We start from the raw sequence: 144,179 nt of genomic DNA, 5'->3' as shown, positions 1-144,179 counted from the left end.
ATGCTTCAAGTCCCATTCAGCAGCCTAACTCAAATTCTACATTTTGTTGTGTATGCTAAGAATGGTGATGTGTCGATTCCATCTGAATATGAGATTAATGTGACAAGATCATTCAATTCAAATGATTTTCCAGTTCCTCTCAGAGATGATGATTCATTACATATTGTTAATCGACGTGTTCCCGAGAAAAGAGTAAATGATTGGATATACATAGGGAAACGTGGAAACCGATTTTGTATTGGACTCATATCTCAGATAAAGATGCTGCAAAGTACAAGACAATCATCTGGAGTTGGTTTTATGATGATGAATTGAAGTTGTTTGTGCTTAAAAGACCAGAAGGTTGTCAGTACTTAGCATGGTGTGAGAGACATTTCAGAAGTTTGTGTGAAGAAGATTTACATGAGCTTGGAAATAACTGGATTATCAATCCAAGTGATGATGGCTTAGCTGACGTTGTTGGTAAGAATCTTAGAAAAGATTTTTGGTTAAGGAAGAACATGAAAGATTCTGATAAACCACAATTTAAGATTGAGCCAAGATCGAAGAAAAGAGTGGTTAAGCCAGATAAAACAGTTGAGTTTGTTCAACATGATATTAAATGTATGATCAAGGTTCCTGCCAAGAAATGGGCACAAGATGTCTTGGACAAGATGGATAATTGGGAAATTGATCGAAATTCTGGTGAAGCCAAAATGTATGCAGATTCAAAGAAGCAGATTTTGTTGAGAAGAGTTTATGATCCGATGCAGCTGGTGAACTTCTCAAGAAATGATCTGAGGAAGTTATACGATACGGAGTGCTCGTTTTTGCCATTTTGGAAGCATGAAGAAAGTAGATATCGTAAGATACTTCAGCTCTGCTTACATGAAGATATTCATGCAAATAGCAAAAGATTGTTGTTTGATGAATGATCAGATTTTGAAGACTAAGAAATCGAAGGTGCTGCTGTCAAGGGGGAGTTTGTTGATGCACGTTGATGTGACAACAGCAACTTAGATTTAATATGTTGTTTAGATTGAGACATTATGTTAATTTATGTCGTATCTATATATGTAATTGATAGATTATGGACTTTATGTTTTGGTAATGATTGATTACATGTTTTGGAGTTGTATATATATATATATGTGTTATGTATGATGTTTGTTGTGTGATATACAAGTACAAACATAATATATGTTAGGATTCCTTAAGATGAAACACTTAGGAATATAACCAAGTATTACATCTAACGAAGATAAAGTATATCTTCGTTAGAGGCAAACGAAGATAAACTTCGTTTGGTACAAACGAAGATTAACTTCGTTAGATGGGCTGGCAGCTAAGTTCGTAAGAACAAAGCCCAGCAAGCCCAGTTCGACCTGAAACATATATATACGAACGAATACCCTGATATACATAGACGTTCGACATACAAGTACTTCAGAGACCTAAGTTCGTTCTATAGCTTATAGAAACGAAGATAGGACAATACGGCTGATTATTTATTTGATAATTAGCGATATACCAATTTACTAATCAAACTAGTTATCTCGTGAGGATTCCGCACTCACGACATAATCATAGACGATCTCGAGAGCGATCTATAGCTATCGAGGGACTCACAACGTATTTCATTCGAAACCCTATTTCTGAAAAGTTCTATTTTTTAGGGTTTGTTCATCTTCGATCCGTGATATTCCGCTGCTTCTTCTGTTTAAGGATTTGTTCTTGATTAAGCGATTCAAGAATAAATCGATTATTTTCTGATCCTGGATCTCTCTTGACTAAGTGAATCAAGAACAGATCTAGGGTTCTTTTACCTTCAACCGAGAGCACTGTATCGTATTCTTTTCCTTTCTCTTTTTTATCTGCTATTGTGTGGTTTGCAACAACTATTATTCTCTTCTCAGATTAACTTTCTCATATATTATTCTTTTTCTTTTTTCTCATAAAAACAAGTTTGCTAACGCCTGACCTGCCTTCATATGAGAGGTTAGGAATCCTGCCTCTGGCATTCTTGTGAGATTAAAGAGTATTTTCTCAAATTGTTTTTATTTGAGGAGAAAATTTTAGTTGGTTTATGTGATTTGCTGCTTTATTCTGTTCAGTTATCATAGATTTGTGTTTCTGATATTCTGAAGTTGATTGATTTAAATTGTTGTTTGATTGGTTTTTTTTAATTGCTTTTTATTTGTCTTGTTTTGTTTGATTAATTGTCTTGCTTGTTCTATTTGATTGTTTATGTATTGTTGTTACAATGGTGAATACTCCATCTGGTTCTGTTCATGGTAATACTCCACCTTATTCTGTGCATAATGATTATGATAATGATAATGATGTTGAAATAACTAAAATAAGTAAGTTGGATTTTGGAAATCCCTTGTATCTGCATGCTAGTGACATTACAAACACACCTCTTATAAGCTTAAAGTTAAAAGGTACTGAAAATTACAATGTATGGAGTTGTGCTATGTTACTTGCTTTGGAAACCAAGAATAAAAAAGGTTTTATAGATGGAACTTGTGTTAGGTCTGATAAGGATGAAATTTTGGCTCAACAATGGGATAGGTGCAATGCAGTTGTGTTATCTTAGATTATTAATTGTGTAACAGAAGAATTGTATCTAGGTCAAATTTTTTCTAAAAATTCTTTTGTAGTGTGGTTTGAATTGAAAGAAACTTATGATAAAGTAGATGGTGTTGTCACTTTTAATTTACATAACAAGATAAATTCATTGTGTCAAAATGGTTCTGCATTATCTGAATATTATCATAAGCTTAATTCACTATGGAAACAATTTGATGCTCTAATTAAACTTCCTGCTTGTGTCTGTCATGCTGCTAAAGAATTTCAAGAACATAATAAATTGATTAAGCTAATGCAGTTTCTTATGGGTCTAGATGAATCTTATCATTCTGTTAGGAGTCAAATTCTTACTAATGATCCTCTACCTTCTGTGAAATCTGCTTATGCTTTATTATCTAGAGAAGAGTCTCTTAGAAATGCTTCTATGAATTCTGTGGTCAATAAGTCTTGTTCTAATGCTTTTGCTTCTAAATTTGTGGATAACAGAAAAAAGTTTAATAGTGGTAATAATTTCAATAGAGGTCCTAATACTAATCTAAACTGCACACATTGTAAAGGTGTAGGACATACTATTGATAGATGTTTTGAGCTTGTTGGATATCCACCTGGTTATAAAAAGAATTCCAATTTTCAGTCTTCTCAAAGAAATGTTTATAATAACAATACTGTTTCAAATAAGTATGTTTCTAATACTGTTAAAACTGGTGCTAGTTCTAGTACTAGTACTAGTCCTGCTTCTACTTCTTTCTCTCTTTCAACTGAATAGATGACAAGACTTATGAGTCTTTTGAGTGACAAAGTTGAGGTTTCTGGTAATCATGCCAATATGGCAGGTAGTTTCTTTAATGCTAACATTTTTTTCAATCAAAATTTTGATAAGTTCTTTGCTGCAAACAATGATAGTTCTAAAACCAAACATAATGGGTGGATATCGGATTCCGGTGCTAACCAGCACAGGGTTTGGTATTTTTCTTGGAGGTTCACTTGTTTCCTGGAAAAGTGTGAACTCATTTTCCCCATATATAAAAGTGTGAAAAAACTAAAACTTTTTAAATTCTTTCACACTTTTAAATGTGAGTTATTTATATACATTTTTTAAATGTGAAAAAATTTACAAATTTGTTTACGCTTTTTCAAAGTAAGCGTGGACAAATGCATAATTGTTGTAGTGCTAAAAAGAACTTGTTGCTTCAAGAAAGTGCCACATGTCGTTAAATAAAGGCTATAATTCTTTTTTAGTTTTATCGGTGAATTGTGATTCGTGATTGTGAGTACTCATTCCTAACTTGCTACGATGGAATTAATATGGACGTTAGTTATCTACTAGTATTTCTACCCGGGCGTTGCCTTGGGAGAAAAACAAAACTCCCGCGACAAAATTTAAAAAACATTAAGCCGGAAAAAAAAATTGCATGACAAAAGTTAAGAAGACAAAAGTTGTGGTCAAAAGGAAAGAAAATGAAACTTTTGTGACAAAATTTAGAAACCAAAAGTTATGTGGTAAAAGCAAATAAAAGGCAGAGTGAGACTTAAAAACAAAAGTTATGTGAAAAATTACAAAAGTTAAGAAAGTTTCTATGGCGAAAGTTTAATATGTAAAATTTATGTAGTAAAAATAAGAAAAAAAATAAACTTTTGATTTGAAAAACTTAAAAACCAAAACTTATTTGGCAAAAAAATAAATAAAGCAAAACTTTGGACAAAAGTTAAAAAACTTAAACTTGAAAACAAAATCTGTAAAATACCCTTTTGTAAACTACCGTTAATTAATTTGGGTATGAAATAGTTAATTGTACCTTATGCATTAAGGAGAGTATTTTTAGCTACAATACTCCTTCTCACACACCGATCTTAAAATTTAGGTGTTATATATAATTTGGCAGAGACGCACAGTGATTTGGCCGGTTTAATTTGGGCCGCCCATTATGTTTCCTATGTCTTGTATTCCAAGGATATATATCACCCATGAGCCCATGACCCATCTTTTAAAAGCTCCGAATAATGTTTCCAGGCTTAGATATGTTAATCTGTTTTCCTTTTAACAAAGATGGTTTACATCTTTACATCATGTAAAGTACTGAAACAGTTTGGTTCGCAGAATATATTTGATGAAATTGGAATTTGAAAAAGGAATTAAAATTTTATGGAATTGAAATTTGAAAGTTTTAATAATTATTTTGTGTTTGGTTGAAAAATTTCAATAGAATTTAATTAAAGAAATTCAAGTAAATTATGTAAAATGGCCAAATTAACCTTTATTATATATTTGTATTTTTAATAACATATCATTATATATCTTAAACGTAATAATAATAATAATATTATATTGATTTGACAGGTCTTCTCCTTTGACACAGACTTGTATGGCTGACTTTGTGCCTGGACGTGCAGTGAAAGAGGCTGCCCAACGTAAACACGTCAAGTATGAGGCTAAGTGTGCGGGTATTGGATATGGGTTCTTACCCTTCTCATTTTCATCCTTTGGGGAACTTGAAAAGGATGCACTGACTCTACTAAAGCGAGTTCGAAAGTTCTCTATGACTCAAGACATTAGTTCGTGTGCTGCCGCTCATATATTTAGTAGAGTTAGTTTTGCTATAGCTAGAAAGTGGGCGCCCAGATAGTATCTCGATTTCCTATTAATTTTTTGTAAACTCTGTGAATTTCTAATATAAGTGATGTTTTTTTAAAAAAATAATAATAATAACAAAAAGACTTCTTAGACATATACACAAAAGATGCTTTTTGCTCTAGCCGCTTCATTTCTTCGACTCATCCCTGTTTCATTTTGCATCTCATTCACATTAACATAACTTTTCATGTTTCAGATCCGTATAAACACATAAATTCATATATCCATAAACGTATAGTATTCATACACATATTATCACTTGTGTTCCCAGATCTTTCATTTTTAAAGGTTTGTTTGCAAAAAAACTCCGGTAAAGAACAACAGTGGAACTTCAATAAGTAACAGGGTAGTAACTGTTGTTACTCCGATAAGCAGCAGATCCGGTGACTGTTGTTACTCCGGTAGGCAGCCTACTCTGGTGAGAAATCAAGTCTGAATCCATAATAGAAAACTTTGTTTGGTGTTTCTAGTTGTTGAAGGGCATTATAGTAAACATGGATGAATTCCATTGAATGCTCAAACATTCCATCATGAAAGTGAAGGATTTGTGAATTCCTTAAAACATGGAATTTTGTAAATTCCAAATCCATTCATTCTATTAACCAAACAAATGAAAGTATGAAATTTAAATTCCAATTCCTAAAGAAATTCTATGAACCAAATACTCCCTAAACTGAATTCAAAGTTCTGCTGCCAAACCGAAAAGCTGAAGGATGATATCATGATCGGTCTTTTTCTTGTAAATTGTTATTGAGTGCGTAGTTTTTTTTATTTCTATATCTACTACGTATTTAGTACTAGATTTATGCTCGTATCAAATACACGAGTTTAATATTTTTTTTTCAAGATAAGATAAATTGTAAAATATATTTTATAAAATACAATTCTAAAACATTCTACTCATATATTGTATTTTTTTTTCTTATAATAATTTTTTTTAGACAACGTATGTCTATATTATTTGATCTAACATTTGTTAATTATCATCATTATTTTAGGATATTTTTCAATTTACCATGAGGTATTATGATGTACAATTGTCCGTACTTATAAACTGCACATTTGTTAACCATCACCAGCCAAAATTTTAAATTTTGGTTGCATATGGAACTTAATTTAGGCCCTTTAAATGATTGATAGTTGCAATTGGGCTGGTACTCTCTAATTTGTTTTTCTTGCTTATGAAAAAGAAAAAAAGGCGAACAGTTTTAAAACAAGGGAAAATTACTGGTATGGACAAAATTAGTGGTCTAGTTCTTAGTTTGGACTAGTTTTATGAAAATTCCCAATTTGGACAATTTGACCGTGAGCAACAGTAAAAAAGACCACGGATTATTTGCAACCAGTAACAAGAGGACACATGGCTCTTCTCCTTTTTCTCACTTTCCTGGCCTACCGACAAAATACCAATTAAGCCAAAAAAACAAAGGGCCCACCCTCGTTTTTTTTTTGGGGAAAATTATATAAATAAACAATGTACATGGTTTTAAAATACATCTAATTTAAACAAAACTTCCTTGCTATACCATATAAAAACACACGGATATATCTAAAATCTGACAAATGGTATAAGGTCACGTGCTTGTACCTTTTCCTTTCTTCTCTTTATTCTTTTTCTTCTTCTTCTAAAGTAACACCAAGTTTTTTTTCTTCTCCCCAAAAAACAAACATAAAGATAGTTTTTCTCATTCTGTTTCATGAATCATGATTAATATATTTTTTTTTTGGGTTTGTGATTATTGTAGGATGTATTGTTAGGCATTCATTTCATGATGTATTAACCAGTAACTCTACCTAATGCATTGCGATTCAAAGTGACCTGTTTAAGTAAATCAACATTTAATTTTAGATGTAAATATAAGGTGAAGGATGTCCTCTACCGAACCATGAAGAAGTGGAGTAGTCTTGAGTGCACATTTGTTATTGTTGATTAGTTAGTCTTCTTAGTACTCCATGTAATCTTTATGCGAAAAGATAGTCTGAAATTAATGGATATAGTATGTCAAGACTCAACACTATTTCTTGAGTGTTATTTAATGATCTTATACTGTATTAAAGAGTTCAGATCTGTTGAATTTGTTTGGATATGTAAAAAGCTCATTTGCAAGATTTTCACATTGTCACCACAATCTGTGGTTAGGTGCTCTCTACAACAAACCCATATACCCACAAACACATTTACTTGTATATTACTTGTATAGAGTATATGTTATGTTTTATGTCAACTAGTTTTATTTGATGTATAGAACTTGGCACTTGGTTCAGGATTTAATTGATTGAGGGTGGTCACTAGTCTGTTATTGTTTTGGGGGAGATGGAAAAAAACTTGGTGTTGAAAGAAGAAGAAGAAAGAGAATAAAAGAGAAGGTACAAGCACGTGACCTCATACCACTTGTCAGATTCACATTGGCTTAGATATATCCGTGTGTTTTTATATGGTATAGCAAGGAAATTTTGTTCAAATTGGATGTATTTTAAAACCATATACAGATTATAAGATACCCCTCTTAATTTGTTTATTTACGTAATTTTTCCTTTTTCTTTTCACCAACAACCAAGCATTTTCGATCATCAAAACAACATTTCAATTTCTTTTTATATATATAGTGAAGTTAGCAACACTCCTTCAACAAACTCCTACCCAAAATTAATATGTCAACTAACTTTACATGCTTAGTCGTCTTTGTTGTTCATTTAAATCATCTGAAAGACGGAAAAAAGTAGAGAATAAAAGCTACCCCGTAATTATGACTTGAGCTTGAGTTAAGCTAGATGTGAATCCAAGGTCTCAATAGCTTATTCAATTTTTAATTAAATAAATTAATCTTGTTCTCACTCATTAATTTGTTGAGATGTGAATTCATACTAATGTTATCATATCATATCATGTATTATGAACATTTAAAAATAAAAAGAAAAAACTAAAATTAGACAATCCTTATATTCTAGCAGCCATAAGACTTCATGAGATATGTCAAGTTGTGCTAGGTCACAAGGAATAAAGAGTGGGGGTTTTGGCAGGTTAGGTCACAAGGAACGTGATGTAAAAAAGATAAGAAAACTATCTTACACAAGAAGAAGAAGAAGTAATGAAGAATGAGGGTGAGTTTTGATGGGATAAGATCATCTGTGGTGTTTTTTATTATTTCCCAAGGTAAAATTGTCCAAATTGGATATTTTTATAAAACTAGTCCAAACTAAGAAAAAAAACTTTGTAATTGTGGCTATGTTTTAAAAAAAAGTCTTGTTTTTTTATGAAAAAATTTCATTACATTACTTTGTGGTTTGTCATTTTATCAATTTTTGTCCTTGTACCTTTTTTTGATTATTACATCATAGGACCCTATGATGACTTTTTGTTTCATTAGACACCCCTCTCTTTAACAGACGTTAGTGACACTCCGTTAAGCCCCTCATATGCAATGCACATGAAGGCATTTTCGTCCATTAGCTTTTAATACCCACTGATACAACCCATTTCTTCCACCCATTCCAAAATCTAAACACACCAATCCCCAAAAATCATCTTCTTCTTCATCCCAAAAACAGATATACATCTGTATTTTTAAACCAAAATCAAAGTCAAAAATAAAACAATGACAAAACCAATTAACTCTTAATAAAATGATAAATCCATCTACCACCACTGCCTATTTAATTACAAGTGAAATCTTCTTTTTTAATACTCGTAGATATAGATCCATCTCTATATCTTCTAAAAAATTGGGAACTGTTCATATTGATATCAAAAGAAATTCTATCTATTCCATATCTTATATCTATATGGATTCATCAATTTGTCTTACACGTCTATACATACATGGATATCTATCCCTGTATACTTGTAGCATCATCTTTTTTCCTTTTTAAAGCAAAAATTGATGAGGTCGAATCTTCTTAAAAGGGGTAAATGAAGCTCCGACAAATATCATGATTCATCCACATTAATGTTTCACACACACAGATAGATTCAAATCTGATGTCCATGGTTTGAAGTCCGGCCAAGTCCGGCCGCCTGCCGCCGCCGTCCTCCTCCGTAAAGCCACCATTAGATTTGAACTATATCTGTATATTTACACTGATCTCAATTAAAAAAAAACACATACACCAATTGAGATCCCGACGCTGCAACCGTGAGTCCGGCCAAGAACCGACAGTCTTTGTCTAAATGAAGCTCCGTCAAAGGTTTAATCTCCTTTCACTTCCTGTGGGTTTAATCTCCAGCTAGGGTTTAGATAATGGCAGTGTTTGGATGGTGGCATGATTTTGTTGATATTGATTTTTGTAGGATATAGATTATATACAGTAAAATCGATATAGACAAAAAGGGATAGATAAAGATATAGATATTAGTGGTTGTATATGATACAAATCTTTATAGATACAGATTTTTACATTGATACACATTTTGATTTGGTATGGTACATATTTGTGAATGATTTTTTAGATCTACATGTATAAAGATACAGATTGGTTTCTCCTGGAGTATACCATATATATGTATTGTGTATTGCTTCTTGTTTGAATGGTTTCATCACCATCTCCGGCGAGACAATCTGGTAAAGAAAAAGGAAAAATATGGCACATCTGGAAAAGAATGAAAAGAAAAGCAAGAAAGAAAGAAAATGGCAGGTCTGGAAAAAATGATGAGGAAGAAAGATAATTTTAAGAGAAAAAAGTTTTTATCTTTTATGTTTTAAATGGGTGGGTAAAACATGTTATGACAGTAAAGTTAGGTGGGAAGAGACTGAAATACTCTCACAGTGAGGGCTTTAACGGAGACACTCAAACGTCTGTTGGAGAGAGGGGTTTGTAATGAAGCAAAAAGTCACCACAAGTAATAATAAAAAAAAAGTACAGGGACAATAATTAATAAAATTACAAACCACATAGTAATGTATGAAATTTTCTTTTTTTTATTTATTGTCCGGTCATAAGTCATAACATATCAAGATGACATATTTTTTTTAAAAATAAAAGAGGATCCGAACACTAAAGTTTTCAAAAAACTTGTTAGGTGCAGCTATCCCCTCTATTTTTGCTAATTTCATGTCAAAGATAAAATACACTCTGTTTCCAACCTTTTCAAAACTTACACCTACTCTTTTCTTTTTTTTTTTCTTCACATCAAATAATCTAAATTAAAAAATATGTATCTTTCATTCAACCAAACAAATGTATCTTATTCTCTTTCAAATAGCACAAGTTGATACATATGTATCTATTGTTGAACATATCTGACGATGGGTTACAAAATAAATCCACGTACAAGTTTTGATAGGTTAGTTTAAAAGAGGCTTTTTTTGGCTATTCAACATGATCATGCCCATGTTACAACAGATCTCTAAGCCCATGGCATATGTGTTTGGGAAATGCACGGACAAGTTTTTGTAGTGATAAGAAATGGTCAATGGTCTTAGGCAGGCTGTCTTAAACCACTTCTAAATTAGATATTTTACATTGAAAATTAATTGGTCAAGTTTGATAACATAAAATCATGACTTTTCTTATAATATCTAAAAGTTCTAAGTTCTAATCACTGCAATCTATGGCTTATAACTTTTATTATTATCGTATCGTTCTGACGCAAACGGAAATTAGAGATAAATAATCGGACATGTTGATTCAAAAAAATGCCAAGAAAAAAACTTCCTAATATTCGTTAATTCGTAAGAATACCGAAAATTAGGGTTAAATCAAACTATCACACAATGATAGATAGTGGCGGATCTAGGATTTTAGCTTAAGAGGGTCCTTATAAACCTTGACTCGGAGACTAATTTAGGCTCAAGTTAAGGGGCATCGCCAGATCAAATCAGATAATTAGTTGAGTAAAAACGCACACACACATATTTAAATCAATATTACAATATTTTATTGATGTTGTAGAGGATAATTGTTAGATGAAGCCTAAATGTGTGATATTAAAATTTCTATTCAACCCAATATTACACCATAGTCATACTGTGATTTTGTTAAAATAACCTATATGAATATAAAAACCCAAATTATCCGTATAAACCAATATTTTTATTAATCCATTTACTAATAAACTAAAATAGAATTGAATTAAAAAACATTGTAATTCAAGATTTCAATAAATTAATGATTATTTAAATATACTCGTATTATTTATCAATCAAGTTATATATACAATTTATGTGATGTGATGTAAACTAATCTTATTTATTTGTCCCTATCTTTATATGAATTTACAAAGGCTTGAAACAAATATGCCAATCATTTTTTTTCGATACAATGAATATATGTGAAACTAAGATAAAACTAAGGAAAAAAAAATATAAGGATTTAACTTAACAACTTATACAAATAACTAGTAAGGGTTAATATGTAGTTATGTACAACTATAAGGATTGAACTTAACAAAATATACAAGTAAGGGTTAATATGTACCATGTTAAACTTTTAAAGGGCATTAAAACAAATAAATGTTTCATCTTCTACACAGATTAGATTTCCACCATTATCACACAGATCATGCTTTTCTTCATTGTTTTTTTTTTCAAGGAGGTTCCTTTATATTCCATAAGGAGGGTCCATCTCAATTTTACATTAGCTCTCTATGATTATTTCTTTTGTAAGGGTGGTCCTGTGACCCCCCTAACTTAAGGGTGGATCCACCACTGATGATAGAGAGAAAATCAATTTTTGTAATATCATCAAAACTATCAAGTTCTAGGTTTACATGAACATAAATAATGCATCAAAATTCGAATGGGCCTAAACAAACAAGTGAGGCGAAAGTTATAACAAAAAGAAAATCCAAATAAACTTGAAAAACATAGAAAATGGTTCATAACTCATAGAAGACGGCGTTTTTGGGCCCGAAGGCTGAGCCAAACCGCCTTTGGCGTTTGCAACTTGATGCTCCTCGTTCTAACGATCGTTTTAACTGATTGCACGTTGAAAACGGAGCCCTATAGCAAAAGTTATACCCATTTTAGTGAAATACCTTTAGAAGCTCTATCTTAAACCTCTAAATATAACAAAGCCTTCTCTTCAACACTTAGGCCTCCATCACTTTCAATCTATGATTTAGAGTGTTTAATCAAGGACATCTAATTGGTACTTTTGTAGGTTTACCATCTATACAAGTCTCGAAGTAAAGGACATATCGGCAGCATGGATTATGACGATGAATTTTAGGTATTAAAATGTCCAAATCTATATACAAATGAATGGATGTGTACACATATTCGTTATCCTAATGATTGAAGCATTCAACTTCGTAGATAATGAAGACTACTAGCAAATTACTTTTTGCATTGGCAAATTTTGGTATTTCACAATCTAATTCCTTTTGCAATTATTCTTTTGACATAATGATATTTTGGTCTTATAACATAACAACTGTGTAGACTTCTACAAACTTGAATGTGTTTGAAACAATTGATGATGGAAAATATCTATAAGCTGATTACTTTTAGATTCACATATTTTAATCCATTTTAATGTATTGGCAATAATCAAAGTTTGCCGCCTTCTTAAAGTAAAAAAAATACAGAATCACGCCCCTTACCATTGATCACCTCCTTCGATCGTTTTAAATTAGACACCATTATAACATGCAGGTCAAAGATGTAGTTTTTCATATTTAATCTATCTATATCTATACTATTTATATCTATATTTATATTTACATCTATACTATATTATAAAGCAAATTCTTTCCAGATTTTCAACATTGAGTTGAAATTTTCAATATTGATTTTAAGTACATCCCTAAAATACCCCTTTCATCTATTCTATATTTATCTAAAATAACCATAATACCCTTTCTCTCTCCTCAAATCTCAATCAATCATCTTTTTTCTCTCTCCTCCATAAATCATTTATTCCTCTAATTCATTCAAAATCTTTTATCTCAAAAATCATACGTCGATAAATTATAAAAATTGTATAGGTGTTCTTAAAATTTCATGTTTTTTCATTAGAGATGTCATTCGATATACTTTCGACGAATTTTTAAATCCGAAGGAGGAGGACGGAGGCCGTAGGCATTTGATTATCACACTCTCTGACCTAGCTATCACCCTCACCATCTCACCGCCGCAACGCGCGGGTACTTACTCTCGTATTATAAAGCAGAGATCTCACCTGTTTACATTTTAAGTTTCAACATTTACTTTCCCAAAATGCCTATATTTCAATTCTATATTTACCTAACACCATTTCTCTCTCCTCAAATCTCAACCAATCATTTTTTTTCTCTCTGCTTCATAAATCATTTATTCCTCCAATTCATTCAAAATCTTTTAACTCACAAACTGTACATCGATAAATTATAAAAATTATATGGGTGTTCTTAAAATTTCATGCTCTTCCATTAGAGATGTTATTCGATATATTTTTGACGAATTTTTAAATCCGAGGGCAGAGCCCGTACGACTAAGGCATTTGGATATCACACTCTATGACTTATCATCCCCATCATCTCACCGCCGCAACGTGCGGGTAGTTGCTCTCATATTATTCAATGTGGAAGTTGGTTTGTAAAAACAATATTATTCATCATAGTGTAACTATATTTCTATAAATCTTGGCATCTTTCTTAAGTTCATTTTTTTGCAAACTTCAAAAAAAGTGTTTGAGCTCAGAACACTGTTTGACCTCATAAGTCAAACACAATCACTGTCTGCCTCATTTTTGTTTTTTGGTTAGGGGTTTCTTGGCTAGAGGAGAGTGATACTACTTCAAGGCATTGGGTAACACCACCAGGTCAACGGTCAACCCCACCAGGGTATTAGTGGCAACATCGCCGTTAATAGTGGGACCCCCCGACAAACCTGCACTGATGACTGACAGAACTACACTGATGACTGACATACCACTACAATCGAATGACACGTCACCACTATTTGCGGCGAGCGGCGATGTCGCCGCAAATAGTGGTGACGTGTCATTCGACTGACATCTCGGGAATGGTTATTTTTATAAGGCGATTTTGAATCATAATTTTTGTTCAACCTACACATGTGTAAATACAAAAAAGAAAACGAAAATTAGATAGTCATCAAAAGTATAGCGAATTGGATGTCTAATGAAAGAGGACGAAATTTTAAGACTACGGTTTGTGAGATAAAACATTTTGAATGATTTGGGTGATTTTTATTATTTAATTGAAGAAAGAGAAAGAAAGAAAGAATGTGTGGTCCAGAATGGTTCTTGAGGTTTTTTTTTATATGTGAGTTCTCAAAATAACTCACCCCAATTGAACTATTTGCATCGAAGCCATCTATTGAATTATCTATCATTAGTTATTTTTTTACTTTATTATTATTATTATATTATTTATTTATACTATGTTATTAAAATGAAAAAAAACTTGTAAATCTATAATAAAGGGTAATTTGGTCATTTGTTATATTAATATTCTAATTTATTTAACTGAATTCTATTCAATCCTGTCAACCAAACATGTTGAAACACGTCGGATCGTTCAAATCGTGACCAATTCGACTATGAAAGTGCGGGAGCCATTCATAATCGACTTTGAGGTTTCTGTATAATTAATGGACATATAAACACAAATTACATGAAGAATAAGAGATAAGAACAGATGCATAACTCGTGAATATCATTAATCATATGGATATTACACCAAATCAGTATACATCTGACTGACACGGGGTATAGATCTCTACCCCGTGCGAGATGAATAGTTTCTGTCTAGACCTAAACCATTAACTCGAAATTGTAACCTAATTCTAGTATATATAGGCTGCTTCACGGGTTGGGCTTCTATCTTGTTCATGGGATTCGACTTTCTTCACACGAACCAGATGCCTCGTGCTGACGTCATCATTACCTCGTGATGACGTCATCACGACCTTGAAGACATCATTTCTTCTTCATAATCAACCCATAGAATTGCATTGCGACGGACAACAATAGATGCTCATAAATTACATCTACAGACTCCCCCTTTTCCGTTGCAATCAATTCTAGATGAACTCCGATAATCAATAGCTACTGAAAAACCTGAATCACCTTAATCCACTGGTTACCCTTTAGCTGATGACATCGAGTCTTTTTGTTGAAACTCGATCTTCTGACATCGCATCCTGATCTTCAAACTGCAAAGTCCCTGTCCCTCTATGACAACCAACTAACCCAACACATCTCATTGTAGTTCTCCCCCTCAACAGTTAACCACCTCCGAATTGAGCATCGCCACCTTCCACTTAGGATTGTCGCTCTCCTTGCCTAATCGACATATAATAGAGAAGTTGAATTTCCAACAATCAGCATCAAATCAACTAGCTATCACAAAGATAAGAAACTCTACAACCTACATCACAAAATGTAATACCATAAACCCTGTCTCAACTATAGCAGCATCAAACTCCGTTTTGTATCTCCACAACTCTACTAATCACCTGAAGTCTTTCTTATCAGATCTCCCCTTAAGTTATATAAACCGCCAATCACATAAAGACCTTAATCTCGCAATGAAACTTATATATCGCCTGATTATTATCCTTACATCATGGAATATAGATAGGTTCAATCTTCAAATACTCAAACAACAAATAACCAGCTTCCTTATTTCAATACTTCAACAAAGTTTTAACTATGTCTCGTATCTTCACAATTTTATCAACCACTCGAAGTCTTTTCTATCTGAGATCTCACTAAGGTACAATCTGCATGTACTTCAACCACAAGTGATCAACTTCATTGCTCCAATATTTCGACAAAAGCTTCCATAACTACTATATAGAAAATCATTTGTTGAACAGTGTCAGTCAAAACTGAAAACACTATGATCTTCAATACTCGAGTATTTTTAAAAATGACACTATCAATTTGTTAAGCCGAACAGAATAACTCTTTGATCACTAATCTGAGCTAAATAACACTTTGAGTAACACCCTTGCTGTTAATATAACTCGAGTAATCGCAGAATTATTTTGAGAAATTCGAAAGAATCGTTATATTCCCCCTTATTTATGTGTAAATTCTACAACCTGCAGAGTTTTGCTGAAAAAACCGAAGAAATCTCATCGAAGAACAACCTTGAAATTTTTATTCCCCCCTTTTCTCTGCAAATACTCTGAAAATCAGCCTACAATAGGTTACGGTATCTCTCATTCTTGAGGTTCTTCAAAATGCTTAGTATAAAGCTCTTCTCCAAACAGGGTATACCCGTTTTCCCTCCAAATTTTCATGGGAAAACCTATTTACATGAAACATTGGTATTCACGTAAATTTTTATTAATAAGGTTGAGGGAAAATTTTGATAATTGCCGAAAATTTTCATCCAAAACGTGCCGAAAACGCACAAAAACGGACCGAAAATATGTCAACCGCTACCAAACTTCAAATCTCCATGAATCATGCCATTTTAAGACCACGGACCGTAATTTTTTATTTTATTTTATTTTATTTTTGGTTTTTCTACTACCCTGTTTTGTGTGCTTCAGGGGATATGTCTGCACACAAACTTGGAACCTCTTTACTCGATCTGTTTCTAGTTATAAGATTTAAACAAGGAAGTAGACATCTTCGTATTAATGTAAACACGAACTTGTTTCAGATTGATATATCACCTTCAGCATGATGTCAGCGCGAAGTAAAGGATACTAAGGCATGACATAAGCACGAACTTGATATATTAATGACTATCTTCGTGGTGATGTCAGCACGAGGGAAAGTCCTCTTCGTGGTGATGTCAGCACGAAGGAGAACCTCTTCATGGTGATGTATGCACGAACTTAATCATAAAGTCGTGGTTACCTTCGTGGTGAATGTCAGAAGCACGAAATTAATGACTCGTGTTGACATACGCATGAACTTAACCAACAATTCGTGACAACTTGTCCATGAACTCGTGGTGACATAAGAACGAAACAAACATCTTCGTGGTGACGTCATCGTGAACTTGATTCACTTCGTGTTGACATAAGCACGAAGTCGTGAATTACACGCGAAGCAGATGGTTCGTGCTGATGTAAGCACTAAGCAGAACTCTCTTCGTGCTGACGTAAGCACGAAGTAACACGCGAAATTCATCATCTTCACGAATATGAACATGAATTCAACAGAAAATCCTCAATAAAGATCATGATTGAGAACGAGATTGTTCCCCCTGCTCTGATACCATGTTGAAACACGTCGGATCGTTCAAATCGTGACCAATTCGACTATGAAAGTGCGGAATCCATTCATAATCGACTTTGAGGTTTCTGTATAATTAATGGACATATAAACACGAATTACATGAAGAATAAGAGATAAGAATAGATGCATAACTCGTGAATATCATCAATCATATGAATATTACACCAAATCAGTATACATCTGACCGGCACGGGGTATAGATCTCTACCCCATGCGAGATGAATAGTTTCTGTCTAGACCTAAACCATTAACTCGAAATTGTAACCTAATTCTAGTATATATAGGCTGCTTCACGGGTTGGGCTTCTATCTTGTTCATGGGCTTCGACTTCCTTCACACGAACCAGATGCCTCGTGCTGACGTCATCATTACCTCGTGATGACGTCATCACGACCACACAACATATTTTAAAACTTTCAGATTCCAATTCCTTCAATACCTAATTCCTTTGACAGATTTCAATTTCTTTAAAAACATTCTGCAAACCAAATGCTCCTTTAATGTTCATTTTAGTATTATCTCTTTAGTGTTATATTTCTTTATTCTTTTTAGCTACTTTTTATTTATACTAGTAAAATTTTCCACGTTTTGTAGTGGTTTTGTCATGTTAATTAATAGTTTTTGTTAACAAAAAATTATTTAACACTTACCTTAATTAAACATAAAAAAGAAACAATAAATATTTGTATATATAATCTTGCTTTTTATGAACAAAGGGAATGATCCAACAAATTAAAAGGGTTCTTTTTCCTAAATACAAAACCAATATTGTTTTTCTTTTTTTAAACCATTTTTGGGGTCTTATAACTTTATAAGTGGGAACTATTTCTATCTCTTTTGATTTATATATATCTCACATTTTTGTTTGTCAATAAATTGTTACTTTTAAAAGATGTGTGTATTCTAGTAGAAATAAAAGTCTCCATTTCTTCATTATTATATTTTTGAAATAAAATAGTAGCATAATAAATATATATGATACAAAGAGTTGATAACATTTATAAAATGAGTAAAAAAATAGAAAAAATACAGGTATAGCGAAACATGATTGTTCAATCAATTAAAACATGATACAGATGTTTTATTAGGTTGTATGTTTGTATATATTTTTTTATATATATTTTTTATGTTTCAGTTCTTGTTATTCCAAAACAAGTTTCAATCATTAATTTTTCATAGTTTTCTATTGTACATATATTTATTTTATAATATTTTTTTTTGTAAAGTTGATACCCATTGTATTTTTATAAGGCGATTTCGGATCATATTTTTATAATTCTTGTTATAATATTTATTTTATCAACAAAGGTATACAAACATAAAAAATACAAATGATCAGATCATGCAAATCAAGATTACAAAAGGAAATCAAGCTTCAGTTAAACGATGAATACAAACACAAACCAAAATTAAAAACTAATCACTTTCACTATCACTATCACTATCAGTACCCAACCGCTGTGTGGGGCCCCGTGACGTGCTAGGCCCAGCCTGGGATGATGACGTGCTAGGCCCGGCCTGGAATGATGGCTGGCTCCAAGGGCTACCCTGGGCGAACATATCACTCACGTTAAAGGACGGTGACTGTTAGGCTGGGAAAGGTTGCTCTATAACCTCTGGGAGGGGGACATTCAGTCCACGTGTTCCCCAAACCACACGCCCAACCACACGAGTATGTCCCGATCGGGTCCCTAAAGCGTCCACAAATGTCTGCGTAGGCGGGGTATTGGGCACTTGGGAAAGTCTATGGTGGGTATCAAGAAGTCGCTCCTGTACCACATGAACAAAAAGTTACAAATAACTACCAATTAGTTATACTTAATATAAAATTACAAAAAATTATCTTTTTTAAGTGTTGTGCAAGATCTTACATAAATGGGCCTAGCTGCGTTCTGCACCGTCCCATCTCATCTCGTGTGGACCCGCAAATAGAACTCAGGCGGTTCCTCACGTCGCCCATCATTATCTTCCTGTATATACATTAATCAAAGTTATATATTTGTATGTGTATCTCTATATAGATATATGTATACATACGTGGATATAAATATTTACGTATAACTTACAGCGTAACGCCATTCACGCTGAGCGTATGACTGCCGACCGTGAGTACTGACAATATTATCTTGTTGCTGCTTGTTTGTCGTGTTTCTTTGGGCAGCAATCATCCGGGGCTCGTTGGTCCAGTAACCCAGTAGATAACTCCAGACCCGTGGAGGCATTCCATATGGAGGTTGACCCTCCAATTCTGCGAGCCTCTGTGACCCACCCCTGTCGGTGAACCAAGTCTTCTTGAATTTTGACTTTTTGTCCCTGTAGATCTTCAGGGCATCCTGACTAATCATCTTGGTCACGGCCTCTCGTAAGGGGTGATTTTCTGGGTGATCTAGATAGGGTTTTAAGTAGAACCGTCTCTGCAATTTTGTAGTAATAGTTAGCATCTATCATATTTTTTTAATGACATATTTAAATTGTAAAAAAAAATTTTTTTATACCATAAGCCAGTCAGTAAGTCCATCCTTGATGAGCTGGGCACCTGATCCCACGACTCGTAATTATGTGGGACGGTAGCGACATAGGTCCCCAAATAGCTCTTGTACCACTTGGCGTGGTCCTCGATTGCCTGCCACCTACTAAGATCGTTATTTAGCATAAGAGAGATACGGCGTCCCAAATTCTGAAACTCCCGCTCCAGATCATTGTTAGCAGCAACAGCTCTCCCTGTGCTAATACCTGCAAAACAAAATAAAATAACAAATATATATATACATATACCATATATTTATATGCTTAATACATCAATATATACTTACCACCCGTACGCCTACAACCCCATTTGGGGTTCTACCCCCAATTTGGAGGGTCGTTGCCACCATCTCCGCCGTGAAGTGCAGCCATTTTAACCTACATCAGTTATACACAATTTATAAAATAATATAAACAATCATGAATGTAAAAAAAAGGTGCAAATTAAATTAACATATTTTGGACACAAATTGTTTTTTCAAACTTATTATACCTAAATTGACCACATTTTTGCAACTTATTTTTCAAACTTTCGTTTCTAACATTAATACTAACCTAATAACAACTATATTAACAATTACAATCATACTAACAAGTGTTTTCTAAGATAATACTAACAATCATATTAACAATAACCAACAATCATCTAATTTTTAACTATAATAAACAATAATTATAACTACAAATGTTTTTCTAAAAATCAATGAATTTCTAAAAATCATATCATTCCTAACTATAATAACATAATCTTTCCTAAATATAATACTATAACATTTCTATAACTAATACTTTCTAACATATATTTACTAACACTTGTTTTTTTAATATATATTTCCTAACATATATTTTCTATAACAAACATATATTTTATAACATTAAACTATAACATTTCTATAACTAATATTTTCTAACACATATTTTCTAACATTTTTTTCAACATATATTTTCTAACAAACATATATAACATTTATTTTCTATAACTAATAATTTATACAACAAACAAATATTTGATAACATTATTATATATTAAAATAAAACAATTATTTACAAGTGTAAGGTGCCCTATTGTTGCGTGGATCGTAATAAGACGTGATTCGTTATGTCAAGAGTACGGAATCCTCTTGAGATAACTAGATTGCTATTGCCTTTTGTTGATTACTAAGCAATTAACCAACCCAAGGAGATGCACAAGGCTTGTGGTTCGTGTAGAAGAACACACGAAGGAACAAATACCCTTAGCTCGTAAATTCGTGAATATCTATCAAGAATTCGTCAATCATTAACCTAATTTCGTAGATTAGGTCTTGTATTTATACTAGTTAAGTATTGGACCGTGTGGGCTTAGGCCTTAATTACGTATTAGGCCCGAAACAATAAACAACCGATCTGCCTCGTGCTGACGTCAGCACGAGGTTGTTCCTACATGCTGATGACGTCAGCACGAGGGACGACCCTTTGTTCTTTGTTTGACTCGTACATAACATCCAATCACCGTTTAAGTGTTCTACGACACTTATAAACCTTGATTCTATATTCTTGTACCTACAAAACATATATAACACACAAACACAATACAAAACATAAACAGATATAATATTGAAGTTCAAACGTAATCATTAAATATCAACACAAGTTCTTATTTAAATGATTACAAACAAGTTCCTAAAAACGTAAACAATAATCAAATCTATGTTGCGATTGTCACACCGAATCTGCATCTACAGACTCCCCCTTGACGATTGCAACTAGATCTCTTTAAAGTCTTCAAAACTTGAACTTCAAAGTTATCCGTTAAATAAAAGTCTGATGCTATTCGCATGAATTCTCTCTTGTAAACAATGAGCGAGAATGTTGCGATAGCGTCTTTCCTCAACTCTCCAAAAATCCACAGCTAAGCAAGGTGTATCCAAAAGTCTTCTCTGATCACCTCTTGACAAATTGACAACCTGCATTGGATCATACATGTGTAGCAACATTTGTTTCTTTGAATCATCAACAAACATCTGTGCTTCGCCTGACTTGATATCTATCTGGCAAAATGTCATCTCTGTCAGCATATCTTGATCCCATCTGATAGCGGGAACCTTCTTAACACATTTAATTCTTTTCTGGACAAACCGAAATGTGCCATCTGAATTCTTAATCTTCTTCAAAGGTGTTGGCTTTATCAACCTTTCTTCTGGCTTCAGACCTCTATCACTGAGATACTTAATTCTTTCATCTCTGAATCTATTCCAGTAGAAATCTGCAAGTCCATTGCTCTGAAGATTAACGAACCAGTGTCTTCCCAAATCTATCATGTCTGAATCACTGAGAGAGTGGAAGTGTCTTTGACTTATTGACATGTACTGGCAACCCTCCTTTTTCTTGATAATAAACAATTTGATTCTGTGATCATAGAACCAACTTTGTATCACTGAGAAGTATTTGGGTGCATCCTTGTCTGAGACATATTCCCAAAACATTGATGGTTTATACGTATCACGTATCATCAAACCAGTATGTCCTCTATAACCTGGAATCAGTCTATTAACAATAAACTCATGATCTTGCTGCACCGGAGGTATATTAAATCTTCCAAGGTTAACCTCTCGTGTATCATCTATATTCCAGTATAGATCAAAAATATTGTCATGTCCTTCATCAACTATGTTTGCATATACAGCAAATCTCAACCTTGCAACATTCTTAGGTTCATCTGGACTATCTCTGATTGGATTAAGATTGAGATGTTCTAATTCAGCTATTGGTTCAACTTGAATGACTTCATCTTCATTAAAGACACGATCAAAGTCATAAGGTGTCTCAAGCAACCTTTGTCTATCAGCTTCCGAAGTAATGAACTCTCCTTCTTCCAAATCTTCATCATCGATACTTTCTAGATCTTCTTCAGCATCAAGATCGTCCAATGCACCTATTGTTTGAAGCTTATCTGCAATTCAAACGATTTACATATACAAAGATAAAGAACATAAATCATAAGTCAAGACATAATAAAATAGTATAAATACATAAAAGAAATTAAAATAAATAATACTATATCATAAATATAATGTAACAATTACATTAATATTTATCTTATAATCTTTATCTATTTTAACTTACAACAATAATATTATATCATAAATATAATGTAACACATTCATATTTATCTGATAATTATTATTCTTCATTACTCGAGTATTTTAAAATTACACTGTCAATATGTTAAGCCGAACAGAATAACTCTTTGATCACTATTCTGAGCTGAATAACACTTTGATTAACACTCTAAATTGTTAATATAACCCAAGTAATCTAATGTACACACATTATGAAACATAATCAATTATCATCAAAAATACAAAATCAATAGCACTAAGGTTCATAATCCGAATCTGACTCTGACTCTGAAGATGTATGAGTTAACCCTGACTGTTCTTTCATTTGATCCCTAAGTGATCCTGGATCATAATAATCATCATAATCCATAATCTCAGCTCTAGCTTTCATATGAGCTTGTAGATCATATCCAATCTCTTTTCTAGTCTATGCACAATTAAAGGGTGCAAATCTGACTCTATAGAGGCATTGGTAGTAGAATCAGTCTTAGTTGACTCACTATCCTGAGTAGATTTTCCTTTGCTAAGATTTTCTTTTTCTTTATGATTATGAGGATCATTCACTATCTCCCTTTCTATTCTATCAGAAATAGAATCGGAGTACTTGAATTGGAATTTTCCCCATTATCATTGTTATCTGGATCATCAGGATCTGCATCTGGAGCGGTCATCACAACTTTTCCTTTATCTTGAGTCCCAAAAGTACTAGCAACAGCTGTACCAGCAATCTCTGACTCTCTTTGTCTTGATGACTCCCCCTGAACATCTGTAGTCTCTGTATCCATAGCAGCATCATCAGCAGCATCTTGATCTCGACCTCTATTCTCTGGCTCACCATCTGTTTGTTGTTGATTTGGATCTTGAGCTTGATCTTGATCATCATGATCATCATCTCTAGTCTTCTTTGCTAGCTCATCATCCTTACAACCATCTTTATCTCCCCCTTGAGCCAAGAATTGGTCAAGTCTAGATCCAAGAGAATGAACAAGTGCTGTCATCATGTCCATCTCTTCCTGATGCTTAGCAGCTTGGAGCTTTAGCTGACTCTCCAAAGTTGTAACCCTCATCTCCAACATCTTCTTCTCTGAAAATAAACGACTCAACTGCACTTGAACAGGTACAGGTGGACGTGAAGTAGAAGCAACATCAGATGTAGAAGCATGGGGTGACATCGTAGCTTCAAACGAAGGCATACGAGCACTAGAATTTTCTGTGGGAGGCATCTGTGGTCTTTGCAGAGGAGCCAACAGACGTCCCATAACAGTAGAAACAGGAACTGTCGCCTGAATAGGAGCAGACAAAGGCCTAGGAGCAACAAGTGTCGGCTTTGGCTCTTGACGAACTGTAGACTCCGGAGCAGCAGGAATCGTAACAGTTGTAGCCTCAGTAACAACTTGTGCTCGAGAACCAATTCCTCTTATTATAAACTTTGGTCTCGACCTTCTCTCCCCAATAACAACACCAGCAGCAGAAGGAGCAGACACAGAAGCAGGAACATCAGAAACCGAAGTTCTTAAAGCAGCAACCAATGGAGTATCACCAACAGTAGGTGCATGAGACCTCTCTATGGCTTCAGAATAAGCAGCAAACTCTCTATCAACTTCAGCTTGAGATCGTGCATGTCTTCTTCTTCGCTTTGGCAGTCTTTCTTCCTCTTCTTCATCTTCTGAATCCTCAACAACATTAACCGGGACTTCAAAAGGACCTACATCAACATTAACTAGAGCAGAGGTAGAAGTAGAAACTCCAGTAGATGGTGGTACAAGATTTGTAGGATCATCAATATCCTCCATGAGAGCATCCATATCAGAATCATGCTCTAAATCTCCAGCATACAGAGGAACATCATTTAGTCCCTCAAACTGATCAGCTCGTTCTTCATGAGGATCATCCTGAGCCTGATCATCACCACCAACAGCAGCAACAGGTTCTTCATCTTCCCAACCTTGTCTGGGTGCAACATAGTTAGGATTAAGCAAATGTCCGAACAGAGGTGGATTATCAACATGTATCGGAACATTTCCACCCGACAAGTGCTTCAAACTTTCAACAAATGCCTTATAAGTAAGATGACCTAAATTGAACGTAGGACCGTCAAATGGCAAATCAGCTGCATAGTGACGAATTATGATCATCACAAATCTTGGAAACAGAAAGAATTTCTTGTCTGTACCAAATGACCTCAACTGCTTCTCCAAATTATCAAAAATGTACTGAGAGAAGCTATATGGCTTGTTCAACACCAAGGCGACCATCTGAGAAGCGTTCTGGATATTCATTTGGTCATAGCTTGTACTCCGATGACTAATAGCCCTCAACAAATAGTAAGCAAGAAGCTTCCATTTGCCACGAAGATGATTCCTGAAGTATGGGTGAGAAATAGCTCCAGTATACCCCATACGACGTAGAGCACCATCGCAGAAATCCTCAGAAAACTCAGTCGGACCTTGCTCTATCGCTACATCACCTAAGTGTAATATCGTCCGTAAGTCTCCAGCAGAAAATGAGAATGAACGTCCTCCAACAGTAGTGCGAATGTATGTTTGAGCACCCATCTGCATTGAACGGGCTGAGTTCCAAAACTCTCTAATGAGACTTATCAACAACGGAGGGTTCTCTGTCACAGGAAAATGAACACGAGAACGTGCAAGAAACTGTAGGACACCATGAAACTCTGAAGTGCACCCCGTCTGCGTAATGCTGAGATCGAGTGCAGCATTGTGCTCCTTGACGAACACACGAGCGTTGTTACCTTGTCCTACCATACATGCACAAAAACAGACAAAAACGACAAGAAAAACAAAGGTTAGAATAAACAAAACAAAAAATAAGGGTTTTGCTCGTCTGCTTCATGATAACGTCATCACGAGGAGGATTTCCCTCGTCGTGACGTCAGCACGAGCCAAGCATGAATCCCAGAAACACAAAGTAAAAACATCTCCATATGATGTGAAAATCGATCAAAAACATCATCGTGGACTTGTTTATGGTTCGTGGATGCCCAGAAAACAAAATCGAAACTAATTCGATGAACACGAAGTTGGTTCGTGTTCTTCGTGTGAATAGTGACCGAAACACAAATCTCATTGATTAATCTTGATTTAACACTTGTTAATGTAAAGTTTTGTTAGATTTAACATATTTAAACATCAATTAATCTAATTTTAAGTCCAATTTAAGTCCAAATCATCAAAAATCAAAGATCAATTTCGTGGTTCGTCCTAGTTACTGTTCACGCGAAGAGGATTCAAAATTTGGGCATTATAACGACATGAAATCGTTAGTCCTTATAGTCAAAACATCAATAATCAATCATAGATCGTGAGAGTACCAACAAATCTAAGTAACAAACACGAAAAGAAAATGAAATCGATCAAAAAGAGATACGAATGAATAGTCGGACGAAGGAGAGGTAGTTCGTGTGGTAATTTAGGGTCTAATTTCGGATAAAAGTAGTTAATTAATGTTAAACCCGTATTTATATTCGAATCACTATGGGCCGGGCCGAAGACTAACTTCGTGGGCTTCGTGATGACGTCAGCGCGAGGCATGCTGACGTCAGCACGAGGTGATTTTGAATTTCCAGATTTTAAACTACATAAGCTTCATTCCTTAGCCAAATTTCGCGAATTTTCCAGAAATCTAAACAAGGAAAAATTCCATAAATTACAGAAACATAAACCTGTAGATACTCATTACTAAAAACTTGTATCCACTCGAATATGCTATCGTAAATCATCCGTACTAACTTGTCATCACAATAATGTATCAAATAAATCTTACATTATTATCTTGACATAAAATCGATCATTTCTTCATTGATGTTTAACTCAACAATGCAAAGCATTTTAATGTATAATGCATTACAATACATCAAAAATATCATATCAACAACCTATCACAATACATCTTAGGTTGTGATCTTGATAATAAAACTATAACCTATCACACTAAGTCTTAGGTTAATTACAAGGCAATCCATCCTTGTAACACAGTTCTTGTAATTTCTGAGCAACTTTTATTGTCCGTCGCAATGCAACTCCAATAAGCAAGCGAAAACAATTTTGCCTTCAATCACAATCTGAAATTTTGATGCCAATTACATTTAAAATAAGTTTATTATCTGTAACCTGCACACTTAACAAACTTCATCAATGCACTAAAAACAATAAAAATATCATAAATATGCAAAACAACCAAAATCTTAACCTAGCAATCATTACAAGATCTAAGGCAAGTCTAATCTTTGTCAAGCATACTTATCAACCACAAACAATTTGAAATTTCAAAAATTTACTTGAAACACATTCAAAAATATTTTGACTTTTCAATTTTCAAAAATCATTTCATTTTTTACATTAAACAACTTATGTATTAATTAGAAAATCCATATTTTAAACATTTATACCGTAAGCAATAAGACTTATATAATTCACTAAGAATTATAACTTTTAATGCTTATTAAATCTCTCGTGCAATAAGAACTAGTTTGACACACAAACTGACACTTATTACAAGAATAAAAATAAAAAAAAACAAAATAAAAAAAAACTACAAAATAAAATAAAATAAAAACTAAACTACTTTATTTATTTACAAGAAATTCTAAGTTTCTGCAGATTAGATCAGATTAGCATTTACATAAGTCTGCAAGTGAGAAATAATTCTCTTATTATTAATTATGAACAGTGATTCAACCACGATTACCGGTATACTTGTCCTCTTAAACACTCGGTACTTCCAGTTTCCTTTGAGTTATGACACTTTCAACATACCCTGGCCAAGGACAGTCACCATGTAACCCGAGTAGCCTAATATGCCATTGAATAGTTTGCGAACTTATGTGACCCATATTCAGATATACTTCCGTAATCGATACAAGCACTAAGATAACAAAAATTCAATATATATTCAAAAACATCCTTAAACAAATCATGAGACACTTATTAGGTAATAGAATTTAATTACATTGTGATTTAACTTATTTGCTTTTTCATTTCATTATTTATAAGGAACCTGTGATTTTCTATGAGACCCATGTAGCGAACTTTCTGACAACCTATCCCAAGTTGGAAGCTTTAGGTAGGCTAGGTATACAAAGACAACCCGAGGACATACTTGTCCGAATCTCAAAGACCACATTAGTTCCTTAATTTTCATTCATTTCATTTGCATAAACAATATCACATCCTTATTTTGTAAAACATTTAATGTTCTTATCAACAGGACAAGTTGACTTTACTTGACTAGATCCTTTAGAAGTACTAGCATCATACACTCCATTCTTAGGATCTACTGGTTTAACAAATGAACTTTCAAGCTTATGTTTCTTGTTAAGCTCTTTAATTTTATCAATTGAGCTTTTAGAGCTTTTAGGGGTCTTTGGATCAACATTTTGTTTTTCTGAAACTATTGAATCTATTTCACCATTGTCAATCTTTTCAGTAAGCTATGTTAGAGACTCTGTATAATTATCATTGAACGGACCTCTAACTTCATTATAACTCATACCCAAACCAATTTATCTTTTGAATCTCGTGGTACAGGTTTTTGCATCTGCATTGATCGTATTAAATCAGATCCCCTAATTTGATCTAGTCTTGTATTAAGCTTAACTATTTCCAACTTTGCGTCAACTAATTCTTTCTCCTTTTTAGAAAAGTCCTCAGTTAGTTGAGCATATTGTTCATTTCCCACTTTTTCCATCAGAACTGACTCTTTTAGTTTTTCTTTTAATGCAAGAATATCCTTATCAGATGCACGAATTTTATCTTGATAAAGACTTTCTTGTTTTACCAAACCGGAATTTTTGGCTAACAAAGAGTCGTTTTCCTTCTTAAACATGTTGTTCTGACTAGTTAAGTTAATAACTGACTTATTCAAAATAAACACCTCAAGTTTTAAATCCGACACCATTCTACATACGTCAATTATAGAAGATAAAGAACAAGATACCTTCTGATCTGTAGCCTTACAATCTGCCATGTATGCAACAAAATCTTCAGTTGTCATACCTTCAGGTATCACGAAGTTCTTCATTTGTTCTTCAATGCTCTTCATAGAAATGTCATCAACATGATTTGATGACTCTTCCTTTTCTTCAGATGCTTTTACTGCAGTCATTTGTTCACTCTCAGATCTTACTATCTCAGCAACATTACACATATTCTTCTGTACTATCTCAGATGCACTTTCTTCACTTGAGTACACAACATAATCAATCGTTGCAGCTACCTCATCATATAATTCTACCATGTAGGCATGATTTGAGGTATCATCGGATTGTGTACCCCATTGATAAGTACCATCTGGATTTTGAACAACAACAGCCTTTGACTCCGAAAATGGTGACGAAACTGGTTGCTGTGGAGTAACAGGATATGTAATCATCGCTTGCGTCTTATGATTATTCGGTGTAATACCGCCTTGATTGTAATTTTGATGACCAGCAACAGTATTATCAATCCTCTTAGGTCGTTGACACTCTCTTGCAAAATGACCAAATCCATCGCAATTATAACATTTCACCTTGGATTTGTCAAAGCCTTTAGTGCCATTACCTATAGGTCTACCAGTTCTCTGAGTGAATCTTCTGACCTTAATAGTAAGCATAGCAAGCTGCCATTGTAGATCCATTTCTTCCAAATCATCAGGATCTATTTGATTGTAATCCTCATTAATTACTGCATGATCAGTAACCTTTCCCCCAATAAATGCTTCATGAGCATTACAAAAGGCTGAGTAAATACTCATTCTTCCTTCTGCAGAACTCATACTCATTGGCATAGAGTGGAAAGATTGTACATTGCTCTTAAAATTTGAATTTGTATTGTCATAAGCAACATATCGGACAATACCATCAGCATCTACTATTGGTGTAGCTTCTGCACCACTTAGAAATGCATTATTTCCTGAGCTAGAACTTGCTAAATGAACAGACTTAGCATGATATAAGGATGGATCTTGTGTAAAATCCGAGTGAATGTCTTTAATCCTTCTCTTCATGTCTCTGTTCTTCAGCTTGGAGACTACCTTCTCAAAATCCCATGTACTGTATTCATGATCATCTTGAAGTTGATGAACATAATCAGTCCAAGTTTTAGGCAGTGAATCCAGAAACTTATCAACTAGCTCAGTTTGAGGATAAACAACTTCAAAGTATGACAATTCAGTGTTCAGATGATTGAATCAAATAATAATCTCGTCAAGAGATTCCCCTTTCAGTCCATTAAAGGCTTCATACTGACGCTTGAGAAGCTTGATACGGTTTTTCTTCAAAGTTACATCGCCCTCACAATATCTTTCGAGAGCATCCCATAAATCCTTTGAAGTAGTGTACTTTTTAGACAGATGTACACTATCTTGAGGCAAGGCCATAGTAAGAGTAGACAATGCCTTTCCCTCAACAGCATATCTTTTACGCTCTTCAATAGACATATCAGCATAAGTATACCTACTGATTACTCCGTTCTTCTGATATGAAGGCCAATCAAAACCTTGAGTTATTACTAGCCACATTTCCATGTCAGTGAGACGAATGTAGTCTTCAAAACGTCTCTTCCACATCCAATAATTTTCCATACGGAAAAGCTTTGGAGGTGTATTACCCCGACCAACCTCATGATCATGCATGATCATCTGGCTGATAAGTAAGGCATTGGGTGAGTTTGCGGCGGCTGGTAAGGTCGTCATTTCGAATCTTTTGAATTCAAGTAAAACGAAAAGACTACTTAGTGTATAGCACGAAGGACACATGGCACGAAGTTCGTATAGCACGAAGGACACGTGGCACGAAGTACGAAACACAAGTCACGACCTAAGTCACGAAGAGTGGTTCGCGCTGACGTGGGACGAAGTGGACACGAAGTCTGCTGGGTGACGTAAGCACGAACACGAAGTTCACTTCGTGCTGACGTATGCACGAAGTAACACGAAAAAGAGCACGAACTTGATCAAAAACACGAATTTCGAATTGATTTTGCAATCAATAGCGAATCAAACAATCTTAAACCTTCTGGTAATCAACCTTAGGGCTCTGATACCACTTGTAAGGTGCCCTATTGTTGCGTGGATCGTAATAAGACGTGATTCGTTATGTCAAGAGTGCGGAATCCTCTTGAGATAACTAGATTGTTATTGCCTTTTGTTGATTAATAAGCAATTAACCAACCCAAAGAGATGCACAAGGCTTATGGTTCGTGTAGAAGAACACACGAAGGAACAAATAACCTTAGCTCGTAAATTCGTGAATATCTATCAAGAATTTGTCAATCATTAACCTAATTTCGTAGATTAGGTCTTGTATTTATACTAGTTAAGTATTGGATCGTGTGGGCTTAGGCCTTAATTACGTATTAGGCCCGAAACAATAAACAACCGATCTGCCTCGTGCTGACGTCAGCACGAGGTTGTTCCTACATGCTGATGACGTCAGCACGAGGGACGACCCTTTGTTCTTTGTTTGACTCGTACATAACATCCAATCACCGTTTAAGTGTTCTACGACACTTATAAACCTTGATTCTATATTCTTGTACCTACAAAACAATATATAACACACAAACACAATACAAAACATAAACAGATATAATATTGAAGTTCAAACGTAATCATTAAATATCAACACAAGTTCTTATTTAAGTGATTACAAACAAGTTCCTAAAAACGTAAACAATAATCAAATCTATGTTGCGATTGTCACACCGAATCTCCATCTACAAAAAGGTAAATGAGTGTTACCTCGTCTGAAAACTGGTTCACCGAAAAAATGAGTAGAAAAAAAACCGGACTGACTGGGTCGCTGGAAAAAATTATGTCGCCGGAAAACTGGTTCGCCGGAGTTCGCCGGAATTCCTCAAAATTGGTTTGCCGTATATCACCGGAAAAAACGTTCCCCGCAAAACTGGTTGGCCGGATAACTTATTCGCCGGAAAAAAGTCGCCGCTAAAACCGCTTCTGAAAATCAACTCCGGGACGCCGAAAAACATGGGTCGTGTAAATAGGATTGTTGATAACGAGGATGAGGGGATAGATGGCTGGATTTTGTAAATAAAAAAAGTTATTATATGGAGAAGAAAGGAAATTATGGAGGAAGAAAGGGAGTGTTCTTACGGAGAAGGAGAAGGAAGAATAATAGGGAGAAGAAGAGAGTGCGTCGTTTAAAATGATGTAACTGCAGTGGGGGGCCCACTATTTGCGGCGACGTCGCCGCTAATAGTGGGGCCCATTGCACGTGATTCTGTGGCTTTGAATGTTGCAGTCTGACCTATGGGACCCACTATTTGCGGCGACGTCGCCGCTAATAGTGGGTGGTCGCTTTTGCCTGGTCGGGTTACGCGTTTCGTACTTCAAATATATCCAACGATATTTGATGTGATTATGCTAGATGAAGTGGTACCGATAAGATGTATTGAGTTTGTTTCACGCTGTATTTTGCAATTTTGTTTCGATAAATTTTGGTTTGATCACTTTTGTCGACTTAAGCGAACATCAATTTTGAAAACATGAATTATGCATGTAGGAATTGATCGAAAAAGCATGTAATTACATCGAATTATCAAATGAATTTAGTATTGTGGGCTTTCATTTTAAGTATATGTGGGGTTATTTTATTGGTCAACTTGAGGCGCTTTTACGAATTACGAGTTAATTCCATGTTAAACGATGCGTAGGAATACAAGATTTGTAGCTTAGAAGTTTTTAGTTATTAACATGCTTAAATAATTTCTGAAACGGAATACATTAACTCAAGTATAAAGACGCCAGACATAAATGTTATAATTGGTTTAAGTATAATCAAACATAAAAAAATTTATTTAAACTTTATTGATCATGTCTAGGTAGTCACCCGGACTGATTAGCTAATAATTCCATATTTCTATCCATGTATAACTAGGTGATTGTCAATTACATCATTTACATATTAAAAACCATGATCTTGTGCTCCACCTTCAATCCCCTTGCCCTGTCCCTTTCCAATCCCCTCGCCGTGTCCACCTGGACACCTTGGATCACTCAAAATCTTCCGGCACCAAGAAACCTTATCCACTACAGAAAATTAATAGGTCGAGGATTCAGCTAAGAATATATATATATATATATATATATATATATTTAAATGTGCATCATATCTATATATACTAAAGGGTGTTTGTTATTGCGATTATAAAACAAAATCTGCTTTTTTAAAATAGATTATGCGTTTTGAAAAAACATGTAAGTACATACTTCTCCAAAACTGCGTTTTCATAGTCAAGAATCACTTTTTCATACAAACACTTTTTCAGATTATTTGCTATTTACAAATATAATAATCAAATAATCACTTTATAACGCAATCCCAAACACTTTTTATATACATACCTTGAGATGTAGTAGTTTTTGAAAACTTAGTTGTGAAACTTACTGTGTGGCTTGAAACCAGCATGATGCAACAAAGTAGAGCGACGAATCTAATATTATTTGCTATTGAAGCCATTTTGTAAGATGAACACAAATTTTATTTTATTTTTTTGAACATAGATGAACATAAATTAACTTGAATGTATATTGAAATAAGTTCCTTGTGAAACCATTTAATGATTTTGTGAGACTTTAAGAATATCCATTCCTTTCATTGAATATTAGACAAGAAAGTTATATTATTCAAATAGTGTATGTTACTTTCATTGAATATTAGACAATGTGTTTTAAAAAAAAAATTAAAGATATATTGTGTTAAATTTTGAACAGAGTGTGTTTTGATCAAATTTTTAATTTTTTCAAAAATTTTAGCATTTAAACTAGATTTTGGACGGGTGCCAAATACACGAGTTTTACAACATTATTAATACATAAACAAATATATAAAGAAAAAAAATATTTATACGTTAAATGTAAAAATATACTTAAAAAATAATTGAAATATTAAAATGTAATACTAAATGTTAAATATAAAATTTTGTATCCTAGATATAGTTTGATTCCAATTACTAAAAACAACAATGATTATCCTAATTAAAGTTTGATTACAATTATTAATAACATCAACGATTATAATAATAATATTATAATTAACAATATAAAATAAAACATTGATATAAATATTAATTCGTATTAATCTAAATGTTGTAACTTCTCAAACTTATAGCTAGATTTTGTTATTAGAAAGATATTATGTAATAAATTATCAATTATTTTTTAATTGGGTTAAAAGTGTAAATTAGTGATAAAAAACCCAAAAAAGTAAATTATATTAATTAATTTTTAATTGGGTTAAATTTGTAAATTAGTGATGAAAATCAAAAAGTGTAAAATTAATTTAAACATGTGTTAATTTAATTAATTTTGAGAAATTGAGAGCTGTGATTGGTTAATTAAAGCTAGATCGATTGCATTTTAGTACATATTAAGATTAAAATCATCATATCCTTATGGTGGTTTATTTTTATTTTTTTCTAAAATACAAATTGTATGTACCATACTACTTGGGTTTGACATGTGCATGAAATTGTGAGTTTGATTAATAGTTTTCAAATTTTCTATATACCCAGTTTCATAGCTTTTCCAAAACCAAACTCCAAATACCCACTAAATTCTCATTTTTCTTTAAACTTAACACACCCTTAAAACTCTTATCTTCCACAAACAATTTTTATTGGTCAAATGAATTAAAGTACGTATTAAACCATTTAAGTAATACGGAGTAAGTTCTTTTTATCCAACTGGTACCTACAAAATCCTTTATTCCATTCAATTCCCAATTTCCCATTGGTCGAATTAAATTACGTTTGACATTTTAGTAACAACCATCAAAGTCAATTTCATTCACGCTCATGGGATTTTTGAGAAATAAAAAGATATTGGGTTCAAACTCTGTCTCTAAGTGTGCCCTTGTGCTAAGAAGTTGCCAAAAGTACTCGGTATCAAGGTAGCCCTTGCCAATCTACTCCATTTCTGGAGGTGTATATAGTTGTCTCAGGGTGGACTGGACCAAAAACCGGTTTGATATTTGTTACAACAACCAATTCCATCTAAAACGAATAGACCAACAACCAAATGATGATTTGTCCCAAAATGTATGAATGATGATCAGAAGGAAATGACTGATTAAGTGATTAACTTTAGGCGATACAACACACACAAGAAATCAGTAACGGATAAACCTTATGTTACACTCAGATTTGCATATTAGACATTTGTATGATGCTGAGACAATTTTGGTTTTTAAAATAAGTCGTATTTGTTATCACTATATATAGATTTACATTTGATTATTAATAGTGATAATCTGTTTTGATAACTAGTTGCATATGAGCTAATGCAATCAGTTATATTCGCTAAAAACAAGTTTCAAGCCATTGAGTTCTTGATCTAGTGGCCGGTCCAAAGGAGAGGTGATGGGCGCCTTTGCCTCTCCCTGGGCGTTTCAAATCCAGGTATTGGCGTTTGATTACGAAGTTGGAAAACACTAACTGCTGACCACTAACATACTATCATTTGTTGTTAAATGCAAAGAAATGGTTCGATAAAATGCCTCGATAAATAAAACATGTGTGAAGCTGCAACTGCCCACATGGAGATCTAGAACTTTTAAAAATTGGCGCAACTCCACACACACTATTAGAGCATCCACAATGATATATTTTTAAAAGACTTTTTTGTAAAAAAAAAGTGTTAGAAAGTGTAAAAGAGGTTTAATAAAAAAGTTTTGCTCACTAGTAGTGCCACCGTTGTTGCTTTTGACTGTATATACGTGTTAATGCACGTAGTCAAAGTTCTAGTATGAACCAATGTACGAAGTTGCCTCAATTTTTCCTTGATTATATAGTGGTTTAATATGTTTTCTTGGATGTACAGAGGTTATTCAATGCACTTACGTGTATGACTAAACCTTTTTAAATGTAGTCAAACTGATGGTGAATTGGTGATTAGTGTTGTGGAAATAATTTTTTTTAAACAATATTTTATATATTTAAATTTTTTAATTAATTAATTATTGTAAATTTTAAAATATTTTTTCAAGATGATGGCTAAAAATAAATAAAAATTAAGTATTGGATTATTAAGTGTACATTATTGATGGAAAAAAAAAAGAAGATAAATTAATGAGACATTTTCTACAAATTAATATAAATACTAATTTAATAATTTATTTGGATAATGATTATTAAGACTTTCAATTTATATTTAATCTAAATGATGAAATAAACGAAAATCCATTTGATGAAATTGAAGAATTTGATTGATTAATGCCGGTGGTCCGGGAGAAGTCAAGGCGATGGTCGAGCACAACGGGACAAGAGCAACATAAGGTGTTTCAAATGCAATGAACTAGGGAATTTCAGCAATAAATGTCTGAAGTGGGAAAAAGGAGCATGAGGCAAATTTGATCCAAGAGGATGACGAACCAACCCTGCTGTGATGGAAAGTTGGATCAAGAAAGGATGAAGACCTCACTTAAACTATACTTAGTTTATAGTTATTAGTTCAACTGTTTTATATCATATATATAAGATAAGATGGGCATCTGATTTATTTAAAATAAATAATATATATTAAAATATTTGAATGTGAGGAAAAACCCCATATTCACTTTTTCTTATATATATATATATAATATAACTAAAAGAGGGGGTTAGAGGTACATTTGACACCCTAATCCCCCTTCTAGAGCTTAATCCTCCCTCCTTATTAATCCTTTAATTTTTTTAATATTAATCTAAATTAATTTAAAACTTCTTGGTTTTCAATCACCAATTTACACTTTCACCCGAATCTAAAATAATTATTTACACTTTATGGTGTCCTATTACGAGTTTACACTTTAACCCAATTTTTTAAAAATATCTAACTTACACTTTTTGATTTTTCATTACCAATTTACACTTTAACCCAATTTAAAAATAATTGATTATATTTTTTGGTTTTAATCACCAATTTACACTTAAAAATACTTCATTTACACTTTTTGGTTTTCCATTACCAATTTACAATTTCACCCAATTTAAAAATAATTAACTTACACTATTTGGTTTTTATTGGTAATTTATAATATAACTCACATACGATAAAAAAAAAAGCTACGATCAACTACAAAAAGGGTTTTCTTTTTATATACTTTGCACATAATTAATCATTATTATTATTTTTAACATTGAATTTTTATGTTATTATTATTTCTTTTAATTTAGTTTGTTGTACATCTATGTAGCACCGAAACGGATACGGCAAAGGGGCACGAGAACGATACGGGAACGAGAAACGGTAAAATTAAAAAATTTAGGATACGGGTACGGCAAAGATACGGCAATTAAAATATTAAAAAATAAAAATATGTTTGATTTATATAGAGAGAGACTTAAGACTTGAGAGATTAAGTATAATTATATATGTATAATTTTATAATATATGCTTGATGGTGACTGGTGATCACGGATTAAGTTTTTACCAATCAATTTTGGAATAGAAAAAACCTAATGCTGATCTCAATTGTATATTTAGTTGGTTTGTGTTTGGCGGTATGCATAGTCGCAACATGGCAGTCGTCTTTGAAATACAATAAACTCATTGAAACCCTAATATTAATTAGATACGGTATGGAAACTTCATAGAAGCGTTTCGGTATATACGGAAACTTCAAAGAAACGTTTCGTAAGCGTTTCGTACGAGTTTACGTTCCCATGGAGTTTCTGAAAACGGGTACGCCTACCTGTTTGGAGTTTCGGTGCATCATAGTTGTACATTATAGGTTCGTTATGGCTTCTTCTTCAACAACAAAAAATATGACCACATTAGTTTATCTTGAAGACCTTAAGCCAACACATGTTAACCATCATTTACGAATTCGTGTTGTGCATGTATGGACTGTTTTGGAGTGGAACAACCTAAAGAAAATCAAAACGTTCGAGATGGTGTTTGTTGATGAATTGGTATGTATTTTTTAAGAGTTGATTAAAGAAATCGTCCTTGTCGTGGTACCCAGCTTAGAGGTTTCATCCCTAACTTTTAAAAATTACAGTTTTATTCCAAAAAACTTTGCTCCGTTAACAGTTTTATTCCTAGCCATAAACGTCCGTTTAAAAGCAGGTCACACGATTCACACGTGATGAGTAATTTCGTCGTTTTACTAATATATAGACCAAAAGTGTAATTATCTAACTCCTTCAACTATCACCATCACCAACAACAACATCATCTGTAAATCTAAATTTGTATCTATATTCATACATATGTTGGAATAAACATGATTCGATTCGAGTGATAAAACATCCTCAATAGTCCTGTGGAACCTGTAAGAACATTAAAGCATAATTGCTATTGATTTCGGGTTCCCATAACAAGGTGATTGAGTAATAATGGGATGATCAATTCGGCTGAAACATGATGCACGAATTTTAGAGAGGAGTAAACACACGAATTTGTGTGGGATTATGTGTGTGTGATTAACCTTAACTTAGGGTTAATTACCCTCTATTTATAATTATAGTAATTACACATTCAACCCTTTAGTATTTACACATTCAACCCTTCTGGTGTTTAATGTGTGTATCATTAGTCCTCTTAGTTACAATCACCTAATGGGAAACCCTATACTACGTCTCTAAGAGTAAATACGCCCATCATATATTTACCTAGACATAGGGATTTCAGTTATCGTCAATTATCATATCAGGAATGATACATGATCAGTGACGGTCACACTAACGTGGTTCCAACAACATATCCTAACAACCAAATCTATTTTTATTCAAAAATTTATACATACATACATCTATATATCAAATTTATACATAAAGTAGATCTATATATACATATATATAAATCAGATCTAGATATACATATGATGATTATGGTGATAATTCACCAATTAAAATCCCAACTATACAAAAGCAGGAATAGAAATTCTGTTGAAAGTCCAAGAACCAAAAAACAAATAGAAAAGAAAGAGAATCGAGATTGTAGATCTACCTAAAGAAGGAGAATTCTAACCTAAATTAATTAACATATATATATATACAAGATCGTGGCCCAAGGTAAGGAAAGGACTGGAGATGGGTCCCACGAGCAAGGTTAGGCAGGAAAGAGATCGATACTACTAGAAAAGTTTGATTTTCCAAGGACAAATTTTCTAGGAATTAATTTCCTTACAAATTAACAAGGAATTAATGACCAAACACCCACAAACTCCCTAATTGTATATTAGCAAGGAATTTACAAGGTAATACTAACAACCTGTACCCTGTTGAAAATTCCTTGAAAAATACCAACAGATTTTCAATAAATTAGCAACAAAATATATAATCCTTGATATTTCCTTGGAAATAATTTCACATGAATAAGTTTTTATAATTTAACAACCAACACATCTTTAAACAAGTTTTTACACACAAACATAAACATATTTAAATGTTTATGCATTATTTTTTTTCTCTCTTTAACGTATATGGTATGTATGTTTAGAAGTTTGGAATACTTGGAAATGTGTATGTCTTGTCTATATACGTACATATATATAATATGTATGTATATTTAATAATGGTTAAAACTATTGGTTTATATAAATAAGACATATATATGTGTTTGTAGTTATGTATATGTGTGTAAGACTCTTAAATTGTATGAAAAATGAAAAAGCGCAAAAGGTTCCTTAATAATTCCTTTGAAACTTCCAAACGACTTTTTAAAGAGTCTTTGGAAATCCCTTTAAAGTTTTCAAGGATTTTTCAAGGTATAACTTATTTTTTCTTGTTTAATGTTTAAGTTAAGACACACATATAATTATACATGTTTCTACACATATATGTATATACATGTACATTTATATAATTTTATGCGTGAATGCATATGCATATGCAAATATATCGATTTAAAAAACTTACGAAGGTGTTACGTGTTTGCATACATACACATATAAATCTATAAGTTAATAGACTAAACCCACTCCAGAGATATATATATACAAGGTTTTTTACCCGCACGATGTGCGGATATTAAATTTATTTTTTAAAAGTTTTAATATTGACATTGAAATCAATAATATATATAATGTTCAACATTTAAATATCAAAAAAAATAAACTTAGTTGAACATATTTAGAAACCTAATGGTGTGCTACTTGGATAGTGAAAATTAGTTTAAATGAGATTGACAGTATCTTGTGCTGCATATTTGCTCTAAATATCGTATTTGATTAGGAATAATTGTAATTACAACCTATGTTTTTATTAAAACAATTGCTACCCTTGAAAGAAATGAACCAGCATAACCCGTAACTTCAATGAATCAAATTGTGACATCATTATCTAGTTAGAAATATTTAAATTCCTATAATGAAACGATTTTGATAATATACGATTTGATTAAATGAATCCAAGATCAAAAAAGTTAGATACAGAATATTGTCTTTACGGGGAAAAAAAAGATATATAAAAAATTTAAACTCATATTTAAGTTTATACGGTTTTAGTTTTCTTTTTTGCATATGGGATTTGTTTCTTAAATATAAGGGATTTGGTTTCTTAAGTTTGTATATAAATATCTTTTTTATTTAATATTTAATGGATAAATATTGTCAAAAAAATGTGATAATGACACATAGGATAAAAACTTATGTGTCAAATTTTAAAAATAGCTTTATATTGAGGAGGGTTTTAAAAGGTTAGGATTTCTATTGTTTTAATATATATATATATATATATATATATATTTGTATGAAGTTCTGTATAACCACATACAAGTTTTAAATTAAATGAAAATGTGGGAGGAAGCTTTCCTTTGAGAAACTTAGACGAGGCAAAGATAGATGTGGGACCCCGGGTCGAGGAAAGGATAGAGGCCCGCCTAAGTTAAGGAAGGAGAGTCGGACTTTACTTCATGGTGGGACCCGGCCGACGCCTAGAAAAGTGAAGCTTAGCCTTGGAAGAGAGAGAGGGGGCTAGAGAGAGGGGGCTAGAGAGAGAGGGGAAAGGCTTCCACGTGGACTAGCAAAGCTAGGAAAGAAAGAAGAGAGAGAGGAGTTTGAGGAGAGAGAGAGGAAATCGACCTAGCAAGGGAGAGCCGAACTTTTGTATTTAAAAAGGAGCTAGGTCGGAGATTAGAAGTTTTCTTGGTCTACCGGGCTATTATCGTCGTTTCATCCAAGACTTTTCTAAAATAGCTTCCCCATTGACTAAGTTGACTCGAAAGAATATCAAGTTTGAGTGGAAAAGCGAACAAGAGATGGCTTTCCAACAACTTCGAGAAAGACTAATGTAATCAACACGATTTTATCAACCGAATTCACATCAACAATGGTGTTTGGTTAGTGTGTGTTCTTGGTGTTTGTGTGTGTGTTGAGAGAGAATTGGGATCAAGAGTGTGTTATTCAGGTGTAATAGTATGGAAATTATGTCAAGAGTTATGCTTATGTTATGCCAAAGTCATGATTTTTAAGGAATTGAGGGCTATTTATAGTCTAAACTATCCAACTATGCTAATTAACACTATTAGCCCCTCAACCTTAGAAATCATCAACTCATGACTTAACAACAAGTATGTCCATAACTTAAATTACAATGTATCACTATTTTTGGATTTCTAACATTCTCCCCCTTAGTGATATATTGTTCGGTCTGAAGTACGTGTTGTTTTGTCTTGTAGGAATGAGTTTGATGAGCCCGGTGATGAAGACAATTGGTGTGTTGAAATAAGTCTTCAAAGCTTTCTCATTGTCTTTGGAGAACTTGATTCAGTCTAGGTCTTGGACTTCTTGAAGTTAAATCATTTGTTGATTCTCAATGTTCTTATAGAACAGAGAATGATGAGTGTGTGTATGTCTTGAATCTTTGAAGATTGTTGAATCATGAATCAGAGTTGTCTTTTGAGGTGCAGAAGGTATGAACTTGTCTTGAATTCTTCAATCTTCGAATCTTGAATTCTTTTCTTTGAAATCTTGAAATGAATTTTCAGAAACATGTACTCTCCCCCTTGATGTGTGCCATGTAGCTTTAGATGAAGTGTTTGTTGAATGACGTGAAGATCTTTAATTTGATGAAGACTCTTTTTGAGGCTTTTCTTCTTTGTCACATTATCTTAAGCACTTTTGAGAGTAAATATTTGAATGAGGATTTGACAAGTCTCTTATGAATTAATCATGCTTCCCCTTAATCCATGAGTAATCACAGTCTCTTCGATTTTTGAAGCTGAATGATAGTATCTCTGAAAGCAATTGAAACAACCAAACACAAACTTTTCTCCTTGTCCTTATCAATCATTCTAATTTCTTCTCCTAATCAATAATCAATCATACTATTTTCTCTCCCTCATAATGACAAAGTTGAGAACCAATGTCATTATGCAAACATTGATTGATTTGATTGTTTGAAAGAAATAATCATGACTAAGATCTAGACATTATGCTCATGGAGAATTATCAACCATCAAAACATCAATCTAACCATATAATCCAACCCAATTGTTCCTATGGATGACTAAAATGTGAGATTGAAGTTGTTGGGATAAACATTGTATCACGGTGTTGGTGTTTTCTGTGTTCGGGTGATGAGAAAAGAAACCGGATAAGAAAGATCCGTTTGCATTCAAAAATCGAAAGGATTAATGAAATGATCGAAAGAAATGTATATCATTTATCGGATTTCCTATGTATCATTGAGAAAAGCACAAAGCAAACCTCTAACATAGTTCGGTCTTTTGGCTTTCCAACCTCAAGAATGCTTCAAAGAATGTAAACCATGGTCAGTGTCACCTAAGCGTTCGATAACCATGTTCTACTATCCTTAAAGACTTTTAAGAAAAATCCAAGGTCACAATAGACTTCTTGTTAACTCAATAATTACAAAAATGCAATTATGAGACCTACGTTCAAAGTTGGAAATGATGTTAGCAATGGTAGGATTTCCATTTGATCATCGTGAAATATCAATTAAGATATCACTACAAATGTTTCGGCTATATCACAAAGATATGCATGTATATCACAAAGATATGACGTAAATGTGTCCTAAAGAATGAATAACGATCAAATTAATGATCAATCACGAGAGCTCTAGACACAAAGTGATCAAATGAAGTCGGGGACTGGAGTAGAGTGTCACCCTTTTTCAATATCAACGTCTTCCAAATGAAGAGTCAATAGAAATGAGAAAATCTCCGTGAGAAATAAAACAAGCATTTGTTAATAAACACTTGAGTGGTTAGGTAAGGATGTGCATCGCTTCAGTGGGTCCATGAAGGCTTCTTTAATACCGAGATATCAACAAATGACATCCGATAGAAATGTGTTTTACCCGGCGATTTGAGAATTTTAGGGAAGGGTATCAATTCTTTTAACCCTTTTCTCACAACATTATCACCATAACCTCTCACTTTTCGACTTTACTCCCTCCATCCTAGTTGCACGAAATCATCATCACTCAAAATTCCCTTACAATCTAAAGAAAGAAGTGAATACTCCTGGGTTAGAACTCATCGGTGATGATGAAGTTCATGGAGTGAACGAATCGCTCAAGTGCAAACTAAACACCGAACTTCAATTGATGAAAATCATTTGAAAAATCATCAAATGTGTGTAAAAAAATGATTTGAAAACACATTAGAAGTTTTGAAATTTTGAAATCACAAACTCCCCCTTAATCTATGCAAAGGTAAATCTTGAAAGTTTTCATAGAAAAGGTGGAGCAAAAATGATTTGTGTGAAATCAAAACAGGTTTTATGAAAAATGAACTCAATCAATTGTTCAAAATGAGATAACTCAGGAGTACACAAAGGCGTTCAATCCTTTGCTTCTCATATCAACAACTGAGAGTTTTTGAAACAGGTGTAACAAAATCTGCAATTAACATCTTGTTTTACACATATACATTCATATAAGACCACTTGGAAGTACACAAAGGCGTTCAATTCCATGTTATCTTATATCAATTTATATGTATAACAACATGTGTTAATTTTCAATTTGGAAACATAAATAAGTTTTCTTATTAAAACTAGGTTGCATACATAGTATATGTAAGCTATTTATAAAATAAATAACACAAATAAGCATGGGTTATACACTGAGTATGCATAAGCCACGAAGTAATAAATACATCATTTAAACACGGGTTACATATAGAGTATATGTAAACCACTTTTAAAATAAATAGTTTAATGAAGAACGGGTTGCATACAGAATATATGCAAGCCACTTTAAAGTAAAAGGAAAGAAAAATTAAAAAATCTTTTTGTTATTTTTCAAATTTTTATATTTTTTGTATTTGATTTTTGGTTTTTCAAAATTTTTTTTTTTTTTTAACAATGAACCAAGAAGTCCTTCCATGATAAAGGTAATTAAGGATCAAGATTTAGCATACCAAGTTTAAAGATTAAGAAATTAAACCTCTTTTCGTCCAGTGGTTTTGTGAACAAATCAGCGAGTTGGTGGTCAGTTCCCACAAAGTAGAGTTCAATGTCACCTTTCTCAACATGATCTTTGAGAAAATGATATCTCACATCAATGTGCTTTGAGCGTGAGTGATTGACTGAGTTGACAGCAATTGCAATGGCACTTTGTGAATCACAATAGATAGGGACACGATCATATTTCAGACTATAGTCGGTAAGTTGTGTTTTCATCCATAACACTTGAGCACAACAACTAGCAGCAGCTACATATTCAGCTTCTGCTGTTGACAGTGATACGCAATTTTGCTTCTTGGATGACCAACTTACAATCTTATCCCCTAAGAATTGTAAAGTACCAGATGTGCTCTTGCGATCAAGCTTACAACCTGCATGATCTGCATCTGAATAGGCAGTTAAATTGAATCCAGTATCCCTTGGATACCAGAGACCAAGATTAGGTGTACCCTTCAGATAACGAAAAATTCGTTTTACAGCTTGGTAATGTAAATCAGTCGGAGCGGCTTGATACCTAGCACACATACATGTTGCAAACATTATATCTGGGCGAGATGCTGTAAGATACAACAACGAACCAATCATGCTTCTATACCTCTTTTGCTCAAATGGTTTCCCATTTTTATCAGCATTTATGTTTGTACGAGCAGCCATTGGGGTTGAAATTGAAGAACATGTAGTCATATCAAACTTTTTCAACATATCCTGTATGTACTTACCTTGTGATATAAAAATACCAGTTGGTAATTGTTTGATTTGTAAACCCAAAAAGTAATTCATTTCCCCAATCATGCTCATTTCAAAATGATTGACCATTAGAGATGAAAAATTTTGACAAAAAGTTTGACTGGTTGACCCAAAAATAATGTCATCAACATATATTTGGACAAGTAAAACATGTTTACCTTGCTTACAAATAAACAGGGTAGGGTCAATAGTACCTTTGGTAAAGCCTCCTTTGAGTAAGAAAGTAGATAAGGAATCATACCATGCTCGGGGTGCCTGCTTCAAACCATAGAGGGCCTTGTCTAACCTGTAGACATGGTTTGGCTTCTTAGGATCAACAAAACCTTCAGGTTGCTCCACGTAAACTTCTTCTTTGAGTTCTCCATTCAAGAATGCTGTCTTCACATCCATTTGAAACACTGTGAAGTTTCTGAATGCGGCATAAGCTAAGAATATACGAATGGCCTCCATTTTTGCAAAAGGAGCGAAAGTTTCGTCAAAATCCACACCAGGTTGTTGGCAGTAACCCTTTGCAACCAATCTAGCTTTGTTCCTTACTACAACTCCATTTTCATCCTTCTTGTTCTTGAAAATCCACTTGGTGCGAATTGGTTCTTCTTTCCTTGGATTTGGAACCAATCTCCATACCTTCAGTCTCTCAAACTGAGCTAATTCATCTTGCATTGCTTTAACCCACTCTGGATCACAAAGAGCTTCAGAGACGGTTTTGGGTTCAATGTTACTCAGTGAAAGTGCAACAAGACACTCATTGATTGTAGTATGGGTAGAAACACCAGCTTGTGGATCTCCGATGATCTGTTCTGTAGGATGATCTTTGCGCATACGTGACCACTTGTTGTCATGAGGAAGAGGATCTTGTTGATGAATGTCAACATTATCATCATTAAATCCAGAGTTCTGTTGAGAAATGGAATCATAGCTTGGAAGAACTCTTTCCTCAAAATTTGGATGATCAAAATCCAGTGGCACATACACATTTGGAGTATTTGATGGATTTGTTGTTTGGGTGATTTGAGAAGGTTGTTCTTGAACATTCTTTTGAGAATAAATATCACTTGAAGATGATTCTTCTTGTTCTATAGAATTCACTTATTCGAAATTGGTTCATTGATGACTTGAGGTTCCTTTTCTTGAATCGGTTTTGAGTTGTAGAATTCTTCGAAAAGAATATCTAGCTCTTCACTTGTTGGAGTTGGATATTTCTTGAATTTTGAGGCTAAGGTAGACGTCCTTGAGGAAGCACTTGAAGTACTTGGATCACTAATTGTTGGTAGCAAACTTTCTTGTTCAAATATCATGCCAGACATCTCATCAAACCAAACATTCATGGTTTCTTGAATCGTGTTTGTTCGACGATTGAAGATGCGATATGCAATCGATGTCTTTGAGTAACCAACAAAGTAACCTTCGTCACCTTTCCTTTCAAACTTTCCAACATTTTCCCGATCATTCAAGGTATAACAGACACACCCAAAAATATGGAAGTAATTGATGTTGGGTTTACGTTTGTTAATAACCTCATAAGGAGTCTTCTCATGACGCTGGTTAATGATGGACCGATTTTGAGTATGACAGGCAGTGTCAACAGCTTCAGCCCACATGTTTGATGGTAACTTCGAATAAGCAAGCATTGTTCTTGCTGCTTCCACCACCGTACGGTTTCTCCTTTCAACAACACCATTTTGTTGCGGGGTACGAACAGCAGAGAATTGGTGAGTAATGCCTTTTGATTTGCAAAATTCATTGAAGATGGCATTTTTGAACTCAGTACCGTTATCTGAACCGATATAACGGATTGGAAGTTGAAGCTTTACTTGAGTGGAAGTGATGAAATCGATCAGAATTTGAGTTGTTTCATCTTTTGAAGCAAGAAACTTGACCCAAGTGTATCTAGAATAATCATCAATGATAACCAGAATATATCTTTTCCCGTTTTTACTTTGTACTTTCATAGGCCCACAAAGATCCATGTGAATCAAATGAAGAGGTGCCAAAGTGTGTGGAGTATTCTTTGGTTTATGAGAAGTTCTCTTGATCTTCCCAACTGCACAAGAAGGACAGACATGCTCACTTTCATATTTGTAGTCAGGCAAGCCTTCAACAAGTTGCTTGTTGACTAAAGCATTGATGGTTTGATAATTCAAGTGAGAAAGCCTTCTGTGCCACAACCAAGAATTTTTCGAAGTAGCTTTTGAAACAAGACAAATATTATCAGTTGGTTGGTTATCATCAAGATTAACTGTGAAGAGATTGTCTTCACGATCTCCGCATAGGATATCAACTCCATCTAGAGTTTGGACTTTGCACAGAGATTGTCGAAAAAGAACTTGAAGATTGTTGTCACAGAACTGAACTGTCCAACACTGAACAAGTTATGACTCAGGCCTTCAACATAATGAACTTTCTTGATGACAATTCCGTTTCTTTCAATATCTCCATAACCTAGAATTGGAGTGAAATTGTTGTTTCCGAAACGAACAGTTCCCATGAATCTTTCAACAAAATTCTTGAGCAATGATTTATTGCCAGCATGTGTTTTGAACACCCGGAATCGAGTATCCATACACAGATGGTTATTTCCTGCAAACAAAAATTTAACCGACTTTAGGTACCCACTTAAAGACGGGTCCTTTGTGGTTAGTTAATACATGCAGGGGGTATAACTTAGGAGATGCATACAAACATGCTTTCATGTCAACATACTTGTTAACAAGCACATTATCAACAAACACATTTGGATTAAACAACCGAATATTAACGCATGAATCAAAAGTAACATGTTTACCAGCATTCAAACCATGCATATAAGAACAAGAAATAACATTGTTTACAACATCACAAGGCCTAGCCTTGGCACCATTAACATTGTTTAACACAGAGGACTTAAAAGATAAATTGTTTGACTCAACAGAAACATGCTTCTTCTTTCTACCATCTTTTCTTCTTCGCCTTTTCTTCTTTTTATCAACATTAGTGATCTTAGGTACTAATGACTTAGCTACCCATTTAGACTCACTAATCAAGCTCTTTCCACCTGTTGGATTGGCATTAAGAAGATTAGAATGAGAGTTTTGAAGCACTTTTATCTTTTTAGACTCTTTTGGTGGTGCGGAAACTTCTTGTTTCTTAGGTTTATCATGAGAAAACCAGCCATATCTATCCCGATACCTAGTTGCACCATTTGAAGCATCCCTAGTTAGCAAAACTGAGCTAGACTTAGACACTTTAGAATTTGAACTAGAATGAGAGCTAGACAAAGAAACATTTGAATTGATTTCCAGAAGTTTGACTTTGTTGTATTTCATTTTGGGATTGGTCTCATCTTGCTTAGTTTTAACATGCTTTTCTGGGGTAGGACACTTTGTTTTTAACTTATTGATTCTTGGTTTGGTGACAGTCTTTGGTTCAGTCTTGATGGGTTTGGAAATAATCCGTTTCTTTGAATAATATGAAGTTGGAGCTTTGAAAAACGATTTTGGAGATTCCTCTTTTGATTCAACTTTGATTTTGGTATATTCAATCTTTTTCTCAGTTTCAGAATAAAAAACATATTCTCCCTCCATGAATTTATCAAAATCAGATTTGTTGAATGGTGAAACCGGAGAGAATTTTGAAAAATCAGGAGTTTTGTTCTCCAACTTCACACTATTGGTTGTCTTAGGAATAAAATCAATTTGAACTGATGCTTCTTTGGTTTCACAAGAAAATTGAGTAGAAGTAGCAACACCTATACTAGCAGAAGGTTTAGGGTGAACAACTAACTCTTCAGGAAACTCACAAGTGAAAAACCTAAAGTAGTACCATATCAAAACTAAACTATGCGCAAGTTCGTCATTCAATAAATCAGATTGCACATAATCATCAGCTATTTCAGTAGCAGTATTTTGACATGAATATTCAAAAGAATCAGTCAAGGTTTGGGTGGAGGAACCAGTAGATGAAACACAAGCAGTCTGAGTGGAATGATCTACTAAAAGACTGAAATCAGTTTGTGTAGAAACATTCACACAGACTTTCTTGATATCAACCACAATTGATTCATTCTTTGAATTCGGATTTTGAGACTTTAGATTATTGATAAGGTTTTGTTGAGATTCCACCTTTTGTTGTAAACCTTCTATTTGTTTTTCCAAAATTGTGGATGGAACATACACTTTAGTTGGTTTAGGTGGGGAAACGACAGATTCTTGGTTTTGAAAATTAGACGCAATCTCTTCTAATTCAAAAATTGATGACTTTTTCATTACGTAAGAAGTGTTGATGGCATCATAATTAACCAAAAATTTATTGTTTTGAATTTTCTCAACTTCGTCAGTCTCAAATTCGTCATCCAATGGACGTATAAATTGTTGAACCATACCAAGTCTCAAAAACTTTTCATCATACAAGGGTTCGATCTGGTCTTTAGCTTTTTTACAGTGGAGTGATATTCTCAAATCCCAACCCAAGAAGAAGTTCTGATTTATCAATTTTTGACTTATTGAAATAGGCAGTGAAATCCAAAAGAGGGTTTTGTTCAACTTTGTACAACTTTTCTTGATAGAAAAGTATATTCTTTTTATGTACCTCAATTTGTCTTCCAAGATTTTCAATCTCAATGCCTTTTAAAAAACAGTTATGATTTAAATCAGAAACTTTTCTTTCAAGTTCAATTGTTTTTGGTGTAGCTTCTTGAAGCTTCTTATTAAGAATATCAACATCCATTTGTCTTGCATTTGCACGAAGCCATTCATTGGTTTTTTTAACTTCAAGATCTTGATTGGCCTTTTCAAGATCAAGAATGGTCTTTTCTAAATTATGACATTTTTCCAATAACTTAGAGTCAGGAGACGCATTCTTTTCACATTCTTTAACCAACATTTGTTCTTTATAGTTTTGAAATTCTTTTTTCATAGCATCATATTCAAAAAGTAGTTTAGAATTTTCTTTAAGAAGTTTTGTGTACTCCCTTTTTGAAAATACAATGCTATTTTTCAATTTCCTGTTTTTGTTGGCTAAAGAAGTGTAATGATTCGTCAGGTTTGATAAGGCAATTCTACAAGACTCTTTATCTTTAATTGATGAAAAAGTAGAGTCGAGATTTACCTCATCATCGGGATATTCCTCGTCAGTGTTTTCAGCCTCCAACATTTTGTCTTTGCTCAACCTTGCCATGAAACATACATTGGCAGACAGATCTTCATCTTCATCATCAGTGAGCAAAAGCCACTTGTCATCTTCAGCAATCAAGGCTTGACCGGCTTCAACTTGTTTTGCAAGAAGCATCTTCTGCTTGTAATATTCATAAGTTTTCTTGCGAGGCAGCTTGCAATCCACAACAAAATGACCAGGAATTCCACAGTTGTAACACTTTTTGTCAGAAGTCTTTTCTTTCTCCATGATTTGTTTCTCAGTTTCTGCTTTCTTGTCTCTTTTCTTGGAACCAGTTGTTTCACCTTGTTCAAAACTCTTGTGATGATATTGTTCCTTCTTTGGAAATGCACTTGTTGATGAAGTTCGAAGATTGTTGTTAGTTGGCCTCACTTTAAAATACTTTTTCTTGAAATGCTTGGTCACAGCGGCAAGAGCTTGGTAGAATTCATCAGGAATACCATCTCTTGGAGCCAAGTAATCTTCTCCCTCCTCATCAGACGAAGAAACAACAGTCATTTGTCTTTTAAGAGCCTCAGAAACTTTTCTTTCAACGACCAATGCCAAAGGATCAGTAGATACAACTTCTTGCACTTTGTTGAATGAATTTTTGCTTAAAACTTTGCTCTCATTCAACTTGAAAGATTCATAAAGAGTATGAATGATAAATTTGGTCAGATCTTGATGTTGTTTGATTTGAGTTCCATATTCTTCCCATTCGGAACCAAGTGCTTTGATAAACTTGATGTTCAACTCAATCTCATCTTTCTTGACCTTGTTCTTTCTCAGTTCATTGATCACATTGCAAAATCTGTAGTAGACGGACTCAATAGATTCATTTGGAGATTTCTGAAAATTGTCAAACTCAGTTAAGACATTTGTCAGTCGAATTGTTGAGGTTACATCAAAACTTCCATTTGTCTAGCAACTTCATCCCAAATCTCCTTTGCTGTGTCGTAAGAGTCAACTGAGCCATAGATCTCATCAGGAAGTGCTTGGTATAAGCATGACCTAGCTCTGTTGTCAGCACCAGTACGATCTCTTTGTTCGGCGCTCAAAAGATCAGGAGTCAAAATAGTGCGGGTAGTAGGATGACGATGCATAGCAAGTCCATTGATGATTGAGTCCTTAAGCATGTGACCATTTGTCTGACGTTCAATGTAATCCATGAACCTTTTCTTCCAAAGTCCATAATTACCACGATAAAGAATTGGTGGTCTTGTATCAGTACCCAGAGATAATGCTTCACGAGTAGTCATTTGAAATTGATTTGTGTTGAGAATTGAATTGATTTTGAAGAAATTGGGAAACTCTGAAACGATCTAATTTTGGAATGAAATGAAACGATCTGAATTGAAATGAAAATGAAACGATTTGATTTGAAGTAAGAATGAAACGATCTGAATTGGAATTAAAATAAAACGATCTGATTTGAGATAAGAATGAAATGATCTGAATTGAATGAAGAAAGAAACGATCTGAATTTGAATTACAATGAAACGATCTGTTTTGAGATAGGAATGAAACGATCTAATCTTAAAACGATTTTCAGAAGAAGGAAAAATTCTAAGTATTCTGAAATGATTTGGGCAGAGTTTTGGTATGAAATGGAATAAAATGAATTGAGCAAAACCAATCATGAAGATCAGTTACCCAAAAGTAGTTTGATTTCCAAACACAACTCTTCAGGCATTACTTCAAACTAGAGAAAATTCAAGTGAAACTTGAAACGACCTAAAAGAGATCGTTCTTCTTTCTAGGAAAACTGAAACGATCTAAAAGAGATCGTTTTGGTTTCTCTTCAGAATTTCTCAATAACTTGTGTATTTTTCAAGAATTGAATTGACCAAAACCAATCCAAAGGATCAGTTAGCTAGAATCAGTTCTTCACAACACAACCACACTTCTCAAAACGATCAAAATTTGAATCTTTTGACAATCCACAACACTGATATGAAAGTATGAAGGAAAGAAAAACTGAAACGATCTATTTAAGATCGTTCTAGCTTTACAAAGTCGTCTTCAACCTCTGAACATGAACAACTCCATTGACGATATTTAAAACTTCAATATCTTTTGACTTTCTGAGAATTGGAACATGAAACCACTTGCAAACAGTTTGTTTTCACCTCAGCAATGATCCGATTAACAAAATTTAGCTTATAACACAACAGAATCAAATCCCAAATTTTAGCGCCAAAAACTCAAAATCTGAACTTTTGATCCAGATCGAATTAGAACACGAAACTTGATAGGATTATGTTATTAACTATGAGGAATCGAATGATGAACAAACATTTGTGATTTTATGTGATTTAAGAGGTTAATTTTTGGATTTTCAGTAAAAACAAAACGACGAACAGAAACAGAAAAAAAAACAGAATTAAAGGTGATTTTTGATGAAATGTGATTGAATTCAGTTATGGATCGAGATCAAAACGATGTTTTCTCTGATACCAAATGTAATCAACACGATTTTATCAACCGAATTCACATCAACAATGGTGTTTGGTTAGTGTGTGTTCTTGGTGTTTGTGTGTGTGTTGAGAGAGAATTGGGATCAAGAGTGTGTTATTCAGGTGTAATAGTATAGAAATTATGTCAAGAGTTATGCTTATATTATGCAAAAGTCATGATTTCTAAGGAATTGAGGGCTATTTATAGTCTAAACTATCCAACTATGCTAATTAACACTATTAGCCCCTCAACCTTAGAAATCATCAACTCATGACTTAACAACAAGTATGTCCATAACTTAAATTACAATGTATCACTATTTTTGGATTTCTAACAGCTAAGGCAAGCACCGGTACTTATTTTGCCCGATGGTCTTGAAGATATGGTGGTGTATTGTGACGCATCATCTAATGGCCTTGGTTGTGTTCTTATGCAATGGGGTAAAGTCATTGCCTATGCTTCAAAGCAATTGAAAGAGCATGAAAAACGGTATCCTACTCATGATTTGGAACTTGCGGCGGTGGTCTTTGCTTTGAAAAATTTGGCGCCATTACCTCTATGGAGTTAAGTTTACCATATATTCCGATCATAAAAGCCTCAAGTACTTCTTTGAGCAAAGAGATCTCAACAATTACAAAAGAGGATAGTTAGATCTTTTGAAAGATTACGATTGCGAGATCTTGTATCATCCTGGAAGGCTAACGTTGTGGCGGGCGCCTTCAGTCGGAAGAGTTCTCATCATGCCTTAGTTGTTTCTCCCCTATGGCTTTTGATCACCAATGATTTCTTTGATCAAATTAAAGAAGCTCAAGAAAGGGCCTTGCAATAGGATCCTAAAAGAGAAAAAATTCAAGGTCAAATTCAACATTTTACGAAGGATTCTCATGGCCTTACCTTACGTTTTGGGAGGATTTGGATTCCATTCTCTTGTGAGTTGATGCAAGTTCTACTTGATAAGGCTCACAAATCCAAGCACTCCATTCACCCCGGCGCAACAAAGATGTACCATGACTTAAAAGTAGCATATTGGTGGTCCGGTATAAAGCGTGATGTGGTGAAGTATGTAGATAAGTGCTTGACATGTGCTCAAGTGAAGGCGGAGCACCAAAGGCCTTATGGCATGATGCAACCGTTGGAAATCCCCAAGTGGAAATGGGAGGAGATTACCATGGATTTCGTTACTAAATTGCCCAAAACGCCTAGAAACCAATTTGATACAATTTGGGTGATAGTCGATAGGTTGACAAAGAGTGCTTTGTTCCTTCCCATTCGTGAAGCATCCTCATCCGAAGTGTTGGCAAAGATCTATGTAAAAGAAGTGGTAGCAAGGCATGGAGTTCCCATCTCCATTGTTTCCCATAGAGACACTCGGTTCACTTCTCATTTTTGGCGGAAAATCATGATGAAATGGGTACCAAGCTTAACTTTAGCACCGCCTATCATCCTCAAACGGATGGTCAAAGTGAGAGAACCATCCAAACGTTTGAAGACATGTTACGGGCATGTATAATCGATTTTAGAGGCATTTGGGATCTACACTTGCCTTTGGTAGAATTCTCCTATAACAATAGCTACCATTCTAGTATTCAAATGCCGCCTTATGAAATGTTGTATGGGAGGAAATGTCGGTCTCCAATTTGTTGGGGAGAAGTGGGCCAACGCGAAATAGGAGGCACGGAGGTGGTATTAAAAACCATTGAAAAGATTGATGTGATCAAGGAAAGACTTAAAGCGGCTCAAGATCGACAAAAGTCTTATGCGGATAAACGAAGAAGGCCAATTGAATTCAATGTTGGTGACCGTGTCTTATTGAAAGTCTCTCCATGGATAGGTGTGTTACGTTTCCGAAAACGTGGAAAGTTAAGTCCTTGTTTCATTGGTCCTTTTAAAATTTTGGCTAAAGTTAGCAAGGTTGCATACCGTTTGGAGTTACCGGATGAGCTCTTGGGAATATGTGAAGTCCCTTACTCGATGGTTTAACCCACAAGTGTAGAATACAACAAGTCAAGTAATCACTAGATAGGACTAGTATGAAACGTCAAGTAAGCACTAGATTGGACTAGTATTACAATAAATATAAATGCAAGAATATATATAAAGTAATACGTACTTAAGCAATATAAAGATTGTTTCATACTTAAGCAACAACCTTGTATTTTATAAAGTAAATGGTGAGACACAATGTAATTTTCAAGTGTATTTTATTTAAGTATTTTATTTATTGATGTTAAATAAAATACAAGGTTGTTGCGGAACAAGATATTACAAAGTAAGTATCTAAACAACCTATGAACAGCGCCGGTCCTGAGGATTTGGATGCTCAGGGCTTGAAGGTCAAAACTATGCCCATTCCAAAAACTTCAAATCATACAACACAATTTCTTTAAGGGTTTGGAACCTAGTCAAGCTAGGCGGCTCATCCCCACGCCGATTTTATTACGTAAATGAAACGTTACAAATTTACAGTCTTACGAGATAAAGTTCAAATTAAAATTACAACATACGAATCACCTAAAATGATGTCTACGTGCATTTTTCAAGGCAAAATCTTCAATTGTCTTGTCATAGTCTACATTAGCTAAAAACCTACTATCAATACTTAAAATTGCTAACCCGTTTAACCGCTCTTGACTCATAGTACTTCGTGAATAAAACTTCAATAACTTCAATTTTGAAAAACTCCGTTCTGCAGATGCTACCGTAACAGGTATGGTTAACAAAAGCTTGTATGCAAGTAAAACATTTGGAAACATGTCCATCTTCTTTGCAAACTCCATGATTCTAATAGATGCCCATGGTTTTTCTCCCCCATATGCTACACTTGGCAACATGACCTGCAAAATTTGTAACTCCATAAATAGATCATTTCCATCAATATCTAAATCTTTATCATGTGTTAAAGCAGATTCAAGATTCAAGCAACTTGTTTTCAAGAGTTCATCATCTAAATAATATAACTTTGATGCATCAAACATGAAACCAAAAATATATTCAAAACGTTTCATTTGTTCAAATCTAGTAGTTATTTGTGAAAGAGCCATATCAACTACAACAAGAAAGTAATCTGTTCTAAAGTTATCTTTAGCAGATTGTTGTTCACTTTCGGTGTTTGGAATCTCATCAAATTGTTTTTTTCTACAGCTGACACGTTTAATAGTAAATTCAGGTTCAAGATCAATGCTTTCAACAATTTTTTTAGCTTCACTAATAGCTCTATCAAGTCCGGTGTTCCTATAATTATCAAAAAAAGTAACCAATCCATCCAAACTTTTAATCGCAACATCAAGAAGCATATCTTTTGATTGTAAATTTTTACTAACTAAATTTATTTTAGATAAAATATCATACCAAATAACCAAACTTAAAATAAATTCGAAACTCGAAAATTCACCATTTATTAATGAATCGGTGTCTCTACACACTTTTGGATCATCACTTATTTTATTTAATTGTATTAAAGCTTTTTTTATTTGGGGAATTTGAGTTATTATAGCCTTAACACTTTCTACACGACTTTCCCACCGAGTAGTACACAATGATTTCAAGGTCAAATCATCAACATAATCAAGTAATACACTCCACCGTTTTGTAGAATTAGAAAATACAGTATATATTGTTTGACAAGTTCCGAAAAATGTTTTTGCTTTATGACAAGAATTTGCCATATCACATAATACTAAATTTAAACAATGACAACCACATGGCATATAAAAAGCTCTAGGATTTATATCAAGTAATCTTTTTTGTACACCTTGATGTTTTCCCTTCATATTAGATCCATTATCGTACCCTTAACCTCTTACATATTTAATATATAAATCAAGAGATTTTAAAACTTCTTGTAGCACATTGAAAAGACCTAAACCTGATGTATCTTCTACGACTAAAAACTCTAAAAAATACTCTTCTACTTTTATAGCTACACTAGACATATCAACACATCTTATAATTAAAGTCATTTGCTCTTTGTGACTTATATCAGGGGTGCAATCAAGAATTATTGAAAAATACTTTGCCTCTTTTATTTTTTTAATTATTGCATATTTAACCTCAGATGCTAACATTTCAATCAATTCATTTTGAATTTTATGACTAAGATAATGATACTGAATTTCTTTATTTTCAATTCTACGAAAATGTTCTTTCATTACAGGATCAAACTTAGCAATCATTTGAAGTAATCCTAAAAAGTTTCCATTAGAATTTTCATGAAGCTTTTCATTTGTACCACGAAATGGCAAATTATATGTTGCTAGACATTCAACAAGAGCAATTATTCTAACTAAAACTTCTTTCCAAATTTTCGTATCCTTTTTAATAAGTTCTTGTAACTCTTTATCAATTGTTTGATTAGTGTTCAACCTTAACCGCAACTCAGACCAAGTTCTTAAATTAATCATATGTTCAGAACTATTCTCATGCTTTTTTAAAATATCACCAAGATGTTTCCAATTATTTATTCCCTCACTTCCTAATTGACTTCTAGTTATTGCAGTTTTAAATAACTTACAACAAAAACAATATACTTTATCCACCTCTTTTGAGTAAGCCAACCATTTTCTATCAATAGTATCACCATTTTGTAACTTATGTATATAAAATGAGCAAGAGAAGTGTCTACCTATTTTATCCGTTGGATAACTTAGATTAGTTTCTCTAACCGGCCATTTACTTGCAAGTACATCTTTCATTTTTGAATCTAAACCATCCCAAACTCTTACATCAAAAATATTGTAATTAACTCCAATATCACAAGAATTTCCAAGACTTTCATTATTATCTTCGGTAGGATTATTTTCATCAATATTATTCTCTTCCACAATATTATCTTCAACATTATTTTCATTATCATTATTTACATCAATATTATTTCATCTACATTATGCTCAACATTATTATCCTCAAGGTTACTTTCTTCAACATTATTTTCATTAATATTACTTTCATGTCTCACATAATACCTATTTAAAGATCCTTGTAAAGATTGAGTAAGTTCATCTTGTATTTTTTTTCTTTTTCTATTTTGGGCACCGGATGGTTGTTTACGAGGAACCATAACTATTTAATATCTACAAAAACTAGTAAACAAATAGATATTATATATCTAAACACCTAATAATGTAGGTTATATTATACTATATGCATAATTAAGCAAAAATATCAAGAAAAAAAAAAAAACAGGACACAAAAGTTTTAGATAGATATCACCTAAGAAAACTCCAAAAATGTCTTGTTTTTTTTCTTTTATTTGGTGGGCTCTTGTCTTCTTTACCTCCTGGAAAAAAAAATATACATGTATATAAATTATGTGATTTACAAAGGGACAAACACAAGATTTTTACAACTAATGGATATAAAATAAACTTATCACATATAAACGATGGGGAAAAAAATATACCTTACTACCACTCTCTGTTTGTATATGACTCCATAATTTAATTATATGTTGGACTGTTGGTTAATGGCTTAATGCCTTGATGATAGTAATAAGTCAATAAGAAAACAATATAATTAGTTAACAATATGAAAAAGATAGTAGGCTGATCGAACAAGAAGCTTCAGAATTATAATGATTGTATCGAAAAAGATGAAAAACAATTTATATGGTTTTGAATATTGGCGTTTAGATATTCGAGAATAATATGTTCCCGAAATTTCGTAGTTTCCTGAAATTACTTCTTGATATGAATTGTGAACGTGTAAATGGGCCAGGCTTAAAAGAACATAAAACTGGACCTAGTCTATACTAATGTGGACCTATAGTCCGTTGCCCCCTACACATATGTTGCTCTGGGCTCAAGCCCTTCTGGCCCAGCAGCAAGCCCGGCCCTGCCTATGAATTACAAGTGATCTAATTTTGCTAAATAAACTCCTTGATCGAAATACTTACAGTTGTGAAGTATAACTGTTTAGATCGAAAGTATTTGAGCAAAGGCACCAAATTGCAAAAGTATGTAATTTGGACGAGGAAGTGACTTGGTATTTATAGACAAAAAGAATAAATATAATATTCTTTTTGCCGTACAAATATGGTTACATGCATTTAAGGAAATTACTTTAATTCCTTAAATGCATTGATTAAAGTACAAGAGTAAAGTCACATGATAGTGATTTGTCTTCTAATTAACCAACCACCTTTACATGTGTGTAAGACTTTTAACAAAGGACAAATGGATTGTCCGGGTAAAGGCATGTAAAGGCATAAAGTCAATTCCTCGTAATCAGTGTTCAGACTTGTAAGGTCTAGAACACTGACAAGGACTCCAGTCAGGAGATCTGGTAAGTCTTCCAGTGAGCTCCGCTATTTGTTAGACTTTTTTCTTCAGACTTCAGTCTTCGACTTCAATGAGAATATTCTTCAGTGGAAAGATCTTGACTGGAGTGAAGTCCAGTGAACAAATCTGGTGGAATCCAGATTCATGTACAAGTAAGTTGTTCACTGGTCTTCACATAATTTCTGGACAAATCTTCAGAGGGCTCCAGTAGTCACGTCTGGAGCTGGTCCAGTAAATCTGGACCTAACAGAATACATCCTACGTTTCATGTGTCTCATCTTAGAAAGTGCCTCGCTGACGAATCTACTTATGTGCCTTTGAATGAGATTGAGGTCGATAACAAGTTGAATTACATTGAGGAGCCCGTGGCCATAGTAGAATAAGAGCTTAAAAGGGTACTGAATAAGATGGTGAGGACTTACAAAATTTTGTGGAAGCATGGAAGATTGTCCGATTGCACATGGGAATCCGAGCATGACGTTCTTATTTACTATCCGTCTTTGCATATGGCTTGGATCACGAGGCCGTGATCCGTTCCAAGTGGGGGAGAGTTGTAACAGCCCAAAGTTTTTAAGGTAAAGGAATTAACCCCTTTTTATAGTTTTGACATTAAATTAATTTCCTAGTATTTTATTTTTGGATATGGGGTTAATTTAGTTGGAACTTTAGCGGATAGCGGGTAAAACACCCATACAAAGGGTAGTGGGTTGTGGCATCTCCAAAGAGTGCCAGCCCTCCACCTTGTTGATGATTCACTCTTCCACTACTCTTTTTCCTTCTTCTTAACTTTCCTTTCATGCATTCCATCTCATTCTTTCAAAAATCAAAGATTAATATCTCAAGCTCAAGGTAGAAATTATAATAATAATCACCACCAACAATTCTTATTAAGCAAGATTAAAATGTTAGGGTTTGTGGGTTTGTGGTGGTGGTGGTGAAACTTGAGAAGAAGAAAGGGGAGAGGTTGTGATTTGAAAACCCTAATCTATTGTCTTCCATTGTTGAGGTATTGATTTCCCCTAAGTTAGTTTTCATCTTTCTTTTGAAATTAGGGTTCATGGAGTGAACCAATTTGGGGGTTTTTGCTAGAATATAAATTATGGTTAATTTTCCCCAATTCCTTAGATAACCTAGTTTTTCATTTAGTTATGTGTTGAGTTTGATTATGAAATTGATAAGTTTATGCGATAATTTTAGTTTATGAGAAAAGATGAGTTTTTACTAGTTATTGAAATGTTGATGAAAATGGTAGGTTGAACTACCTAGTGTTATTGTTGAGAATGAAAGTAACTCAATGACAAATGGGTTAGGTTTGGGTTTAGAAAGGCTAGTGATTGAGTATGACTAGGTTGAGCTAGTCAAGTTGTGAATGTAAGCTTATGCACTTTTATGATATGATCATAGGTTGAAGCTTATTTGTGTATTATCGTTTTAGCGTTATTGTCCAAGTTGTGGAGAAGGTGAGTATATTTGCATACCTTTATGTATACGTTGGGTCAATTGACCACATTATGTTGAAGCTTGTTTATCCATGTGTGGTGATTAATTTGGCGTAGGTCTATATGGTGCATAGTGTTTATGAGGCCTAAGAACCTCCGGGGCTTAAGAACCCCAATAGTTGATCTAGTGTGGCCTAAGAACCTCCGGGGCCTAAGAACCCCGATAGTTGATCATGATTATGTTGTTTGCTTATATGGATCCATGTATAGCGTATAGTGTGTAAGGTGAGCATGTAAATGTAACATGACGGTGTCATAGGTTACATGTAATAGTCCTTGTACTTTGTCCTCCTTTGTGTTCATAAATGTATGCAAGTATATTCACTAAGCCTTTACTTATATTATAGTTGTTTACCACTTTATAGGTAGTTCCGGAAGAAAGAACTAGGTTCGATTGAATTGAAGCGTTGGTTTGGAATTTCCTAGTTGAATTTTGAAGGTAATTAGCCATTCACGGAAGAATGGTATACTTTTGGTTAGAGACTTAGATGTCCCTCTTCATCTTGGCTCCTTGATACATTTGTATATTTGGTTAATGTAAGCAAAATTTTGATCAAGTGTGGTTCCATGATTTTGCAAAACTTGTATTTTGACTTAAAAAGCGTCAATTTGGGTAAATGACCCATTTGATGGTGTATATGAATGTTGAATCAAATGGATGTTATAACTATGTTTAAAAATGTGTCAATTACTTGTTTGAATCTCAGGAAGATTGAGTATGAAGTTCGTTTTGAAATTTGAAGGTTGTAAGTTTGATCAAGTGCTAAATGAAATTGTGGTGTTGCTGAACTGGTGCCCACTGCGGCGCAGTGGGGGTGATTTTACCTACTGCGGCGCAGTGGAAACCCACGGATACGAAATGATTTTCTCCCACTGCGGCGCAGTGAGGTTTTTCTCGCGCAGGTTCGAGACTTTCCACTGCGGCGCACTAGGGAGTGCTCAACCCCGTTGCGGCGCAGTGGGGGTATAAAAAAAATATTTTTTTTATGTTTTCGGTTTATCGAGTCTAGTCCTTTCAGATATAAAGCCTAAATTTGCTATAAGTAGGTTTCTGATTACTTTAATATATTGACTTTGATTATTTTGATTCTGTTTTAAAAGTAGCTCATTAATGGTGTATACTTAAGATTTATGATTATATCTTTCTATAAGATTTTAGATAAAAAGTCGAATTTTGCTATGAGTAAGATTCTTATTATTTTAAGTATCGACTATGATTATTTTGAATCTGTTTTGAAACTAGCTCATTAATGGTGTAATTTTTTAGCCGTTGTTATTACTTTGTATAGTTCATACTACGAATTCTCTATTTTTGAATACATGTTTTCTATTAGTTAATTTTCGTTCTAATTATAAACATACTTCTTCAACTTTTTGACTTATTTGATTCGTTTTATGTTTTATTTTTGGGGAATTTATTTTTATTCGTTGTCTATTTAATATACTTGAATTCCAATTATTTAGCTTTGATTAATATATTTTAAAACTAGTATATCTATACTATCTTATAATAATTATCACTTTCTCTCTCATAAAAGTGTTAGATGCAAAATTACCACTTTACCCTTGATTAATTAATTTACATCATCAATCCCTTATTTTTTTAAATTATCTCCACTATATCTTAACATCAATTACTTACACCCACCACCAACAATAGTTCGTCACCATCACGACCGCCGCCGCATCGCGCGGGTACAATACTAGTATGTATAATACTCAAATTATGAATAAGTTTTAACTGGAGGAGAGTTGGAAACACTTTTTTTTTTCTTTTTCCTTTTGCTATGTTACACATGTTGGGTCATCCGAGTCGAAAAATACTATAATAACATTTATTATTTGAGTCTCTTCAATCTCCATGGGTTGAGTTATACAAACTAAAATAGGCAATTGTTAATTTATATTAAAAGAAAAATAGACTCTTGTGTTATAGAGGAGAAAAGTCAAAAATACCTTCCATTAATACCTTATATCCTTAAAACAAACATGAACCATGATATTTACTGCAGATATTTACTGCAGGTACCATGCTAATAAACTTTTAAACTTAAAACTTATTAGAATATCAAATTGACTAAAATTTTTTAATAAAGGAATAAAAAGGGGAATCTAAAGTTTTGAAAAAAAATCAACCACTGGGTTAAACCCCAGTGGCCAAGGGTGTTTTACTAAACCTGTTATGCGGGGCCTCGGAGAGTTTACTCCAAGGTCTCGAGTTCGAGCCTTGGTAGGTTCTCCTCGATGGTATTTTCCAATTACGGAGGTGGTATGGTAAGAAAGACTATTTAAGATCCGCTTAGTGCGGGACTCTTTCGTTATGCGATTAACAGAGATCATACGCGTCTAAGTAAAATTCACTTGTCAAAAAAAATTTTGAAAAAAATTAATTAAAGAAGACCGACCTAACATGTATTTTTCTTTTTTGATTTTAAACGAGATAAGGCCCACTATTGATTATAAGAACGCGGGGAATAAGGCCCACTACGAGCGCAAATAAAGACAGCCATTGGTTGGGCCTCAAGTACTGGTCACGCTTTGGTTGGTTATTGGAGTGTTTATGAGCCTATATCATTGTGTGCTTGTTTTTCCATGGCTTCACTTTGAAGAGCAGTTTCTTAACAAGAAGCTAATAATACGAATTTAGTTATTTACCCAATAATATAGATGTCAATATCTTCAAAACACAAGAAAACTATAGATGCATCACAAATACATCACAAATTAACCATTCCACGCACATGTAATTGAATGGTGAAAGTACTTGAAACGTCTAACCCATTAACTTATTGAATCAAGAAAAATTCACATGTTTAAGCTTCTTATAACGAAGCCAATCGTGAATCGATGCAAACAACATTCAACAACTACAAAGATAAATAAAATACACCTAAATATACTTATTCCAAAAGACCTGTCATCCTTATAACTAGGCTCAGCTCTGGATCTAAAAACTTAACTACACGGCTGTTCGCCTATGTATAGTGCAAGAACGATATAGGCAATTAAATCGGCTGCATTTGGCAGGGTATGTGGGAATGGAAATTAACGTCCAAACGAATCGCCTAATTATAGTACAGCTAAACTTTGAAACTTATAATTAGAACCGGAAGCTTTGATAATTAGAATCGCCTAATTATACAAGTCTTTGATAAAGTAATTGGGTGTATAAAGAAAAATGAATGCATATCCTTTTATTTTTGATGATATCATATTTTTATGTTTATGTCCATGCTTTAAATTTAATAAAACAATCAAATGAATACTAGCATTAAGCCAATACATATTTTAATTTTTTGAACCAACGTCCTTTCAAGAATAAAAGTAGCCTCGCATTTGGCTTTAAGAAACAGATGCACTAAAAAGCAAGTTTAATTGTTATTCTAGATACATACATGAAAATATAAAAAATATTAATTCGGAAGGAACCCTTAATCCCTGGTACCATATTAGTACCAATATATGCACAGGACACAACATATATTCCAGTAGTGTGACGAAGTTAATTAATTTTTCAGATGTTGGGGGGAGGTGTCGGTGCTCCACGATTCCCGTTGCTTGGGGAAGAACTAGGAGGTCTTATAGGTCCTCGTCCCTTTGCTGCGTGTCCACCTTCTTTCCCTGGATCACTCAAGATCTTCCGGTGCCATGAAACCCCATTCACTTCATAAAGATTATAGTAGAATATTGATGCGTTAATGTGAAGCCAATAATATACCTTGAGACATAAAACATATATACCTTGAGATGCTGTGTTTGTTAAATTACTTGTGACATTTGCAAAGTTGTTTGAAATTAGCATGAAGCAGAAAAGTAAAGTGACGAGTCTAATATAATTTGCCAAGGATGCCATTTTGTAAGGTGAAAAAGGATAACATATATATGGAATATATATATATATATATTTTCACAAGACCTTGTTTCATTTTATATATATATATATATATATATATAAAATGAATTTTATATATATATATATATATATATATATATAAAATGAAACAAGGTCTTGTGAAAACACTGGATGATTTTGTCAAAGACTTAATAAAAAAAAAAATCAATTCTTCCATTTCATACTAGGCTGACAAAGTGACAAGCTAATTGAATTATCAAAAATGAACGAGTCTTAATAAAAACCATGGAGTATAATTCAATGGTTTCCATTTATAAATTATATTGATCTATTTGTAAAAGAAGAATTTATATAATAGTCTTATTATTTGTTTTACTTTAATACTAACTCTACGCACCACTACATCTTGATACCGTCACCACCGTCACCATTACATTCGTGTAGACTAGAGGTGCACAAAAAAACCGGTTAACCGAACCGATTCGAAAATTAACATATAACCATAACTGGTTACTAACCGATACAGTAAAAACCGATTATAGTTTAGGAAAAACCGACGGTTAGTAATCGATTTGCACTTTCAAAACCAATAACCGATTCCTAATCGGTTAACTGGTCATTGATTTTTTTTTTTAAATTTAACCGGTTAATCGATTAATTATATATATATATTGAGATTGTTTCCTATTTTATACTTACCAGTGGTGATTATTATACCCAATTTAGCACCGATCGATTCACAAAATCACTATTGCCAAATAAAAACCCAATTTAGCACCGATTTATTCACAAAATCACAATTGCCAGATAAAAACCCAAATAATCAATGGAATGTAAGTTTTGAACTAATATATACATTCAATCATATTACACACATCATCATCTATCTACACATCACACACACACATACCTGTAAACCCATCGTCGGAAAATCACCATCACCGGAAACCCGTCGTCGTTGCCTATCTTTTTCTTGATTTCACCGGAAAATCACCATCTATATCAAGTAAACAATGACGATGGGTTTCTGCTTTCTTTCTTTTCCTTTTCCGGTTAAATGACGATGATGATGACTATGGGTAATCAAGCAGCCGATTTCATGGGTTAGATGACGATGAGCACATAGTTATTCTGCTTTCTTTCTTTTCCTTTCTCATTCTGCTTCTTCTTTCCTCTTTTTTTCTTTTGGACTTGTGGTTGTGGTTGCGTTTGGTGAGATATTTATATTTGGTACCGGTTAACCGTAATCGTTTTTTTTTTTAAAAAAAACCGGTTTCGGTTACTAAAAAAAATAACCGAAATCGGTTAACTGGTATTTGCACCCTCTAGTGTAGACATAACTTTATATATATAAGAGGTTTTAATGTAATTTAGTTTAAATGAGAAAATTTATTAGCTTGAAGGATTTCTCATTTCTTCGCTTCTTTTCAAAGTCCACACATGTATTTATGCATTCCTAGAAAAACAACAAAATGAAACGAAGGTCTTTATCAATGACACCATGCACGTCATCATATAAGAACTGCAGCTGCTAAACGACAAAGTATATATTTGGCTTTTTTACTTTTACAAACGGTTATATAGTTTGCGATTGTCCTAGTTCTCATTTTTTGGGTAAATTAATTTTCATTTGTCCACAGGTTAAGTTCATTTATTTTTTCCTTTCTTCTGTAAAAGTGAATCGTGTCATCGTGATAGAAGTACGGAGAGGCCATGAGGGGTGTATATATATAACGATAAAGTCATTGCTAAAAGTTGGTTTTCTTGCGGTGTTAGTAATTTGCTTTTCGAAACGACTAAAGGTTGGTGTCAATTCGATCTCGATCTCTTCTATCATTTAAGCGATAGGCTGAAATATAACAAATCACTTCTAGTTTGTCTTTAAATAACTTTGTTATATATAAAAGGCAGTTTTGAATTCGCATAATCTGATGGGTTTTTAATTTAATTTAAGAGTTAGTAATTAGTCGTTAGCATTACGTGCCATCAATTCCCAATTTTTTTAGGCATATGTTTGTATATGAGATTAAACCACCACGTACCAATGTGGCTTAATTGTTTAATTTTTTCACACACGATCGAGAAGTTTAAAACCTTCAAGATGAACATTTTTGGTGTGACGACCATGGAGATGATTGAAATATGCCTCAGTTAGGCTGTGTAGATATAAATAAAATATAAACACTTTGGCATCCCAGGTAATTCAAGAAAACCTTATTCGTTTACTCGTCTATTTGAAGTTATACGGAAGTATGGAAATAGATCTTTTTTCAAAGCTTAATTAACTCGGGTTAATTAACGTATGAACATCGCTAGTTAAATGCAACGATTCTTTCACCGTAACACATTCCTGATGGGCTTCCTTCTTTACCAAAGCAACTAATAGACGTTGGGTGGCTAGGGTACATACTATCGAGGGGTTGCACGCCTGGTTTGAAACCACAAATGCATGGCAGAGGCGATTCTTGAGGTTTATTAATATATTAAATTAAATATATCATCCAAAAACTATATATGTTGTTAAAAATTTGTCAACGAAACGAATACAAACAATGTATTTTGTGAGTACGTCTGGAATTTTAGCCTGAACTTAATTAATGGCCATTAACCATATCACAAAGCTGGCATTTTCTTGTTATGCAAGTATTCGGCAAAGTCTTGTTGATTAATCATTTTCTATATATAGGGTAATGATAAATCAATCTAATTGGTATGCCTACAAATCAACTCATAGGATGATGACATGTGAAAAATCAGGGGGCAAGATTAGGAAAGAATACTAGTGGAATCTACATATCTTTTTTATTTTTGGAACCAACATAATTAATTACAACACCAAAAGTAGCCTCATATATGGCTTGAACAAACAGATCATTTACAAGCAAGTGTAATTGTTATTCTAGATAGAGATTTAGATGACGAAGTAAAGTGTTCAAATGTCGGACGGAGGTAGGGGCGCCGGTGACGGTGCCTCATGAACCCGTCGAGTCCCTTGTCCCTGTCCACCTTCATTCCCCGGATTGCTCAAGATCCCATTCCCCGGATTACTCGAGATCTCCAGGGACCATGAAACCCCATTCACTATAAAAAAATAATAAATTTATGGTCATATAAGTCAATTAACATACAGCTAACTCATATACATTAGAACAAAATATAATATGGATTGAAATTCTCTAAAGTATAAAGTAACTAACTAATAAAGTTAAAAATCATAACGTTTAAACTAAAATAAATGGTCAAGATTTAAAGATGAATTTAGAATATTACGAGTAATCAACATAATATATAGATATAAATATACCTTGAGATGTGACATTTGTTAAGTTGCTTGACATCAACATGATGAAACAAAGTAGAACAAGAAGCCTCATATTATTTGCGAATTAAAGAAAACCAATTAATTATTTCGAAAGGTGAACACAGATTGAATGAATTAAAGACATACCTAACTATGTGTATATATAATACAGTACATATATACGTCTGTATATAATTGAATTGAACATGGTCCGTGTAACCGTGTTAAACCATTTTATGATTTTGTGAGACTTCTATTTCAAAAATTAATTTCTTCTATTTCATACTATATGTGCAAGCAAGTTGGATTATTAAACATATCTATACGTGGAAATGAATCATTATATAACATTCTTTGTATATGTAATTTTCTATATATAGCATACAAATAATATTTTAGCGTTTGTGATTGTGTCTATTAAATAGATTATGCGTATAAATATTAAATAGATTATGCGTATAAAAACTACGTTGTGTACGTAAAAGCATGTATCCATCTTTTTTTCAAAATTGCATTTTATCAATGATTAATTATTTTGACATACACTTTTTTATATTATTATATGCAAACGCAATAATCATAAAGTCATTTCAAAAATGAATCACAAGCACCATCTAAACTTCTTTTCTAAATTTGTAAACATCTTTATTAATTAGTCAATTAAAATAAGGTACATACGTAACTATTAAATTAAATAATTTTTTTAAACATCGGGACCAACAAGATCATGTATTTCGTTCCCATTAGCTAGTTGCATTGATTTATATTTGTCATGTTGTAACAACTAAACAAAGTCAATTTTGTCGTAAGATTCACAAATTAAAAGAAGCGTTGTTTAATTATATATGTACTCCGTGTATACCTGTTTTACAATTAAATCAAGTGATTAATATTTTTACCTTTTTACACATTAAATTATGGGTTCGATCATCACTAATTAAGTAATTTTTGTAAGGATGAAAGTTTTTTTTTCTACATTAGACTAAACCTAAAAGCAAAAGTAAGAATTCGCATGGTATCCAAAAATGAATCTCAACAACCCACCTACAATTAACTTCATCCACGGCGATGGTATTGGTGTCCAAAAATATAATTTTGATCTTACAACCAATTATATCAGTGGTGACTGGTGACCACACCACTATATGAAAGCCAATATATAGATGCAAACAACATTCAATCACTACAAAGATAAAATAATAATAATAAAAAACTTAAATTACTTACGCAAACAGCATAGTCCTGGCATTGGGCTTGGGGTAAAAATGACATTTAAATTTTACCGTATAGAAATATTCCTGGCTGAAGTGTTATTGGAGAATTCAATATATAGGACATTAGTTGTGCTGGAAGACATGTATATATAATCATAATCATCTTGATATATAACAAAAATTAGCATAACAATCTTATATAGAGTACGTAATTAATTAATCCTTTATTTTTGTTTTGGTGTCTATAAAAACTGGCATATATCTTGCTCGATTCTGTTTTAGTATTCATATATTTTCACTTAGCGAAATGTCTAAACGGTTATATACTCATATATAATTAAGCTTAGATTTTCCAACGTGTAATGCGTTTATTACTTATTTGATCAAAATCATTTCTTGATTAAGATGAAAAGATATTATATCTAAACATTGGGTGAAAGATCCATATAGTTAAACAAAAGTTATTTTCTAGGAGTAAATCTATTCCAGATTGTTGTTGATAAACTGTAGGAATCTGACAACAGAAAGCTTCGTAAAGGTGGCAGACGTGAACGACGATGAATGGAGCTTGTTTTCAAAGCGTAAGTCGGCCAGTCGCGCTTCATTATCATATCTATTGGTTAGCACTGATCACTCTTACATATAAGACCATGAGATTGGATATGTGTCATTTGTTAGTTATCTTTATTAGACTTAATTTACATTTATATGTATAACTAACGTACGTCCTATTTGAATAATAGTAGTACTGTATTGCATGTGTCATGTTTTCCGACTCAGAAAAAAAGCCAAGGGAGACTTACAAAAAGTACTAATCTTTTTGGCAAATTGATTAGATAAAATGATACAAGTTTGAATATATTGAGCAAGTGGAATATATTTTGAGGCTCACAAGGCTTCTTCCTTCAACTTGTTACATTATTGTTCACACCCATGTTACCAGTATACATATATACTTAATTGTAAAACTTTTCATAATTGTTAATAGAGTAATAATTAAAACAAATATTTATTTGCATGCATCCCTACAACATATGACTTTTCTTGCATAAAGACATACCGATTAATTATCTGTCCTTTTTTTTTTGAACATCCATTGATATGTAAGAAATTATTAATTTCCTAAAGATAGGATTGAAACTTTTAAAGTTATCTCAATGAACTTTGAAATTTGTTCTTACTAGTTATAAAATGTTATGAAGACAAGGGATCTTCATCAAAAGATTCTTTATTCTGCCCAATATATGTGTAGAATTTGCCAATAGGTTGGTGTCCATTGGTATAACTTTTTATACTTTATATTTGTAAGAGGAGTGAATTATTAGAGGAGTTTTCTGGAGTTTTTTTTTCTTTCTACTTCACTTTAGTTGAAAAAGCAAATTGAACAGCAAAGATTGTATATTAACGAGCACTAGCATAAAGCAAATTAAGGTACCTCAATTAAAAAAAATAGTTCACTCCAGCATGAGATGATTTATATATATATATATATATATATATATGAAGGAAGGAAGTATGTGGCTATCATGTAGTTAAGTTTGGATATAGAACCCCTCACATGCTATTTTTTTATACCATTAAAATCATGGGGGCCATGTGATTTATTAATTTTATAACAAATATTAAAATATTGATATGTGAAGGGATCTAGACCTAAGCTTAAGTACATGATAGCCATATATTCACTTTTCCATATATATATATATATACGTACATTGTAGCTAGGGCTAATATTTTTACACGTACTACTAGAATTCAATAATTAATCAGAATTCCTCATAATTCAAGTACATACGACTAACTGGATATTTTCCGAGTTTTTTATAATATCCATATATATAATACATATAGATATATATAATACATATAGATAGATTTATATATAGATATTGAATTGAATATGGAGGTGCATGCATATATGTATTCAACTATTCAAGTATACCGTGTACATCTTTTTCTTGTTAAATAGCAAGTGTATAATACCGTGTACATGTGAACAAGTAGTTAACAAATAACTTCAAAGTGTTTCCATTATTTTCTGTTAATTGCTCTACCTCTATAAAATACCAGAAATTAATTAACAACCTTGCCTACACACACACAAACACATAATATCAATTAATACAAAACATATATATATGGCACCTTCAACATTAATATTATTCATACCTTTTACTTCACTTTTCTTAACCTTATTTGTTAATTTTGGTTCTTGTAATGAAGAAGTTGATGCCCTACTTAGATGGAAAACAAGCCTCTATACCGAAAACAATATCAATATTGATGTTCTTCTACCTTCATGGACAAATATTAATCTCAATAATCCAAACAATAATAATTCATCTCAAAAAACATTGTTGTCTCCATGCAACTGGTATGGAATTTCATGCAATGCTAATGGGAGCATAAACCGACTAAACCTTTCGTCGTCTGCATTAAGCGGTACTCTTGATAATTTCTCATTCTCTTCATTTCCGAATCTTGCTTATTTTGAGCTTAGTTTTAACAACTTTTCTGGGAACATACCACCGGAAATCAGTTACTTGTCTAAACTTGTGTATCTTGATTTCTCATCTAATCAATTCTCGGGGGTAATCCCTCCGGGAATTGGACAGATGAGAAATCTTGTCACCCTTTACTTGTATAGAAATCAGTTAAATGGTTCAATTCCGCCAGCCATATGTCAGTTAAGGTCCCTTACTCAGCTTGCATTGAATAATAACCATCTTTACGGTTCAATTCCTACATGTTTCGGTCAGTTGTCCAATCTTAGTTATATTCGTCTCAACGACAATAGTATTTCTGGTTTCATTCCTTCTGGACTAGGAAACCTTTCTAATCTAAATGAGCTTTATTTGCACAACAATTTTCTCACTGGGTCTATTCCAACTACTTTTTTCAATCTAAAGAAGCTAACCGACTTAATTCTTTCCAATAATCGGTTAAATGGATCAATCCCAAGAGAACTGGGTACTTTGGATTTACTTGAACGACTTGAGCTACAAACGAACGATATCAGTGGTCCAATTCCTACGTCTTTAGGTGAACTTAAATCCCTTTATCTTCTTCGTCTTTTTGAAAACAAACTTTCTGGTTCTATTCCGAAAGAATTAGGAAATTTGGCATCCCTTTCTAGTCTACAATTAGGCGTAAACCACCTAAATGGTTCAATCCCGGAATCATTTAGTAACCTCGAAAATTTAGAAATACTAAATCTTATGGATAATCAGCTTTCTGGTCCAATTCCTGAAGTATTTGGAAAACTGAAATTAGTTACATTAGATATTAGCAACAATAGTTTTACTGGTAATTTACCTCATGATATCTGCAATGGTGGAAGACTCGAGAGACTCATAGTTATCGATAACGATCTATCAGGTCAAATCCCGAAAAGCTTGTACAACTGCACTAGCTTGATCCGACTACGGCTAGATGGAAACCAGTTCACTGGAAATGTTTCTGAGAGCTTTGGTATCTACCCAAACATCAATTACATAAGTCTTAGTGATAACAAGTTTTTCGGTGAGATCTCAGATAACTGGAGTAAGTGCAAGAATTTAACGGCGATACAAATGGGTGGAAATCAAATTAGTGGTAATATACCCGCGTCCCTTGGAGACTCTCTTCAATTAAAAGAACTTAATTTTTCTTCAAATGATTTGGTTGGAGAGGTACCGAAAGAACTTGGAAGATTGTCTCGATTAGGGGTACTTGTTTTGAGCAATAACAAACTTTCTGGCGTCGTACCTCTAGAACTAGGATCACTTGGTGAACTCTCGTTGCTAGATCTATCCATGAATGTGTTGAATGGATCCATACCGTCTTCCCTTGGGGATTGCTCGAAACTTTTTAACTTAAACTTGAGTACTAATAGATTTACTCATGAAATCCCGGCTCAAATAGGTAGATTGCGTCAACTATCTATTCTTGACCTGAGTCTCAACTCGCTCACCGGTGAGATACCTTCGGCATTTTCAAGTTTAAGTAGTCTGGAAAACCTCAATCTCTCACAAAATAATCTTTCCGGTTATATTCCAAACAGCTTAGAATCGATGAGTGCCTTGTCGAGTATTGATCTATCATACAATCAGTTAGAAGGTCCCATTCCTAATAGAAATGTTTTTAGTAATGTTTCTATAGAAGCGTTGCGAGGTAACAAAGATTTGTGCGGAAATGTAAGCGGATTGAAACAATGTGCGTCAGGAACACGTACCCTGAATAGAAATCATAAACTAGCTCTCAAGATTTCACTGCCACTCCTTGGAGCTCTTTTACTCGGCGGTTCCATTGGAATTTTCGTTTATTATAGATGTAGATCAAAGAGAACATTACCAACACATGTGGTAGATGAAGATATACATAGTGATGATTTCTTTGCAGTTTCAACATTTGATGGAAGGGAGACTTACCACGAAATCTTAAAGGTAACCAACGAATTTAACGAAGCATACTGCATAGGAAAAGGGGGATCCGGATCCGTGTATAAAGCAAAGTTGGCATCTGGTGATATTGTAGCTGTTAAGCGACTTCACTCTGACGACCAGTCCTCTGAGGTGAGCAATCACAATGATTTTCTCAACGAGATCAGAGCGTTGACAAGAATACGACACAGAAATATAGTACGCCTATATGGTTATTGTTCGCACGTTAAAAACTCATTTTTGGTTTACGGGTATCTTGAAGGAGGTAGTCTAGATAGCCATTTGAGAGACAACACTGCTCCGGATTTAGATTGGGCTAAAAGGGTAAACATCATCAAAGGTGTTGCTTACGCTTTATCGTATATGCACCATGATTGTTCACCCCCTATCGTTCACCGAGACATATCAAGCAAAAATGTTTTGCTTGATTCGGATTATGAAGCTTGTGTGTCAGACTTTGGTACGTCCAAGGTTTTGAACCAAAACTCGTCGAATTGGAGTAACTTGGAAGGAACATATGGATACCTTGCACCAGGTAAATTGTTAATTGTCCTTAAGTTATACTCTTCATCATGAATTAAAAATAATTTATATATCCTTAAATACGAAATTCATTGTATTCTGATATTGTTTGCAGAACTCGCTTACACAATGAAGGTAACGGAAAAGTGTGATGTGTTTAGCTTCGGGGTTCTAGCGTTGGAAGTCATCAAAGGAGAGCATCCAGGCGATATCATTACTTCTCTAACATCTCCATCGGCCGAGAAGATTGAGATGAATGATCTGTTGGATCGTCGTCTCCCAGAACCACTCCCGGAAATAAAGAAAGTTCTAACATACATTTTGATTCAAGCAATAAGATGTGTAAACTCGAACCCTGAAATTAGGCCAACAATGTATGATATTTCTCAGGAATTCGCACAGTTGATTTGATACATGTCTAAGGGTGATAATATATAGATATTTAGCAATAAGAAAGTTATAGTGTTTTCTTTATGGTTATTCAGTTTTCCACCATGTTTATAAAATTTTGTTGCATCATTTATTACCATGAAATTATTATCCAGTTTGTGCTGTTTTGGAACATGATGGTAAAAAAATTACTGCAGAAATCATAGATAGATGCTATATTATAAAACAAATCTAGTTTAACTTTCAACTACTTATCAACATTTAACAATGTACACAAATATAACCTACTATACTTGCCGCCGCCACTAAACGTACATGGAAGAAAAGAGAATATGGTGTATGTATATATGATAAAACAGTGTATAATATTGCGTGGTCTATCGAAGCCCATGAGCCCAATACCACTAAGCCCATATAAATCTTCGAGTCCACGGTTGAAGCCCACCAGAGACAAATCAAGAGTCCAGTAATAATAATGACCCGTGCATCTCTCCCTCTCATCTCTGTATTTCCTGACTCTATCAAATAGATTAACGAACCACAATTACTACACAGCTAAATATGTCATATTGAAATTCAACCAATTAAAAAGTTGAAGTTCAATCATAATTTTAATAATTATAGTTATAGGTTCTGGTCTAGCTTATGGATGATTATTACTGTAATGTATTAGACCGAAGTTTCGGTATATATCATGGTGAGGATACACAACCTCTCTAGTAAGAAGTATAGCTAACAGTTTAATTTTGCAAAATAGGATCATACCTAAGACCAAATTCATTAGCCACCCCAATCAATGAAAGAGGACCATAGTCACACGGAGTGGGACTTGAAATACGAGATTTCCGATTACGGTTTGCTTTTTTCTAAAATTCAGTACACTCGAGAGTAGTCTCGTTTCGCATGTACCAACAAATAGTAATATTAGTAGATGTGAAAGACCCGTACAACATTCATTAGAAGTTATAGCTTAACGTACGTGAAACTTTGTAAAATCCCTTTCCCATGATCAGATTATTAATGTTTTTAATTCCTTGTAGATCATATAACTAGTCCTAATACACGTACGATGTACGGTATCTATAAAGATTATATTACAAAAAAATTCGAATATGTCACATACATGATTATTAACTTATTATAAGTAATATAAGTAATGGGAGTTGAATAATTGAAAAAGAAAAAAAAACAATTTTATTAATGAGAAAACGATTAATCAAATAAGATTATAATGTATTTTATATTTATAAGCTAAGAGTTAGAGTTTAATTATAAGTCTAATAAAGAAATTTGAATCCATATAGAATTAAAAAAGCTAATTTAACAAAATAAATAAATTAAAAGGACATGTGTCGATCAAGAATTACGCCACATGTCGTTTAAATAACACTTTATACTTTTTGAGTTTATTGGTAGATATGGTAAGGGATTAGTTATTGTAAAACAAATATTAAAGTAAAACAAATAATTAAGACAAGATCTTGACCCTTATATTATGATAAAATTGATGCACGAAGATTCAAATATATATTTATGTACGATGATTTTCATGATGCACGATAATTTCTAGTGAAGGAAAATTTATTGTTTTACATGTTTTACTTTAATACTCGTTTTATTTTATCTAAAACCAATATGGTAAATTAAGTATGCATAATACCTAAAATCTAGTAACTTTGATCATTACGGAGTAAATGGAATATGAATATTAATACTCGTAATAAAATGACCAATAATTTAACTTTTAACATGACCTGTGTCGCTGTGTGTATCCTACTTCGTGATATATATATAAACCTATCATTAACAACCACTACGTGTTCCATCACTTATTTTCATTTTAATTTCAATGGAAGATCGGAGTCATTTTTCAAAGTATCCTATCACCAAAGATGACCATCATCACGATCCATGTAAATATGAATAGGATAGATGACATCAGCACCTCATGATATATTCTCTGTATCTACCAATAAACTAAAACAGGATTTATATGTTCTTCAAATGACACGTGTCCTTTTAGTTTATTTATTTTATTAAATTAAATTTTTTAATTGTATATAGTTTCAATTTTCTTACTAGACTTAGAATTAAACTCTAACTCTTGTCTTATTAATACAAAGACATTATAACCTTATTTGATTGATCATATTTTAATTAATAAATTGTATATTTTTCTTTCTCAATTCTTCAACTCATACTACTTATATTACTTATACTAAGTTATATTAACATGAAGACTTTAAAAGTTCGAGTTTACGATCCGAAATCACAATACTATTTGTCGTCATCCACTATGCTTACAGTTCCGATTTTTATGTGATTATAAAAATTTAAGATAAATCTAAAACTCTAACTAAACATATATTATATTTATCATTATTGTTAATTATAATTTAGCTTCGATCATCGGTTTACTTTAACCATAATTTATTTCATACTCACGAATCATGTATAAAACATATTCGAATTTTTTTATAATACAACCTATATAATTACCGTACATCATACGGGTACTAGGACTAGTTCTACATATAAATCCGACGAGATATAGAAGCAACAATAACCTTCTTTCCATAATAATAAAAAAAAAAAGAATGGTATTGGTATCGAAAACATTGAAAAGTTTATCAAAGTTGAGCGTTAGATTATTTTATAGTTTGTTGTGAAATTTGTACATCTAAAATAAATTTATCAACATTCATGATATCAATATTATCCCTTCCAATAATAAAATAGTGCAGAACCTAGACATGTCTTGACCATGAACATTTGATAAGAAATTTAATTGACGGACATCAACTTTTCACACATTTGGTAACAAAATTAATTCCGTAAAAATGCGTCATATATCTATCATCGATATATATAACTTTATTCCAAAAGTACTTGAAGCAACATATATAGAGACCGACTGTTACAAAGTGACTAATTAATGTATGAATACATTATGCTGTGACATTGTAACAAATAATCTGCGTGCCTTGCCATATATAATCATCAACGAGAGCATAATCTTAATAATGAGGGCCGTCATCTTCAGGCGGTCCTGGTTTAAACCCACCATATGTTAACCCATCTGTACCATACACATTTCCGCCATTCTTATGGACCGATGCGTCGGGTTTCTTCTCGACTAGTAAGGCTACATGCATACATGAGAAAGAATTAATGAAACATAATGATCAATTATTTCTAAATCAGAATTCAGACATGTTATAAATGTTCTGCTTAATTTGTTGTTTCTTGATCTTGTTCATTACTAACCAAAAGGAATTCGATCTAGCTAACTGTCGAGGGACCTATCATTGGATTCAAAACTTTTTATAAAAGAAGGTAGTAGTTTAATTTCAAAGAAGACAACTTAATTAGTTCCAACAATATGGTCATACTTCATTTTGATTACTAAATCATGAAATCTAGCAAATATTACTCATAATAATGATAAGCAAATGTATTCAACACATCGAATATATACACTTGCGGTATTACTTATACTCTCATAGCACATTTGACGAATTGAATACACTTGTTGTATTACTCATACTCTCGTGAGCGATGACAAGTTTATGGGTTTTTTTCTTGAAGATGACACTTTGTGTTAAACCTGTTTAAAACAATAGACTAAATATAGTCTATTGTGAATGAAACTTGTCATTGTATGGAGTGGAATTCGAATTACATTTTTTTGGGAATAAACAACTATAATAATGATTAACTACTAATAAAAGCCATATTAGATCATAGTAATATATTTTAGCATCCATTAGGTACCAATCGATTGCAGCCCCGCCCTAATATGTATTCTATGCCCGATGCGGCAGTGTAATGGCGGCAACAGTGACGACGACAACGGATGGTAGTGGTGGCGGTAGCGATTTGTTTATTAATGTAAAAGTAAATGATATAAAAGGAGACAGTGTACTAATTTTAAAGTTCAAGGGTAGAGTTATAAATTAAGTGCATTAAAGGTATTATTAGTATTTTAAGTAGATATTATAGATATTTTTAGTAATCTATATTATATTATAAAAGCAAATATGGTTTCAACCTTCAATTCCAACAATGTACATCTATACTATATTATAAAGCAAATTGGGTTTCAACTTTCAACTTTCAATTTCAACAATGTACACATGATAATACATAATGTACTATACATCAATCCCTATAACTTTCTCTCCTCCATAAATCATATTATTACTCTAATTCTTTCAAAATCTTTTATCTCAAAAATCGTAAATCGATAAATTATAAAAAAATATATGGATGTTCTTAAAATTTCATGCTCTTTCATTAGAGATGTCATTCTATATACTTTCGACGAATTTTAAAAATCCGAGAGCGGAGTCCTTACGGCTAAGACATTTGGCTATGACGCTTTGTGACATATCACATTCATGACCTATCATACTCTATGACCTATCACCTTCACCATCTCACCGCTGCAACGCGTGGGTACTTGCTCTCGTATCTTTAAAATAGTGAAAAAAAAGAAGGAGAAACATTTTTGGTTATCAACAATTGAGTTGATAAAAATGAAGAGAAACAAATATTTTATAATAGTATAGATAAAGATAATTGTGAATACGGGTCTAAGACAAGACGAAAAAAAAAAACAAAAAAAAAAAAAAACTATCGTTAGTTAAACTTAAGATCTTGTGGCCATCTCATGAGAAGATCCTCGTAAAGTTGATAATATGATACGAGTAAATGACAGACAGAAGGAAACAGCATATATATATATAGAGTTTCTACTATAAAGCCAAATAACGTATTTATATATTCAATACAAAACGATCGATATGTGTATGCATACCTCGAGCCATGTCAGAGGTTTTTGATAAAGTTGTAGATGGACATGAAACCAAGAGGATACAACAGAGTACAAAAGCAAAATTGCAACCCATTTTTTTAAGTCAGATCTATTCTTGCAACCCATTTATTTAAATAGTATTTATTGTAAATTCTAGTTTATAAAAGGACAAAATTAGAATTAAAGCCAAGTAGTTGTATGGACTTTTCCAAGAGGTCGCACACAATCAATTTCTGAAAAGTACGAATTCGAATAAAAGTCGAAAAGCACCATTGACTATTTGTGTAATATACTTTTACTAGTCTTTATTTGTCATGTGGTGATATCGCATGTATGATTCAAAAAGATACAACACATTACATTTGTCACATTTTTTGTATCACTCAGTATGGAATAGCGTGTTTCGAATCACCTCAAATTCACTATGCATGGGTGAGACTACTCAGTGTAAACCATATTGTTTTAACCGGACCTCATCAGTATTCCCAAAAAAATAACCTCTCGTCAACCAACATTAGGTACCGCATCTAAAGGAAAAAACCACATAACTCAACCAACTAAGACTTTAATTTATTCAGTTTGATGATAACAAATTGGTAATGATGTGAACTTAAATGAGATTTATGGTTTATTTACATTATTTTGTTTCGAAAGAAAAAGATAGTTAGAAATGATGTATTTATGTGTTTGTTTTTTATTTGTGGTTTGAGCAACTTATTTTTGCATGCACACTAAAATGCTTAATGTGAACTAGTAATTATTCTATGGTTTAATTTACCGTCGGTTTAGTTGATCAGTTCCCTCTGTTTAAAACGTATAACATATTTTTTACAATTTACTTAAAATAATTAGAAAAAAAAAATCGTTAAATAAAAAAGAAAAAAAAATCCTAGGGATTTAGCCAAACTAGACATTTAATGCCCCTTATGTCTTTCAGCCAAATGTTGGTCACGGGTTCAAAACATTTGAAAGGTATATTGGGAAGTCTTTGTCAATGAGGTGAAGCATGGGGGTTTTCTCTAGCATTAGCTAGTTTCCTCCAAAACGGTAGTGAGAATTCCACCGCCAGTCATGCTTTTGAATTGATTGTGTTGGTGACATAGTAAATCTCTACCGGACGATAAAGAAGTATACCGTTGAGTTCAATCACCGATGCAATTAAAAGAAAAAAATCTAACAGGGTATAATAAGACAACGAAACATAAGGTGTCACTCTACTTAAAACTATAATTAAAAAGAAACTAATAGATGAAAAGTCAAAAAAAAAAAAAAGTCAAGAAACATACTCGTAATAGACAAAGCAAAACCTGTGATGCTGAATAGTCGACCAACATTGCCAGCAATCAATATGTATGTAATATATAAAAATCATTTAAAAAAAAAAACACAAGAACTTAAAATAGGAAACACAAAACAACTCCTACAAAAAATTAACACAAATTAAGCATGGTCTTGTCTTCTTCAACCATCTTCTTACTTTTAATTACATGTACAGTTTTCACCATTTTAAATGTTGCTAATTCAGACTCATCATCATCAAATGAAGAAGTTGATGCTCTCCTAAAATGGAAAGCAACTCTCAAAAGCCAAAAAACAAACAATCTTGTACTACCTTCATGGACAAATGATAATGTCAATCTCAATTTATCATCACAAAAACCAGCCTCTCCATGTAACTGGAAAGGAATCATGTGTGATGATAACGGCAACGTATATCGTCTGAACCTTTCGTCGTCTTTTCTAAGCGGTACACTTGAACACTTCTCTTTCTCTTCATTTCCGAATATTATATGTATTGAACTAACTTTCAATAACTTTTCTGGGATCATTCCCTCAGAAATTCGTCACTCGTCAAAACTCCTTTATCTTTATCTTGGTGTAAATGAATTTGTAGGAACAATACCTCCTGAAATTGGTGAATTGAGAAATCTTAGAATACTTGAATTGTATGACAATAAGTTGAGTGGTTCAATTTCAAAAGAAATTTGTGAATTGAGGTCTCTTTCTGAGCTTGTGTTATTTAAAAACAATCTTTATGGTTCTATTCCTACGTGTTTTGGGCAGTTAACGAATTTGAGTCGTGTTTATTTGAATTCTAACAACCTTTCTGGTTCGATTCCTAATGAACTGGGAAATCTTTATAAGGTTAGTGAGCTTGTTATGAATAAGAACTCTCTAACTGGTTCTATCCCAAAAACTTTTGCCAATTTGAAGAACTTGTCATCCTTGGATCTATCCGAGAATCAGTTGAATGGATCCATCCCAGAAGATATCGGTAACTTGACTTCACTCGAATGGCTCTTGTTAAGCACTAACGAACTTAGCGGTCCCATTCCTTTGTCTATAGGTAAACTCAAATCCCTTCGTGGTCTTCATCTATATTCAAACAAACTTTCTGGTCCTATACCACAAGAGTTGGGAAACTTAGCATCTCTTTCTGGTTTGCAAATAGGTGGTAATCAACTCAACGGTTCCATTCCAAGTTCATTAGGTAACCTGAAAAACTTAGAAAAGCTGAAACTGTTTGACAATCAGTTTTCGGGGCCTATCCCACTAGAACTAGGAAAACTGACGTTGGCTCAAATAGATATGAGCAACAATAGTTTTTCTGGCAGTTTGCCCGATGAAATCTGTAACGGAGGAAGACTTCAAGTCCTGAACGTTATTAATAATAATCTATCGGGTCGTATTCCAAAGAGTGTGTACAACTGCTCAAGTTTGATCCGAGTAAGGTTTGAGGGGAACAAGCTAACCGGAGATATTTCCAAAAGCTTTGGTGTGTATCCGCTTCTCAATTACATTAATCTCAACGATAACAAACTTCATGGGGAGATCTCAGATAGTTGGAGTAAGTGCGAGAATTTATCAACGATACAAATGGGAGGAAATCAAATAAATGGTAACATACCTCCGTCGCTTGGAAACTCTCTTCAGTTAGAAGAGCTCAATCTATCGTCCAATGATTTGGTTGGAGAGATACCAAAAGAGTTTGGAAGAATGACTCGGATGCTGGAACTTAATCTAAGCAATAACCGACTTTCTGGTGGCATACCACCAGAACTAGGATCGCTAACTGAATTAACTTCCCTTGATCTGTCCATGAATAAGTTGAATGAGTCCATTCCGTCTTCCCTTGGGGATTGCTCAGATCTCATCTACATGAACTTGAACAGCAATGGTTTTACTAATGATATCCCGATTCAAATAGGTGAATTGGTTCACTTGTCTTTTCTCGATTTGAGTCACAATTCGCTCATAGGAAGGATACCATCTGCTCTATCGGGTCTAAGTAGTTTGGAGAATCTCAATCTTTCTCACAATAAACTCTCGGGTTCTATACCAAAGATCATGGAATCAATGAATGCCTTGTTGAGCATTGACCTATCGTATAATCAGCTTGAAGGTCCCGTTCCCGAAAGCAAAGGTTTTTCCATAGAAACTTTGCAAGGGAACAAGGATTTATGTGGAAATGTTAATGGAATGAAGCCATGTCCTTCAAAAAGGCATTCTCAGAAGAGAAACCGCAAACTGACACTCCTGATTTCACTTCCACTTGCTGGTGCTCTTCTATTTGGTGTTCTCGTGGTCATTTTAATTTTCTATACCCAGAGATCTAAGAAGAGATCTTCAACACCACTGCAGGAGGATGCTGCAGATACAAAAGGTGCAGATTTCTTTTCAATTTCGACTTTTGATGGAAAGGAGACTTACCAAGAAATCCTAAGAGTAACGGAAGAGTTTAACGAAGCATATTGCCTTGGAAAGGGAGGATTTGGAAGTGTGTACAGAGCAAAGTTGGCGTCAGGTGAGGTTGTTGCGGTAAAGAGACTTCATTCATCCACTGAGGTAATCAATCGCGTTGATTTTCTAAATGAGATCAAAGCATTGACAATAATAAGACACAGAAACATTATTAAGCTACATGGCTATTGTTCGCACGTTAGAAACTCATTCTTGGTTTACCAGTATCTTGAAGGGGGTAGTCTAGCTAGTGCATTGAGCGACAATAGGAGTGCTCAAAATCTAGATTGGACCAAAAGGGTGAACATCATCAAAGGTGTTACTTATGCCTTATCGTATATGCACCATGATTGTTCACCCCCTATCGTTCATCGAGATATATCAAGCAAAAATATTTTGCATGATTCGGATTATGAAGCTTATATTTCAGATTTTGGTACCGCAAAGATTTTGAACCAAAACTCATCAAATTGGAGTAACGTTGCAGGAACATATGGATACCTTGCACCAGGTAATTTATTGATCATAGTCTTTTAAGTTAGCACACGAACTTAAATGGTGCTTAGTCACACAGAATGTAAAAAACTTAATTTACACCAAGTATCAAACTTTAATCATGAGCATTGTATGTAATGTACTTTAAAATCCCGGTTGTTGTATGTGTGGCAACGATATAAGTTGTCACATCCAATGTCACCTTGTTAGTTTGCAAACTTTTGATTGGTCGGATACATACAATAGCCGATATTTGAAAGTTCATCACACAATACACAGAATTGAAGTTCGATGCACACTATAACAATTCGTGTATAGTTGTTTATGATCTGAGATACTAAACACAACTTAAATTTTATCTTTAAGAAAGTATTAACATTTTATTTTATTTTCCAGAACTAGCTTACACAATGAAAGTAACAGAAAAGTGTGATGTGTATAGCTATGGGGTTCTAGCGTTGGAAGTCATTAAAGGAGAACATCCAGGTGATTTCATTACTTCTCTAACATCTCCTTCTGCTAGGCAGATCAAGCTGAGCGATCTGCTGGATCATCGTCTTCCAATTCCACTCCCAGAGATCGAGAAAGTTCTAACATCCATTTTGACACAAGCAATAAGATGTGTAAATTCGAAACCTGAATTAAGGCCTTCCATGCATTATATTTCCAAAGAAATATCATAGTTGTTATGCAACATGTATATTCTAGCTAGTATTGTTATGGCAATTACTAAATGGATTACGACCATCTCAAGTTGAAATAATATGATAAGTGATGTTCTATAAATATTACTGTATAAACAAAAATAGAAATTCGCGAAGATTTAATATTAGTTAATTTAGTTTACTTATCTTGGTTTGGACTTAATGGCAATACAAGAAATATGACTTCCATCGACTAAGGCTTTTTGAGTGACGATACAATGGTGGATCCAGACATTCGGGCTAGTAAGCACTGCTACAGTGGTGGTGGCCGGGAAAGGCAGTCTAATGGTGTCGGTGATGGTACTATTGGTGGTGGTGACGGTTCAAGTGGTATAGTTTGATATAATTGTGATATTGAAAATTTTTAGAAAAAAAGGACTTGAAGTGTTAATTATTAAAATAAAGGTTTAAAGTGTAAATTAATTCATTAAGGACAAATTTGGTATTTTAAAAAAACTCTTTTAATAGTGGCTATTTATTAAGGGTAATTTAATAATTCGGTATATAAAAACTTTATAAAGGAGCATAGATAGGATTTTTTCTTCAAATCGTTGGGGTCGGTTTCCCCTCTTTGATTAACTGGATCCACCAATGCAACGACCATTGTGTAAGTCGCCATATTAAGGAGCACTATAAACAAAGAAAAATCATGTTTTTTTTTTTTACTTTGGGGACGTTCCTGTCATCGCTAAATGTCTGTCACCAAAAGAAAGGTGAGAGTAGCGTGTTAATGAGGATGTCCAATGGCAAGTGGGGAATAGTCATAAACCTTACCAAAACACAGTCAAGTTTGGGCCTCAAGCCGTGACCATCATGACAAGCTAGAGAAGTTAAGAGTCGTCAAAAAAGGTTGGCCTATAACATGGTAGGGTCTAGTCATTGATTTCAATGTTATCCAAATTTTCTCCAAAAACTGTTAACAGTTTGTGAATCATTCTAGTCTTTATTTTAGAATCTTTCTTATCATCTTTTCCTTTCATCTCGATATCAAACTTTCAAAAGAGAATTGTAAGGCAAATCCTAAAATAATTAATAAAAAACAACATGCTAACAAGTATATCAAAAGCCCGATGCATAATTATAGATACACGGTATGGCAAAAGCAGTTGTATGCGACTGCGAGCTTTATTTTAAACTGAGAAGGAAAAAAAAACACACTTGCTCATGGGTTTGGGCCTTTTCTTATGGGTAGGAAAAGTGGAAAACTGGTCTTCAATGAGCCATAAAATTTTCTCCCCGTGATACGTGATTGAGCAAGTCAGATAATCCATTTTACATTTGGGTATGGGCCGTTACTTTCTAGTCTGTTAACACACATTGGCCATAGGCCCGTAGCCCCTTGTTACTCTCATAGGACGATCACTTATCCTGATATGTGGTTCAAACTTCAAAGTAAGTTCTCATTGAATTTCTACAAGTGAAAGGTTAACTTTCACGAGCTGATCTTAGCAAAGGTTGCCATTTCGACCAATATGCATATGAAAGGGTCAGTCAGCTTAATGGGCCAAACGCATTATATGGGCCGAATTCCACCGGAAGTGTATTTTTTTAAAAACAAGAGATCTCCTAAATCTTTATATTAAAAAGATTACATTAGACTAATATTGAAACAGTACATCATTCTGTCAGCAATATATCAATTGCCAAGCGGAACCGTTTCAACCAATAAAAGAATTACATGTATTGACCCATTATCCAACATGCCCAACCAGTCTGTTTTTCCTCATGTGAGGCTTTGCGTTTTTTACATTTCAGGAAACATTCATGAATTCTGTCGGATTAGACCCACCATATATGGCGAGAACTTAAGACAACAAAGCCCTGTTATTCCTGTAGATTCAAATAGTATACTCCTCAAGTTAACTGAGAACACGACACAACTATACAACTTTGACAAGGTTTTGGACCCTGATTCATCATAAGGTGCTTCGTGTTTCTTGTAATTTTACCCTTTTATCCACAGTGTGGACACCTATCAGACGCATTATCATGATCTCAAACTATCAGATGAAGTATTTTCGGAAATTTTAATTATTGAATCTGCCTTGAATGCATTAAATATCTGCATACTAGCAGTAGCATATGGGCGGCAAACAGGCACAGACAAAACGTTCACAATGGTATAGAAGATACATATAGCATTGAGGTGGCAAGTATGACTCTGTTGTATGGTCAAGGTCTTAATTTGGTTTAACACGTCCCAATATATAAAGTTATACACATCTTTCAACTCTCGGAAACGACAGATAAGCTAAATTAGGAGTGACATTTTCGAATATAAGTGAAAGGGCATAATTCGGAATTGTCACTTCTGGTTATATTGCTTGGCAATTATTTTTTTGTGACAAAACTATGTTTGACAAAGCTGAGGGCAAAAAATATGCATATTTTTTTTTATTCCTTGCATTAAAGTCATTAGTGTCACTTAGGAATAAGCAAATTTGCTCAAAGCCAATTTGTCATTTAAGAATAAAAACCAAAATCGGGTAATAGCTTAACGTCGTTACTCTTTAGGAAAATAAGCAATATCAATTCCCCTCACCACTATCTGGTTTGAGATAGGTACTCTATTTCACTTAGGGATAAGCAAATTTGCTCAAAGCCAATCAGTCAATCACATGGTTGTACTTAAAGAATTAATCTTGAAAGAACTTGGCCAGGAGGTTATTAGCAACTTCATTTTCACCCAGTCTTCTTATATATGCAGCACTGCTAGTCTTCTACTTTTCCAATCGTGTAAGGTAGGAGCAAATAAGCTAGCCAATTAGCCATCATGTTGTTTTGTTCTTTAGTTACTAAAAATCAGTTACGAGGCTTTGTTGAAGGTGAAGGAATTTTCACAAATTTCTTTGCAGCAACATCATGGTACCAAGTGAATGCATTCACAAAACGGGCATCCCCTGTTTTTAACAAGAATTTGTCTTCTACTTCGTAGTTTTTCTCTTTTTTTAAGGTAACTTTTTATTCACATATACCCCGACAAAAATGTAAGGGGCAACTATTACATACAATACTTACATGAGATTGAAATTATACCAATCCATCCAGCTAATATTTCTATGTTTCGTTTCTATTTCTGAACCAAAGAAAACCAAGGGATCTAATGTTCACGAGAATTACATTAACATTGACACTAGTATTAGAGAATCTTTTCTCGTTTCTAGTCCTCCAATTACCCCCAGCATGCGATCACGATAATACCTTTAATTGCCTTCTTTTGACTTTGCTAAACCCTGTCTGATCATGAAAAACCAGAAACTCCTTAACGTTGAAAACAACAAAATGGCCCAGTTTTGCACCATCCACTGATAAACTGCAATATTTTCTACGGGATCCCCAAGCAAAAAAAATATGCTCCACGGTCTCGAGAACCTCCACACAAAACACGCAATCTGTCTCCATAAAGCCACACTGTCCATAACTGCCCTCCACATAAATACATTACACTTTTTCGGGACCTAATTGATCCATTTAAATACGTTACCTATTGCTGAAATCTCTGTCACTAATCAGAAGCTCTTTAACCACCCTAACCGACATGTCTTTCTCCTTAACACCGAACCAAATCCATTTATCTTCTCTGTCGGACAGAACAACACCATTGAGCAATCTGTAAAACTCATCCCATTCCTCTGATTCTGCAGCCGAACATGGAGATCTAGGCCACTTTCCCAAACCATCAAATCGCCCGGTATCATTATTAAACCTTTCTTTTACGACACACTTCTTATCTCTTTCCAGTTTGAACAAGAGAGGAAGATATTCTTTCAAAGTCACATCACTGATCCATTTATCTAGCCATAATCTGATGTCGTTGCCATTGCCCTCCATTACTCCATTAGCTGATTCAGGCCCATCCCCGACACCACCACCGCATCAATAGACCTCACAATGTTTCTCCAAACACCCGGCATGTACTTGTTAACAGGAAAAGGATCCCATCCTCTTTTCGTTTCGTGCGAAGCTATAATAACCTGCTGCCACAAACTATTAGGCTCATTATTATATCACCAACATGTTTTGGCCAAAGAAGATTTTTTGCTAGTTTATACATACGGAAACTCTATATTTTTTGCCAAAGAAGATTCGTCATCATTGAATATAAGAAACATTTGCCTCAATTTAAAGATAAGATTCAATATATGTCATGTACCTGAACTTCTATTACTTAAACTAATCCACATGAATATAGTAAACAATATTTCATTGCAACACTTCATTTGCAGCCAAGTAACCAACCACACAAGACCTGATCAAATTAGAAAACTATATTCATAAAAACTAAAACTAACTGTTCCCACACACAAACGAAACACACTCTATCTGGATGTCACATCAAATTTGAAGCATAAGAATCATTTTGGATCATCCAACACTAGGACATGGAATGTTAATAATTCAAGCATTTGCAAAACAAAAACTTTTAAGCGAATTTGAAATATGAAGCGAATAATGACATTACAAATACAAGACAAAAGTAATTTAATCTACCTTAACTAATAACAAGCAGCCATATTTTTGTTACTAGTTACTGATCAATGATCAAGTAAACGCAGTGTTTCCAAATATGAACACACAAAAAAGTCATATTCTACTCCATCAATCCCAAGATTATCAATGGCTTCTGAGTTGGGATTGTAAATTGAGACTTCGGTATTACATTTCAAATTTTGTCGCATTTCCATTATTACTTCACCAGTCTTTGTAAATCCTAGTATTTGGATTATTGAGGCATCTGGTAGCTAGGTTAATGGTGTATAGCTTTGTAAACGATCTACTAACACCTAGCTCCTTCATCATCCAAAGACAAAAACGACAACCTGATACATCTTCCTCAAACTTTCCATGGTGTGCAAGCAAAACAAGAGACTCCCGTAGCTTAGATATAGACATACAAAACTGGTTTGTTAAACTATTAGGGAGCTTTATCTCTTCAAATTCTTTAGCAGTCAAATCAAACGACATGATCAAAATATCTAACTGAGATTCATCAAGAGCAACCCAATATCAATAACAACCTGATACCCTTGATGTCTAATTGATTCGCGGGGAAAATTGGTAGACAGAACACTCCAAGACCCAGTGCTCAACGTAAAAACTTGACGCTTTTCATTTTCCGAACAAGATATTCAATCCTGATAATAGTTGGATCAAAAGTAACAGGACAAACCCCAAAACCAAAATCTTGACCATCAACTCTAACATCGCCATAGCTTTTAAAATCACACGTATACGGCATTTTGATATTAACAGATTTCCTTATTATAGGATTCCAAAGAAGGAGCGTCTCTATTCTTACCGAATTCAAAACACGAGTTTTTGCGATGATAAACCTTAAGGCACCTATGTAAAAAAAAAAAAAATCATCTTAATAAGTTCAGGGATGGTGGGAATTAATTCTTGTTGGACAAAACTATGATCAACTAAACTTATATATCTCAACTGTTGAGGAAGTTTGTACCTTGAAATGAAACGATCATCGGGCTGAGGGCGACGAACAGCGTAAGAAACTATAAAATCGGGGCTGTCGATCAAACTTTTGTATGATTTGGATCCAGATCTGAATTGGATTAGTGGCTTTACAGGAAGTCTATTCAGGATTTCTGCTTGAATTTCTATAGGTATATTTTCTGACATTTTGATTTGAGGAGTATGGATGGATAAATGAATGTTGATATTAGGGTTTTTCTTTCAGGATGAGGATACAAGTTAGAAATGTTACCCTATGTTGAAGAAATGGCTGAAATGGCTACAAGAAATGAATGTTGACTTTTTGCAGTTGCACTATCTGAATGTTGACTTTTTGTATGATACAAGAAATGAATGTTCTAACAAAAATGACTTTTTGCAGTTGCACTATCTAGAAATGGCTGGAATGGCCACAAAAAATGGATGTTCTAGCAAAATTTGGTAGTTATTTGTGCATTTGTGCCATGAGATGCTGATTTCAGGCTAATGAAGTTAAATTACCAATCTTTTGATTTTTCGGTGTGATAGTATATTCAGTAGATTATACCATTCATGTGGATAACATGATTTCTATTTCACAGGAGACAGGTATTGCTCAGGGGGTCAATCTTCTTCCTACATTATGACATTATGAGCTAAATCGCCCTTACCTGCATAGTTATATTTTCATCTTCCTGGCTTTCAAGTAAATATCATTTTTGGTTCATAAATGTTTCACATGTCACCTTTTCTTTTGTGTTCATATTCAGGATGTGTTTGGTATCGTAGATGTCAAAACTCCATATCCAGACATTTGATAATGCATTAGAATTCACTTTCTGTCTTCCCTTTCTACTTCTGGTGCAGGCTGGTCAGATACCATTTAGTTCCATAACAAGGTCTACTTACTACAGAGACGCGCTTTGTGGTTTATGCATTATGTGAATCCATTTTCATATTTTTGAAACTAGAGTTTAATTTCCTTTATTTTGTGTGCAAGCTTTTTATGTGGTTGGAATTAACATCTTCACGACATCTCGCACGATGTGTATTTTTGCCCCGCATCGCACGGACATTCATATAGTACTTCAATATAGAGACATCATTACAAACATTTAAAACTTGTCATATAGAAAAATTAAACGACCAACTAATTTCAAAAGCAAATGTACATATATAGAAGAGAAGAAAATATCAATTAAGCAATTAACAAACTTGAAGGCGAAACCAAAGTCTCCACATACTCGATCCCATGGATCCTTTGAAAACAGCCAGGACTAGCAGAGATGTTTATCACTTTATAACTAGGCCAACAACCTTTCTTCATCAATGCGTCATAGATCACGAGCTCTTGGAATGATTCAATCAGTATAAGAACGTTGCCGTCATCCAAAATACTTATAGGGCTGTATCCAAACTCTGATTTCAGATCTAAGTAGAAAGTAGATACATTCAACCATGACTTGTTGTCAGCAACACCTTCCTCCTCCTTCATTACCCACACATTAAAACCATCTTTTTTTGCATCACTAGTAGTAATCGTTTGATGAGAGACTATGCAAAGGCATCCATTCAGCGTACCCAAACCAGCCCACAAATTAACAGAATGCGAATCATCAACACCCCACAAGTCACGACGACGACGACGATTATATATTAATCCATGATCAATAATATTAGGTACCTGTATATCCGAAAGTAGCATGTTGTTAACATCGAGAGCCACTATCTTGAACTCTCGATCGTACCTATTAGAAATCCAATACAAAGATCCATTTGCAAACGTACCCACGTCATTCAACCAGTTTGCACCTTGAACAAAGTCTCTCAACACGGTCCATGAATTCGTTTTAGTACTGAAAACATCACAAGTATGTCGCTCGTTATCGTTAGTCGTACTAGAAGAAGAATACTGATCACAGCCTCTGAATCTAACAATCTTTAGATCATCCGGGGTGGATGAACCGTAACCATATCCATATACATGCTTCTTATTGCACGGATGAGAATGCAATAAGTCAGGAATAATCGGTTTGGATGTCGCTCTAGTAAGCGGATTATATAAAACCATATGATCATCATTATGAAAACCATCTTGAATGACTAAAAGCACTATCCTATTACTTATAAAAAAGAGTAAATCGAACAAAGATATATTGTATTGATCTATTTCTTAATTGATTACAAAGGCAGAAGCACGAATCCAATATATAGGAACAAACTTAGTAAAGATATTGCTAGGTAACCAATACAATAATAAAGGAGATAAATCAGGAGATAATTGTGGAAGATATACGACTTCTTTTCCAAGCCAATACTCCCCCTCAAGCTGGAGTGTGTAAATTAACAACACCGAGCTTGCCAAGTAGAAATCGAAGCTGAGCTGCACCAAGACCTTTCGTCAGGAGGTCAGCGAGTTGAAGTTTGCTGTCAATGGCCATAGTACAGATTTCTTTAGTCACAACACGTTCACGAACAAAATAGCAATCCATCTCGACATGTTTTGTTCGTTCATGAAAAACTGGACTGTTTGCAATATGTCGAGCAGCTTGATTGTCACAAAAGAGAGTAGTAGGACAGGTTTGAGTCACTCCTAATTCCTGGAGAAGCCATCGTAACCAAATAATCTCACTAACAGTGGTAGCCATGGCTCGATATTCAGCCTCGGCAGAAGAAAGCGAGACAGCAGATTGCTTGTTAGTCTTCCATGAAATGGGAGCTCCACCAAAAAACACGATATAACCTGTTCTAGACCGCCTAGTAAGAGGACAACCAAGCCAATCGGAATCGGCATAAGCAACTAAGTTCATCCCTTCGTCCTTTGGTAATAAAATTCCCTGACCTGGTGTTGTCTTGAGATAACGAAGTAAACGTGAAGCTGCATTCATATGACTTTGACGAGGATCTGAAACAAACTGACTGAGCACATTAACAGTATACGCAATATCAGGACGAGTAGCTTGCAAGTAGATAACTCGTCCAATGAGGCGTCGATACGAACTAGCATCAATTTTGCTGCCATTTTCATCCAAATCAAGTTTGAGCTTCTGATCAATCGGAAAAGAACTCGGACGACATCCCTCCATACCACTATCTTCTAAAATATCAAGAGTATACTTGCGTTGGCTCTAGACAAGACCACGTGACGTTCGTGCAACCTCAATTCCCAAGAAGTATTTAAGTTGACCAAGATCTTTGATGCTGAATTTTTCATGCAGAAAACGTTTGATTTCTTGAATTCGTTTTAGATCATTTCCAACAATTATAACATCATCGACATAGATAAGGTCAGAAATGAAAACCTCATCAACTTTGAAGAAGAACAACGAATGATCTGCCTTGGATGCTATGAAACCAAAACCAAGAAGAGCACTTGTAAACTTTTGATACCAATTCCTAGATGCTTGTTTAAGACCATAAAGCGACTTCCGCAAACGACATACACGACCTTTTTCTTCTGTTGTGAAGCCTTGTGGCAGTTTCATGTACACTTCCTCTTCTAAGTCACCATGAAGAAAGGCATTGTTGACGTCAAGTTGATGCATAATCCAATTCCTTTTAGTAGCCAGAGCCAACAATGTACGAACTGTTACTAGTTTGGCTACCGGTGCGAAAGTATCATGAAAATCTTCTCCTTCGACTTGAGTAAAACCCTTTGCGACGAGTCTCGCCTTATATCTTTCAACATCACCATTGAGTTTGTACTTGACCTTGTATACCCATTTCGAGTCAATTGCTTTCTTTCCTGGTGGCAAAGATTCGATCGTCCATGTGTGATTTTCTTGTAGTGCTTGAATCTCTTTCTTCATAGCATCGATCCACTTTGGATCTTGTTTAGCCTGCTTAAAACTTTTTGGCTCATCATTGGTGGTGATAGCCGCTAGAAAACGTTTATGATGATTAGAAAAATGATCATAAGTGATGTAACTAGAAAAGGGATGTACCGTCGAGTTTGCTAGAGTTGGTGCGGCATGTGCATGGTCAACCGAAGGAGGAAGATCAACAACATAATCATCGAAGTGTTTAGGCGATTTACGAGTCCTGTCTGATCGCTTATTTTGTGTCTCAACTTGTGACATTGTCTCGTCTACCAATTCTGGATCCATGTGATCATTTTCAAAATCATTATTTTCATTTAACAAATCTGGGCCGGTGTCATTGTTGCCCAGCCCATACTCAATCCCATTACCCTCTTCTCCATTGTCCATGGTCACTGAATTTGGGCTTGTAAACTCTTGCCTTTCTAAAATTGGTAAAACATTCTGATCTTTTACAATTTGTGGTTTAGAATGAAAAGTAAAAGTCCCTACATGAAATTTTACATCTCCGGAGACAATCATCTTTCTACCTTCAATATCATATATTTTATAACCCTTAACTCCTTGGGGATATCCAAGAAAAACACCGGGTCTCCCCCTCACTTCGAACTTGTCACCCTTGGTTTCAATGCTCCAAAAATAAACAAGGCAACCAAAAACTCTCATATGGTCATATTCAGGTTTTTGTTTGTGCAAAATCTCATATGGAGTTCTATCACCCAAAAGCTTTGAAGGTAAACGATTAATGATATATGCGGCTGTCAAAACACATTCCCCCCAAAACTTTTTAGGTAAGTTTGCTTCAAAACGCAAAGCCCTTGTGGTCTCAAGTAAATGCCTATGTTTGCGTTCGACCACCCCATTTTGTTGGGGAGTGTGAGGGCAAGTGGTTTCCAACAAAATTCCTTGTTTTAAATAAAAACTCATCGTAAGGTTAGATGTGAATTCACCACCATTATCGCATCTTATCCTTTTAACCCCTTTAACAAATTGATTTTCAACCATCTTACAAAAATTCATCAAACAAGTGCTAGCATCATTTTTGTATTTAATAAGAAAGATCTATACATTCCTACTAAAATCATCCACAATGGTCAAAAAATATCTAGCACCAGAAAATGAAGGAATGTGATATTTGCCCCAAACATCACAATGCAATAACTCAAAACATTCTTTAGTTTTTATTTCACTTGAACCAAAAGGAGATCTAGTGTGTTTAGCCTTTGAACAGGAATCACAAACATTATTTTTAATATTAAAAGAAACATCTTTCAAAAAATCAACCTTAGCTAGCATTTCTTGAGAAGTGTGACCCAACCTTTTGTGCCATCTTTCGAGTTAACAGCCAGCGCCTATCTTTTGCCTTCAAACATCCTCATTCGGTATAGACCATTTTTGCACTTACCTGCTCCAATCAAGTTCCTCCAACGGAGACCCTGCATCACAAAAAAATCGGGAAAAAAAGTCACGGAACACTGTAGACTTTTAGTTAAGCGACTAACCGACAATAAATTACAAGTGAATTCAGGAACATCTAAAATTCCTTCAATCTTAGTTCCACCCGGCAAATTATAATCGCCTTTTCCTACAACAGGAATAGCTTTGCCATTAGGAATAGTTACTGGCAATTCGTGGGGATCTCGTCTTTTATTAAAAAGAATATCGCTTAAATATGTAGTGTGTTCGGTAGCAACTGAATCAACAACCCATTCACCTTTTTCATTAAATCTACCTGCCATGTTCGCCTTACACTCGTTCCCTTCATCACTTGTAGTTGCCTGCTCTTCAAAATGCTTCAAGAACTCATCATACTGTTCCTTGTTCAATCCAGCTATCGGACTTGAACTCATCTCAACACACGAAGCCTTTGGTTTTGTTTTATCACCCTTCTGTTTGCCTGGCCACCAATCGGGATAACCGATGCGCCTAAAACACCCTTCTCGTACATGACCGTCCTTGTCACAATAAGTACAATGAGGTGTTTCTTCTTCTTCTTGTTTGACATATTTCGAGTTTGATTTCATCTTCTGTTGCGAGTTCGATGAGGGTTCACGTCTTTTGGGGACAAACGCCTTAAAGGCAGTCGCCTCAACAACCGGCTTCTTATCTTCAGTTATGAGTCTTTGCCGCTCATCCTCTGCTACAAGATGATATGATGTCGCTAGACCAGGAGTGGGTTTTGTGGCCAAGATTTGAGTTTTGATAACACTAAACTCGCTATCGAGGCCCATGAGAAACTCATACAACCTCTCTTTCTCTTGATGTTGGTCCAGTCTCTTGCCAATATCACATGTGCAGCCATTGTAAGTTTACTGTGGTAGTGGAAGCACTGAATGGATCTCATCCCAAAGAGATCGAAGTTTTGTGTAATAAGCCGACACTGTTGTTCCATCTTGATGCATTGCGGCGATTTTGTTCTTCAATTCATACGCTCTTGGCGCGCTTTCCTTTCCAAATCGTTCACTAAGGTCAGACCATATTTCAGCAGCAGTGTTAGCATACTTAACACTAGTTCTTATCTCCTTTTCCATAGCGGTAGTGAGCCAGCCTTTTATCATGGCATCGACTCTCATCCATGGCATGTAATCCGTGGACGTATTTTCTGGTTTCCTTATGGATCCATTGACGAAGCCAATCTTGTTCTTTGCGAACAAGAAATTCTCCATCTCTTGCACCCAATCGGTATAATTTTTATCTGACAATGCATCGTTTACTTGCATTTGTCTAGGGAAATCGGAAGGATGAAGATAATATGGTGAATTGTAATCAATGGTGTTGTCACCGCTTGTTTCAGCATCATCATTCTTGCCACTGCCGTTATCACCTGCCATGATTTCGATCAGATTAGCGGATTCACCTCTCTGATACCATTATAAAAAAGAGTAAATCGAACAAAGATATCTGTTTCTTAATTGATTACAAAGGCAGAAGCACGAATCCAATATATAGGAACAAACTTAGTAAAGATATTGCTAGGTAACCAATACGATAATAAAGGAGATAAATCAGGAGATAATTGTGGAAGATATACGACTTCTTTTCCAAGCCAATACATGATCCAGCAATCGTGACAACTTTAACTTTACCGCTTTCGAATAATACAGGGGACGATGAAGAAGAAAAAGTGACCATGGAACGAATCGTGTCGTTTTCTTCAAGAACATTGACGGGTTCAAAGGGCAAGAGGATCTTTCGGTCACCCGTCCATGACTTGGTGAGATAGTGCGGATCTGAAATAACACGATTCCAATGTTTACATACGCATTTAAGCCTCATCGAGAGTTTTATCGGTAGCCGAACAAGTATATTATACATGATCTCGGTCGGGATGGCAGAGATGTCGATTCTTTTATCGTTTATGGGTTTCATCATAGTTGTTTTGATTAATTTGGAATAGGATCTCAACAAATAATCGGTGATATATGTAGAGACAAAAGATCGAATTGATGTATATATTTATACTAACATATTTGAAGTAGGCTGCAAGGCTCCACATGTGGTAACATACATTATACTCCTTCCGTCCCATTAATTATGTCTATTTTTAATTTTTCAAAGTCAATTTTTTGCTACTTTAACTTTGAATATCTTTATTTGTGCTGTATAATTTTTAATAAAAATTATATAAATTTATTGAGTTTTACATATGTTTACATTGGTATAACTTTCAGCGAATATTATATAACACAAATAAAGATATTCAAAGTCAAAGTTGCAAAAAATTGACTTTATATGGTAACATATTTATACTAACATATTATATGCGATATATATCCAAGTTTTACAAAAATAATCCTTTTATAGGTTTTTCCCAACATATCTACTTTTATAATTCTATATATTAGATTATTATTATTATTATTATTATATTATAGACTCACGAGTGAACAGGTATTTTTGGAAAAAATAACTTGAATTATTTTATTCTTTTATAAAACGGTTTTTTTTTATATAAAAGAATTTTATTCACACATTTCTTTTATTTTTTGTTTTAAATTGCTACCTATTTTTTTTGAAAGATTTACATCTATATCCCATTTTAAAGATATAATTACATATATGTCTAAAACATGCTTTAAAAGTATTGTATTTATGCGTTAAGAACTTACATTTAAATATATTTATAATTATGTCTTTAAAATGAGATATATATGTAAATTTCCATATTTTTTTTTTGTTGTTGACAGTGCCTTCTTTTGATTGGCTTAGGAAAAATTTAGCGTTGCAAGTTATAAATTAACGGTTTTAGTTAACACATATTAATGGTAGACTAAGGGGTTTTGATATTTCATTGGTTTTTACGATTATTAATCAGCGTGAGTTCGATTTCTTCCATCAATCAGTATCCATGGTTCATTCTCATGGACACTTTTATATTGTAAAATTGATTATTCGGTCATTCCCCTTTTACGTTTTAAAGACATCACATACTCATATTTTATTTTTATTTTTGTTGTTTTACACACTGTTGAGCCTCTCTCTATGGAAGAAAGTGTTATCTTTCTAAGATTGAGAGATCTCGATTTCCCCTCAACTTTTGATTTCGTCTTGCCACCTCAAGCGCATTTTTTATATGGGTAAAATCTTACCCAAGGAGAATAAGCCTCTCTATTTTGAAGTAAGGGTAAGACTATCTATATTATACCTCCCTGAAACCCCATTCTAATCGGGATTAAGTGTGAAGTATCGTTTTCGTTCTATTATATGTTTTAGATTACAAAGTTGGCGTTTTCTGTTGTTGCGAATGTGGGTTTGATTTTTAGCATAACTTCTGTGCAATGTATTTGTTAGAGTGTGATCATTTTATTATAAATCGCATGTCCGGAAATAGTTTAAGTCTACGGGGTCACACGAAATGATACGGTAACTCGATAATATTAATTGATATATTAAAGTAATATATTAATTAGTTTGATCACGAAATAATTAATTAAACATAATTAAAGGGTTAATTATATTTAATTAGTTAAAAAGGAGGATTAAAAATGTGAAAATTAGAAAATGGTTTTTGGGCCCTAATTCTATGGGGGGCCGGTTTGGATTAAGGCTTGGAAAGCCTTAATTCTAACTTGTTTTTCAAGAATGTTTAACCTAATTATTCCCTATATATAGAGGGTTTAATTCTAGGTTTTCATTGATTCTTTCACACTTTTTCACATAAGCAAATTCTCTCCTTTTTCTCTCCTTTTCTTTGAAGTGGCTGAATTCCCTTTTCATTAAGGGTGTTCGACTTTGAAGTTAAGGTTTAAACAAAGGGTTTGTTTGGTTTGTGATCAGGTACTAGCATACGTTATTCGGTGTGTCTAGTGTGCGATCGTAGAGGGGTTTTGCTTTGAACCCAAAGCATTAATAATAATCTTATTATTATTATCTTTATTGGATCTTGCATAAGGTACACGACTCAATTCTAGTATTTGTTAATTAATTTGATTGCATATATGTTTCGTTTTCTTCCGTTGCACGTACTCGTGATATATGTGTTCATATTCTAACATTGGTATCACGAGCCACATATGTGATCTATTAATTACAAAAATCAAAACTTGAAGGGGTGTTTAAGGGTTGGTTGATTTTAATTAATTTTTAAATAATTAAAAGGTTGTTTTTCTTATTTTTTTAATTAATTAAATCGGATTTTGATTAAATAAAAATTAGGGTTTTTGTTTAATTAAAGTTTTAACCTTGTTTAATGGAGATTGAAACCCTCAAACAAGTTTTGAATTGTGAATTGACATGATTTATGTGATGAATTGCATGATTATGTGTATCTTAATTATTTAAAGTTGTTAAATAATAGTAAAATCACAAGAAATTCATGCAAAATTAATTGTGATTTTACTGGATATATAGAGATATATTTTTGTAAAGCATGATAATCCAATAATTAGGGTTAATTATTAGATAATTATGTGACAATGTGAATTTTTCGTGTAAATTTTCTGGTTTGCGACAGTTTACTAAAAAATTCATATCTTTTAATCGGTAATGAGTTAGAAGCCCAAATTCGGACTGTAGATTGTCGACTCATAGGGCTACATCTTTTTTGTTCTGGTCGAAAGCTGAATCGGACCAGAAACAGGCTTAAACGGGTCGTGAAGCTACTGGAAATTTCCAGTCAGCATATTTTATGTGTTTATGTGCTAATTGTTAGTTATTTGTTTAAAGGCTTACGCAAGCAAGGTAACTTGATGCATGTGGTCCTCTTTTTCGGAAGGGGGATCCGGGTTTAAACATATGAATGAACCTTAGTGACCATGTTTAGATAGCCTACCTTAACTTGTTACATGATTAAGTAGTTCGGAATTAGCAAATTTATTAATTTTTCTATTGTTTATAAGTTGTATAAAAGTGATGCAAAATTGTTTTGAAAATAAATTTGACTAAAAACTATCGAAATAGAGATTTCATTAATAAAATTGGAGTCTTGCAACCTTGAGATACACCGGCTCACCCATTTGAACAAACTCTAAGAGAGGTATAAGTTAGAGTGCGCTAGCCTTCTAAAAGGGCGGGTTTTTAATTGCGTCCATTGCAAACCTTTGCCCTTGCGCTTCTTTGTGCGATCAAATGGAGCTACCGAGCTCTCTTGTGTTGTTAAGAATATACAAATGATTTTATTAAATATTATGTTTCAAAGATTATGCATGAGTCTTCAAACATAAACTTTTGATTCACATCAAATCATTACCCATTTAAAGTTAAGTCAATACCACTCACTTTGCTAAGAACACTTGCCAATGCTTTTTGCTCTACGTTAGACGTAGGTGAATTGTATCTCTTCAAGGTAGATTACCACTCGTTGTGAGACAGCGGTGGACTATTTACATGTTCTTAATTGGGCGACTTAAAACGAGTTAAGAGGTGAGACCTTAACCCGTGGCATAAGATGGGACAAAACATGTTTACAAAACACTTAATACCCCTTTACAGTGTTGTTGTAAGTCCCATAATTCTAGGAGTTGCATGAATGCAGTTATCGATTCTCAATTACCCTTTGAATACCGTCATTTCTAGCAGATCAACTGATGAAATGATTGTATGTCAAGTTGGATCTTAGCCTTAGAGAAAGTAATTTGTTAAATGAAATTAACAAGGGTAAATTACATTTCTTAATACGGACCCTGGTATGGCTTTGTGCTCTTGGCATGGTTGACCCCTGGGTGTTAACTAGAAGGCCCTGACATATTTGCCCTTGGGAGTTTTGCTAGTAACCTGCCGTAATGGGTCTTTGGCCATCGTTCTGAAATCCATGGGTGAATGCCCCTTGGTTGTAATATCCTTCCTTGTGGCACTGAATTTGTCGTATCCTGGGAGATAATGGTATGTTGAGGAAAAGTTTGAATCTTTTAGATCTGGGCTGTGAAAAATCTGGATCTTCGAGATTTGGGCCTTGAAAGGCTGCGAAAAATAAGGATCTTTTTTTTTCTTGATTTTTTTTTTATTTTTTTGGTCGTAAAAGGATGCGAAAATCTTGGATCATCGAGATCTGGGCCTTCAAATGCTTGAAAAAAATATGAATCTTCGAAATCTGGGCCTTCAAAGGCTGCGGAAATTATGGATCTTTTAGATTTGAACCTTCAAAGGCTGGAATCTTTAAGATTTGCTAGTTATTTTATCGATTTCTATTCTGGCATACATTTCGGGAATTGGATCTCACTACAGGGAATCTAGAATGGTCTTTTTTGGTGAGATTTTATATTAGAAAAAAAATTCGACCTATTCGGTGCAAACATGTAATTATGAACAGCGGCCTTTATCCCGCGGATGGCGCCAATTGTTTGTACATCCGAGTAGGTTATGTGAAGAGGAGAGGTGTTTGGATAATTTGATGGCGATTCCCTATTGGTAAGAATTTTGCTCCCTTGTACGCCGATCGATATGTGTTTAGATTGTCTTAGGGTTTTTCCCATGATGATGATCATTTAGGGTTTTTGGTATTTGGGGTTTTTCTCCGTAATAAGGATCATAATCTTCTTCCCTTTTTTCCTTCTCCTTTTATAGTGCAAATATGACTTGGAAGAGAGGAAATAGGATCAGAACGAATCTCTTATTGCCGATGGAGATTTCCTCTAACTTAGGAAGTGATATGACAGCCTTTATTCGTGCTTATCCTTTCAGCTAAGGTTCTGTGCAGCCTGGGTGCAGCCTGCGTGTAGTCTGCGTCTAGGCGTCTTCCTGTGTACTGATGGTCTAGGTGGGTACGTCATCACCATTTATTTAAATAATACCCTTAGTAGTTGTATGAACTTTTCAAAGAAGATATGATCGCACACAAAATCAATTTTTGAAAGGTATGTATTCGTATAAAAGTCGAAAATCACCATTGACTATTTGTGTAATATACATTTACTAGTCTTTATTCTATGCGATATCGCATATATGATTCAAAAAGATACAACACATCACATTTGTCACGTTTTTTTATACTATACATACCCGTCTCAATTTGTATCACTCGGTCCGGAATAACATGTTTTGAATCGCCTCAAATTTACTATGAAGAGTGAGACTACTCAGTGTAAACCATAATGTTTTAACCGGACCTCCACTACAACGGAGCGTATTCCAGAAACAGACCTCTCCAAAAGATGTCAACCAACATTAGAATCCGCATCTAAATGGATAAACCACATGACTCAACCGAGTAGACTTTATTACCTGGGGTATAAGTAATTTTTAGAGTAAATTATATTTATCGTCCCTGAAATTGACACGTTTTTTACTTTTGATCCCTGAAGTGAAAAAATATCAATTTTGACCTTAAAGTTGGCAAAAAATCGCAATCGTGGTCCTTTGGCCAAATGGGTTAATTTATTGGTAGATAAGATTTCAATCCAATTTCACTAAAAGCTTTAGAGCCCAAAAACGTACATGGGAGAAAATCGACATATATGACGTATGTATATGTAGAGGGCAGTTATTGTGAGAACCAGTAAAAGGTCGAGAACTAATCTAATCCATTAGATTATCTAAATCAATGGTTAATAATACTTAATGGCATTTGTGTAAATAAGCTCTCATTTGAAAGGCTGGAACGTGCTTAAAGGGTAGAATGGGTATAAAAAAATACTAATACACTAAAACAAATCAATTATTAAAAACAAAACACAAACAAAAATCCCCAAACCTTGGCCCCTAAACACTCCGTGAAAAACTCCAAAAACCTTTTTTGAAGATTCAATCGAATCCTAAAATTAAAACAAAATCAGGAATTGAAGAATAAAAATCATGGTGTTTATGTTATCAATTAAGAATCCGGGATCTATTATACGGGAAAGTTTCAATTATGAATAAAAGATCGTCTAATGATGAGGAGTAAATGAGGTATTTTCTTAACCTAAAAAGATTTGTTGTTCGATTCATGTGTTGGTTCATATGGTTTTATAAATCAGTGTTGGTTCACATGTTTTTATAAGTAATTTTGATTCATGTGTTTCATATTGTTCTTATTTTTTCATTGGTATGAACAATTAAAAGGAGTGACAGGGTAAGAATGTTGTAAGCGTTTAGCAACTTTACCAATAAAAAAGAAACGGCGGTTGATTTAACTCGTCCATCAAGTGAAGCCGATGAATGTATATCTGAAACAATATGATTTAGTTGTAAGTATATCGTTTTTTCTGGTTATAGTGTCATATTTAATGGTTTATGTAATCACCGTTAACGATACAGACACATGTTTTTTACGTAGTCATCTGGTGATAATGGACTGGACACATATGTTTAGATACAAACATGTGTGTTCTTCGTTGTTTCCTTCAATATTAAGTAACGTGAGTATGTGTTTTGTTATCATTTAGATTAGCTTTGTTAAATCATATACCCTTGTGAAAATGATGTTGTGACAATGTGAATAGATATAAGGGTATCATGATTGGGTCAAGATGCCCGGGGAGGATTTAAACGGGAACAAGCACGGTTAGGTGATCCAAACAGAGGCAAAGGGAATACATGGAAAACACGGGTGTCGTCGGTTGTTGAACATAGAAGCTGGGGGTGTTTACGGTCCAAAAACCGGACCGAACCGGACCAAATCAGGACCGGACCGAAAACCGATTATAAGAAAATATAGGACCGAGAACCGGACCAACTAACTCGGTTCGGTTTGTGGTCGGTTTTCGGGTTTGAAGTGTTGGACCGGGACCGAGAAAATATATGTGCAAACTTCAAAACATTAAATTGCTTACGAACATTTTTTTAAACTAAAAGTCTACGCAAGATTTAGCTTTTAACATCCAATGAAAATTGATCACATTCCTTATTTTAAAGCAAAATCAATTCCATTAAAGAGGTATTCATGATCCAAAATAAAATGAGTGATAGAATATGTTACATGTCATATATGAGTAAATCAATTGTATTAGATATCTAATCAAAGTAATGCGTACTTATATTAAAGCGTGTATGTGGCAAAGCATTATGATATGCATGCATGTCTAAGAATTTAGGATACTAGGATTCTAAGATAAAATATGATAAAAGATTTATGTTATCCTGGCAGAGTGAATCAAAAGGAACTTAGAATACCATTTGAAGTTAATCTTGTATCATGTTCTCAGTTCTGAACATGCAATTTCTCGGTTTATACATGGACCGGACCGAGAACCGAATTAGATTATTTTATAGGACCGAGGACCGGACCGTAAGTTTCGGTTCCGTTCGGTTTCGGTCCAACTTCGGGTCGGTTTTCTCGGTTTGGACCGCAATATGAACACCCCTAACAGAAGCAGGGGAATAAAAGGAAGAAAAATGCATCGGATTAACTTCATGAATCTATTATTTTATGAATGTCTTGGATTCCTCCAAGATTTGATCAATTGTACATGTGTGTTTTTTTAGCATATTGTATATTACGATCAACAGTACATGTGTGTTTGTTTCCGTCAATATTATATTTTACAATAGTTAGAACACATGTTCCTATTAATTTCCACATATGTTTGTCACTTTAGAATATGATAATCAGTTACGAAAACATGTGTTTTCCGATGCAAACACTTGTGTCTTTGCGTTCACAAATGTTAATGAATGTATGCTTATGAGGTCTGAAATATATTGGGTTTGATTTACGCTAAACAAATGAGTAACACATTTATGTAAATGGGTTATAACTTTGTTTCATATGATGGGTTATAATTTTGTTTCAGATGGTTTAGCTTAAATGCATATATACATACAGTCGACATTTTGACAATTTTGTTGTGATTTTTTTACACCAGCACAAGTCTAATAATCATATTGTTAGAAGGAAAGAAAGTGGGTCGGTGGATGAAAATCATAGGACTAGAATTAAAAGAAAATGACAGAACCAGGAACTTAAGTGTTAGAGGGTTTTTTTTATAACTATGCATGAATAATGTCAAAATGGATGGTAACGATATTATTGGCTGGAGCGAATCAAGAGGGTGAGAGATTTAGGGGAGAAAGATAATACATTTATTTGTTCCTGATGCTTTAATCTTTTTCTTATATTATAATTATCAAATGCAATTATTAAATTACCAAATTATCCCTAGGCCTTTTAATTTAAACTAGTTCTCACGGTTCTCGACCTTTTTTTGGTTCTCATTTTATCTTTTAGCTATGTATATAATGATAAAACATTACAAGTCTAGAGTGGATAATTTTGCGTGGTCTACTGAAGCTCATGAGCCCAATACTATTAAGCCCACATATATCTTCAAATCCATGATTAAAGCCCACCAGAGACAAATCCACAGTCCATTAACAATAATGACCCGTGCATCTCTGTATTTGCCTACTCTATCGAATAGATCCATCGAACCACAATTACTAGTTTACTACAACAGTTAAATATGTCATATTGAAATTGAACCAAAAAGTTGAATTTCAATCATCATTTTAACAATTTTAGTTATAGGTTATGGTCTAGCTTATAGGTCATCATTACTAAAATGTATTAAACCGAATTTTCGTATATAACATTGTGAGCATAGACAATTTTCATCTCTAGCAAAAGTATAGCTATAACAGTTAAGTTTTGGAAAACGGTCTGAAACTCACAAGCAAAACCTAGTAACTTTGATCATTATATGGAATATGAATATTAATACTCGTAATAAAATGACCAATAATTTAACCTTTAACACCTGTGTGGCTCACTACAAATAATATCACAATGGTCCACATTTTTTTAGTGTAAACAAATAAAAAATTTGTCACGTTTTTATGTGTGTAAAAATATGTAAAACTATAAAATATGTAGACATGTCTTGACCAATAACATTTGGTAAAATTTAATCCTTGAAATTGACGGACATCAACTTTTCACACATTTGGTAACAAAATTAATTCCGTAAAAGAAAATGCGTCATATATCTATCGTAGATATAACTTTATTAAATTTCAAAAGTACTGAAGCAGCATATATATATATATATAGTGTTTACAAAGTGACAAATTAATGTCTATGAATACGTTAATTAAGTGACATTGTTACAAATAATCTGCGTGGCTTGCCATAATCATCAAGGAGAGCATAATCTTAGTAATGACGGCCGTCATTTACAGGCGGTCGTTTAAACCCACCATATGTTAACCCATCTGTACCATACACATTTCCGCCATTCTTATGGACCGATGCGTCGGGTTTCTTCTCGACTAGTAAGGCTACATACATGAGAAAGAATAAAACATAATGAATAATGATTGGTTATTTCCAAATCAGAATTTAAACATGTTATAAATCAACAAAAACAACAAAACCCAATCCTCATATATGGGGTATGGGAGTCAGGCATGTTATTAATTTGTTATCTCTTGGATTCAAAACTTTTTATAAAAAAAAAAAAAAAAGTAGTTTAATTTTAAAGAATTAAGAAGCAGACTTGGTTCCAATAATATGGTTGATTACTAATTAATGAAATCTAGCAAATATTCTCTTGTTAACTTGGATAATGATAAGCAAATGAATTCACCACAACGAATACATACACTTGCGGTATTACTCATACTCAGCTCTCGATCATAGCACATTTGGCGAATACACTTAGGGCGCGTTTGGTTCACATAATATTTCTGGAATGAATGGAATCTTTCGAAGGAATTAAAATCTGAAGGAATAGAATTTGATAGAATGTTTTTGATTTTTTGAGAATTCAAGTGACGGAAGGAATTAAATTCCTTCCTCCATCCCCAAGGAATGGAGATTCCATCAAATGATGGAATGTTTACAGTTCTATGGAATGAGATTCCTCCTTCTTTGAACAACCAAACGCACTAAGGAATGGAATTCAATTCCAATTCCATCAGATTTCATCAAATTTTGTGAAACAAACGCGACCTTAGGGTATTATTCATACTCTCGTCAGAGATGACGTGTATGTGAGTTTTTTTTTTTTTTTTAAAAGATGACACCTTGTGGTAATGTAACCCGGTTAAAGCAATGTAGTTTATAGGGAATGACACTCACCATTGTATGATGAACTCGAGCGCAATTTGAAATGTATCTTTTGAGGAAAGAAAGCTAAAATAATGATAAACTTCTAATAAAAGCCAAATTAGATCATAGTAATGTCTTTAGCATCGATCGGGTGCGGCTCGATCAAATTGCATCACCCTTGCACGTATATTAGTCATATGTCCACACGATACGGCATTGTAATGGCAGCAACATGGTAACGGGTGGCGGCGGCGGTAGCGGCAGTGGCATAGCGGTGTAATTATTAATATAAAAGTTATTTAAAAGTTAAGGATAAATGTTGTAAATTAAGTTCATTAAGAGTATTATAAGTATTTCAAGTATATTATAGGTATTTTAAGTAGAGATCTTTGAAACAGTGAACAAAATGGAAGAAACATTTTGAGGTTATAGACAACTAGATTGAAGAAAAATGAAGAAAACTGAATGTTTTATAATATATTATTGATTGATATTGATAAACGTGAATACCAGTCTAACATTAAATAAAGAAATACCTATTGTTAGTTAAACTTAAGATCTTGTGGTTATCTCATGAGAAGATCCTCACAAAGATGACAATATGATATATAACAGACAGAAGGAAACAATATATACAAACTTTCTGCCATACTGCCAAATAATAAAATAATGTGTATATATATATATAATACAAAAAGATATATGTATATGCATACCTCGAGCCATGTCAGAGGTTTTTGATAAACTTGTAGATGGGCATGAAACCAAGAGGATACAACATAGTACAAAGGCAAAATTGCAACCCATTTTTTTAGTTAGATCTGTTCTTGCAACCCATTCATTTAAATACTATTTATTGTAAATTTTCTTTTAAATAGGACAAAATTAGAATTAAAGCTAATAGTTGTATAGACTTTTCTAGAAAAAATTCTATTGGAAAATTATGTCTAAATGTAGGATGAGTTGTTTTTTATATTATAAATGTAGGACTGTCGTTTTTAAATGTTTTAGTTTTACTATAAAAAGGGATTTGAGGTGCGGTTTTTTATCCGTCTACCTCCTAGCTTTACGTAATGGATCGCATTTGAATTATATTAAATATTGGATTATTTATAAAAATAAAAAAGATATATTATATGGCTGGAAAGTTATTTATCAATTTATATTGAGTACTTACCGTTCGATACTAAGAAAGAAAAAAAAAAGTAGGATTTTAAATTATTTAATACCAAACAACCCAAACCCACCTGATTTTTCCATCTACTTTTTTAATATATATTTTGTTATTTTAGTTTATAATTTCATTCCATTTTAATATTTCAATATTTATATTTGATTGATTAAAATCTATATCTATATCTATCTATATTTATATTTTATTTATATTTAATATAAAAGTTGAGTTTCGAAATCAATCGTAAAACTTCAATTTCTTTCTTCATTGTGATCACTAATTCATGATAAATATTAAAGTTGATTATGAGTATACTTAATAATTTGTTATGTATTTTGTTTAGTTTATGTATGTATGTAAGTAATATAGTGTAATGCATTAAGTGAGTAACTATGAATCATTTACTTGAATGTAATTACTCAAGAATGTTAAACATCAAATTGAATAAATCGAAAAGATTAAACTAATTTAATGAAGTCATTAGTTATATAGACAAATGTCCGCGCGATGCAGTGGTGTGGCAACATCTTATATTTTTAATTATTTGGAAATCATTATTAGAGAAGGTGTTTTGGTTGCTTAACCGTTGGAAGGAATGTGAGTGAGTTATTGATTATATAAAATATTTTATTATTGAGAAAATCATGATCATGATAGTTTTGAAATAATTTCAGTTATACATTCTAAGATTTATATATTTGATGGAGTCTACAAAATAGGTAAACGCACCAAATTTTTCCCCACCACTACCCTGCAATGTGTATAGTATCTTAGTCTTGAAAAAACTAACCTCATCAATGGAAAGTATAGTAAAAGTTACTGAAAAGCATAATGCACTTGTGTTTTTGGATCAGTTCCTGTTTAGTAGATCTACACTATTTAACAAACCAACTATTTCAACCATAAAAACAACTTCCTTGCCGTCCAACAGACAGGTTTTAAACCCTCAAAATTAAAAATCAATTTTTCACTTCTACTGTTATTGAATACTTGAATGTCTTTTAATGAGTTGTTTGAATGATGAAACAACTTGTCAATATTGTTAGACTTTGAATGTAGGCAACTCATCAAAATAACCCTTTCAGCTTCCATAGAAAATTTCCATGGCTTTTTTCTTCTCATCAATTATTGCATACCATGCCATTTTGTAAGAAACATTCACATTCAACTATTCAAGTGATCTATTTTATCAACTTGTATTACGTAATGAGACTTTGAATGTAGGCAACTCATCAAAATAACCCTTCCAGCCTCCATAGAAAATTTCTATGGCTTTTTTCTTCTCATTAATTATTGCATACCATGCCATTTTGTAAGAAACATTCACATTCAATTATCCAAGGGATCTATTTTATCAACTTGTATTACTCAATGAAATTATTTGTTCATTTCGATTTTCCTCCATGCATCTCAATAACATGTATTTGTACCCAAAGTTCAAAGAGTCTTCAAAGGGAAAAAGTTTGAACAATTATGTTTAAAAAGAATTTTAAACCATATACTCGATCTATATATTAATGAAAGCTTCATGAAAATCGATCCAGTTTTATCAGTGAATACTTAATGGGTAAATGCTACTGCGAAACTTCTAATCACGTAAAGATTCAAGGAAATGAATATATACCTAGTCAAATCCAAATACAAGATATACGAGTATGACAACGACAACGACAACGGTACCCAATCATGGCATAACCCGGGGTATGGGGAAGGTATGATGTAGACAAACCTTACCCCTACTCAAAGGTAAAGAGGATGCTTTCAGATCCACTGAAGTGGAAGGGAACTCTGGCCCAAGACTATAACCCTTGCGAAAATACACTACGGCAGGCAAGCCAAAACCAAATAGGGGGAAAACTCTCGATCTCAAACTCTCAATCTCAAATTCTCAATCTCGATCTCAAAAGTAAAGGTTTTCGATCTCAAAACGATGATCTGAGAGAAAGAACCGTTAGAGATTTGAGAGAAAGAGTAGAGAGAGAATCTGATATTTTTAATACAAGATATACGAGTATGATTCAACAAATTACTATATAAAAAAGGGTGGGTGGAATGGGAATTAAATAATCCAAAATTCTATTTTTAGAATACAAAAAGTAACTTATCGTAGTTTTAGCCATATTTTTATAAATAATCCTAGTCTTAGAATTTTTTCACTGTTCTATTAAGATGGTCGCACACAAAATTAATTTATGAAAAGTATGTATTTGTTTAAAAGTCGAATATCACCATTGACTATTTTTGTCAGTGGCGGTTCCACTATATTGCAAGGGGGTTCCATTGACCCTACTTATAATTTATTAAATGTTAAAGAGCTTTTACAATTTTGTTTAAGAACCTCCTTAGAATTTATAAAGGAACCTCCTTAAATTTAAGTTTTATAGGATGATAACTTAAATGAGATTTATGGTTTATATTATTTTATTTTGAAAGAAAAAGATAGTTAGAAATGATGTTTTTATTGGTGTTCGTTGTTTATTTGTAATTCGAGCAACTTATTTTTGCATGCGAGCTAAAATGTTTAATGGGAAATAGTAATTGTTTAATGGTTTAATTAATCGTCGGTTTAGTTGATCAGTTCCCTCTGTTTACAAACTTAAAGAAATTAGAAGGAAAAAATTTGGTTAAATAAATAAGAAAATAAAATCTAACAGGGAAAAATAAGACAACGAAACAAAAGGTGTCATTCTACTTATCTGTACTATCTAATAAAACAAATCATCTTTTTTGTTAATTTTCTGTCTTTGAAAAACTAAAAATATCTTTATCTTTTATCCACTAATTTAAACATCTCAATCTAATATACCTATAATACCCTTAATGAAATAATTTACAGTATAGATCCCGCAACACTTAAAATAATTACAATACAATCTTTAACATCAATTACTTTTACATTCACCACTGTCGATGCCTCATCACCGTCCCCGCCGCCGCCCCAGCCACCGTCACCACCACCGCTTCCGCCATCACTATCCCACCACCGCTGTATTGTGCGGGCATAAGTCTAGTAACTATAACCAAGAAGAAACTAATAAATGAAAAGTAAAAAAAAAAAAAAAAAAGTCAAGAAACAACATAGACATAGACAAAGAAAAACCTGTGATGCTAAATAATCAACCAACATTGCGAGAAAGCAATATGTATGTAACTTATATATTTATGAGAAAATGAGGTATGTGGTTGTTAAACACTCGAGTTTGGTGTAAAACCCTTACATACTAATTTTTTAATATATCTATAAATGTTTGGCCGTCATGCTTTTTATGGATTAAAAAAACAAGATGTGAGGGGTTCTATACTCAAGCTTGGGTTTCTAACAGCCACATAAACCCTAACCTGTATATATATATATATATGAGAAAATGGAGTATGTGTCTGTTAGACACCCAAGCTTGGGTATAAAACACCTCACATATTAATTTTTTTTTAATATATTTATAAATGTTTGGCCCTCATGCTTTTTATGGATTAAAAAAACAAGATGTGAGAGGTTCTACACCCGAACTTAAGTGTCTAACAGCCACATAAACCTTAACCTCTATATATATATATATCAAAAAGTAAAAAAAAAAAAAAAAAAAAAAAAAACAAGAACTTCAAAAGAAAACACAAAACAAACTCTTACATAAAACAAATTAAGCATGGTCTTGTCTTCTTCAACCATCTTCTTACTTGTAATTACATGTACAGTTTTCACCATTTTAAATGTTGCTAATTCAGACTCATCATCATCAAATGAAGAAGTTGATGCACTCTTAAAATGGAAAGTAACTCTCAAAAGCCAAAAAACCAACAATCTTGTACTACCTTCATGGACAAATGATAATGTCAATCTCAATCTCTCTTCACAAAAGTCAAACTCTCCATGTAACTGGAAAGGAATCATGTGTGATGATAATGGCAACGTATATCGTCTGAACCTTTCTTCGTCTTTTTTAAGCGGTACACTTGAACACTTCTCATTCTCTTCGTTTCCGAATATTATATGTATTGAACTAACTTTCAATAACTTTTCGGGGATCATCCCATCAGAAATCCGTCACTTGTCAAAACTCCTTTATCTTTATCTTGGTGGAAATCGATTTGTCGGAACAATCCCTCCTGAAATTGGTGAATTGAGAAATCTTGAAATACTTGAATTGTATGACAATAAGTTGAATGGTTCAATTCCAAATGGTTTTTGTGAATTGAGGTCTCTTTCTGAGCTTGTGTTATTTACTAACAATCTTTATGGTTCTATTCCTACGTGTTTTGGGCAGTTAACGAATTTGAGCCGTGTTTATTTGGATTCTAACAACATTTCTGGTCCGATTCCTAATGAACTGGGAAATCTTTATAAGGTTAGCGAACTTGTTATGAATAATAACTCTCTAACTGGTTCTATTCCAAAAACTTTTGCCAATTTGAAAAACTTGTCATTCTTGAATCTTTCCGAGAATAAGCTGAATGGATCTATCCCGAAAGAAATAGGCAACTTGACTTCACTCGAATGGCTCGTGTTAAGCACTAACGAACTTAGTGGTCCGATTCCTTTGTCTATAGGTGAACTCAAATCCCTTCGTTTTCTTCGTCTATCTTCAAACAAACTTTCTGGTCCTCTTCCACAAGAGTTGGGAAACTTAGTATCACTTTTCAGTTTGCAAATAAGTAATAATCAACTCAATGGGTCCATTCCAAGTTCATTGGGTAAGTTGACAAACTTAGAAAAACTGTTTCTGTATGACAATCAGTTTTCGGGTCCTATTCCACAAGAACTAGGAAAACTGAAGTTGGTTCAAATAGATATGAGCAACAATGAATTTTCTGGCAGTTTGCCGGATGAAATCTGTAACGGAGGAAGACTTGAAGTCCTGATCCTTGTTAATAATAATCTAACGGGTCGTATTCCAAAGAGTGTGTACAACTGCTCAAGTTTGCTCCGAGTAAGGTTTGATGGGAACAATCTAACCGGAGATATTTCCAAAAATTTTGGTGTGTATCCGCATCTCAATTACATTAATCTCAACGACAACAAGCTTCATGGGGAGATCTCAGACAGTTGGAGTAAGTGCGAGAATTTATCAACTATACAAATGGGAGGAAATCTAATCAACGGTAGCATACCTTCGTCGCTTGGAAACTCTTTTCAATTAAAAGAGCTCAACCTATCATCCAATGACTTGGTTGGTGAGATACCGAAGGAGTTTGGAAGAATGACTCGTTTGCTGAAACTTAATCTAAGCAATAACCATCTTTCTAGTCGCATACCACAAGAACTAGGATCGCTAACTGAATTAACGTCCCTTGATCTGTCCATGAATAAGTTAAACGGGTCCATTCCTTCTTCCCTTGGGGAATGCTCAAAGCTCATCTATTTATACTTGAACAGCAACGGATTTATAAATGAAATCCCAATTCAAATAGGTAGATTTGTTCAACTATCATTTCTTGATTTGAGTCACAATTTGCTAATAGGAAGGATACCATCTACTATATCGGGTCTAAGCAGTTTGGAGAAGCTCAATCTTTCTCATAATAAACTCTCGGGTTCTATACCAAAGATCATGGAATCAATGAATGCTTTGTTGAGCATTGACCTATCGTATAATCAGCTTGAAGGTCCTGTTCCCGAAAGCAAAGGTTTTTCCATAGAAACATTGCAAGGGAACAAAGGTTTGTGTGGAAATGTTAGAGGAATGAAGCCATGTCCTTTAAAAAATCATTCTCAGAAGGGAAGCCGCAAACTGACACTCCTGATTTCACTTCCACTTGTTGTTGCTCTTCTATTTGGTGTTCTCGGGGTCATTTTAATTTTCTATACCCGGAGATCTAAGAAGAGATCATCAACACCACTACAGGAGGATGCTGCAGACACAAAAGGTGCAGATTTCTTTTCAATTTCGAATTTTGATGGAAAGGAGACTTACCAAGAAATCCTAAGGGTAACCGAAGAGTTTAACGAAGCATATTGCCTCGGAAAGGGAGGATTTGGAAGTGTGTACAAAGCAAAGTTGGCATCAGGTGAGGTTGTTGCGGTAAAGAGACTTCATTCGTCCTCTGAGGTAATCAATCGTGTTGATTTTCTAAATGAGATCAAAGCATTGACAATAATAAGACACCGAAACATTGTTAAGCTACATGGCTATTGTTCGCACGTTAGAAACTCATTTTTGGTTTACCAGTATCTTGAAGGGGGTAGTCTAGCTAGTGCATTGAGCGACAGTAGGAGTGCTCAAAATCTAGATTGGACCAAAAGGGTGAACATCATCAAAGGTGTTACTTACGCTTTATCGTATATGCACCATGATTGTTCACCCCCTATCGTTCATCGAGACATATCAAGCAAAAATATTTTGCTTGATTCAGATTATGAAGCTTATATTTCAGATTTTGGTACCGCAAAGATTTTGAACCAAAACTCATCAAATTGGAGTAACGTTGCAGGAACATATGGATACCTTGCACCAGGTAATTTATTGATCATGGTCTTTAAGTTATCACACAAAGTTAAATGGTGCTTAGTAACTCTGAATATAAACAACTTTATACGATTTGAACTTTATACGATTTGTCATAGTGTGTATCAAACTTCAATTTTGTGCATTTTTATGTAATGAACATTTAAATCCCGGTTGTTGTATGTATCATGATATGTGTGGCAACTATATAAGCCGCCACATCTAATGTTACCTTGTTAGTTTGCAACTTTTGATTGGTCGAATACATACAATAAGCGATATTTGAAAATTCATCACACAATACACAAAAATGAAAATCAATACACACTATAATAATTCGTGTATAGTTATTAACATTTTATTTTGTTTTTGCAGAACTCGCCTACACAATGAAAGTAACAGAAAAGTGTGATGTGTATAGCTATGGGGTTCTAGCGTTGGAAGTCATTAAAGGAGAACATCCAGGTGATTTCATTACTTCTCTAACATCTCCTTCTGCTGGGCAGATCAAGCTGAGCGATCTGCTGGATCATCGTCTTCCAATTCCACTCCCAGAGATCGAGAAAGTTCTAACATCCATTTTGATACAAGCAATAAGATGTGTAAATTCGAAACCTGAATTAAGGCCTTCCATGCATTATATTTCGAAAGAAATATCATAGTTGGTATGCAACATGTATATTCTAGCTAGTATTGTTATGGCAATTACTAAATGGATTACGACCATCTCAAGTTGAAATTAATATGATCAAGCACTGTAAACTAAGAAATATCAATGTTTTTTTTTTTTTACTTTGGTGACGTTCCTGTCATTGCTAAATGTCTGTCGCCAAATGAAAAAGAAAGGTAGCGTGTTGATGAGGATATCTCATATCTCTGTTCAATGGCAAGTGGGAAATAGTCATAAACCTTACCAAAACAGAGTCAAGTTTGGGCCACACTACATTATAAACCGTGACCATCATGACAACCTAGACAAGTTTAAATGATTCGTCAAAAAAGGTTGGCCAAAAACATAAGAGTTTATAACATGGTAGGGTCTAGGCATTGTAGGCATTGATTCCAAAAGGTGGGTTATCGAAAATTTCTCCAAAAAACTGTTGAGTTTGTGAATCTTTCTAGTCTTTATCTTGAATCTTTCTTATCATCTTTACCTTTCATCTCGATATCAAACTTTCAGAAGATAATTGTTAAGGAAATTCCTAAGATAATTAATAAAAAACAACATGCTAACAATTATATCAAAAGGCTATTGCATAATTATCGATACACGACGTGGTAGGGATAATATGCAACACAAGGTGAAACAAAAAGCATAAAATAAATAAAAATAAAAATTATGGGTATGGGCCTTTTTTTATGGATAGGGAAAGTGGAAAACTGGTCTTCAATGAGTCATAGAATTATCCACCCATTTTACGTTTGGGTATGGGCCGTTTATTTCTAGTCTGTTAACACACATTAGACGATCACTTATTCTAGTATAGTGGTATCTGGTTTAAAGCAAGTTCTCAATGAATTTCTAAAGGTAAAAGGTTACGAGCGGATCCAGAGGTTGCCATTTCGACCCATATACATACGAAAGGATCGACTCAGGTTAACGGGTCAAATACCACCGGAAGTGTGTTTTTAGATTAAAAGACCTCCTAAATTTTTTTATTAAAAGGATAGACTAATATTGAAACAGTACATCATCCTGTAAGCAATATATCAAATGCCAAGCGGAACCGTTTCAACCAATAAAGAAATTACACGCATTTGACCCATTATCCAACATGCCCAACCAGTCTGCAAAATATGATGCTTTGCCTTTTTTACATTTCCGGAAAAATTCGTGTATTCTGTCGGATTAGACCCACCATACATGGCGAGAACTTAAGACAACAAAGCCCGTTATTCCTGTAGATGCAAATGGTATACTCCTCAAGTTTACAGAGAACAAGACAAAACTATACAACTTTGACAAGGTTTTGGACCCTGGTTCATCACAAGGTGCTTTGTGTTTCTCGTAACTTTACCCTTTTATCTGCAGTGTAGACACCTAACAGATGCATTATCATAATCTTAAACTATCAGATGCATTAAATCTGCCTTGAATGCATATAATATCTGCATACTAGCATATGGGCAGATAGGCACAGACAAAACATTCACAATGGTATAGAAGATACATATAGCATTGAGGTGGCAATTATGACTCTGTTGTATGGTCAAGGTCTTAATTCGGTTTAACACGTGTCCCAATATATACACATCTTTCAACACTCAGAAACGACTAATAAGCTGGATCTGGGAGTGACATTTTCCGAATATAAGTGAAAGGGCATAATCGGGATTGTCACTTCTGGTTATGTTGCTTCACAATTGTGTGACAAAATTATGTCTTTTTTCCCTTGCATTAAGTCTTTAAGTAATCACTTAAGAAAAGGCAAATTTGCTCAAAGTCTTTAGGTAAATAAGCAAATTTGTCACTAGGAATAAAAACCAAAATAGGGTAATAGCTTAAAGTCTTTAGAAAAATAAGCGATATCAATTCCCTTCACCACTATCTGGTTTGAGATAAGTATTCCGAATTTCATATAATGCAGAGATAGTAGAGAATGTAAAAGGAGTACAAAGAATCAAAGAACCTTTGAACCTGACGTGTAATCAAATCAATAAGTTAATCGATCAGTTATCAAGGCAGGCTTCAAGGTACTTTTGAGGTTGATGATATTTTCTTTTTGATCTGTAGCATTCCCGACAGTAAGAATAAAGAGGTGCATAACAACTTTTAATCAGTAGTAAGAAATGAAATCAAAACAGGTTACTTACATACCAGTTTGTACATAATAAATTCTATAAAACAATCATGGTTTATTCTGACAATTAGTCTTGAAAGCACTTGGCCATGAGGTTAGCAACTCCACTTTCACCCTTTCTTCTCATATATGCAGCACTGAAAGTCTGCAACTTTTTCAACTATGTAAGGTGCAAGCAAATAAGCTGTGCTCATCATGTTGTTTTGCTCTTTAGTTGCTAAAAATCAGTTACGCCCTTACGGGGGTTTGTTGAAGGTGAAGGAATTGTCACAATTTTTTTTTTCAGCAACATTTTGGTACCAAGTGAATGCATTCACAAAACGGGCATCACCTGTTATCACTTATCAACAAGAATTTGTCTTCTACTTTGTAGGGGGTTTTTTTTTTAAAGGTAACTTTTTATTCACAAATACCTGACAAAATGTCAGGGGCAACTATTACATACAATACCTTAACTAATTAAAGTAATTTATTCTACCTTTAACTAATGACATTACGGATACAAGACGAAAGTAATTTATTCTACCGTAACTAATGACAAGCGGCCCCTCCCTGTTGTCGTACATCACTTGGTTAATCCACCCAATCTTTTTAATGCGAACATCTTTTTGTGACTAGTTACTGATCAAGTAAAAGCAGTGTTTCCAAATATGAACACAAAAAGAAGTCATATTCTGCTCCATCAATCCCAAGATTATCAATGGCTTCTGAGTTGGGATTGTAAATTGACACTTCAGCATTACAATTCAAGTTTTGTTGCATTTCCATTATTAGTTCACCAGTCATCCTAAAGCCTAGTATTTGGAGTATTGAGGCATCTGGTAGGTCAATGGCGTATAGCTTTATAAACGATCGACTAACACCTTCTCCTTCATCATCCAAAGACAACAACGACAACCTGATACATCTTTCTCAAACTTTCCATGGTATGCAAGCAAAACAAGAGACTCCCGTAGCTAAGATATAGACATACAAAACTGGTTAGTTAAACTATCTGGGAGGATTATCTCTTCAAATTCTTGGCAATCAAATCAAACGACATGATCAAAAAATGTAACTGAGATTCATCAAAAGCAACCCAAACCTATCGATAAAAACGTGATACCCTTCAAGTCTAATTGATTCGCGGGGCAAATTGGTAGATAGAACACTCCAACACCCAATGCCCAACGTACAAACATGACGCTTTTCAATTTCTGAACAAGATATTCAATCCTGATAATAGTTGGATCAAAAGTAACAGGACAAACCCCAAAACCAAAATCTTCATCATCAACCGTGACATCGCCATAGTTTGGAAAATCACACATATATGGCACTTTAAAATTAATGGATTTCCTTATTGAAGGATTCCAAAGAGAAGCGTCTATTCTAAATTTCTAACCGAATTCAAAACACGAGATTTTGCGATAATAAACCTTAAGGCACAATATAAAAAAAAATCTTAATAAGGTCAGGAATGGTGGGAATTAATTCTTGTTGGACAAAACTATAATCATCATTATTATCTCAACTCTTGAGAAAGTTTGTACCTTAAGATGAAACGATCATCGGATTGTAAGAAATTATAAAATCGGGGCTGTCGATCAAACTTTTGTATGATTTGGAAACAGATCTGAATTAGATTAGTGGCTTTACAGGAAGTCTTTTCAGGATTTCAGCATGAATTTCAATAGGTATATTTTCTGACATTTTGATTTGAGGAGTATGGATGGATAAATGAATGTTGATATTAGGGTTTTTCTTTCAGGATGAGGATACAAGAAGTGTTAAACAAATTACCCTATATAGAATTACAAATCATGTAACTAAGTAAGTTTAAGGTACATATAACATTTAGCAAAGTTTAAGGATGTTCTTTAAAGTTTAAACCAGATGGACATTTAGCAAAGTTTAAGGTACAAATCCCACTTTTTTAACAAATCTTTTTGACTTTTTAAGGCTGAAATTGCTAGAAACCAGATGGACTTGGGTTGGGATGGGTTGGGTTGGGTTGGGTTGGATTGGATTGGATTGGATTGGTAGAGGTCAAGCACTCAAGCTTCCCTTGATATCTTCATTTTTATTTTATTTTTATTTTATTTTTAAAGTTAGTTTCGATTTAAACGTACTAGAGGTAATTTTAACTAGCGATTTGCTGGACCTCGAACCTCTCCTCATGGAAAATACTTGAGATGAGAAACCCAAAACTCGACCCGAGACCTTAGGAAAAAACTCACATCCGAGACCCACATAGTGGATTTAGAAGATACCTCTGGCCAACCCACCTAAGTGGAGTTGGTTTCTTCATTTTTACTTGATATATTGGTTGTAGGTTCTATCCTATCGACGAATAATTTCAATATATCATTATTAAAATGTAGTTCAACAACTACAAAATCGAATTGGAATTAAAATACATAATTACATATGAAATTATTTACTGAATTTAGAATACTAATCCTACTATAGGAACTTGGTAGAACTTAATATTAGTATTTGACAATGGATTGATATATTATTGTTTATTATGAATCATGACCTACTAAAAGGTTCGAGTTTTTGTTTGTTATGATTACAATCTTAAATTAATGTAAAGGAAAGGATAACATTATTTATAAGTGAAACTTTAAATAGATGAAGTTTTTTTGTTTAGGTCACCAAGAGAAGTCGAGTTTTTTGAAATTAGATATACGTAGTTCTTTCGTGACCATTTTCAATCACTTCCCAATGTATATGAAACTTTGACTACTCTTTATAGGATTTTTGAATTTAAGTTCTTATGTTTGTATTCATGTCCCGACCAGTTTATCTTTTCTTTTTAAAGTGATACCCCGATTTGTTTTTTATATAACATCAAACAGTTTTTATAAGTAGTATATGGCCGAATACCATACTAATTTCACAATTCATATGTATGATATCCCTCGTATATATGTGGAACTTACTAAAACTAGCAAAACCAAAAACCATTACATGATTGAAAGTAAATAACTTATGCTAAAAACAATGACTCGTTTACCTATTCAAAACTATACTAATTAAGTGGCGATGAGTCAAAGTTGTCAGGGACCCCCTTTAAGTTTGGACGTTAAATCTGAAACTGAACGAGCGACGACACAATATGGTTATACGTTCACGTCTTATAAATCTTAAATGTTTGATAAATAGAAAATAACAAAATTGGGCCGTTTTGTTGAAAAAATAAAAATAAATAAATAAAAAAAGAGTGATTTTGAATGGCAAGTCAGATAACCCATTTTACATTTGGGTATGGGCCATTTTTTTCTAGTCATCCAACACACATTGGCCCTAGTTACTCTCACAGGACAATCTCTTGATCCTGTATGTGGTTAAAAGCTGAATTCATATTATATGGTTTCTATATCTTGTTTAATTTAATCAATTCTGAACTTAAAAAAAAAAAAGCATTTGGAGTTACTTATTTAATTTAATCAATTCTGAACTTAAAAAAAGTTTAATTAGCATTAACGGACAAAGTTGTTTTTGTATTCATTCCAATCTCACTTGATTATTTTAAGAACGAGGCAGGTTTTGATTGTAACGTGGATCCCTATAAAGGTGTAAACGTGGAAAGTTATAAAAGAATGAATTATTTGTTTATTGGTCTATTTGTTTATTGGACCCACGAAAAATAATACATCTATCTACATATCTAATTTCTGAGACGTGGCGAGCGACTACGAATGAAAATTTTATTAAATTATTATTTCCTTGAAATCTATAAAGTTTTGAAATATATCATTAATAATAATTTAATTAAAATTTTACTAACTATAATTTTTTTGGATGGCTATTGGCCTATCGCGCACTTGCTATAATAAGATTTTTAAAAAAAACTATAATAAGATAAGATATTGAGTATCTTCTCTCAAATTTCCATTACAACACTTTAAACCAGTAATAAAATAATTTATTGCATTATTTTATCATGTTATTTCACGCGTTTATAAAAATAAAACTAAAATTATAATTATAATTATAAGAACAAATAAAGCGAAGTACAAGAAGTAAAACTATCAAATATTTCTACAAAATATTTTACTTCGTTATCTATACTACTTATTAAAGAAAATACTCTCATATTGAAAGTTACATCGGAGGAAATGTCTAAAATGCCCTTTCATATAATATTTTTATCTACTACCCTTAAAATATGTAATATTTTTACTTAGCACTAAAATATTTTTACTTACACTACCTCTTAACGTTAATGATTAAGTTATACTATCAATCCTTTATTTTTTGAAATATCCCCATTAATAATCTACATCAATCGACGTCTCATCTACCACAAATAGTCGCATTTACCACCACATTGTCGCCGCCACGATTACCGCCGCATTGCGCGGGTAACGTGCTAGTTATAAAAATATAAGAAAACAGAAATTTGTAAGGACTTTTGAAAATGGACATATATATAAATTAAAATTTCTAAAAATGTATCATTAAAGTTAAGAAAATTAATGAATATTGTTAGCATTAGGTAGTATTATTACTAGGAGCGTTGAATGTGTGATTACCTTTTCTTTCTTTATTTAAGAAAGAAAAGGAAAAAAATAACATTCATTTATAAAGAAAACCGAGAGAGAGAAAGAAAGAAAACAAATAATGTCGACTATCACAGTTCCGGCACATGCTACTTCCATCACCGATGATGTTGAACAGCTTCGTAAAGCCTTCTCAGGTATGTATATATATATATATATACGTATATATGTGTGTTGTTTTTTAGATCTTATCAACTTTTTTAATGTACATCTTATCAACATTCAATATTGATCTCACACTTTTGATCTTATCTTGTTTCATTTTATTTTCATGTGTGTTACATGATCATGGTAGTGTGTCTAAATTCTTGTATAGTCTTACATTTGAATATATATAAATCTATGTCGTTGACTTAAGTTTTTTTAGAATCTGATCTTGTGATATTTTTACATGATATAATCCTACATATGTGTTTATATATGTTATATGTATGTCTATTGTCTATATTTTATCTAGTTATATAACAATGATTTACAATACATTGTGAAAGACAGAGTGTGACCTATTGAATAGAGTGTCAAATAATATTGTTTTGTGATCATTTTTTTTGTTATTTTTTTGAAGGATGGGGAACAAATGAGGGTTTGATCATTTCAATCTTGTCTCACCGAAACGCTGAACAACGAAAAAAAATCCGAGAAACTTATGCTGCAACCTACAATGAAGATCTCCTTAAATCGCTCGATAAAGAGCTCTCGAATGACTTTGAGGTTGATCTTCATTCTTAACCTTACTTAGTACTCTTATGATGTAAAAATCTGACTAGAAGGATCGGGATCGAATTTTGTTCAAATGGGTTTTTGTGTTTTTTGTTTTGCTTAGAGGTTGGTTCATCTTTGGGCTCTCGGTCCATGTGATAGCGATGCGTATTTGGTGAACGAGGCGACAAAGAGATGGACTAAAAGTAATCAAGTTCTTGTGGAGATTGCTTGTACTAGATCTGCTCATGATCTGCTTCTTGCAAAGCAAGCCTATCATGCTACTTACAAGAGATCCATGGAAGAGGATATTGCATATCACACAACTGGCGACTTCCGAAAGGTATAAACCTCTTAAAAGACTTCAAGAGTCTTGGGTTTCATCCAGCACAGAATACGTTTTTAAGAAAAACCTCTTAAAAAAACCAAAGTTGTTTTTACTTACTAAGTCAAGTAATTAACTAAAGTTAGACTTAAAATGTTATTTATGTAGCTGCTGTTGCCGATAGTGGGCACATACCGTTATGAGGGGACTGAAGTGAACATGACTCTTGCCAAAACCGAAGCCAAGTTGCTCAACCAGAAAATCTGTGACAAATGTTACAACGATGATGATCTTATCAGAATCCTCGCCACGAGAAGCAAAGTACAGATCAATGCAACACTCAACCAATACAAGAATCAGTTTGGAAAAGATATCAACAAGGTACGATTACAAACTTGTCTATGATGTAGTAAAGATGTGTTTGGATTTGTAGTTAAGAACTTTGTGTTATAAAGTTTGATAATTTGCAACTATCTCCAGCGGCCCGTTTGCCAGAATTTGATACTACAGTTGTCAGATATCATATAATCACTTACAAATCATACATCAGTCGCTACTCTAGAGAGAATTAAATCTTAAAAGTTATAACTTTGCCGTTATAACCATTTTATCTATGCAGGATTTGAAAGAAGATCCAAAGGACGAGTACCTTTCATTACTGAGAGCGACCATCAAGTGCTTAACATACCCTGAGAAGTACTTTGAGAAGGTAATCAGGCTATCAATCAACAAAACAGGAACTGATGAAGGTGCACTCACACGTGTTGTTGCTACACGAGCTGAGGTTGACATGAAAACCATCAAAGAAGAGTATCAGAGGAGGAACAGTGTCCCTCTAGACAAGGCAATTGCCAAGGACACTAGAGGAGATTATGAAGACATGCTCTTGTCTCTCATAGGTTGTGCCGATGCTTAGAACTGCAATTTGAAAGCGGTCTGGTGGTCTATGGTACATTTTGATTTGAGTTTTTTTTTTCAGTTTGTGTGAGAATGTAATGTGGTGATAACGTTTTGGATGTGTTTTCGTGTTTTATGTGAACTATCGTGCTAATAAAGTCGGATGATCTTTCCGTTGAGTATTTAGAAAATGTGTTTTGGACTGGTACAGGCAAAGACATTAACTTGATGGTTTGAGTAGCATAAGTTTGCACCCAAACACAAACCATATGATAATAGTGTCAAAAACCCCAACCTCAACCCAAACCGAACATAGACACCCTGCAACACATTTATCTAAATAGGTCATACAGGTTGCCATGTCCAACTTTAATTTTACATATATTTTTTAAGCGTTAGATACTGAAACGGTTGTCAGGTCGATTACTATATACAACTAAAACATTATCCATTAAGAAATAGCTATATCTCAACTCGAATACCATTCATTAATGAAACAGCTTAGATAAATCGACCCATTTACACCCAAAACTCATACAGATCCAAATGGTCCCTAGACCTCATCAACACTATCAATGTCCAGTTGATTTAAGAACAAAACAAAAGTAGCTTGACATGAGGTGTGTAATTCAATAGAATAAATATATAAAAGTCCAAAGTACTTTTTTCCTCCTTGTGGTTTTTCGAATAAGCACTTAACATCCTCGCCATTAATTTTTGGCTAAAATCGTCCCTGTGGTTTACATTTCGTCCTTGGGTCCGTTAACCCCCTCACGTTCCTTGCACGTGAGGAGCATATATGTCTTCTTACCTATTTGTTCCTATGGTTAAGTACAAAATTCGTCCTTATGGTTTGTCATTTTTGCATTTTTCATCCTTGAATTTAACAAACTTTCAAACAAAAATTTAATCAAAAATTAAAACAAACTCAAATCAAAAACCTATATATATACCTACATATGAGGATCTAATTTAATACTGGCCGATACAACTAATTTAATTTTTTTTTTTTTAAATGTTATAAAAGTTACTACAATATAACGAAAAATAGTCAAAATATAATTAGAATTCACTCAAAAAAATAAAAACAAATAGGTACTTTATAACAAATTACAAAAAATAACATTAAAGTATTGTAAAAATAATTTTTAAAAAATTCAAAAAATAAAAAGTGTGAATACCGGAAGTAACGGAACGGTAATACCGAAAATATCAGAAATAGTTGTAGCGGGGTATCTTCCGATACCGGTATTACGGGTATACTACCGGTATTTAAAATATTGTATGTACGTGGTTGCATTTGAAAGTGATTGAGCATATCCTCAAATATAGGTATATAGGTTTTTGTTTTGTTTAGATTAAATTGGTACGGTAATTTTTGTTTGTTTTTTTTTGAAATTTTTTCCTGAAATTGTTAACGACGAGGACGAAAAATGCAAAAACGATAAACCACAGGGACTTTTTTGCACTTAACTTTATGAAAAGACGAAAATGCCCCTCACGTGACTTGCATGTGAGGGTTTAACGGTAAAGTTCTAACGGCAGGGACGAAATGCAAACCACAGGGACGATTTTAGCCAAAAGTTAACAGCGAGGATGAAAAATGCTTATTAAAAAACCACAGGGACGAAAAAAGTACTTTGGCTTGTATAGAAAGAAAAAAGAAAAAACAGGGAGCCTTGGGAATTAAATATTCAGAGGTCTGGAACATGGTTCTCAGCTCTCCATACGAGCATGGATTATTATTGCTATTAAAAAAATGCCTTACGGATATTGCTATTAAAAAAATGCCTTACGGATGAAGTAGGTAAATGGAGGAGGCTTTGCATGTTATAGATGGTGAGCCATTTCAAGTCGGATGTAGTGGGCTAACCAAGCGTTTTGCTCGTTGACGGTTTCAGCCATTACAATATGTTTACCCGGATTAGGATCGAACGTTGATCACTTTTGTGAGAGGCAGTCCGCTTACCACTGGTGGGCTGTAATGGTTTCTTTATGGGTTCACCCTTATTTAATTATTTTTAAGGTGCCAAAATTTATGGGAAGTTACCATTGGCTGTAACCCCTCTTGGGAGTTGGAGAAAACTGAATTCAATCAGGAATCAAATAAGAAATTAGATTGTATATGTAATGCCTCTTTATGGTTTGATAATTGGCAATTTGGCATGGTGTGGGACATCTCTTGTAAAATGGTCTCCAATAGAACTATTTACTGATCTAGGCTCCAGTAGTCCGGTTGGATTGTAAGGCCACTTGAATTGCATAGAAAGCTATTTAATATCATTCAAGGTCAGCTTTGCGATCAGAAAGATTGGGTAAAAGATAAAATAAGGTAGAAAGATAAAAGTGGGAGTTCAATAGGAATGAAAATTGTTGATCAAGAAAAGGGATGATGTTCCATCGTCCAATCTGGTTCAGTTCTCACTGAACATACCTCACATGCGTTCATTCTTGGGCTGTCTACTAAAGAAAAGCTTCGGACTCGAGATGTTTTAAAAAGATGGGAGATAATTGCCGAGTTAAATTTGTCTTTTTGCTTAGGAAGTCTAGTAGATACAGGGTTCTGAGTATTGGTTTTCAACCCTAATAACAAGTCCATTTGTTATTTGCTTCAACTTTGTACTTATCATGCCAAAAAAGATGTGTACTTTATATGCCAAAAAATAAATCATCGCCTAATTCAATAAAATATAAGGAGAGACCTCCTGTAGTTTTAGGTAATTATATTGTGGAATATATTGGACTAAGGCTTATGGGTCTAAAAATAAAGAATACTCTTTCGGTTGACTACTTAAATTTTTTGTGATTAGTTTCAAGTGTGAAGTTGGGTAGGATTGTAGGAACACTGTATTAATTTCTAAAAGCTTTTCTAGAGCAAGTTTCAGGTGGCATTAAAAAAATAAGAAGCTTATCCTACTTTATTTAACTTGGCTTCAATGCAAAAATTCATTAAGAAAAATCTTGTGGCGCTAATAAATCATGCAATAAAAACTTCCATTGGCAGAGAACACTTTTTATTTCCACAGCTAATAACTTTTCCCTTCTGAAAACTCTCAGATAAAGCACACATATGTTAACTACTCAGGAAACAATCATGGTAAGCATAGTAGATCCTTACAAGTCATAACAAGTTCCGACAGGTTTTAAAGTTTATGATAGTTTCACACATTTTTAAGCACTTGAGTAGTACCATATCAAGAACTCATACGCCATTTGCTCTGAGAAAGCACCATTCTACTGTGCTCGGAGAACTTCAATCTCAAACACCAAAGTTGAGTTTGGCTGGATGCCCCATGCAGGAAATCCGCCGGCACCATAAGCGTAGTCAGGTGAGCACTGTAAAATCGTAATTATAATGAATAAGTTATTATCTTTGTTGTAATATTACAACAAATGATTGTTGCAGCAAATGCCAATAGGAAAATATGAAAAAGTAAAGTATATGAATGGATAGCAAATCCGTGCGTATACCCTTAGCCTAGCAACTTCTCCCAATTGCATTCCCAAAACACCTTCATCCCAACCTGCAGTGTATGGCAAGTTAGATTGTTAGAATCAAGAAAAAAACATGTAAACTAACTGAAATCACCGAAATTGACTACACAGCATGATACTATGATAGCACGACAGTTTTAAAATTATCAAGCATTCGCCACTCAACTATGCACTTTCATGTTGTAGTTGTATATGATAACTAGGCTCTTATGTAGCTAAAGTTCTAAAACCATTAATCATAACATATAGCTCTAACTCTAACTCTACGTCAAGATCTCATGCCTACATCGCAAACCTTGATTCTAAGTAACGAACTTGAACTTCATACAACTTTAATATACAAATCGACAAGAATTTGGGACAGAGATTCAATAATACATACAATAAAAATATACTTCAACCAACCCATCCATATTGTTTAAAGTGAGAACCTTATTAAACATTCAAAAATCAGAGCTTTAATAACCCATTAGTGCTCAACATTGTATTCTTGCGAAAACCCATTTGTCTAAACTCTAATCCATATCAAAAATAAAAGACTAAATTCAGAACCAAATAACAGTTCAACCCACCCATATTGTTCAAAGTGAGAATCTTCTTTAACATCCAAAAATCAGAGCTTTAACAACCCATTAGTGCTCAACGTTGAATTCTTACGAAAACCCATGTCTAAACTATATAAAAAATCAAAGACTAAATTTGAAACCAAATAATAGTTCAACCAATCAATACAAGATTACAACTTACCACCCAATTAACTCATGAGCATATAACTTACTCGTAATGTAGTATCAACATCCAAGAGAAAAAAGTACCAAACCCAAAAAAAGCTAATTAGATAGTTCAACTTATTCTTACTCTTGCATGCAACACATATTTTGCAACCAACAACTACTTATAAAGTTTCCCCATACCCTACTCATGATGGGATGGGTATCTTTGACATTGATATAACTACTTATAAGATTTAACTTCATATTAAAATCTTACAAAAATATTTCTCAACACTAGATACCTTATAGTGAGATGACTCGATTTGATAACCCCAAATGAAAAGTGAACTAACTGTTTTTTGGAGGCATTTCACCAGAAAAGGTGAATTAGAAACAACATAATGGTCATTTCAGTAACATCAGATAATCACCGCTTAACAGGATACACACCCTCAACAATATATTACCTTTGATAACTTGGCCTTGACCAATTTTGAAGGTGAATGGCTCCTGTCCTGGATCTTTTGTACTACATTACCAAAAAACAAATCATTAAAAAAACTAGATGAAATCGGTAATAGAAACAAGAAAAAAAAAAACCAAATCTACAACAGTTCTAACCTCCAGAATTTTTTAGAAAGATCACCATTCTTCCCTGAAAACCACAATTAAAAAGCACAAATCAGAACAGAACATTTTGGTAACCATATAAACATAGGGGGTGTTTGATTGTAAACTAATCATTTATGATCATCCGATCATAATTATTTAATAGTTATAATACATCAATAATTAGTTCTTGTTAGGATTAGAATTCTAACCATATCCCAAAAAGCCGACACTCTTTTTTATATCCGTTATAATACTATGAGCTCCGAATATTGTTAATAAACTAAACAAAAACCAAAGATATGTCTAGGAAACTCTGTTTAGTTGTATATTTATGTATCCATATGATTGTTACTACTAAAATTTACTCTCGATATTCAGGAAGATATATATCTATCATGTTTCTTACAAATATTAGCTAAAGAATCGGATTTTATATGTATATACATGTAGCCGGTGTAATGTACCCAAAAATATTCAATTGAGATTGAGATTGCCAAATTATTTGTTGTGCTTTATTGTGTTTCGATACTCCGATCACTTGTCTTTATGATTTTTAAAGTTGCTTACTTTTTTTAAGCGACAAATTTCTTACGACATTCATTTGAACAGGCAGCTTGAAATAAGCAACTCTCAAACTGCTTATTAAAGCAATCTAATTTACTTACTCACATACTCCGATATATACATATATATATATATATATGCAAATCATGTTTTTGATTCAAATATCCAGTTTTCCTAAATCTACAAACAACCACTTAAAATGAAATGAGTTTAAAAGATCATTAGCTACTAGTATTTAAAATGTATAATTAAACTTAAATTAATGAAACAGATAGTAAGTATTAAGTAAATTAGGGTTTTAAAATTAGGGAGAAAAATAAAATAAAAAAAAGATAGGAATATAATACCAAATCCAGTGCAGTGAACGGTGACATTTTGACCGGGTGCGGGTTTAGGGCCGTTTCCGGGTCGGATTACTTCCTTCTCAACTCCCATATTGACCTCGATCGCTTTTTTATTATTTAATTCTTTTTTTAGTTTGATGACTGATGTGTGTGTTTTTAGGGATTTTGGTTTTTGTGCTTGCTTTTAATCGGCCACTGTGGTTGTGTTTATAACGGAGGTTTGATGGAGCCATATAGGCCGACTGATAGCACGTGATAATCACGTGTACTTCAAATCACATAAGGAAAATATTAAAATTAGAATTAATATATTACTCGTAATTTGTTTATGTTAGACTAATAAAGATTAAGAGCTTTTTTTTTAATTATTAAGTACTGAATGTATTAAGTGTTTGAATGTATTGATAACATTTATATGTATTAAATAAAAAATAGGTAATCACCAGTTATTTTTGTTTGCTAAATAAAAAAATAATCATGAAATTTGACTTGATGCATTAAGTTTTTAATGATTAAGTGTATATTAAATAAAAAGAGAAGATAAACTAAGTATAATATATAATTTTTAATTAATTAGTTTAATTAATTATTTTCATATAGTTACATGTTTTAAATATTTACACTTTAAACTATTGAGTTTTAATAAACATTTTTGATAACTTTGTAACAAATGAACATTCATTTTCGTCTCAAAATAGTTTTGAAATTAATAAAATCCCACCAATAACCAGCTTCAATATTACATTTTATTGTTCTGACAACAATCAAGTTTGACAGTTTATTACATTAATCAAAAAATAAAAAGATTTACTAATAGTATACAAATAAAAGTTTATAAATTAACACATCTTTCACCACTAAATCCCTTGGTGGTCACTATTTTATCGTGTCATTATTTAGAAAGTAAAACTATATATGTAGCATATGTATAATCAAACTCATCCTAATCAAATGATGTTATTATTAAAAACATGTTTCAGTTTCCCAAAAAACCAATAATATATAACTTATTATACTAATATTAGTTTTTTATGACATACTACATTTCAACTAATAAAATCACGAAATGTGCATACATAAGCGTTTAAAAAAATATAATATTAAAAATTAAAATTTCGTTAAATGATATTGTCATGGTGTCATCCAATTAAAAAATCGCTGGCATGTGTATCCATCTATAATTTTTATAAATTTACTTCTGGCCTTATTCATTTCTCTTATCACCCTAAACCCCTCGCTCAGTCTCTCTCACGTACACTACAATGGCAAAGCTAGAATTTATTTCTAGATGGGTCTATTTAATAGTAAAAAAGATACTGAAACATAATATATGGAAAGTCATAACCAGAGAAGTATTGATTTACGTTAAGATAATCCAATAATAAGAAAAAGAAAAATTGCTAGTTATTGTCAATTGGGGATATTGCAAAGTTTTCCTTAATAGGAAATGGTTTTATTAAACAAAGCCTTAACAACTATTTGGAAAGGGAAAAAAAAGTTGAAATAAAAGAAAAGAAATAGTTGGGAGAAAAGGAAATAAAAAAAAAAACATAAAAAATGTTGATATGAAAAGAATATCCAGGAAAGAAATAATGGTAAATAACTAATTACATTTTTCACTTAGAAAGAAATGAAAATAAAGGAAAAAATATATAAATATATAGTTTTATAATTATATCCTAAATATATAATTATGAATACAGTTAAGTTTATAGATAGATTAGTAATTCTTAGAAATCAATAAAGTTTTTCTTTTCAATCAACTTTCTCGAATTTTAATAAGTAGCAAGAAAATAAAGTGAAAAAAAAGGAAAGAAAAGAAAGAAGTTTAACAAAAAAAATATTATTTTAAGTAAAGAAGTTTAACAAAAAAAATATTATTTTAAGTCAAAGAAAGTAAAAGAAAAGAAAATTGATAAGGATAAATATTAAACTTATATTATTGTATAGTTAAATTTATATTATTAATCTGTATCAAGTTACAATGATAGATTAATAAATATACTAACTTTTCCTCTTTATCTCTCCATATTTGGAAGGAAAATTAGGATTGAAAATCATTGTTTTTCCTTTCTTTTCTTTAAAATGAAACTCAAGAATATCTGTTAACGCTTTACCCTTTTTGTTCATTTCCTTTCCAATCAAAAACCAACTTAATAATAAAACCTAAGGCAAAAGTAGATATAACACACCTTTATTGTTTATAAGTCCGAACAAAAAATCAAACTTCTATAAGATTAGTACATTTTACATACTATGTTATATATTCTGGATATGCCGATGGATAGGCTATATTTAAGACTTGCGCTTGCTAAAAATGTATCGCAAAGAAGGCAAATAAAGTATGTGAATAAGGGTAAATTAACTATTATATGTCGATGAAGGACGGTTCTTCCTAAGAATTATGGAGGTTTTGAGTGATTTGGCTAAAATTCAAGGGGATGTATGTAACATGTAAAATAAGTCAAACTATAGGGACCGTTATTCTTATTAAGTCTTTGTTGTATTATAAATACTCATGGCCTCTCATCGCCACTAACCCCTCACTACTCACTATTCTTTCTCCCCTACTATCAGGAACATTAACATAAGGTAGCTGCAAGTAGTAAGAAGATCATGGGTGGGAGGTCAGAACAAACTGAGAAAAAAAAACCATCGAGCTCGCTAAGGCTCAAGACGGAAGTTGGCCAGGTCAATATGGTGAAAAGCGAGTCCACATCTTCGCCATTACCAATACAGCAGCTTCACGAGCAACAACAGTAGGCTCCGCCGCTACCGGCACCGGGGGAAGAGGCACCAGAGTCGTCGGCACCAGATTCGTCGGCACTAGAGGCGGCATCGAAGTAGCCTGTCGCCATCCTTTTACTATGTACTAGCTGTAGTTGATACGTAGCATTCATAATAGTTATATATAAAAACTTGTAAATATCACTGAAGTAAAAATTCACAGTAATTGATACTATCAATATAAACCATAATAAGAAAGGAACTAATGGTAAGGAAACTAATGGTAATAAAATTGCAAAAATGCTTTTTGTAGTTTACCCAAATTCGCATGCTCCATCCCTCCGCTTGAATTTTAGCACAATTAGTTCAAAACTACATAATTTCTAGCAAAAATCATCCTTATACCATCATTAATGATATGTTTTTGAGCTTTATTGCAATTAATTATTTGTTGTGTTATAAATAATACCTGGCCTCATTTGATCTCTCATCACCCGTAACCTCTCATTACCACTAAAAAAAAACATGAGTTAGGAAAGATTTAGCATTATCCATAACATAAAAACTTCATGATGATAGTCATATAAAATTGATACAAGAAAAGTTTAAATATGGCTAGGTTAAATTTGTCATTTAAAATGTATAAAAAGAGTAACTCTACAATTTAAATTGATATTTAGGTGTAATTTCGTCCCCCTTTTTTTTTTATCAAGATGACGATTGGGTTGCTAACAAGGAATCTAGTGTCTGACATGACATTTTATTAGGGATTACACTAGGTTAAATGTGAGCCGGTTTTAGGTAAACTCATATCTAAACTTGATTGAAATCCTCACCGCTCTAACATCTTATTTAATTTCAAGTAACCAATCACTGCTCTCAATTTTTTTAAGTTAAGTTATTAAGCGTGCGACTAAATTATGGTATTTAAAAAACTTTTAATAATTAATAATAATAATAACTATAAAAAAGTCTTATTAATTTTTTTAACTATAAGTATTAGTGTACAATATATAAATTATAATTTACATTTTCTTAAATTTTATCCAAAGTGTAAATCTTATTAAACGCATAATTTAAAATTAAGATATTTGAATTTTTAATAATTATTAATAATTAAATTATAAAAACATAATTTTACAAAAAAAAATAAAACTTTTAAACGTTTTAATCGATGATTGTAATACAATCCGTGTAATAACTTGTATTCACATTTAAAAAAAACTTCATACTATATTATTCAGTATATCAACAATATATACTCAAAATAATCATTACCAAATCTGTAGAACACTAAAAAGATTTCATATATAAAAGTTTATTACAGAAGCTATATACTATTCCAAAAGTACATTATCTTTTTAATTTTGTTTTTTAAATTATCAATTTGTTTTTTAGATATTTTAATATTTAAATTTATGAGGTTTTTTTATTTATATATGTATTTAATATTTAATTTAAAAAAATCTCACCGTCTCTATATAAATGTCTTGTTTATTTTAACATCGAGTTAGTGGTTTTTGTTTTAAAACTTTGACCATAAATATATAGTTTTATGTTTTATGTAATAGTTGATGAAACTTATATATAAAAAGCATGTATTCAAACTTAATCAGTTTATATAACTTTTATCAATATGATATAATATAAAAAAGAATATTTAAAATCAAAATTTTAAAAAACAAACTTTCAAAACTTTAAAATATCTATAAACCCTTATAAAACCATATTAAATTTTTTTACTTTAAGAAAGTTCAGCACCTTTTTATACCAAAATACCACTATTTCTTAATCTTAATTCTTCTATACACCTAATCTATACTTTTATACTATCTAATTAAAATAACAACTATCAATCTTTAAATGTTACATGGAGAAACTATCTAAAATAACATTAATGATTAAATTACACTAGTAGTCCTTTATCTTTAAAAATATATTCATTAACCTTTTAAATCAATTACTTTTATATCAATTATCTACACCACTTGACGCCGCCTCCACCAACAACAATCGCTTCCACTACCACACTGTCGCCGCCACGACCACCGCCGCATTGTGCGGGCACCGTGCTAGTAACATTTCTAATGAGACGAAGAATTAATTAAATTTTTATATTTCTACCACTTTTTAAGTAGACAAATTTGCCTTTAGATGCATTTTAAATAACAAACTTACCTTTTATAAAAAAAAAACGCTTTACATACATCTTAAACCGTAAATTTACCCTTTTAACCTTCAAATAAAAATTGTACTGAGTACATATCGGGTGGGTTATACCCACCGTGGGTATAACTAGCCGTTTAACAATCACCGCCATATTCCTCCTGCACATAAATCCTAATACTTTCCATATATCTACAATTAATTCTATATTCTATATAAACTCCCGTATAGATCATAATTACAGCATTCACTCTCTCTCTCTTTCAAGCGCGGTTAATCACTCATTAAGCTCTCTTTAATTGCTTCTTTTATTATCTATTAATCACTTCTTTTTTTGCAGGATCTTTAAATATACATCCATTCATATATTATATCTATATATATCTATTAATCACTTCTTTTTTTGCAGGATCTTTATATATACATTCATTCATTATATATATTATATATATATATCTGTTTCTACTAACATTATATATCTTTTTTGCAGGATCTTTATATTATAGATATATATATATATTTCTTTTAAAACTAACAGTATGAACGATACCTTCAACGCCGCAATTCTCGTGAAAACGTATTTCCTCTTTTCTTTCTCCTCAATTTAATGTTTTTTTTTTTTAAATAGTATTTTGTATCTTATGAATAGTTAAAAAAGTTTGTATTTCTAATTAGGGTTTTTGATTTTTGTTTTTTAAATAAAAAACAAAAATATTGTATCTTATGAATTGTTAAAAAAGATTGTATTTTTAATTGTGGGTATTTTTTGTTTGTTTGTTTTTCAAATAGTTGGATTTCTAAATTGGGTTTTTTTGATTTGTTTGTGATATATAGTTGGATAGGTTCATACCGAATAGATCAGCCATGGATTTCGATTATGCACATTACATGTTGACAGAAGCAAAAAAAGGTAAGGAAAACCCGGTGAAGTGCTCACCGTCTTCCGAAGCGTACAAGAACCTTTTGGCGGAAACCTTCAACATGAACAGAACCCGGATTCTTGCTTTCAAGAACAAGCCACCCACGCCCACTGAAGCGCTTCCCAGCGCTTGCTTTTCTCCTGTTCAGCAATCGAAACCTGTGAAACCAAGAAGATACATTCGACAGGTATATATATATATACTATTTACAAGGTCAGTTTGTTTCTTGTTTACTTTCCTTATGTTTTTTACTCAAAAAAGATCCGATTAGGGTTGACTACTTATAAGTACATTATATACAAGTGTTTCTTGATTTCAAGTCCTAAAACGTTGTTTCGTTAAAATTTACACTTGTTATCAGTTTCAAATTCGTGTCTTGTTTTCAATAGCTAGAACTAGAATGTGGTTTGTTTACAAGATCCATTCTTTTATTATCTGCAAATTTGTGTCTTTTACAATTACCCCATGTTGTTGTTTTATGAAAAGTTCCATTTGTTAGCGTCTTTTTGTTATAGGATTCGATTTTTTGTCTTGTTTCAAATCCCTAATATGCGGTTTTGTTGAATGATTTCAGACTGCGGAAAGAACATTGGATGCACCAGATATTATAGATGATTTCTACCTGAATCTGTTGGATTGGGGAAGCAGCAATGTTATTGCGATTGCTCTTGGATCAACAGTGTATCTGTGGAATGCTATGGATGGTAATACATCAGAGCTTTTCACTGTAGATGATGAGAGTGGCCCAGTGACTAGTGTCAAATGGGCACCTGATGGACGTCACATTTCAGTAGGTCTAAACAACGCCGAAGTCCAGCTTTGGGATTCGACAGCTGAAAAATTGGTATGTATCTTATATTTATTTATTTAAAACAAGGATTTTTACCCCGCACGATGCGCGGCTCTTGAATTATATTTTCAAAACTTTTAGTATTGAATCAATAAAATCTCTAATAAGCAACGTTTAGATAAAAAAAATTGTATAAAATAATTAAAAATATTTTAAAATCAAATATTCAAAATTTTCTTAATAGTCAAATCCACTGCATAAATGAGTGGACAAACGAAATATTAGAATACATTTAAACAATTAGCAACAACAATTTTGTGAAATAAACTTGTTATATTGATTTAGTATAATACATATATTGATATAGACGCTTTTATATGTTAGTAATTAACAAACTTATATATTGGAAAAAAGGTGCTAGCAATTATTTATTTGGAAACAAATTAAAAATTGATTATTTTATTCATAATATGTTGTGATTTTATTTTATTGATATTGTAACAAAAAAGGAATGTAGTAAATATTAAATGGGAAAAATTTATAAAGATGACACATAGGAAATATCTTATGTGGCAAAATCTAAAGATAGCTTTAAGTTGAGTTGGATGACTTTAAAAAGCTAGGATAACTATTGTTTTATTAGATATATAGATATAGATATGATCTCGATATTTTATTTTATTTAGGTTGTAAAGTTGGGTGGTCTTGTGGTTTTTCTGGACAACCTGGGGATTCTGTAAACGGGTCAATACATGCTTAAATAAAAGAGGCTGAACATGTTGACGGGTCAGAATGGAATACTTAAGAAGAAGATTGTTCTAATGCATCTGTTTTAGACCATTGTGTTGCATAAATAATAAGGTTGTTCAAATGCATCTGTTTTGGAAAATTATGTTGCATAATTAATAAGACCTGTTTTGACTTTTGACCCATTACCTGATATGCCCAACTTGTCCATGAATACTAATTGACACTTTTGTTTGAAACAGTTGAGAACCATCAGAGGCGGTCACCAATCTCGGGTTGGTGCGTTGGACTGGAACAAGCACATCCTCACTACAGGAGGAATGGACGGACGGATTGTAAACAATGATGTTAGGATCAGATCACCCATAGTTGAAACCTACTCTGGACACCACCAAGAAGTTTGTGGCTTGAAGTGGTCAGCCTCTGGTCAGCAGTTAGCTAGTGGTGGAAACGACAATCTTCTTCACATTTGGGACAGATCCATGGCTTCTACGAATGCCCTAACTCAATATCTTCACAGGCTCGAGGATCACACTGCAGCAGTGAAAGCTCTTGCTTGGTGCCCATTCCAAGCTAATCTTTTGGCTTCCGGAGGTGGTGGTGGTGACATGTGTATCAAGTTTTGGAACATGCACACTGGTTCTTGCCTGAACTCAGTGGACACTGGGTCACAAGTGTGTGCACTTTTATGGAACAAGAACGAACGTGAGCTGCTGAGCTCACATGGGTTTACACAGAACCAGCTGACACTATGGAAGTACCCCTCAATGGTTAAGATGGCTGACCTTACTAGCCATACTTCAAGAGTTCTTTTCATGGTACAGGTATAGTCAAAAAGCATAGAACATTGTTTTGTATTTAAATTTGATTCCAATTATAAATTTTGATCGCTAATGATAATATTGATTTCTGTTTGCAGAGCCCAGATGGATGTACAGTTGCTTCAGCTGCAGGAGATGAGACATTGAGATTGTGGAATGTTTTTGGGAGACCTGAGGTGGCTGCTAAAGCTGCTCCTAAAGCTAGCCCGGAACCGTTTGCTCACGTGAGCCGTATTCGTTAGCTAACTTGGAACATGTGGAGTGCATAGGTGGACAGCAAATATACACTGTAAAAAAGACACAAGCTGTAGAGATTTATAGCATAGGTGGACAGTAAATATACACTGCAAGAAAGACACAAGTTGTAGAGATTTATCCATCAAATATATAATACTAACAGAAAGTATATAAATGTGAGTACTCATGAGGTGGTTCAGCAACAAAAAGATTAGTAAGAGTTTTTAGCAAGTTTTGCAGCTTGTCCTCTACATGATTTTATTTTATTTATCCTTTGTAAAGAAGTTAATTTTGTGAAGTATTTTCAATTTCTTTTAATCACATCTTCCGAATCAATTGAAGGATTAAAATTTATCCATGATATATATACCAAAATTTATATTTCATATCATATTTTTATCACTTCTAAGAAATCTTTGTTAACTTTTAGCACTTTTAGGAACTTTGGATTCTTATCGGGTGAAAATGCTGGACAATTTAGGCGTTATAAATCAAATAGAAATTGGTATTTCATACTATTATTACAGAGTACAAGAATGATTTGTCACATTATAGTCTTCCGGTTGTTGTATATCTACTACCGTGGAAACAAAAAGGATACAAGATTTTCTGAATTTATTTACTATCTATCTATATCTATTGATTGAAAGCCTAGAGTCGCCACAATTGCGGAATTTGTCCCCTGCATGAAGTTACAAAGGTTGTACCCATGAACCAACCCCCTACAGCGAAATAGGCACAAGAGATTCGATTCGGAACTATTATATGTCCAAGGTTCAATATTGAAAAAATTTAACAAAAAGACACATTTATTGGTTACAGACTCACTCATTTTTTAAGCTTCACAAAAACGTCGATTGCCCTCAAACATCAAATAAATAATATTAACATAAATTACAACATATATTAATCGTATTTCCTAATTAAAAACAGGATAAATTATAGATAAGGTGTGTCTAAATTCATTTGCCATATAAATAACAATGTGAAAAAAGATGGTTCTTTTGTTTCACTTGCATACCAATCTTCTAGATTAAGTTATTATTCAACAACTTTTAATATATGTTGCAAGCATTGATGAAAGTATTAATATTCTCTACTAATCTACTATTTTACAAAAAAATATTTTCTCGGGAGTAGCAAATAGTAAGGGTTAATGATCAAACTTTAACATCCTTAGATAAATGATGTGTAGATTGAAGACAGCCCCCCTCAAAAGATGGTTATTGCAATTATCGATTGGTAGGGATAATTAGTTCAAAAATGAAAGAGCACAAAAACATAATTTGTAATTTACTTAAAACCGATTAGATGTTTAATCACAAGTCTATAATCTTTAAACCCTTATAAAGCATATGGCATGTTTTTTTTTAAACTTTTAAGTCTCAAAAATACCTTTAATTATTTTATTCTACCTACACGGCTAGGCTACACTTAACATAACCAAAAATAACTAAACTACCTTTTTTTTTTATCAATTCCTATCCCAACTAGTAAAACAAACACACACAACACCAACTCCCTCTCTCTAGTCTCTACGCTCAAACACCTTCTCTACTTTTTCTCTCTCACTACTGCAACGTGCGGGTATCCATCTAGTATCAATAAAATAGAAATTATATATTAATGGTTTAAACACAAATCTAGAAAGTAAATCCAAATTTACTTGATGATATTTTTTGTCCATATACAACCGTTACAAACTTACAATAGCATACAAGTATACAACATATTGTATGATTAAGCATTTCACTGCATGCCACAAAAAAATCATTAAAAAAAAAACTGCAAAGCTTGAAAAATTAAAATCACCAACCACTCTGACCAGAGAGAATGGTCAAATTCTTTTGTTACAAGAAGAAAACTCAACTTTAATTCTAAGTAGTTCATTAGGACAAACACATAATTATGAACATAACCAACCTAATCACCCAAAAGTGCACATATGATATACGGTCCATACACTATCATGTACCCTAAGAAAAACAAATAATAAAAAGAACCACAAACCCACAGTCAAAGCCAGATAAGAAGAATAGAAGGCCCGGAGATAATAATAATGTAGAAAACAAATGAGTTAGAACCTAAACCAATGCAATGCTACTCTCGCCACCTGGTGGCTTGCGAACGCCACCTAGATAGTCTCTAGATTCTGCTTTCCCGTCAGCAAAGATGTTACTTCCACTCATTTCCCGAAGCTTTGCAGAGCTTAATGGCTTTTCTGATGATGCTGGAGTCTCGTCGCCTTTGAAGATATTGTTTCCTGAAAGCTCTGTAAACTTCTGGCTCGGGATCTTTTTTGCCGTCTTGATGGGTTCATCACCCTTTGTCTAAGAAACAAAAGGTAGACAAAAATTGGTAAACTGAAATTGGTCTCACTTGTATAGATATGATACATGAGAACTTCATATGCGATACATAAAACAAAGAAACGAAAATGATAGATGCCGCAAGACAGATTTGGGTTGAAACATGTCAATTAAACATGCAGGTCAAATTGTGCTGGTCCGGGTTTGGTCAATTCACAAACAATTATTTGCCCAGATTTTAGATCTTTTTATATCTTATGGGTTATTTATGATTACCAGAACAACACTAATACGATAATAATCTGAAGGTTCGAACAAAATGATTTAGAAGGTTGTATGCAAACTATGCATTATCAGTCAAACTTTTGACTTGCACCTCTAGTAGAAATAAGTGGGACCCAAAAAGATTAGATGGAACTTTAATGTGGTTAACTATATGTCAATAAGGTAACACTTGTGCAGGAGGAACATAAAAAAATTGGTTAGATAATGGAAGAGAAACAATCTATCTTTTTGTCGAAATATTAGGAGTAAAGTGGTTGTGATATACTTATAAGATGACAATGAGAAAAAATTTATCGGGGCTGAATAACTTGAAATAATTTGGTTTTAACTTTAGACCTCATTTAAATCAATTAAGTATTGTTGGAGTGTAACATGCTATTTCTGACAGTACAGCTTTTAAAGTAAAGGGAATGCTTCATTTTCAAGAGAAGTAGCAGTTCTTTCAATGATTATTTAAGAACCATTTCGGATGCCAAACATTAAAAATTCATTAAATTATTTTTTAAGAAAGGGCGGAATCTTTCAACCACTCACACAACTTGGGTGGGAATTCATTTTTTGAAGGGTTTTGGAAATAGATTTTCAAATACTAAAGGGGCTAAAGTCAAACTTCAAATCAAGGAAACATGCAATGTGTCATTACGGACAGTGTGTGCATTTACAGACAAAGAAAAATTGGCATGCAACAGGGCCAGGTCAAAATGATAGTTTCTTTGTACAGATTGGTTTGACCCAAAACATTTTATTTCTAAAAAATTTGGATTTATTATAAATATTACTGTATTAATTAGTGCGTCAAATATGAATAACACGCAGTATAATGTTGTGCATAAACATAACCACCCCCCATAACTAATTTTCAAACGCATATACAGCACTTAACTACGCCTTTTTCATAGCCCTAAGGATAGCAAACTCCATTAATTTATATTAGCTCAACCATAATCTGCTTGTTTATATAGATTAAAAATAGGCTTTGGGCGACTTCTGATCCGTTTGGCCCTGATGTGTTTCTTACTAAGCTACATCTATTTTTTAATCCTTTAGCGCTAAAATATATCCTGAATCGACCAATTCATGAAATTGCCACCAACATTATATGAGAATAAACTAAAGCATGTACGAAATATGAAAGAAATGCATACATTAAGTGGATCAGATTCACCGAGGCTTATGCTTTCTTTCAATGCCAAAGCACGTGCACCCAATGGACGCGGTTTTATTTCAGGAGGTGGTGCAAATATGTTATGTCCACTGAGCTCCTTGTTCTTTGCATTCGAAAATTGCTTCTTCAATTTTGCATCTGCTTCGCTATCTAAGGTACCACTTAGCTCCCGCTGCTTGGCTTCAGAGAGTGCCTTTTTTGGAGACACTGATTCTTCTTCACCAAATGAAATGTGACTTATCCCAGAAACCGTTTGCTGATGAAAATAAAACTCATCAGAACAGAATAACAATCTCCCTCTAAATTTCAATACATTATATTCAAAACAAAGAAAGATTCACTAAGATGTTTTAATTTATGGCGAAAAGACGAGCTTTCCTGCAACACAAGTTGTTAAAGACCTTTCAACCAAATAGCTTATAACAGGGGTAAACTGGTAACATGTAAAAATTTGTATCATATCCATCAGAGAATTCAAATTCATTAATAAAAAGGTTTTAATTGTAAAAAAAGCAAGGAATAACTTTTCAGGATTCAATGTAGTGTTTTGTACATTAACAATTAAAAAAAATAGGTTACCTGATACATCCGTAATCCAGTTTTACTAGTTGCAGTGGGATTTGCAGCATCAGATTCTTCTACATCATTCTCTCCACCAGCAGCAAATATGCCACTGCCAGTGATCTCCTTTAACTTATAGCCTGAAACAGGTTTCCTGGAATGACCAAGTCAATGTCTAAAGTTATATCCAAATACAAAATTATGGTCAAAAGGATTCAACTTCCACGCTACGCTTACCTATCAATCCTATCATTCCACGAAATGAACAAGAAAATGTCTAAAGTTAACAACGGGTTCTTAGTATAAAATTTCCAAACCTATCTTGCCAAAGTTCCAAACTTTAGATGCTATATAAGTATATAACCTAAAATGACGACAGCCTTAACGCTATTATCAACATATATCATTAACGGATATCTTATAGACATGTATGATTGACACTATAGCAACAAAAACATACAAACAAAAATGACAAGTTAAACACTTTCAAAATTGCACAAATCCGAAACTTAACACTTAACAAGATATTCGTTTATACAATCCAATTAGATCTGCCATAATCTCATATACTCAAAACATGATACTAGTCATACAACCTCCAACCGTGATCAAAATTTCAAATTTCAAAATACCGAATTACCGATTACTAAAAATCTTCTAATAGTTAAACCACATTAATTAGATCTATATCCGAAAATTTCGCAGCAGATCTTATTAGTCAGTACTCAGTACTACTTTCAACAATATTCACAGCACCACATATGTCACTCTTACATATCAATAATTTATTCACAATTTTCATTTCACATTTTCACATCAAAAATATACATATATATATATATATATATATATAGTAGCAAACAGATCTCAAAACCTCTTGTTTAAGCTCTCAACTTCTTCATCAGTTACTTGACCACCAAACACAACTTTACTGATTCCATCTGACGGCTGTAATTCAATCAATCACAAAAATTATATTTATAAAAAAAATTATTCATAAAATATATATTCAAATTTCAAAAATGAAGAATTAATAATAATAATAATAAAAAATGTTTGAATATACTTATATGTATAGATATATATACCTGATGAGAACGAGGAGCAGAAGCGGTGGCCGGAGAATCGCCGACGGGAATTTCCGACCAGGTTAACAGATCTGCGGTTGAAGTGTGAGGTTTTCTGACCGGAGTATTTTTCTCCATTTTTTTAATTTTTCCGGCTATTAATTTAATTAATTCCAGATAGTTGTAAACAGTTCTTAAACGATAAATTGCGAGATAGCAACTTTTAAAAGTGAAAGATCCGATTCTTCAAAGCGACGTCGTGTGGTTTCTTTTATTTATGTATATATAGATATAGATATATGTGTGTATGTATATGTATAGGTGTTGGAACTTGAAAGCTAAGATAATTAAGAATTTGGAAAGAAAAGTTTAAATTTTAAGCAGTGTGTGTGTGTGAGTGAGGGTGTGAGCTGCCCCCTTTTTTCTCCCCTGTTTGATTTAAAAATTAAATCCCGTTTTTTGTGGATTTTAAATTTAAAAATTTTGTGTTTTCTTTTTCTAAGAAGAAAATAATGATATCATCAAAGTTGACAAGTTGAGTTATTTTATGATCAACAAAGTAAAAATGCTAAAGGACCAAATATGAAAGTTATTTTTTCAATGGGCCAAAAATGAAATAGCGAGTTATCTGATTTACTTTATAATTTTTCTAATGTGAACTTGGAGAACTTAATTTGAATTTTATTCCGCCTGTAATGAGGCTTATGGGGGAAGCATGTGAAGTCATAGGAATGGCACGTGCCTGTGCCAGATTTGTGTGCCCACCAAGCATAATAACTATGGATGGCAATGGGGTGAGGATTGTCAGGGATCTTAATTTCCATTCTCGTACAGAAGTTTAAAATTTTATTGGGAAAAAATAAAAATGAGAGGACGCTCTAAGAGGGATTGTATTGGGATCGGCGCTGAAGGCCAAGGACGTCGGAGTGGTTGTGCGGACGGTTATGAGGTTGAGGTGGTTGCAGAGTCGTTCTTGTGTGGAAAGCAGAAGTCAAGTGGTCGACAGTGGAATGGCTTCGGTGTCGTTCTTTTCTTTTCTTCTTTTAATTAACTCATCGATTAAGTGGTAGCATCACATTTTATTGTTTGTATGTTTTAAAAGTTTTCGTTCTTTTATATTTCTCACATATATGAGCTTTGTAATTTTTTCTTTATCTATACTATCTAATGAAGAGAAAGCCTTCTTT

General features: G+C 33.4%; 11 protein-coding genes and 4 long non-coding RNA genes across 16 annotated transcripts; 6 read left to right on the top strand and 9 right to left on the bottom strand.

Moving 5' to 3' along the window:
• Positions 1-32,727: 32,727 nt before the first annotated feature.
• On the bottom strand, positions 32,728-33,530 carry LOC122586367. The gene is made up of 2 exons (XR_006321967.1): positions 33,380-33,530; positions 32,728-33,021 (listed from the first exon to the last, which is right to left on the bottom strand). It is a non-coding gene; the product is annotated as an uncharacterized LOC122586367 (long non-coding RNA).
• Positions 33,531-67,091: 33,561 nt separating this feature from the next.
• LOC122586449 lies at positions 67,092-67,724 on the bottom strand. Its single transcript, XR_006321999.1, has 2 exons — positions 67,616-67,724; positions 67,092-67,392 (listed from the first exon to the last, which is right to left on the bottom strand). It is a non-coding gene; the product is annotated as an uncharacterized LOC122586449 (long non-coding RNA).
• A 4,273-nt stretch (positions 67,725-71,997) lies between these two features.
• LOC122589873 (MDIS1-interacting receptor like kinase 2-like) lies at positions 71,998-74,256 on the top strand. The gene is made up of 2 exons (XM_043762200.1): positions 71,998-73,782; positions 73,885-74,256. Exons 1-2 carry the CDS (start codon positions 72,045-72,047, stop codon positions 74,178-74,180), a joined length of 2,034 nt encoding a protein of 677 aa, XP_043618135.1. The 5' UTR covers positions 71,998-72,044; the 3' UTR covers positions 74,181-74,256.
• Positions 74,257-76,989: 2,733 nt separating this feature from the next.
• LOC122589539 lies at positions 76,990-79,105 on the bottom strand. The gene is made up of 2 exons (XR_006322281.1): positions 78,979-79,105; positions 76,990-77,304 (listed from the first exon to the last, which is right to left on the bottom strand). It is a non-coding gene; the product is annotated as an uncharacterized LOC122589539 (long non-coding RNA).
• A 1,316-nt stretch (positions 79,106-80,421) lies between these two features.
• On the top strand, positions 80,422-82,264 carry LOC122586717 (MDIS1-interacting receptor like kinase 2-like). The gene is made up of 2 exons (XM_043758706.1): positions 80,422-82,191; positions 82,235-82,264. Exons 1-2 carry the CDS (start codon positions 80,422-80,424, stop codon positions 82,262-82,264), a joined length of 1,800 nt encoding a protein of 599 aa, XP_043614641.1.
• LOC122589587 (MDIS1-interacting receptor like kinase 2-like) lies at positions 82,175-83,907 on the top strand. 2 transcript variants are annotated; one of them, XM_043761895.1, is made up of 2 exons: positions 82,175-83,227; positions 83,614-83,907. In XM_043761895.1, the coding sequence occupies exons 1-2, from the start codon at positions 82,324-82,326 to the stop codon at positions 83,892-83,894; spliced, it is 1,185 nt and encodes a 394-aa protein (XP_043617830.1). In that variant the 5' UTR covers positions 82,175-82,323; the 3' UTR covers positions 83,895-83,907. The 2 variants fall into 2 exon arrangements, with proteins under 2 accessions (XP_043617830.1, XP_043617829.1); XM_043761894.1 differs by having other exon boundaries at positions 83,608-83,907.
• A 4,505-nt stretch (positions 83,908-88,412) lies between these two features.
• On the bottom strand, positions 88,413-89,652 carry LOC122586716. Its single transcript, XM_043758705.1, is given in 5 exon segments — positions 88,413-88,660; positions 88,662-88,889; positions 88,922-89,043; positions 89,167-89,258; positions 89,377-89,652. Coding segments are annotated over 5 exon segments (828 nt in total). The 5' UTR covers positions 89,553-89,652; the 3' UTR covers positions 88,413-88,450.
• Positions 89,653-90,561: 909 nt separating this feature from the next.
• LOC122586715 (putative F-box protein At1g12855) lies at positions 90,562-91,434 on the bottom strand. Its single transcript, XM_043758704.1, has one exon. It carries the CDS (start codon positions 91,432-91,434, stop codon positions 90,562-90,564), a length of 873 nt encoding a protein of 290 aa, XP_043614639.1.
• Positions 91,435-91,687: 253 nt separating this feature from the next.
• LOC122586714 (secreted RxLR effector protein 161-like) lies at positions 91,688-92,449 on the bottom strand. The gene has a single exon (XM_043758703.1). It carries the CDS (start codon positions 92,447-92,449, stop codon positions 91,688-91,690), a length of 762 nt encoding a protein of 253 aa, XP_043614638.1.
• Positions 92,450-105,498: 13,049 nt separating this feature from the next.
• Positions 105,499-107,510, bottom strand: LOC122590029. The gene is made up of 2 exons (XR_006322388.1): positions 107,300-107,510; positions 105,499-105,811 (listed from the first exon to the last, which is right to left on the bottom strand). It is a non-coding gene; the product is annotated as an uncharacterized LOC122590029 (long non-coding RNA).
• A 4,550-nt stretch (positions 107,511-112,060) lies between these two features.
• Positions 112,061-114,878, top strand: LOC122589440 (MDIS1-interacting receptor like kinase 2-like). The gene is made up of 2 exons (XM_043761731.1): positions 112,061-114,207; positions 114,573-114,878. Exons 1-2 carry the CDS (start codon positions 112,116-112,118, stop codon positions 114,857-114,859), a joined length of 2,379 nt encoding a protein of 792 aa, XP_043617666.1. The 5' UTR covers positions 112,061-112,115; the 3' UTR covers positions 114,860-114,878.
• Positions 114,879-121,576: 6,698 nt separating this feature from the next.
• On the top strand, positions 121,577-123,651 carry LOC122588615 (annexin D2-like). The gene is made up of 5 exons (XM_043760768.1): positions 121,577-121,685; positions 122,114-122,259; positions 122,372-122,590; positions 122,741-122,953; positions 123,192-123,651. Exons 1-5 carry the CDS (start codon positions 121,610-121,612, stop codon positions 123,486-123,488), a joined length of 951 nt encoding a protein of 316 aa, XP_043616703.1. The 5' UTR covers positions 121,577-121,609; the 3' UTR covers positions 123,489-123,651.
• A 2,798-nt stretch (positions 123,652-126,449) lies between these two features.
• Positions 126,450-129,397, bottom strand: LOC122588695 (peptidyl-prolyl cis-trans isomerase FKBP12). Its single transcript, XM_043760863.1, has 5 exons — positions 129,201-129,397; positions 128,299-128,332; positions 128,145-128,206; positions 126,941-126,993; positions 126,450-126,805 (listed from the first exon to the last, which is right to left on the bottom strand). The coding sequence occupies exons 1-5, from the start codon at positions 129,286-129,288 to the stop codon at positions 126,704-126,706; spliced, it is 339 nt and encodes a 112-aa protein (XP_043616798.1). The 5' UTR covers positions 129,289-129,397; the 3' UTR covers positions 126,450-126,703.
• Positions 129,398-134,637: 5,240 nt separating this feature from the next.
• On the top strand, positions 134,638-137,923 carry LOC122589189 (cell division cycle 20.2, cofactor of APC complex-like). The gene is made up of 5 exons (XM_043761440.1): positions 134,638-134,667; positions 134,925-135,197; positions 135,585-135,854; positions 136,790-137,371; positions 137,467-137,923. The coding sequence occupies exons 2-5, from the start codon at positions 134,955-134,957 to the stop codon at positions 137,608-137,610; spliced, it is 1,239 nt and encodes a 412-aa protein (XP_043617375.1). The 5' UTR covers positions 134,638-134,667; positions 134,925-134,954; the 3' UTR covers positions 137,611-137,923.
• Positions 137,924-139,378: 1,455 nt separating this feature from the next.
• On the bottom strand, positions 139,379-143,319 carry LOC122587473. Its single transcript, XM_043759658.1, has 5 exons — positions 143,014-143,319; positions 142,800-142,873; positions 141,944-142,079; positions 141,345-141,620; positions 139,379-139,935 (listed from the first exon to the last, which is right to left on the bottom strand). Exons 1-5 carry the CDS (start codon positions 143,128-143,130, stop codon positions 139,690-139,692), a joined length of 849 nt encoding a protein of 282 aa, XP_043615593.1. The 5' UTR covers positions 143,131-143,319; the 3' UTR covers positions 139,379-139,689.
• Between the last annotated feature and the right edge of the window lie 860 nt (positions 143,320-144,179).

Source organism: Erigeron canadensis, chromosome 2, assembly GCF_010389155.1.
Source record: "Erigeron canadensis isolate Cc75 chromosome 2, C_canadensis_v1, whole genome shotgun sequence".
Lineage (NCBI taxonomy): Eukaryota > Viridiplantae > Streptophyta > Magnoliopsida > Asterales > Asteraceae > Erigeron > Erigeron canadensis.
This window is presented reverse-complemented; position numbering and strand designations above follow the sequence as displayed.

What these genes read in the sequence shown, in the direction of transcription:
- LOC122586714 (XM_043758703.1), bottom strand. Translation starts at nt 92,449, where the DNA reads ATGGAGGGATGTCGTCCGAGTTCTTTTCCGATTGATCAGAAGCTCAAA.
- LOC122589440 (XM_043761731.1), top strand. Translation starts at nt 112,116, where the DNA reads ATGAATAATAACTCTCTAACTGGTTCTATTCCAAAAACTTTTGCCAAT. An exon ending in ATATGGATACCTTGCACCAG is followed by an intron (nt 114,208 to 114,572) that starts GTAATTTATTGA and finishes TTGTTTTTGCAG; the next exon opens with AACTCGCCTACACAATGAAA.
- LOC122589587 (XM_043761894.1), top strand. Translation starts at nt 82,324, where the DNA reads ATGGAATCAATGAATGCCTTGTTGAGCATTGACCTATCGTATAATCAG. An exon ending in ATATGGATACCTTGCACCAG is followed by an intron (nt 83,228 to 83,607) that starts GTAATTTATTGA and finishes TTTATTTTCCAG; the next exon opens with AACTAGCTTACACAATGAAA.
- LOC122589189 (XM_043761440.1), top strand. Translation starts at nt 134,955, where the DNA reads ATGGATTTCGATTATGCACATTACATGTTGACAGAAGCAAAAAAAGGT. An exon ending in CAAGAAGATACATTCGACAG is followed by an intron (nt 135,198 to 135,584) that starts GTATATATATAT and finishes GAATGATTTCAG; the next exon opens with ACTGCGGAAAGAACATTGGA. An exon ending in GAGTTCTTTTCATGGTACAG is followed by an intron (nt 137,372 to 137,466) that starts GTATAGTCAAAA and finishes TTCTGTTTGCAG; the next exon opens with AGCCCAGATGGATGTACAGT.
- LOC122586715 (XM_043758704.1), bottom strand. Translation starts at nt 91,434, where the DNA reads ATGGTTTTATATAATCCGCTTACTAGAGCGACATCCAAACCGATTATT.
- LOC122587473 (XM_043759658.1), bottom strand. Translation starts at nt 143,130, where the DNA reads ATGGAGAAAAATACTCCGGTCAGAAAACCTCACACTTCAACCGCAGAT. An exon ending in GTTGAGAGCTTAAACAAGAG is followed by an intron (nt 142,080 to 142,799) that starts GTTTTGAGATCT and finishes TGGTCATTCCAG; the next exon opens with GAAACCTGTTTCAGGCTATA. An exon ending in CTGGATTACGGATGTATCAG is followed by an intron (nt 141,621 to 141,943) that starts GTAACCTATTTT and finishes TATTTTCATCAG; the next exon opens with CAAACGGTTTCTGGGATAAG.
- LOC122588695 (XM_043760863.1), bottom strand. Translation starts at nt 129,288, where the DNA reads ATGGGAGTTGAGAAGGAAGTAATCCGACCCGGAAACGGCCCTAAACCC. An exon ending in CGTTCACTGCACTGGATTTG is followed by an intron (nt 128,333 to 129,200) that starts GTATTATATTCC and finishes TGTGGTTTTCAG; the next exon opens with GGAAGAATGGTGATCTTTCT. An exon ending in CTTTCTAAAAAATTCTGGAG is followed by an intron (nt 128,207 to 128,298) that starts GTTAGAACTGTT and finishes TTGGTAATGTAG; the next exon opens with TACAAAAGATCCAGGACAGG.
- LOC122588615 (XM_043760768.1), top strand. Translation starts at nt 121,610, where the DNA reads ATGTCGACTATCACAGTTCCGGCACATGCTACTTCCATCACCGATGAT. An exon ending in AGCTCTCGAATGACTTTGAG is followed by an intron (nt 122,260 to 122,371) that starts GTTGATCTTCAT and finishes TGTTTTGCTTAG; the next exon opens with AGGTTGGTTCATCTTTGGGC. An exon ending in TTGGAAAAGATATCAACAAG is followed by an intron (nt 122,954 to 123,191) that starts GTACGATTACAA and finishes TTATCTATGCAG; the next exon opens with GATTTGAAAGAAGATCCAAA.
- LOC122589873 (XM_043762200.1), top strand. Translation starts at nt 72,045, where the DNA reads ATGGATAATCAGCTTTCTGGTCCAATTCCTGAAGTATTTGGAAAACTG. An exon ending in ATATGGATACCTTGCACCAG is followed by an intron (nt 73,783 to 73,884) that starts GTAAATTGTTAA and finishes TATTGTTTGCAG; the next exon opens with AACTCGCTTACACAATGAAG.
- LOC122586717 (XM_043758706.1), top strand. Translation starts at nt 80,422, where the DNA reads ATGGTCTTGTCTTCTTCAACCATCTTCTTACTTTTAATTACATGTACA. An exon ending in CGATTCAAATAGGTGAATTG is followed by an intron (nt 82,192 to 82,234) that starts GTTCACTTGTCT and finishes ATTCGCTCATAG; the next exon opens with GAAGGATACCATCTGCTCTA.